We start from the raw sequence: 144,179 nt of genomic DNA on the forward strand, positions 1-144,179 counted from the left end.
CTTTCTCTCTGCTTTTTGTTCCTTTGAGTATCACACAGTAAAGCTTCTTCACTCTGACAGCAGCAGTTCTTTCCTATAGCAGCAACTGAATTCATTTGCAGTTTTCCCAACACTTGGAGAATCAGTCTCATTGTACTCCCTCCCCTCCCCACCCCGAGCCCCAGTCTACTGGCACTCCCTTCTCTGAAGACTATAACCCTCCTGTAGGTTTTTTTCATTGTTTCTGAGTTTAAATAATTACAAACTCTTACATTTGTTCCTCTGGTTCTAGGGATGATGGCTGTTTCTTACACTTGCTGCAACCATGATACCTTAATGTTCTTTTATACTTTCAACTTTCTGATTAATAACTTTATATAATTCTTTATATTAAAATTCTTTCTATTCCAATTTCATCTGTGTTTTCGGTCTCCTGAATGCTCCAACTGATGTAAGTAAGACCTTATCTGAGTTTGTATCTGGAACTGTAGTGTGGATTTTCAGTCCATGCCACATGGGAGCTCTTGCGACAGTCTTTGCAGAAAATAGGAAGAGGCATGAATGTTCTTACTTTCTCACTTCTCTGGGCCTTCTGTGAAAATAGATCACTTGGATCCTACCTTATACAGTGGTTCTAATTGAGAGCCACCTCTTCCCCATAATGCTGTTTGGGGCACCAGAAGTTACATTCTTCTGGGGGAGACTAAGCCAAGAGTGCCTAGGCACCCAGGAAACAAGGCAGTGATGTAGAGGCATGATCCTTGGCCCTACTGAGAGTCTGCAAAGCCAGCCAAGGAGTCCTGGAAAAGGAAGAGTTAATGTTGTAGAACTCTCTGGAGTCTGTGGCCAGAACGTGTAGGAGAGACTTATGACAATGCTGCTGTAGTAGCTGCCATAAGTCAAATTATCAGGGTTTACGGGAAGCCAGGGAAGGCTGGTCTACAATTAGGAATCTGGGCAAAATTTTGAAGGATGATTGGCGTATGGCTAATAATAGTATCTTCACTTTATTGAACACTGTATCTTAAACACTTGACATCTATAATCGTACTTAATCCTCACAACCACCCATTTTGTAAATGAGGAAATAGTTTAAAATAGGTTCAGTAATTTACTCAGTCATACAGTCAAGTGGTTAGTAAATACTGGGAATGGGCCTTGGATCCAGGTCTGTCTTGAAACTAACACTCCTAAGTACTATTCTTGACCTTCTCATTATGCAGAAATGTTGATAGGTGAGAAGTCAATATCCCAAGTGGGAAGAAGACCATAAGCCCTTCTTTGGCTCTAACTGCCTAGTTCCCATTCCTCCCTGCCAGTCTGAGATTAATTTTAGTAAAAATAATGTTAATTTGAAATAATTGATATGTGTTTTACCTCTAGGCAGTTTGACCTTTTCTGTCTTTGGTTTATTTGTGTTTACTTTTTGGTAACCCAAGATATCCCTTTAGAGAACAAATCACTTTTCTTTTTTCTAACTCTTCTTTCTCTGTCCCCCCCCCCCCCCTCCGCCTGGATCTGCTTTCGTATAATTGATTGATTTTTAAACTAAGCTGGGTGCTTTCCTCTGTGACCATAGGAGGATTTTCAACTCGCCCACAAGTTATTTAGCACACACATGAATAGAATTAATCTCACATCATGGCAGTGGGAGAGGGGTGTAGTTGGGGGAAGAAGTAGCAGAGGGAGTAAGGGTCACCATCCTCTCTTCCCCCAGTAGATAACACATTCCTGGAAGGCAGAAACTCTGTTTATGACTCCATACTGCCTAACCAGTGTTGTTAATTGGTGTTAAATAACTGACCTAGGGCTTCTGTTTTAATGTATGTCCAATAAGAACATTGTATGTAGCCATCCACACTTACTTTTGCCAGCCTGTCCTTACGCCTGATATTGTTGATGGTGATATAAATAGAGCTGTTTGATGGATTTACTGCCAGGTTTACAAATGGGTGGTGGTGGCTCCTTGCTATTAAAACAACAACAACAACAAAAAACCACTGCTACTCTTTAATAGACAAAAATAGTTTGAACCAGCACTCAAATTTATAACTGTATAAGGTCAGAATATTTACATTGAAACTTAGTGGAAGCCTCTGAAAAAGAGGCTTTCTGGAACCACCTTGTAGAAATGTTATGTGACAATGCATTGGACTTAGAGTCAGAGGACTTGAAACTTGGTCTCATCACCTATTAGCTGTGAGCTCGGTGTCATATAAGATCTCAGAACATTGGCATCCTTATTTCTAACACCTGACTGAATCACCTCACAGTACCGTGTGAGTTAGGGTGAGATCAGCTGTAAGTAACAGAAAATTCAAATCAAATCAGCTTATGTAATAGAGAAACTATATTAGCTTATGTAATCGGAAGTCTAGAATTAGATAGGCTTCAGGATTGGTGTGATTCAGCGACGATGTTATCAAGAATCATGTCTCTTTTCATCTCTGTCCTTTTTTGTCTTTCCTGGTGCCAGCTTCATCCTGAGAATAAATACCCATTGCTGTCACAACTGGAGAACCATATGTTTCCTTGTCCACATTTAGAGTGTGTATATATGGGGATACTCTGGAAATCTTTTGGAAGAGAGATGATGCTTCTTTCTTGCAGAACCCTAGAAAACTCCAGTGTACAGTCTCATTGGCCCACGTTGTGTCATATTCCTACTTTTAAACCAGAAGCTGAGGTCTGAAGCTGGGATAATACTTGTTTTCCTATATGCCCCACATCTAGAACCAGGTGTGGCATGACTTTCTGCCAAAGCGTGTGGGTTACAGCAGATAGAGTGTGGATTCCAGAATGGAAATCTTGGCAGCTACCAAGAGAAGGGGGTATGGAGGTTGGGGTAGCTACTGCAATATCTGTAATAGGAACATTGAGGATAAAATCAGGCAATTTATGTCAGGCTGGGGTTATTCAACTTATGTGTCCCATTGAGCCTCGAGGGCCACCTCTGAGGGATGTGAGGGAATGGAGGGACAAGACACTCAGCCCCAATCTGCCCCTAACACACACTTTCAACCAAAGTGGCTCTGACCCCTTAATTATGAGAAAATATTAGAACCCAATAAAGCCCTGTATAATGGTATCAGTATTACGAATAATAACAAAAATAACAAAACTACCGCTGTATTAATTGGCTTAGTTTTATGTCCCATGGACTTTGCTATTCACTATCTGTTCAGCCAAGAGAAGAAACAGATCATTTTGTATCTTGCCTAGGTCCAAAAAATATTGAGTAATGCTGATCCCAACAAGCTTATGTCATTCTCTGCCTATACTATATTTGAAAGCATCTTTTTTGCACCTGCAAATGCAGATTGGTTTCTGTTTACTGTTGCAAGAGACACCTTTTATTAAGATGTAAGCAGAGTAGAAATAAAATTATAGAAGAAGTCTTCAGTTTTGACCTTCTTGACTTTGTTGCTAATAAACTGTCAAGATAACACATTACCTTATAAAGAACACCTTAAAATATTCAAGACTCCACTGGTCAAATTCCTTAGCCAAAGGAAAGATAAATCTATGTATAAACAGGTAGATTACCAATTTATATTGTCTGTTTCTTGTTTATCAGTCATTGAAGTTCAAGGCCACAGTAGCTTGAATTTTTCCTGTCTGAAAGGTTAACTTGGTGTTTTTGGATAAGGGCTCTTAGCTCTTCAGTCTTTTGACCTTGGAATGCCATTCACACTACAGCCTCTCCCACTAATGTGGCCTCAATTATTCACAACGACTTTAATCTTACAAATTAACCAAATCCCTTCCACTGACCTTGCCCAGAGCGCCTGGTAGACCTTTATCAGTTAATGAAATTTGACTTGAAAATTTTGAGGTTTTTATCATTTATGTTTAATTTTAAACTCTTTTTTTTTCCCCTTTATTACAAGCGTTAAAGCTACAATGAAGAGCAGACTTGCCCCCAAATCTGACAGCATTGTTTTAAAACAATAGATTTTATTCAAATCCTAAGCAATAGAATAAAATTGTCCTATCATCTGTGGGCCGGCTTTGGATATAATATTTCTTCATCTAGTATTTGACCTTAATTTAGAAACTCCTGTCTCTTCCCTCCCTCCTCTGTCTCCTTTCCTCCCACTTTCCCATCATCCTTTCTTCCCCTTCCCGTTCTTCTTTTCTTCTCCTCCGCTTCCTTCCTCTTCAAGGGCTGTAAGACAGATTTTGTCCTTCTCAGCCAAAATTGCTTGGTTTTAGGATCTGCTCTGTAGGTTATTGGCTAACATGTAATTTTGCTCATGAGATCAGCTATTCTATCCTGTATTTTCTGACCCCGATGAGATTGCACTATACCCTCAAGTCCACTTACAGCCCCCACCCCATCCCTTTGGCTTCATCCCAGACTGTAGTTCATCTCTGGGGTTCATGTTAAGCTCTTCTGGAACTCCTTTCCCAGCTGTCCTGGCACAGAATACTGGAACCTTAAGGATTGGCTGTTCTTTACTGGAGCATTGGTTCAGTAAAATCAGGACTGCATGCTGTGACCAGGTGCAGGCAGGTGATGTAAAGGTTGTTTCCACCTCGTTCCTTGTGTGGCAGGATTTTTTTTTACCATGATACCCTGAATTCATTGTCTTGCCGCTTTGAAGAATGAAGAGGTGGACACAAAATGAGTAGCAGGCAAAAGTTTATCAGAATATAAGATTAGGAAGGAAGAATAGAAGGAAAGCTCTCTTTATAGAGACGGGAGATTCGAAAGTGAATGCCTGAGGACTGTAGGCAAGGGTCCTTGTTTTATAAGGTTCTGGTCAGCCCTTCCCTTATCCTTCCCCCTTGTTCGTTCTTAGGTTCTACCCTTATTGGCTTGATAGTTCTAGGTGCTGGGTTGTCCATTCCTGATTGGCTTGTTTCCATTGTGTGAAGGGTGGTCTATGGCCACACTTAGGTCTTTTGTCAAATTCCAGAAGGGAAACCTGAGGGGGGGTAGGTGGGGTCTGTTACATTCTTAAGAGGAACCTTATGCCTGAAGGGGCTTGCTGTGGTCAGACACTCCCAGCGTTGTTCCAAAACTCAGGGTTTTTTCCCTGAGTTTTCCCCACCCAGGGACCTCAGGCCCTAATCTTTCCCTCTCTGCCTACTGAATCCTATCTCTTCCTACCATACTTGGAAGCTCACGCTCCTTAACTCCCTACTCCCTGACTTTCTTCAGAGACTACTCAGGGCTGGCCAGGTTTGTCCATTAGATTCTAACTGGGGACATCTCTTTCCCATGATTTAATTTCCACCTAGGAGCATTTGCCTCTGGATTGCCACGGGCTGTTGTGCCACCCAGGCTAGATGGGCTTCATGACCAGTCATCTCCTGATGAGGCTGAGGCCAGAATCTCCCACTGCTGGTCTTGCATGCACTGTGCTCCCTGTCCCTGTAGGTAGGGCTGGCATGAGGGTCTGGAGGGAGCTTCTTATCCTGGACATCCGCACAGAGCACACCACGGCCATCCCTGGTGCTGGCTGGCATCCATCCCACTGGCCACTGTTACCCAGCTTGGCTCTTCTGCCATCCCCACTGGATCCCTTGACAGGATTTTTCGTTCTTACTCTGTCTCAGGCAGAGTCTGCAGATTGAAATCAAAGGATTATGCTTGTCAAACTGACCCCAGGAGGGGCAGTTCACTGTCACAGTACTCATAGCCCACCCTCCCAGGGAGTTTTGCTAGCTGCCTATTAACGTGCCTCTCTCCACTTTTCTGCATGAGTGTCTGTAGACTGGGAAATATTTTCTGTACTGACTCTGCGTTCAGATGTTGGCTTTACTGCCTTCTGTCTGTGTGCCTCTGGGCAAGCAAATTAGTTTTTCTGGGCTTTAGTTTCTTCAGCTGTAAAATTGAGGCTGTACTATTATCTCCCTCAAAGAGCTCCTAGAAGACATAGACAACCTAATGTCTATGAGGGACTTAACCCAGTGCCTGGCGCATTGTAAATGCTCAGTAAACACCTGTAATTACAATCATACCTATAATTTGGTTGCACTTCTGTTATCTGTCACTGTTTTCACACTCACTATCTGATTTAAACCACCCAGCCTTCTGGGAGGCAGACATTACTGTGTCTCTTTCATATATGCAGATACCAAGACTCAGAATTAAGTCATTTGTCCAATGTCATGCAGCTAAAACATGAGAAGCTTACTCATTTGGACTTTGGTGTGTATGAATTCCAGAGCATCGGCCTTCTTCTCCGCTGTTACCTGTCTCCCAGCTGGATAGCACAGCTATAGCTCAGTCAAGTTCCCAATGTCCTGTCCAGGCCCTTCCCCATTAGGGAGGCTTTATGCCTGTGCACCCCTCCTAATTTACAATCCAAGAGATCTCCTTTCCCAGGTTCCTGAATTTCACCTCAAGCCTGCCTGCCCAAGTCCCCATCACCCCTAAGTAAGGGACTCACAAGCACTGGCCTTTCCCTCTTCTTCCTGATGGGCAGCCGTGGTTGGTCATTCCTAGGCCTGATCACCTCTGTTCACCAGTCATCTCCTGGTGATGGGCAGTGCAGGAGTTCAGATGCAGGGATCATGCCTGGGAAGCTCCATGTCCCACGTGTGAAGGAATAGCTAAAGTGAGGAACACCCAGCAGGGCATCTGTTGTTATTTTCCCTTGGGGATAGCTAAATGCCTTCAAAGTGAGCTCAGCTAGCTGCTTGGGACAGCCATTTAAAAAGGTTTATGTGGATAAACATAACAAAGGCACCAAGACTTCTATGAGTATATGAACAATTCAGATGTAACCTTTGGATTGGGATTAATCTATCCCTGTCTCTCCCGTAGCTCATGCCTAGTAAGTATGGTCTGAGATGCTGACAGATGTCATTAAACTGCATGGGAAGAGGGACTCGTGGTCAGCTATGTTTGAGACATGCTGAATTAAACAACTTTCTCCAGCGGAAGACTTTGCACAGCCCTAATACGTGAATTAAAACTCGCTGGAGAGAATGTTGCTTGCAACATTTCCAGTCATGCTAGACCCTGGAATTTTTCCTTTTATCCCACAGAGCACCCACTGAATCAAGTATCTCAGTAGGCTGGGAGGAGGGGGACTGGGGCTTGATCCTGAGGGCCACCAGCAGCCATGTGACCTGAGCAAAAGCCACTTCCTTGTATGGGCTGCAGCATTATCAGCCACATAATGAGGTTATGGGGCCACTAAATGAGGTCTTTCGAATGTGCCATTCCACCTCTGGGTTTATTAGAATCCCTGTTTCTTGCATGTGTCCTTTCTGGGAGATGGAGGGTTGAAAGGGGGTTAAAGAGGAAGGAAAGGGCCCAGTGTGACCATTACTAGGCATAAGCAGTCTGCTTATTATCTTTTATTGTCCTGTATTTTTCCCTTGGAACTCAGTATACTTGTGAACCCGATTTTTACCCCACATCCCTCTTATGCATTTCCCAGCCCCTCATTTTCCCTCATGCTCTGTCATCTATGACCAGTCATCAGGTTGTGTTGGTTCAGTCTTTGAGATCTATCCTTCAGTTTATCACCTCCTTTTCATTTCCCCTACCATCACCCTGGTTCCTGCCATCATCATCTGTCAGCGGGACACTGCAACAGTCTCCTAGTTGGCATCCCAACTTCTTGTCTTGCTCCTTAAAATCCATTTGCTACTCTGAAGCCAGCTTAGAACTTCTTCATTGGAAACAAAATTTACAAGATTTCTCTTTCAAATAGCACTTTTGCAAGCATACTAATGTCTCAAGAAGGGATTACTGGCTGGGACATGGAAATTGTTTGGCCTTATAGGACTTCTTTATCTACTCATTAAAAAAAACAAAAAACAAAAAAAACTTTACCTTAGAGAGGGAGGGAGCCAAAACATAAGACACTCTTAAAAACTGAGAACAAACTGAGGGTTGATGGGGGATGGGAGGGAGGGGAGGGTGGGTGATGGGTATTGAGGAGGGCACCTTTTGGGATGAGCACTGGGTGTTGTATGGAAACCAATCTGACAATAAATTTTATATTTAAAAAAAAAAAACTTTACCAAATGTTTACTGTATGCACTATTCCAGATGCTGGGCATACAGTGGCAGACAAGACAGATTTAGTCTTACTCCTATGGTGGTTAGAGTCTAGTGCTGTGGTTCCCAAACTTCAGTCCCAAACAGCAGTTCACAAGGATGCCTTGCTAAAACAGAATCTGAGCCCAACCTTCTGAATTTCTCAGGTGATGTGGTGTGGTTTTTCCAGGCACCACACTTTGAAAAGCAGTGGCATAATGGAAGAGAAAAGTACCTGAATAAAATGAGTGAAACAATTGCCAGTCATAGTACATGCTATAAAGGGACAAGGGGCCGGAAAGGATTTACTTAAGGGGAGGTGGGCAGGGAAGTTCACTCAGAGAAGGTGATATTTATGCCTAGGCCTAAAGGAAGACTGGGGTCTAGTGAGGTCTGGCAAAGCGTGTTCAGCAAAAAATGAGCATGTGCATAGATTGTGAGGTGGGGAAGAGCTTGATGTATTTAAGAAACACAAAGGTGGCCAGAGCAGCTGGAGCACAGAGAGAGAAAGAGGAGGTTCAAGAGAGATGAAGCAGTAAGACCATGTGGGACATTTCAAGCTTCAGCGAAGATTTATTCTGAATGCAGTGGGAGGCTTTCGAAGGAATTCTAGGCTAGCTGTAGAATGGAGAATGAATATTAGGAGCAAGACAGTAGTCGGGTGGAACACCAGCTAGGAGACCTGCTCTGGTCCAGGTGAGAGAAGACACAGGACTAGGATGTAGTAGCTGCGGAAGTGGAGAGGAAGGGCTGGGTAGCAGGAAGGGTTTCAGTGGCTCAGCAAACAGCGGGCAGACGGCTGTGAGAGAAAGTGCAGAGTTCAAGATGGCCCCTGAAGAGATTCCATTTAGTAGGGCGCTGTAATGGGGTTTATTTAAAAAACAGCTGCTCAGTAATGTACAGAGTTGTCAAATCACTGTGTTGCACACCTGAAACTAATGCAACATGTGTGTCAACTCTAATAAAAACAAACAAAAATGTGTTCAGGGAGACGTAGCCCTTAGGTAGGTGTGCCTGCCCTAAAGCACACACTGGGGCTTCACAGAGAGGGTTTCCAGCATGGTTTTCTGTTCACAGACTCATTGCTCCTCAATGGGAGCCACTCCCAACCTCCTCACATCACCCTCAGTTCTGCCTTTCAGCTTGTAGCTCACCTTCCTGTCTTATAATTGTTTGTGTAGAGAGCTCCATGTAATAAATGATGGGTAATTTGTCATGTAGAAGAGTAGGCACAGAAGATCATCCGGGAAGCTTGATGCACTGCAGATTACTAGTTGCCATCCCTAGGGCTGCGGTTGTGGGTGGGGTCCAGGCATCTGAGCTCTCACTTCGCATTAAATGATGCTGATGCAGATGAGAAAAATACTGCTTTACCTCCATGCTACTCAAAGTGCAGTCCGTGGAACAAACCATCAGCATCCTTGGGAGCTGGTTAGAAATGTGGATTCTCAGGCTCACCATGGACCTTCTAAATCATAATCTGCATTTTACTAAGATCCCCTGTTTTTCAGGTGCATGTAAGGTTCAGAGACGCCCTGCTGTAGATGGTATAGCAAAACTGACCTCCATTGTCTCTCATGATGGATTTTGGAGAAGTCAGGGGCCTGCCTCAGGTCCTTTGGGGCTTTGGTTCTTTCTTTTTTTAAAACTTTATTCAGTTTTCCACATAAACCAGCTCAGACTTGGCCTCTCCTTTCTTCTGTGCCCTGGGCAGGACTGGGCACATCCTGGCCCAAGGTGAGTGGCTCTGGGCTGAGGGCCCATCCTTGGCCTGGGGAAGAACTTATTCAGTTCTCTTTCTCTGGGTAGTAAATGTGTTCCTGCATGATCCCTGCTTCTCCCTGCCCCTGAGGAGACCCCCCTGCCTGCTACAGTTTTATTGCTTTTAAAATCTGTTTTATATTCCATTATGTGATTCCACTGTCCTCCCTCTCATTCAGCTGTAGTACATGCTCCATTCTAATCTAGGTTCAGAACATTTCATCAGATGGTCTCCGATTAAAATCCAATAAAATTTAAAACAGGGGAAAGTCCAGAATAAAGGAGATGTCCCATAACACACGAGGTCTGAATGAAATTCTGCTTTAAGCCTTCTGAACACATTTTAGAGACCACCTCTGAGGCCTGTATTAGAAGGAAACAGGGGCGCCTGGGTGGCTCAGTTGGTTAAGTGTCTGACTTTGGCTCAGGTCATGGTGTCATAGTTGATGAGTTTGAGTCCCGCGTTTGGCTCTGTGCTGACAGTGTGGAGCCTAGAGCTTGCTTTGGATTCTGTGACTCCCTCTCTCTTTGCCCCTCCCTCACTCACGCTGTTTCTCTCTCTCTCTCTCTCTCTCTCTCAAAAATAAATAAACATTAAAAAAATTAACAAACAAAAACAACAATAAAAGCTCCCTCCCCCCTGCCTCCTACCACACAACCTGTGTTGTGTCTTTAGCCTTAGGAACCAAATATTGTGTATGAGGACCTCCAGAGTTTTTAGTACAATTATTAAGTTCCTATATGCTAGGTGTGGGTACCAAATATGGTTCGTTCTTTCTGTTTGTGTATCTGTCCATGCAACCATCTGTCTGTCTACTTACCTGCCTACCTACCAGTCATTTTCATCATCTACCTGTCATCTATTTTGTAGCATTACTGCAGCTGTCAAGCCCTTGGAGCCAATCCTTTCCAGCCATTCTGCACTCTGACGCCCTTCCTCCTTCCTCCAGTCTGCTCATGGCTGGGCTGTCCCTTCCACAGGACTCCTGCCTCCCTGGGTGATGCTCTCCAGGTGCAGTACCATTCCTCTCCTCCCACACTCAGCTTTTGCATTAGGTCAAAACTGGCATTAGGGAGTTAGAAGAGCTCTATTCTGTTTATCCCCGACAAAGTGCCTGTTATGGAAAATGGATTGTCAACTGTTTCCAATATATGTATTCTTGTCACGTTTCTCAATGTGTGTAATTAGATGCATCCAACTTATATTTACTCTCTGCCCCTTTATAATTATGCTCCCTCCCATTCTGCAAAGGAAAGTTTCCTCCACGTAATTCCCCTTACTTCAAAATAGCAAACAAAGCTGCAGCCAGTTACACTGTCATGCACACACTGACACCTTCACTCAGAATCTCCATTATAATTTTTAGTGTAAAAAAGTTTTTGCTTTCTGCAGCATTTTTTTTTTCCTGTAGGAACTTAAGGAATTGTCCTAATTGCCAGGGACAAAGCATGGGCTGTGTGGTCGGAGAGATAGAGCAATTAATTTTGTCATTGATTTGGAGATGGTCCCTCTTCCCTGTAAAGTAAGCTCACTTATCCCTCCGTTTTGCCCTAACACACATTAAAATGAGAGCATTGAGAGGTGGGGGAGGGAAGGAGGTGACATACATGTGCATAAATACAGTCGTACCGTTTGTGTGCAGTTATCATCTGTTCAGGCTACTAGAGTGGGAGTCAGAGAAGGGAGCAGAGCTAAAACTCAAGTTGGTTGTTTTTGTTGTTTGTTAAACTGGAGGAGGAGAGGAACTGCAGGGAGGTTCTGTATTATCTTGTATTCAGTTTTAAATATTTCAATTATGCTTCTCCATTGGTATGGAAAATTGAGAGCTGGCTATAAAATGCTTGTAAAAATAACCATACTCGAAGCAGTTTAATTACTTCAATGAAATGGAGACAAATATTTGTAAGTGAAGAGCATGTTCATAGATAATGCAAGTAGAGTACATGTATTATTCAGCAAATGACTTAATTAGTTTTTAATTAGTAGAAATTGCAATAATTTTTCAGCATATCTTTTATTGGAATGGTTTTTAATAATAAAATAGCATGTGGGTATCCTTTGTAGGAAGCCATTTACTGTAAAGCAGAATAACAGATTTGTTGTTTCAACTAGAAAAATTTCAGTTCTATTATAAGCTAATTATAGTTCAGCTTGTCTTTGCGGTGTTCGATGTGGCGCTTCCTGTGTGTCATCTGCAGTGTGTGCACGTGCAAATACAAGAAGCACCTCGGAGGCAACTTAGTTTCTAGATTTTTTCGCCCTTTGGAAACCTCTAGGTTTGCATTCATCCATTCACTCAGTCTTCCATTTATCATCCATTTATCCATGTATTTAATATCTATGGCATGCCAGGAACGGTACTAGGTGATGTGGTTTGAAGCGTTGGGGTTCAGAGCAGATGGCCAAGAAAGATTTCTTGAGATGTCTTTGGTGCAAAAAGGTGTTTTTATTACAGCATGGGAACAGGACCCCTGGGCAGAAAGAGCTGTCCTGGGATTGTGAGGAGCAGTTGGTTCTGTATTTTGGAGCTGGGGGAGGTAAAGACAAAAGAAGTTTCCAAAAGGATTTTCATATGTTAAAAAAGACTCACAGGATCCTGGAGACCTTGCTATTGTCAAGCCAAGGTGGTTTTTCCCTCCAGCAAAGCATTAAGACAGTTGGGAGTTACTGAAGGAGTGTCATATTCTGCCTGCCTCAAGTATTTGCCAGTGACTACAGGTTAGAAGGAAATTTAATGTTATCTACAATTTCCTTTTGCCTTTGTTGTCCACGTTACTAGGTATTAGAAATGTAAAGGTTTCTACGATATAGGGCCTTTGAAAAGTTCAAAGTCAAGGGTGTGTGTATGTGGGGGAGTGGGCATAGATACATAAATGACTAGAATTAATTTAGCAAATGGCATACTACCACCAGGTTTCAAGGGGATATAAAACAAAGATGAGGGAACAGCCAGTTCTTACTGGGGTCTTCAGATAATGTCACATTAGAAGAACTGACTTTCCAATTCTTGTAAGGACTTCCAAGCAGTAAGAACTTGAAGAAGAAAAGCAGGGAGGTGTGGACATGCCTGATGTGTTTAAGGAAGCAGTCAGGGACAGAAGGGAGTAGATAGAGTGGAGACCTTCCAGGCCTTGAGTACCATGCTGTGGAATGTTCTTTCAACAAATATGTTCTCTAATTGTTAAAATAATACATGCTCACTATGGAAAATTTGGTAAAAAATAAAGAAGTATTATAAAGAGCAAAATCAAAACCACTTATAATGTTACACATTGTTTACGTTTTGGTGCTTTTGTTTTTTCTCTGTGGACAAACTCACTTAAAAAAATTCAGGTGCTATATAAATAGCTTTATATCCTTTCTCCCCCCACTTTGTGCATTGTCAGTGTTTTCCCATATCATTCAAAATTCCTTGTGAATGTAATTTTTAATGGCTGTGTAACAGTCCACAATATGCTTATTTGGATGGCCTGTAATTTATTTGAGCACTCTCTACTGTTGGGCATTTTTATTGATTCCATTTATTACTGTAGTAAATAATGCTATTATAAACATATTTGTACATGAATTTGCCTGCATTTCTGATTATTTCCTTAGGGTAGTTATCTAGAATTGAAATTACTAGGTCAAAAGCTATAAAAACTTTAAGACTTCTGGTGCATGTTGTCTTAGTGTTTTCACAATGGAAGAGGACAGTAAGTAGGTTTTTTTCTTCTTAATTTTTTTTTAACATTTATTTACTTTTGAGAGGGGGGGAGGGGCAGAGAGAGAGGGAGACACAGAATCTGAAGCAGGCTCCAGGCTCCGAGTTGTCAGCACAGAGCCCAATGCAGGGCTCGAACTCACAGACCGTGAGATCATGACCTGAGCTGAAGTCGGACGCTTAAGCAACTGAGCCACCCAGGCGCCCCTGGATTTATTTTATTTCTTAATATTTTTTATATTGTTTGACCTGGCATTCTCAAGGATCCTTAGGCAAACCTGTCACCACATGCCAACAGGTTTCTCAGCCTGTCCAGTGAAAATGCAGCCTTCATCTGTGGATTGTGGGGGTCTAGGTGATTCCCATGAGATTTATCTGTATATATTTGTGTGTGTGTGTGTGTGCAAATGATAAATATTATTTATATTATTTATATATAATTAAGTCATTTGTATTATATAACTTATATTACATTATCGTATAAATATATGTCCTATATGATAAATAGATTTGACTTAAATATATAAATATATATGAGTTATAACAATGGAAGAGAGAATGAATGCTTAAAATGTTCATTAGCTTTATATTGTACTATGTCAGTAAAATGTTGTATGTTTGCTACCTTGTAATATCTTATTAAAGAATGGGAAGCCCGCCTCTTGTGATGGGAAGTCGGTACTGTTGATAATGTTTGGATTATAATAGAGGAAGCTGTGACCACTCAAGGGAGAGATAGAGGGACCAGGTCATGTTCTGGAAACTTGACTATGGTTGCACCAAAGCTAGTGAATGTGGGGCGTGTGTGTGTGTGTGTGTGTGTGTGTGTGTGTGTGTGTATGTGTATGTGTATGTGTGTGTATGTGTTTCTCTAGCTTAGCTCAGGCCTTGAAATGGGTCAAGGAGAAGTGATATCTGATGATTTCTTAATGTTATCTTGAGTAGAAAATAAAGGGACTGTGTTGAAAAAAAATGTCTGATTGATATCTTGGCCTTTCACTCACTGCCATTAGAAAAGAATCTATTAATTAATTTGGGGCCAACCAAGGAGAAAAGAGTTCTGATCTATGGCCAAAAATTCTTCAATTCTTACAATATACATCAAATACCCTCCGCATCAAATTAAAAGGCAAACAACAAAACGGGAAAAATACTGGAAATAACTATAGAATACCCTGAAGAGAGAGTTCCTCATTCTTCTTTTAAGGTACAGTTCTCCAAGTGGAATGTAGAATAACTTTGTTAAGTTCTACACCTCTCTTGTCAAAAAATATTCAATAAGAAATAATTAGAAATGCAGATAAAGATTAATGTACACACGTTTTGTAGTATATTAATAGATTTGATGAATTGACATTAGAGATCAATAAGATCAATGCTGAATGAACATATGACTCTAAATGTCTCATAACATCACATAAAAATAAGAAATAAAGTAAGCCCCTGCTGAGATGGGCAGATGAGCACCCCACCCCCGACACAAGTGCCACTAAAAGCATAGTCCAAAAAATTGATAAATGTAGGCCATCCCATTATGAATAGGGCCACAGTCCTAGTAGGAAGATTGCATACAGGACTATTCTCCGCTAAATGAAGTTACTTGGCTCAGAAAGAAGGATGAAAATAATTTCTCTGATGTTATATGGACAAAGAAGAACAAGCAAACTTTAGACAAGTTGGGGATGGGCCTGGTTAAGGTGATGTATTTATTTCAGCTGGGCAGAAGTGGCCTTCTATGTCAGCATGTTGGCCCTGGAGGACTTCAGTGATGGACACATGGGTGTGGCATAGGGCTGCCTGGTGGTCGAGTCAGTTGTGGTTGCCTATCTGAGGCAGCATCTGTTGCTATGATTGCATTTATTTTCAGACTTGTGGAAGGTACATCTTTGCAGAGAAATCACCTCTTTAGAAGTTATTTGAGCCTGGGTGGCTCAGTTGGTTAAGTGTCCCGACTTTAGTTCAGGTCATGATCTCACAGTTTGTGAGTTTGAGCCCCACACTGAGATCTGTGCTGACAGCTCAGAGCCTAGAATTTGCTTTGGATTGTGTCTCCCTGGGACATTTACTTGACTGGCTGTTGACTCTCCTACTTTGGCCTTTTAAGCATGATCTTCTTTACAATACCCTCAGTTCCTGTGAAGGCCTCACTAACTTCTTTTTTTTTTTAATTTTTTAATTTGTATTTATTTTGAGGGAGAGAGAGACAGAGTGCAAGCAGGGGAGGGGCAGAGCGAGAGGGAGACACAGAATCTGAAGCAGGCTCTAGGCTCTAAGCTGTCAGCACAGAACCTGATGTGGGGCTCAAACTCACAAACTGTGAGATCATGACCTAAGCCAAAGTCGGATGCTTAACCAACTGAGCCACCCAGACCCCCCGGTCTTACTAACTTCTTAGCTATTCTGCAAGTGTTACAAATAACTTCATAATTAATTTCACCAGTAACAAAAATGAACCTCAATTTCCTCATCTGTAAAATGGGATAAATGTATTGTCTGCCTAACTTACAGTGTTGTTTTGATAATAAAATAAAAGTTATGTGCGTGAAAGTGCCACACAAATGTGAGGAATGATCTCAACATTGTGTTTTCAGCATTCACCCATAAAGATAATTGTGATATGCACTGAAGATACCAGAACTAGACTCATTTTGTATTTTGTCCTCTCTGGATAAAACCGGATTTCCTCAAAGCAGGATATTTGGTAAAAATAGCTATCATCACTTAGTGAGCGAAGTTCTGGAGGCTTGTGGTATAGATCCAAAATTGTTTTACCCCCATAGAAAAGGAATTTTTTATTAGTAGAGAGCGGATAGAACCTTATAAATTCCTTCTCTTCACCACAAGGTGGTGCTAGTGTATCCGGTAAAACAGTTTACTCAGGGACTAAATCAAAAATCCTCTTCGTTTCAGCCTTAATTTATGATTAGGATTTACAACCCATTGCCATAACTTTACCTCTCTCAAGCCATCAATCCTCTGTTTCTCTTAAAAATTCGCTTTTTATGAAGTATACTCCTTTTCTTTTTTTTGAAGGTTGTTTGTTTTTGTGACAAATCCATGTCTACCCTTTGAATTACTGACTCTTGCTTTGCTCAGGGGCCATTGCTGGCCTTTCTCCCGTGGGATACAGGAAGGCCCAGTCTTGGACCTCTTTGCAGAGTGTTACTGTCAGGCTCTGATTTAAAATTTTTATGATGGATGGTCAAATGGGAGGAGGGTGTGAGGTATTTTCGGTATTGCTGAGATACTGCTCTGTAGAAAGAGTTTTGGGTTGTACATTGGGAGACCTGTGTGACCCATTGGCAAGTTATCTGACCTTTCTGCGCCTCAGTTTATCATCTCTAAAATGGTAATGCAGTAACAACAATCTCTTTGGGATTGTTATGAAGACTGAAGATGGATGATAATGTAGTTTTTTCTCATCTGTGAAATGGGATGGTGATAATAGTTACCTCTTAGACTAAGTAAATGAGAGAAAACATGTCAAAATTCCTAAGCACAGTGCTTGGGACTTAGAGAGCGCTCACTGAACCTTAGTAATTATCATCATCATCATCATCCAGGACGCCATAGTGTCTGTGCATGGGCTGGGGGGTTAGACTGGATACCCCATAGGCCCTGCTCTTAGATTCTTGACTCTTTGTGATTATACATAACTGTTTCTCTATGATTAAGCGGATCATAATTGCATTTGAAATGTTAGGAAGTTTCATCCCTTTTCTTTTCCTAATTCTTTCTGCTTTTCACTTAAAGGGAGAATAAATTATTTCCTTTTAAACTGCCCCCACCCCTCTTAGGATATGAATTTGCATTTTTGCAAAAATACCTGAATAAGAAGACAGAAGACCTAGTTTTCTTCCTAGCAATGCTGTCAGGGGGCCCTGTGAGATTAGAGAGAGCTGGCCTGGAAGCCAGGGGACTTCTTGGAATTATAATTCCTTATAAATGTAATGACTGACATTCTCCAATTTGATGATTCCTTAAAATGGGAATGGTAATATTTTTTCTTCCCATCAGACAGGTTTGTTATGAAGGTAAAAATGAACATGTAAGATGCGAATGATAATATTGGGGTTCCAAAAGTCAGTATTAAAAATAGAAGGTTATTAGGTATCTGATGGTGCAGGAGTGTGTTGGGTGAAAGAGGTAATCGTTTTGGGATGCTGATTGGACAAAATATCATTGACCTAGAAGTTTTCAACTATAAAATTCTCTTCCTCTCCCCCCCACCACCTCATTCACACACATATATACACCCCGACACCCTAGTTCTAGTTTAAAATAGGACAATTATTTGTCCTAATGGAGTTGAAAATGGAACAAACAGTAAAATATGGGTCACTCCCAACTGTGTTTGGGATGTCTAGTAATTTTGCCTTTGGGAGACCATGAACATCATTTTCTAGAGCAGAGATCAGCCCCTGGCCTCTCCTTACAAAGCTTAGTGTAATAAAACCTGCCTCGATGTGAATAGGCATAGAACGTAGGGAAGATCATAGAAAAGGAAGGTGGTGGAAAGAGAGAAAGAGGAGGGGGCAGACAAAAGTTAAAGAAGGGGTTGTACATTGTTGGGAGTGGAGACAGTTATCACCTATATATTCACATGTGAGGCAGAGGAAAGACTGGAAGCTTGGGAGTTAGGGAAATCAGTGCTGGAATCTCAGCTGTACTGTTGGCTGTCTCTTCTGCCCTAACTGATGAATGTAACCACTCCGATGCTCTGTTTCCTTAATTCTAAACTTGGGTCAATAATATGTCTTTGCATGATTGTGGTTAGCTTAGCAGAATACAATGGCCAGGGGCCTGGGTGGCTCAGCTGGTTAAGCATCGACTCTTGGTTTTAGCTTAGGTCATGCTCTCGTGGTTTGTGGGATCAACTCTCACATCAGGCTCTGCACTGACAGTGCGGAGCCTGCTTGGGATTCTCTCTCACTCCCTGTCTCTCTGTCTCTACCTCACTTGCACTGTCTCTGTCTCTCTCAAAAATAAGTAAATAAACTTAAAAAAAGGAAAGAGAATAAAATGTTCAGTAATAACGTGTGCGTGAGTGTGCGCACACGCACGCTCATGTGTGTGTGTGTGTGTGTGTGTGTTCTTGCCAAGACTTGAAGTTACTTGCCTGCCACACCCTTCTGGAGAGTACCCCTTCAAAGCCTTCTCTGTTGAAGTCTAGGTGAATTGCTCCGTGTTGTTGTTATATGCAAAGACTCCCTTTGAGAGTGCCCATCGTTGTTAGAAATGGTGCAACAGAATGGGTCCAAGGACAGTATTCTCCACATCCCTCTTTGTGAATCAACACTACCTGGGGGTGGTTTTTCAAACAGTCACAAATGTACTAAATCACATCCATTTCACCATCTTAATCACAGGGACATACTGGGGGAATATTAAAGATTTTGCTAAAATCAAGGCATACTATGTTTGCAATATCCCTAAAGTTATTTGGCTTGGTAAACAATTCTAAGAAGAATATTTCAAAATCTTTGGTTACAAAGTATGTCCTAAATTTTCTAAGAACTGGTAAGTAATGTGTTGGTCTGCAGTTTCCTGGAACTATTCTTTTTCCTTCTTTTAAAACCTTAAGAATTATTCCATCTGCAGTCTTCTAATATATTGTCTATTCTTCAGGATTTCATCTCGCTAACATAGGGTAAGTAACTCTGAGATACAGATGTAAATTCCCTTAGCACCTGAGATATAATTAGCCTGGGTTGTGCTACATGTTTTTTTCTTTTTTAAATAAAGTAATGATTTGTCTTAGTCAGTTTGTGTGGCTATAACAGAATACTATAGATGTAGTGGCTTAAATAACAGAAATTTATTTCTCACAGTTCTGGAGGCTGGGAAGTCCAAGATCAAGGTGCCAGTAGATTTGGTGTCTGTTCCCAGCTTCATAGATGGCTGTGTTCTTGCTGTGTCCTCACATGGCAGAAGGGAGTTTCATGGTGTCTCTTTTATAAGAGCACTAATCCCATTCAGGAAGGTTTCATTCCCATGACCTAATCACCTCCCAAAGGCCTCACCTCCTAATACCATCAGATTGGAGGTTAGATTTCAATATATGAATTTTGGTGGGACACAAAAGATTCAGTGTGTAGCACTTTATTAGAATAGGAATAACAGTAGCCAAATCTGAGTGTTGTCTTTAAAAATTTGAAAGCACTTCCACATGCATTATCTCATGATTGTAGAACCACTTGAGAAGATGGTAGGACTGATGTTATTATCTCCATTTCACGGACAGAGAAACTGAGGCTCAGGTTAAATGAATTATTTGAGATCTCACTGCCACCTGTTGACAGAGCTTCGTTCTACAAAGCATGGAGCTTCTGACTAGATTTTTGAATTTCTTGTTATATATGTATGTTACTGTATGTGTATTTTGTTTTTGAAGAAAGTAAACTATAGAGAAAACACACATACGTCTGTGTGTTGTTTATATATATAAACATATATGTAAACATATGTAAACATACATAAAATATATATATATATAGTGCTGTCCAATAAACTGTCCTGTGGTGGAAATGATCTATGTCTGTACCATCTAGTTACAGTAGACATTAGCCGCATGTGGCCGTGGAGCACTTGAAATGTGGCTAGTGTGACTGAGGAACCGAATATTTAATTTTATTCCGTTTTAATGGAAATAGCCACATGCCAAAGAGGCCCATCCCAGGAGTAAGTGGGACAGAACTCCTCAGCCAGAGTCCCTTTTTCAGAGCTAGAGGAGTTGGTAAGCCCACCCTGAGGGTAGACTTTAAAGGGGCATATCTTGAATACACTGAATATTCACCCCAAAGAGACTGTGTTAAGCCACAGGTGATTGCTTGGAAGCCTTGCAGGGGCAGGCAGATGGAAATGGGGGCTCAAGAGCATGTGGAATTAAACTCCGTTTCTGCACATCTGAGTCATAGTGTGTAAATTTTAATTCACTGCGTGAGTAAGCCTCAGGCCCTTTGGGGCTTTTGCCTTGCTGAATTATTCTTACAGGGTCTTGCCATCCTGTGTATGAGTCTTTGGTTATGTGCTCTGCTTTCTAATTCTGCACATTTCGAAGTGCGGATCTCCACATGGGTAATTGGTTTTGTTGTTCCTGCTCAGAAAGAACATTGAGCTCACTGACCACCTCCCTCGGAGTCTCACAACCAGGGGCCATACTAAGCAGCAGATACAGTGTTAAGAGCATGGATTTTGGTGCCTGGCTGCCCAGGTTCAGATCTCTGCTGTGCCACTTACAAGCTGCCTGACCTAGGACAAGCATTGAAGGGCTCGGTGCCTCAGTTCCCTTATCTGTAAAGTGGAGAGGATAACAGTAGTGCCTTCTTCATAAGGTTGGTGAGAGTATTAAATGAGGGACTGTACTCACTCCAGCATGGTGAGCACCACATTGGAGTTTGTCGTTGGTATTGTTGTGGGCTCAGCTTCCCTTCTCATTTTAAGCACCACTGAGACTGGGGAGATTCTAGGCAAGGGAGATTTAAAGGACACCAAGCTTTCTTGTGGCAGCTGTATGATAAGAGCTGCTGCTCCTGCCTGAATAGTGGGGCACTTAGTTCCCGAGTTGTGTCTGTGAACCTAGACCCCACGCACGGGGCAGTCTCCAGCCATGGCTGGACTTTCCCAGGGCTGACCCTTATCTGCCTGCTGGTAGCCTGTGCCCAGTTTTTACTTGTGACGCTCACACCACCTGCCTGTACTTCTGTGGTCAAATTCTGGAAGCTTGAGGGAGCACCTACCTCACTCTGGGGGGTTGGTTGGGGGCATTTCCCAGGTTCCCTTCAGTTGTCTGGCCCTTCCTGCCTCTCTCATCATGTCACCTTTTTATTCCCCATCAGGCATTGTTTTGCATATCATGTTAGACTTATTTATTTATTTATTTATTTTGGTAATTTTTACATCTCTCATGAACTGTATTTCTTTTGGCAATAGGATCAAAACCTGTCTTTTTTTCCTAACTTTTGAAATTGTATTGAAAATTCTGGCATTGACTTCTGTTTTATAATCTAGGTATAGTATTCATTCATTCAACAAACTTTATCTACATAGTGTCTGCTATGTAGGAGGCATGTGGTAGATGCTGGAGATGAGGGTTTTGCATGTTCTAGGCCTATAGGAGGGTCTCCAAAAAGTGTTCTTAGTTGTATTGTGTAGAATTAAATACAACAGTCACACTCTCCTGGATGGCTACTGTACCTTTAGAGAGACATACCTCAAGGCCCCTAGGTGGGAAGGAAAAGGGAAGTCAAAACTCAGATTGCTGAAGAAAGCAATGAAATCATCACCTTCTCTGTCAGTTCATGGTTGTCCTGCTCCATGGCTCCATCCACCTGCCCATTGCAAAGGATGGCATAGGGTCAGGAGAAAACTAATCCCTAATTTTGTCTGTGGAACTCCCAATGTTCTGCAAAAGGGAGATAGCAAGATATATCAGAACTCCCAATTTTGAAGATGCATTTGGAACTGTGAGTTTGAATTCACACATCTCCTCTTGTTTCAGATCTAAGACTCTGCTTGTCCCTGGTCTAATCGGTTATTCAGGAGGCATTTACAGAGCAAAGCACTGGGACACACACCCACAAACTTGCCTTTTTGGTTTATTTGCTTTTTCAAATACAAGTAGTTTAACCTGGGCACTATTTACTAGGTATTGTCTTAGAGGAAAGAGATGTAAGTACTTACATCAAATTTGTTGGCTTAGGAATTTCAGTCCCTGCTGGAGGAACCCAGGAGGGCTTCTCAGGCCGTGGCTGAGGCCTCAAGGTTGGGGGGCGATGGTGGGTACATGCAAATGTGAACCCTAGTTGATATCATGGCCAGTGCTTGGAACAGAGCCGAGAAACAGAGAAGGAATAAAAATAAGAAAAACCCTGCTTGTTAATATGTATATTTTACATGGCATCTTTGAAGATGAAGCTGCTGCTTACACTACTTTACTCCAATTCAGTGAGTTTTACAAGACCACAGGGGGACGTGTTCCAGTTTGAGCAAGCTGAAAATGTCTTAAAGCTGACAGAATAATGAGTATTTTTTCTTTGTTTAATATTTTTGATCCAGATCGGGTAACTGTGGTTTCTGTCATTTCTACCCACTATACCTTTTGCTGTTTTCCAGATATGTAAGTTTCTTGCACTTCCTGAAGGATTTAATGTCTTTTATATATAAAAAAGAAGCCAACTAAAGGCAGTCATTTCCAGTTATTATTAAGAACTTTCCAAAATTATGTAGAATATTTGATTCTCTGGTTAGCTAGTTGATTTCAAAACTGATGGTTTTGACAAGATCTTCTTTCTCTCTCTTCTTCATTTTGTTCTAATTATTTTATTTTTCTTCCTGATTTGAACATTAAACTGTGACTGAAGTTTGGTGTTCTGCTCCTGGACGATCAAGGACAGAGGGAGAATTTTTCAGGACAGAGGGATATCCAACTGGAATTAGATTTACACTAGGTGAGTGAGTGAACATTTAGAAAGATTATGTGTTGGCCTTGAAATTGACTTCTTTTCAGGGAGAGCTTTATTAACATGTTTGCTTATTATTATTATTATTATTATCATTCAGTACTAGAGTTTGCTAATTTGCTAATACATGTTAGGAAACAGGTTTGGACAAATGAAGGAATTTGCCTAAGGCCGCTCACTTGCTGTGGAAACTGAGCTCTGTTTCCAAAGCTTATTCTCATTTCACAACATGGTTTCTCCATCTTCAAATTTCAGGACTGTATGTCAGAAATTCCTGAAAAGCCTAGGAGCTTTTGCCTCTGGGATGGCAGAGATTGTGGCGATAGAAGTAATAGTGCCTCTCACCTTCCCTTATAATTTACATAGAAGGTCACATGTCTCACTTTTTTCAGGGCAGGGGTAATGAACCTATTTTATAGATAAGGATCCAAAAGTTAGAATCCGTTTTCTAGACTATCTGTTGTACTTTCTACCTCCCTGGGTACCTTGTACCAGCCCAGGAGCATCAAACTAGGAGAGAAACAAGAGGGTCTCTGCCCTCGGCCAGACTCTGAGGACATCCTCTGGAGCTTCCTGTGCAGTCTTGCCCAACCTCTCTGTTTGTGTTGTTGCGATTTGCCTCCACTGCTTCCTTATAAACCAGGGACTTACTGCAGGCCTGCTTGCTGCCTCCTGTGTAGACATCAGTTTTCCAACCCTGACACAAAGTGTCAGGTCTTTATTTGCATCCCATTAGGTTTCATTCTGCTTCCTTCACTGTTAGATAGTAGCCCTCAGGGGTGTGGCAAGGTAGAGTGGGAGGAAAATTCAACTCAGCTGGGAGACTGGGACTCTGGTCTCATTGGCTTTGTCACCCCGAAAGGCCATCTTTGTCTTCGTGTCCGGATTCCCTCATTGGCGGAGCCAGGGTATGGACTAGATGGTTGCTAATAAGGTTCTAGTATGCTGTGGCTCCAAATCCAGTGCTTGTGGAATGGGAGATGCTTCTGTCCTCAACTTTCTGGGAAATAGATACACTTACTTTGTTACTTTGAACATTTAGTGCTAAGGGTACTTAGGAGTTTGATATTTTAATTTTTTTCTGACAAAAAAGAGAGGAGCTGCATTTCTCCAAAATATTGACAAACCCAAGGGACGCTGCACTTATCTGTGCTGCCTGCCATCTGTACTGGATGGAACATAGCAGGAGTGAGAAGCCCTGAAAATGCAGTACAGTGTGCGGGTGCCTAAAGCAAAAGTTATATGAAATACACCCCAAAGTGCCAATTCTAAAAGCTCAGACTTGGTTAGGAAGAAGGAAAAGCTGGGAGACAGGGCAAACTCTATGGGGAATTTTATTGCCATTTTCTGTAAAAGCTCTGAGGAACAGAGTTCTATTTTTCACCTAGAGGATTGTAGAAAGACGAAGCGATTTACCCTTTGGGTGTGATAAATGCATAAATATGGCACAAGAATTCTATATAAAATGCTGACAATTTCTCCTTGAGGTTGTAGTCTTGATTTGGAGTTTTGTCATTCATTCGCCTCTCTCTTCTCTCTGATTCTTCTGGGAGACAGTGAGAATGCCCTATTTTCGTAGCCTTTTTCCTTATAAGTTTTTACAAGTTTCTGCCTCGAATTCCAATTTCAATAACTTATCTCCTTTTTGCTTCCTGCCTCCTTCCCTTGTTTCTCCACTGCTAAGTCCCGACTTGCTCCCATCACAGCCCTCCTGGCGACAGGAGTCCTCACCTGGAATGCCATTCTCATTAAAAAAAAAAAAAAGTTAAAGGATTAACTATTATCATTTCAAAGGTATTCTGGATGTCTGCCATAATGTGTCAGTCATATCAAATGGGAATAGCTTGTTTCTCTTTATCGAATATTGGTGTCTGATGGAATCCAAAGAATAAACAGTGTTTGGAGGTAAAATGTTTTACATACATAGAAAAGATCTCAAGGGGCAGTTTCCTCATTTATTTGTTTATGTTATGCCCTTCCAAAATAATTTTGGGCAGTTTTCAGTAAGGTTATACATACAGTGCCTTTCAGATTTCCCCAGTGAAGTGGTCCTAAGGGCAGCGGAGATTAAATGGGCACTATGATCTCAGGAGGCTTGGGGAAGAACCCAAAATGATCAAATTGTGCCTTCCAATTCATAATAAATCTGTGTTTGTATTAATATTAAGACGTTTAAAATAACCTAACTTTGATTAAATTGGAGTTTCCAGACATATGAGCCACCTTTGGGGTTACATGTATTCCAGTGTGAGAAGCACAGCAACAAGACTTTCAAATATGTATAAAGGATCAGGAGTCAGGCACTTTAAAAGGAGTAGATGGGGTGCCTGGTTGGCTCAGTTGGTGGAGCATGTGACTCTTGATCTTGGGGTTGTGAGTTCGAGCCCCATGTTGGGTGGAGAGATGACTTGAAAATAGAACCTTTAAAAAAAGTAAAAGAGGTAGATAAAACTTCTAAGGACAAAACTAGCTTTTGAGTTCCGTGGCAGCAAGGACAAAACAGGAAATCTCAAATATACATTTAAATAAATCAAACCTAAGATTTTGGGGGATTTTCTTTTCTTTTTTCTTTTTTTCCTTTTTTCTTTTCTTTTCTTTTCTTTTCTTTTCTTTTCTTTTCTTTTCTTTTCTTTTTCTTTTCTTTTTTTCCTTTTAAAAAAATTTTAATGTTTATTTTTTGAGAGAGAGAGAGAGACAGAGTGTGAGTGTGGGAGGGGCAGAGAGAGGGCAAGACACAGAATCCGAAGCAGGTTCCAGGCTGTCAGCTGTCGACACAGAGCTGGATGCAGGGCTTGGACTCACGAACCATGAGATCATGCCCTGAGCTGAAGTTGGATGCTTAACCAAGCTACCCAGGCGCCCTTATTTTCTTTTTATTGAAATATGATCAAGGAAAAACATTGTTGAGTCCATCAGTGTAGATTACTTATTATTCTTTGCAATTGATGGCTCTGAATACCTATTGACTATGTATATGCTTTTTGCCTCAGGTATGAAAAGTTGTCTGTTTGTGTTCATTTCCTGAGTGCTAGTGTTTTTCAAACTTTCTTGTGCATTGGAATCGCCTGGGGCATACCTAGGCTGCACCTGACGACAATTAAAGCAGAATTTCTGGAAGTGGGGGGGGGGGGATACAAGAACCAGGCATCAGCATTTTGTTTCTTAAAGTTTCCTAGGAGCTTCTAACTTGAAGCCAAGTTTGAGATCCAGTGTTAGAGACCAGTGGTTCTCAAACTTGAGCATGTTATGAGAATCACCTGGAAGGCTTGTTAAGACATTGCAGGCTTCACCCCTGGATTTTTCCCAATAATAGGTTTCAGGTGGGGCTTGAGAATGTGAATTTCTAATAGGTGATGTTGATGCTGCTGGTCTGAGAATTACACTTTGAGAACCATTGTTCCAGAGTTTTCATGGATATTAATACTGCCAGAGTGGATGGGATGGAAATCTTCAAGCTCTAAAGGTGAATCTGGGTTACTTTGATTGAACCAGGTGATTCCTAGGGCCTTAGGAATACATGTACAACCAAGCTCTTTTGCTACAGTGGCCATATTTGAATTTGACTGACCACATGTTTTGTTCCAGCTGGAGTTAGCCTAGGTATTGGGGACTCAGCCACACTTTCTTTCCTGTGGGTTAACACTGTTTCATAAATGCAAATTAAGAAAAGTATCCACCGTGGTGTTTAACACAGGTGTCCTGTGCAGCATCACTGTGCACTGTGAATGTTGTCTCCTCCCACTCAAAGTTTGACGGTTGCCATGGATGCTGTGACACGCTGGAGGCCTGCAGGGGCATGATAAATGTCTTTTCTCTCGGAGTGCAGCTTTTTCTTCACTCGGCTTAAATGTGCCCAGCCTGGTCGCTCTGGCTTTGGTTTAGAACGTCGTTTCTTCTTCTTCTTTTGCAAATATAATCTGCATAACTCTCTTAGCTTTGCTCGTCCCATTGAAAGGTCATTAGGTTTCCCATCATTAGGAGCTCCTGTTCATGGTTTCCCGCAGAGGCCTCAGCTTGGGCTTCCTCACCATGAATTTGAGCTGGGGGAGAACAAGAGAAAAGGGAAGTGTGGAGACTCCACTAATATCTGCCTCCCAACTTCAAAACACAAGAGGTAGGCTGGAACCTAGTCTGTCTGCTTCAGCAGTGTTGGCAACAGGTAAAACAAAATTTGTGTATTTGTTCCTGCAGCTCCCAATAGCAACTTCCATTTAATCTTTTTGCTTCTTGGGGAACCTGGGTGGCTCAGTTGGTTAAGCATCTGACTCTTGATTTCAGCTCCCATCATGATCTCATGGTTCATGAGTTTGAGCCCTTCTGGGGACTCTGCACTGACAGCCCAGAGCCTGCTTGGGATTCTCTCTCTCTCCTTCACTCTCTGCCCCTCCCTTGCTCACTCTGTTTCTCAAAATAAATAAACTTAAAAAAATCTTTTTGCTTCTTTTTATATCTTTTAATTATAAAAACAAATAAAATATCCAGCTTAGCTGGTCACTTTGTCCATCCCCCATCTTCTGCCAGTTGCCAGTACTTGATAGTTTTCAGTTTGCTGTTTGGTTCCCCTGCAGTGCTAGATATCCCATTAAGTAAACTGCCTCAAGTGTGGGTTTCCAGGTGGCCCAGTGGGGTGAGGTTGAGTCCCAGAGATAATGGTGCATTTCTTTTACTCAATTTTGCCTTTCTTATAAAAACAACGGCATTTTGTACTAAATTTATCATGAGGTATATTTATTAAACCTTGTATTAATGAAAAATATATAAGTAGAGTAAAATTTAAAGGAACACAAAACCTAGGTGTAGTTAGAGATTTTGCTTATTAACTGTGTATAGTCATTAATATCATTTAAAAAATCTATAACTTTAAAGAAGAAATGCTATCACTTTAGAATTAATGACATCAGAAGTCCCTTTAAATTCATACACTTCCTCAGGCTTCGGAAGTCCTCAGTTCCTTACCAAGACCATCATCAGGCTTACCCTGTCTCCTCAGTTAACCAAGGAAGTTCTCTTCCAGCAGTTTTTTTTTTCTTTTTTGAGAGGGAGGGAGAGAGAATCCCAAGCAGGCTCCACACTGAGTGTGGAGCCCGACGCCAGGCGAGGCTTGATCTCACGATTGTGAAATCATGACCTCTGCTGCTATCAAGAGTCAGACGCCTAACTGACTGAGCTACCCAGGTGCCCCTCTTGTCTAGCAGTTTTAACTTCCTTCTCAGATGCCCACCTTTCCTTTCTTTGTAGGAAAAGGAAGAAAGATCCTAATTATACACACTAGCTCCATTTACCTGCTCCACTTCACCATGATTGTACTTTTCTGATTAGGAGGAAATTTGCTTTCTCCGACTGCTTCCTTAGATTTAGCTCTCTGCCCTTTCCAGCCGAAGAGAGTCCTCTAATTTACACTGAATACATGCGTTTAGTCATTACCACTAAATGTTACAACTTCTCACTGAGAATCTCCTGGAGCTGTTCTGTCTGGCTCCTGGTAAACTTGGCTTCTTTTGAGGGGCTTCACTGAAGACTGAGCCTGTGTCAGACCTCACTACATAATACAATTATTCGGTTAGGAGTGGGAATGATTTTTTTCCAATGAGGGGAAGTGGTCCTCTCGCCTCTGGGTCACATCTATCCCACTAAAGGGAGATCGTGGTAGTGCCACATAAATGTCTGGATGTTGACAATGATGCAGCCACTGGAGGACAGCAGGTCATGGCCATAGTTTCAGTGTGCTTTGCATTGGCAAGATATTTAACTCTTCAGGAAAATTACATAAAAACCTAACAGAAACTTTTTAAAAAATATTTTTATTGTTTAATTTTTGAGAGAGAGAGAGAGCAAGCAAGGGAGGCAGAGAGAGAGAGAGAGAGAGAGAATCCGAGGCAGGCTCCAGGCTCTGAGCTGTCAGCACAGAGCCTGACACGGGGCTTGAGCTCACAAGCCGTGAGGTCATGACCTGAATTGAAGTTGGTCACTTAACCAACTGAGCCACCCAGGTGCCCCCCCAATAGAAACTTCTTAAAGTGACCTCTCTTTACTAAGTTCCTTAGAATAATAGAGCATTCTCTTTCCTCTGTAAAACATGGGACATTGTCTGAAGTCATGGCAAAGTAAATGTTCTCTAATACACCAACCACTTCTGCTCCCAAAGATAACTTCTCCACTTCTCAAGACTTGCCTGCATTTGTTGCAAACTTGTTTATGCCATTTGTCTTTTTGTTATCATAATTATATAATTTTATTAAATATTACATAAGTAGATAGGACATTAATGTGCAAAGAAAGTGTTTCTATGGAAGGTAAGCTTCTTTGGAAAGATTTAATAAAACAAATTGCTAAAAAGAATTGTTATCAAATTAGGGATGGGCAAAACATCTGCATGAGATTAGGACAATATCATAGAAGTCTAGGAGAATTCTGCATTTAGATTGCTTTGTCTCCTCTAAAGAAATTAGATGCTGCATTATGGATGTGCTTTATGCAAGAAAGACAATAGAGAACTCCAATCAGCAGACCCACGGTAGAATATGGAGCCTTGGCACTATGTTAATATGTTGGTGAATACATATATATTTATAGAGTCAAATTTTAATAAAATGGTTAAGGAATTTTAACTGATTTTTCTAATTAACCAAACAACTGTCAGTCCCTACTGCATTCACTGTTTATGCAACCCATTTGTGAACTCAGTGTTCATGCTCTGTAGGAATAATTGGACATTGTCCCAAAGCTGTGTCCTTGGCCCTGTGGACTTTGAGAATTCCTGGGGGCTTATGTGTTCCTGGCCACCTCTGGCTCTAAATTTCTAGTTCTCTGTATTTCCATTTTTGCTTCATCTCTTTTCCTTTATGTGTTCTTTTCTGTGTATCTTAGCTCTGGCTGTGAAACTCAAGTTTCCTTAATTTCAATTAAAAAAAAATACCTTACATAAAGGATTTACATGTATAATAGACTTGACTGAAGTGAAGGGAAGGGAGGGCAGGACAAAGTTTTACATTTTGGGAGTGAAAAGAATTTCAAATTACAGATCAGCTATCTTTGTTCTTAAAAGTCCTAAGGTTACCCTACAGTTGGGGATTTGGCTGTTAATCCCACACAGTTCCCCAACCACACATCATTTGCCTAGTTTCTGCTAACTTTGCTCATTTCTCTTCTCTCTTCTGGCTCTTCTCTCCATTCCTGTTCATGTCAGATGCTGAACAGTTTAGCCAACCCTTTGCTGCATCATTCTAGCTAATCCTTACTTCCTGGTGGAGTCTGCTTCCCTCCCTACCTGTCTTGTCTCAGGTAATTTTATATTATATGTGGTATATATATCTTAACAGGGTGACCACATCCTAAGAACTGGAATACCTTTGAAAGCAAAAGTTGGCAGTATTAATAATTTCTCCAGAACAAAGGGCAAAAATTGAGATTGTGCTGGGCAAACCAGGATCTACTATTAAAGTTTTCCTAATTTTCTCCTTAAGAAGAATTCTGGCGTTAACGGATAAAATATTTTTCATCCCATTACATATACTCTTCCAATTGGTTAAACTCAAATAGCCAATTCTTTCCCTCATTAGGGGAGTGGGTTATTCACTGAAGCAAAGTATGATCTTTACTGGTCATCAGCATTTACTGTTCTGTGTACTTCACCCTCTCTAAGCTCAGTTTTTCCATCTATGAAATGGAGACTATTATTACCTGCTAAGGGACTCATGAAGAAAACAGACAATAAAACATTTTGGAGAGGATTAAGTTCTAGAAATGTAAGGTTTATTGTAATCACCGTTGTTATATTTTTAAAAAAATTATTATTATTTTATTATTTTTTAAGTCAGAAGTTATAGGGGAGTGGCAAATGATACTGTGTTACCTCAGCCCAGTAGCTTTTCTGAGTTTGGGCATCTGAGCATCTTATACAGTGTCCTTTATTCTTGCTCCTTGACTCTAAACCTGGTCCTTCAAAATTACCGGTAATCCTGGATCCTGACCTTCAGCCTCTTTATTATTTCTATCTTAGACCTCTACTCAGCAAATTCATCCAATCACCCTGAATTGTATGTCATTGAGTTGAGTTATTGTGATGCTGATAAATGAGAACTAAATTGAAGCCATCAGCCTCATTTTCCTTACTCACCTATTTCCAGATGTGGAAGTCAATGGGCTTGGATTGGCTGCTAACACGAGTCTCATCAAAGACCATTTTCCCTAAGGGCATTAACTGCAATTTATTGATTGGGTGGAGGCCTGAGGCATTTGGGGTGTGGATTTGTAGTATGGCCTATGGAAATGGTTGGAGCTAAAATCCAAGCCTGCCACCTGAGTTTGTCAAATTGAACAGGAACACTGTGGCTTGAGATTCAGAAGCCAGGTAGGCTGATGAAATGAGAAGTTAAACAATGTCTCACCTTATTACTAAGAGGTAAACAGCTCTTTCTTTCCTTTGAGAGTAGGAATTTGGACCTGTTTCCTATGTGCTGAATTCTATTGCTGAAATCAGGGAATATGTCTGTTTAGTTCTTCATTATCTCCTGTAGTCAGTCAGTGATGGCTACTTGGATTATCTGTGCCTGCTCTTTCTACTTTCTCTCCTGTTTTGAATCCACTCCACTAAGGCTTTTTACCTCCTCTGCTGCAACCAAACTACTCTCCTAATGGCCACCAATGCCCTCATCATTGCTAAAAACAGTTTTGAGCTCTGATTCTCATTGCATTATCACAGCACGTGACATGCTGGGTTGTCCTCTTTTACCTGAAACAGCTTCTTCCCTTGGCTTCCAGGATATCCTACTATTCTGGTTTCTTCATAGCTCAGAGGCTGCTCCACCTTAGTCCCTTTGGTTTGTGCATCCTGATTTTCTGGATCTCTAAATTTTGGGTTCTCTAGGGTTCAGTCCTGAAGATGTTTTCCCTATTGTGTCTACACTCATGCCCATCCAAACTCATGAATTTAAATACTACCTGTTTGCTAAAGACTCTCAAATTTCTATCTCTGGCCTGAAACCCATCCATGGACTTGAAATATGTATGGTTATTGCTTATTCAGCTTTCCACTTAAATTTGAAATAGGTATGTTGAAAAATTAATATGTCTCCTGAACTTCTGTTCTTCCCCAACATGGTTTTCCTAGTCCTTCCTTATTAGTAAAGAGCAGTCCTGTCTTTCAGTGGTGTGCTATCAAACCCTTGAAGTCATCTTAATTCATCTTTTTAATCTCATATTCTACTTTCAACACATCATTGTAGCTTATTGGTTTATCTTCAAAGTACTTGAATATCCAGAATATGACCGCATCTTATCACCTCTCCAACTATCACCCTGGTCCCAGGTACCATCCTCTGCCACCTGGTTTATTGCCATATCCTTCTTGATGATCTCTGTGCTTCTCTGCCTTGGCCCCCTGTGGTGGAGTTCCAACATAGCAGCCAGAGTGATCCTTTAAAAAGTCAGATTATGTTACTCTTCTGCTCCAAACCTTGAATGGATGAACATTCCGCTTAGAGTAATAGCCAGAGTCCTTACAAAACTTCTTTATAAGGTTCTTCATACCTGTTTCTAAGTCCTAATAATCTCCTTTATTCTCACTATGTGTTGCCAGTGACCACACTGGCTTCCAATAGTCTAGCTACATTCCTGCCTCATGAGACTTTCACTGGAAAATCTCTGCTTGAAAAATTGACCTTTTGTCACTGTCATTGCATTCTAGTATCTATCAGTTCTCACTGTGGACATGGCATTGTGCCTTTCCACCTCCAACTTCCTTTGTTGGAAATTAAATCCGTTTGTTCTGTGTGTTTTCATGACCTTTGTATTTTAATGATATGTTTATTCCAAAATTATGATCTCTTCTAAGGATGTAAATGTAGATCAGTTGAGTCTTCAATCACTGGGAGCCACAGGTAGTGACAACTAAATACTGAACAGGCTTAGCCTGCAATGTCAGAGTCTCAGAAGGCATGTAAAGGGAAACCTGAAACTATACAAGCTATTGAGTAGAATTTGTCTCTAGTTACTGGATTGAAGGAGAGGGTTCGGTGCCCATCCCTTCTTTGTTTTCTGGGCATGCAGCTGATTGGCTTCTTCTATCTAGAGAAACACCCCAAACCACCCCTCAACCTATTAAAAAGTGATAACGTATTATTTAAATATATCTTATCCTGCTTTCAAATGTGACACATTTAAAATACATTTGAAATATAAGTGAATTATTCATTTACCAAAGAGCAGACTTTTACCAAAATAGTTCAGGAGAAAAAAGCAGCATATGAGATTATCTGATTGTCACCTACTTGTGTTCTAACAACCATATGTACTCTCCCATTCACTTTCGATATTTTCAGTCCTCAGGCTGAAAGGTCTCAAACAGCATTTTGAGATTTGAGAATTCTGAGGTTTTTGATTATATCCATACCTACTTGTGATTCGGCTGCTGATGGTTCCATATCAGGAAACTTAAGGAGAAGGACTTTGCATTTTTGGACTTTCTAAGATTTTGATAAAGTGAAAATTCAATTATTTAGAATTTGTAAACTACAAATTAAGGTATGTGCTCTGTTCCTCTTGTTCCAGTTTTTTATGCTTCTGTTTGGAACATTACCTTAGATGGTTCTTTAGTTTTAACCAGTGTTAGAGAGCATCTAATGAAATAGGCAGTCAGTCAAAATTGGAGTATTTTGAATGGAAACTCCCATTTTTTCAGGTGTAAAATCAGAATCTTAAGTTTGGAAGGAACCTTAAAGTTTCATCTAGTGATCCTCAGCTATAGTTGTACATTAGAACCATCTGGAGAGTGTCTTAAAATATTGATCCCCTAGGCCAATTGAAACCAAGTTTCTGGGGATTGTGCCTACATATCTGTATTAAAATAAAAACAAAAATAGAGCCCTGAGTGACATTTCCTGTGTTGCCAGGATTGAGAACAATGGTGTAGGTAAACCTACTTGATGCTTAAATCTCCTCTGTACCATTGTCACTGCCCCAAACTTGCCTAGTTTTTGTAGGATTACTCCAAGGAAGAATGTCTGAAGAAGAGCTGTATAGGACATTCTTCGTTACATTGACATAAAGCTGTCTCCTTTTACCCTTCTACTGGTCATTCCTGATTCTGTGATTTGGGGCCACGAGGAACAAATCTCACCTTTCTACATGGTAGTTCTTTCAAAATTTGAAGGCAGTTATCATTTTTTTTATTCACTTTATAACCAAGTATTTATTGAGTACCTATAATAGACCCAGGCCTGCCCTGGGTCCCCAACACAAAATATGGCCATTGTACTCATGATGCTCACAATCTAGTGGAGAAGATGGAAAAACTAATGACATACGTGTAGCTAAACAATGCATGGTTATCCTCCCATCTTCCTATCCTATATTCCACCCCATCTTACTCTTCTGTAAGCAGAATTATCCTCAATTCCTTGAACTTGTCTGCAGATGACATTGTTTTGAGGCCTTGTGCTGAGGCCATCTACTGAGGTTTAAACTTACTTCAGGTTATCTATATCTCTAATAAAATTTGGCTACTGGGCTGCATTACAGATGTCAGATGTGGTCTGAATATACTGAGGAGAGTGAGAGACTGCCATCTATTTCCTTGGACTTCTAGATGATACACTGCTGGCTCATTATGAAGTTACAGACCATTAAAACCATTAGGGCTTCTTCATATACCTAGGACTACTTGTAATGAGCGTATCTATCCCTTGGGTGCCTAGGAGGGTAAGGGTAAGGCAAGGCTGATGCTATCAAAGCAAGGAGGTGGAAGAGTTTAACTTCCCTCTCTCTTATCTACCTTTTCCCCTGGCTTAGTCATGGGTCTTTAAGGTCATGTGAACATTCTGACAATGGACCACTCTGTCACTGGTCCCCAAGGGCCATGGCTAGGCTTGCCCAGAGGTGGGCACATTTGTCAAGTGAACTGGACCTAAAAGGGAGCAACTGTTTTGTGAAACTCTTTCCTGTAGCCAGATTTTCATCTATCTGCTAATCAATACTGGAGGAAGGAAGCTTTTCTAGTGGTCTTCTGGATGCAAACTGGTCTTTTTTTTTTTTTTCTTTTTTTTTTTTGGCTGTCTTTTTTTCCTGTGGAGTTTTTGTGATTACATGATTAATGTAATCTAAGCTAGGTGGTGGAGCATATTACCTTATGATTTAATGGCAACTCTTAAGTGAGTGACCTCTGATCTTTGTCTGACTCATCTTTTTTATACGTTAGGGTTTCCAGGTTATTCTGGTCCAGTCAAAACCTGCATCAACTGAAATTTTCAGTGTTTGCCCCAAACCACTCTTTACGTTTCTCAATTAGCATCTCAAGAAGGAATGCTGCTATATATTTGAATTTTTGCATTCACATTTAATGAAATGTTTCACAGAGATTTATAACACAACATATTCTGCTCTGCTGAAATAAAAGTGGATGGAAGTATCACCATCAGGATTACTAAATACTCATTGAGAATGTATGACATAACTGGTTCAGATTCTAACCAATTTGGGTTCTAATCTGGGGGAGATTTAGGCAAGGCTTCTTCACTGTTGGTGCCTTCTTTAATATCTCTTCAGTATGAACCAGATGATCTAGTGAAGATGCTAGGGTTACGTTTGCAGATGTACATGTGGGAGGTGTTTGAAGATAGACTCTTCTCATCTGCCCACTTCTCTTACCCATCCTCCGTGATAGTTTCAACTACTCAGCTCTTCAAGGAGCAGACTTGTGCCAGTGCCAGTTGCCTGTTTGATATTCACCATTTTTATCTTTTCTGCAGCATTTGACTTCATTGATAATTCAGATCTGAAAAAAAAAATCTCTCCCTAGTGCTCTCCATTTCACTGCACCATTCTAGATGGTCATGTCCTTTTGATCCATGTTTGTCTCACTTGGCCCTCTCACCCTGTAACCATGGGCCTCCCTTGAGACTTAGTATTTCATTCTCTGATATTGTGTCCACTTTTTCATTTGGATTTCTCAGGATTTAAAGACCACTTAAATTATTATATCTTCCAAGTCTTTATTTTCATGCCTAGATGACAATATACATTATCAATTACCTATTAAAATCCAATGTCATTGCTAAAATCAAATGTCATAATTTTATTATTATCTTTATATTAATCCACTGGCATTTGCTGCTGTCAACTATAGGCAGTACTTGAAATCAAAAATTTTATTTATTTTTTTGTTTTCTTGTATCCCTGTTTCTCCTATTTTCCCCAGTCATCCAAGCATATTGGCTTTGTTTTCTAGAAAATGTAAGTATCTACTGTATTTCAGACACTGTTATAGGTGCTGGGTTGGTCATAGACTAAAACATATGGTCCTTGGGGTGTGCCTGGGTGGCTCAGTTGGGTAAGAATCCAACTCTTGATTTCAGCTCTGGGTCATGATTTCACAGTTTGTAGGATTGAGCCCCATGTTGGGCTCTGTGCTGGCAGCATGGAGCCTGCTTGGGATTCTCTCTCTTCCTCTCTGTTTCTGCCCCTTCCCTGTTCCTTCTCTCTCTCCCCACCCCTTCTCTCTCCCCCCCCTCCCCTCCCCTCTCAAAATTAATAAATAAACATTAAAAGATTTAAAACAACAACAAAAAACCAAACAAACAACATATGGTCCCTGCCTTACTGGAGTTAGCATCACAGTGAGAGAGTTAGACATTAATCATGTAATCATAAAAATATACCTTACTACATGTATGGGAAGAGTGACAAAGGAAAAGTGCAGGGAGCCATGAGAGTGTAGAACGAGGGACCTGAGTTAGGCTAGGAAGGGAAGTCTTCTCTGAAGTGATGCTTGATTTAAGACCTGGATCATGAGTCAGGGCTGGAAGGGGACATTCCAGGCATAAAAACCAGTATTCCTGAAGGTTTTGGGAGTGGGTGTGGCAGTTGGAGGAAACTCTGGAAGTCAAAGCAACAAAGAAAACAGTGTAGATAGAAAATGACATAGAAGGGAGAGTGGCAAGGGATGAGCTGAGACAGTTTATGAAGGGCCTTGAGGCCATGTTGAGGATTTAGTCTTTATCCTAAGAACTATTAACAGCATACTAAGTAAGGGAATAACACAGTCACATTTGTATTTTTAGATTATTGTGGTCTGTGGGGATAGGATAGATTGGCAGGGAATGGGCAAACATGGACATAAGGCCACTGGTCTGGAGGCTATTGCAATAGTGGAGAGAAGGTCAAGGGTAGTAGTTATGGAGATGAAGAGAAAATGCTGGCTATGGGACACAAATCCAAACCTGTGCTTGAATATGAATGCACTTTGTATTCAGCTAGGCAACACATTCCATTAAATTTTCCTGTATAATTCCTTCTGCATCTGTATTTTCCTTTCCACTCCTGTTTTTCCCACATAGGTAATTCCAGAGCTATGAACTCATGTCTGAATTATAGCCACATTCCTGCTAGGGTTTGTTCACTGAGAACTGTTATTCTCCTGCTCCTTAGTTCCCTACCTTAAACAGGGTCTCAAGGGTCTTCCAGTGACTTGTCCCCATCCCAGGATCTGTGTCAGCTATGCTGAGACTGGCTTCTTCTAGGACAAAACATGTGGATTGGTGTGTTGTATAAGGCCATGGTTCCAAACATGAATAAGCTCTGTCATGTGTTGCACTTTGAAAATGTATCAAGAGGTTTTGATTGAGCAATTTTGGTGTGGAACCCAGGAATCTGTATTTTATGTAGATCAGATTTCTAAGGATCAGGCAGGTTGGTTTGCTCTAAGGCACCACTTATCTGCATTCCACTTTGTATTGAAGAGGACAGTCACTTTCCAGGGCTGGTCTCTGTCTTCTCTAGGATATCTTCCCCAATCTCCTTCCTCCCCTAACTAAAACAACCTTTCACACTTAAATCTTTATTTGACTTTAAAGCCTTCTGTTTTGTGGTTTTTCTTCCCACTGGGGAATCTCTGATGTCTTCTCGGCAAGCATAGCCACCTGTGAAGGGACGTGCCATGCCATAGAGGACTGTTCCCTGGATGGCTGAGTGACAGGGAGGATTTCCTGAGATTCATTATAAAGCAAACCCTATATTTGCAAAGATGAGGTATTGGATAGATCAAGAGAGGAAACTTAGCAGCAAGAAAATAATCTATTTGAGAATACAGCCCTGTTTCATGTATCTGTCAATTAGATTTGCTTCCTTTTGGTCTTTAGATAAAAAAAAAATCTCAAATAAACATGACTGTGGTGCATCTGTTTTAATGCTTCTAATCTTCTGACTACTAGAGCAAAAAATTAATATCTTCCTTCCTCGGTAACAGTGAGAACTTAGATACTATTGGAAGGAGGGAAATGAAGAACAGACGCAGTTTATCTCTGGGTGGAGGACTTTGTGTGTGTGTGTGTGTGTGTGTATTCACATATATATGTGATTAGCATCAATTTAATATTTTTATGGAACTGTAGCAGTAGATCAGTTTAGATATGTGAAAAAAATATCAAAATTGAATCCCTGACCTAATATGTTTAACTTTATAGGCATAGTGCATTATCAGATATCCATGAGTCAAAGAAATAACATGAAGGGAAGTTTACTTGGAGTCCAAATATGGATTCATTACTTTTTAATATTCTCTAACGTCTATTCTTAGAAACATGGGTCTTTTCAAATGTCCTTTAATTTCATCTATAGTCAGTGTACTGACAAGTGATTATTGAACTACGGCAGGTAGCAAGAGAACATGTATTTGCATTCCCTAAAATTGAGTCACTGAAACCTGAATGAAGAGCACAGATGAATTATAAATTTAAATTGTGTGTGTGTGTGTTGAAATGGGGAAGGAGGTGAAACTGGGCGGAGGCGGGAGAATGACTTGCTTCCACTCATAGCACAGAGGAAGATAAATCAACACAGAAGATTAAAAAATGCAAAAACCTTTTCCCATTCGTCTCGCTTTCTTGTGGTGTCTTTGAATGTGTTTGGCAGCAGTGGGCCATGTCAGGCCACCTGTGCAGTCAGCAAATTGCTCATGGTATTTAAAGGGCTCCTTTATTAATCTCCTCAAGCAGTCCTTTAGGAAATTGGATGCTTGCTCTGGAATGTCCACTGTATTTTTACATTTCCTCAGGCATTATTATGTTTTTATTCTATTTTCTTAAGAGTTTTCAGGTTAAAGAGAATTTTCTTTCTCCCTGCAGTGGATAATAAGCTTCTTCCTTATGGAAAACTGTCTTCCTTATGTTGCTAACATTTAGAATGCCATGTCCAATGGTAGGACGTAGTCTGGAAGTCTTGAAATTCCAGCGCACCAGTCACATTGTTGTGCTGGCAGGAAAGAGATTTATGTGGAATACACTGTGGGTGGCATCCCCTGAAGTTGTGTAACATGATGGTAGGTACTCAATAAAAAATAAAAATTAAGGAATAAGCAACTAAGATTGAATGCCTTTCTTTTCATTTTTCAGAGAGTTTAGTGGAGTTTATGTTGAGTCCAGGTGAAATAGAAATATATAGACCCTGGAGTAAGAGAGACTGGGGCTCAGTCCTGGCTCCCTTGTCTACTTACTGTGTGATTGGGGCAAAACTACTTAATTTCTTAGAATCTCAATTTGCCTATCTGTAAAATAGGTAGAGTGAACCTACTTTGTAAAGTTATAAAGAGAATGATGTGTGTTATATAGAGAAAGCATAATAAAGTCCTTGGCATAGAGTAGATATTGAATATTAATAACGATAATCATGATTCTGTGTTTTCCAATTCAACTTTAGTTACATTGGTAGCAGTGAGTGGAGAAAGTAAGGCATGGATATAGGACTCAGCTAAGACCTAAATTTACTAAAGGAAGGGCTTGTGTCTTTTATGTGTAGCTCTCAGTCTTTGCCTACGCTAAGGATAAATATTGCATGAATTATCATGTAAGTTACTAGGATGAGCTTGCAGTATATTTCTTTGTTGAAACATAAAACGGTTAGTTGAGAATGACCAATTCTACATTGTGCATTGAGAAGGATGTGCATTTAATCATACATTAGCTCTGGGCCACGATTACCTAACCAACAGAAAGAATACACAGTGGGGTTCTGATATTAAATTCTGAGTGCTCCACACAAGTATGGCTGACAGAACAGGCCCTGTTCTGGCTTGCACAGGTTCCTCTTCTAGGTTCTGTTGCTGTTCTGCCATTTTCCACTTTCTTTCCTACTGTGATAAATTACTTATCAAGCCTGCCCTGCAGAGTTTATCAAACTTATTCCTTTTTATTATTATTGCCTCCTTCTTGATACTTTTTCATTATTTGTGCCTTAGCTCCTTCTATGCATTTATTAACTGAATTAGCACATTTTCAATATTTGTTCACATTTAATGAGGTATTGGTATTTCGGCGGCAGAAATGAAGAAGTGAGACCCATGGGTGAGAATTTCATTGAACTTCAATGTATTTTATTTTCCAAGATGTGTAATTCACAAAGTCATGATCTGTTGTGCAACACAGAGTGATACATACCCCTACAGTATCTGATATTTTTATGGCTGAAAATACAACACTGTTGAAGAAAGTTTTCTTAAACAAACTGACTGCATCATAAAATGTTCAAATTTATTTAACAGAAAAAGAAAAATATCCTATAAGCCATAAAACACTTGAAATACATTAAAAATTACTAGAAAAATTATATTAGAAATGCTTCTGTGTTAATTGGATTAAATAGTCTTAGAGTTCTTTTGGTGCAAATAATGGAAACTTACCCAAACTGGTTGGAGCAGAAAAGGGAGTTTATTATAAGGACACATAGGTGTCTCAGAGTTCCCGAGGACAGAGAATGGGACCACAACCTGGAGCTAGGAACCCATCAGAACCTAGGCAGAACCACATTTTAAACCTCAAGAGCTCCTTCTCCTTCCATTTCTCTCACTGCAGCTGGTTCTGCTTCTTTCTGCCCAGTTGAAGTCAGCTATCTCCTAAGAGCAAGCTCAGTTCCTGAGTTCAAATGAAGAGCTCAAATTACCCAGCATTCTGAACCCCCAGTCAGGTTAGCTAGGAGAAATAGATAGGTGATTGGGCTGGAGTGTAGGAGTCCTGCAGTGAGTACATGGCTGCCTAGAGACCTGAATTGGGGTGGGATGGGAAGAGTGAGGGAGAGAAATTCTCAGTGAAATGAATTTTTAGGACGAGTATTGTCTACCATACACTTTGTCTTGATCGATCCTTTTTCAATGCCACATCATATGGGCATATTTGTAGTTGAAGTATATTATGACATTCACTTACTGTTAAAAGGCAATTCTATATATATGTGTGCCAAAGTAACCTATTAAAGAAACTTTCTGTAGAATTTAAGCCCTACACATTTTTATTTGAAAGAAGCAGGAAATTTTAGAGAGGTTGCATATATATGATTTTATATTTATTTTTTTTGTCTTTGGGCATGGATTAGATTGTTTTAATCATCATTATAAACTGATTATAGTGGTATTCTTTATTTGATAACTCAAAAATGCTTGTTATTTTGTTGATATTTTCCTTATCTCACCTTTATTCATTCTTTTGTTCCATTTTCTTTTTTACTTCATTCTTGTCCTATTCTCTCTCTCTCTTCCTTCTTCTCTTTTTCTTCACTCTCTGTCTCCTAAGGAATGAAAAGATGTGTGTGGGTGTTGTTGCAAGGGGGAGAGAGGAAAAATTGAGCAATGACAAGTTTGAAAGTAGCAAAATTATTTTAGTAACTCACTGTCTTGGGAGGATACATATTGATGTATAATTTATATACAAATGCAAATAGTCATGTAAATTGGGTGTGTATTTTAGCTCTTAAAAAGTGACTGCCCACACATTGCTGTGCTGTCCTTCCTGTGCTTTGGCTTCAGACGGCTGCTTTGAAGTCACTGGGAGTCAGAATTAAGAGGTGTATAACTCAAGGTGAAATGTGTGGCCTTTATATTCCCATGACATGACCAAGACACGTGAGAGGAAAGAAAGGAGAGTGGAGAGAAGTTTAAATGAAGAGGAAGACAAGCACAAGGACAGTGGGGATTGTGGAGGAGGACAAACAAGGGAAAGAGAAGGGGGACTGAGCAGGTGACAGGGGTAGTATGTAGGTAGCCGTCTGGAGGGCATTTCCTTGGTAGGGAGAAGGGCTGCTGCTGGCATGTCCACTGTCTGTGTGATTTAGGAAAGTTCTCCTTGCAGTTCTGTGGCTGTAGAAGAGTACATTCCTCACCTGGGCTGGGCACATCTGTGCAGGACAAACTTACATAATGTTGTTATCCTGACGGGTAAGAGACATGAAAGGTGGGAAACCAGAATGCAAATCCAAGGTTTCCAAAGAGCCCCTCTCTAGCTGTTGAACCCCAGGTAGGGACTCCTGATCATGCTGCAGGGGCTGTGCATGTCAGAATTACACCTTAGGGTATTATTGCTTGGAGACCCTGGAGCAAGGAGAGTAATCAATAGGAGACTAATCAGAGGAGACACGGGTTAGAGTGTGGGCCATGCTTCCAGATGAAGGTGATATGGGAACACACGTGATTGTTGGCAAAAAGAGCCCTTGGGGTGGGAAAAGCCAAAGGCACCTATTTTATTACTGTGGTAGGTACTATTGGGCGACAAATTCCAACTGCTAGAAGAGGACCTGTCTCCGTTTCATCTCTAGATGGAGGAGGAAGAACACTTAGATGGGCTGAGGCCAGCTGAATGCAGTTACATAATTAGTAAGTGGTAGAGATGGGGTTTGAATTTAGGCCTGTTTGGCTGCAAAGCCCATGTGCTGTATACCTCCTTAGAAATGCCTCTATTTACCTCTGCTGCCCTTCCCGAGGGCATTGCTGATGACCTTCAGTTTTTAGCCAGTATACTTCACAATCCTTATAAACACCGTAGCTCTTCTTCTTAGAGTAGCCTTGGAGTAGGGAAGTTGTAGCAAATGTTAGGATATACAGTAGGAGACAAGACCCAAGAATCTAGTCTTCAGATTTTTTGAAATAAAAATTGTGTGACACGTGGTCTAACAAGAGAATTTTGTACTGCTTCATGCTGTGTGATAAGACTGGGAGACATAGATAGGAGGTGAAATATATAAACTTCAGGGACTTTGGAGGTTTAGGGAACAGGAGAGAGTGTTTGAAATACAAATGGTCTTGGAAAATTCTGGATGAAAGTTTCTGTTGCTTGTGGAAACCCACATAGTAAGTATACCATATCTAACTGGTCCTACAGGGGCAACCACGTGTATATTTAGAATGGGTAGCACATTTTTGCCCTAACGTTCAATGGTAGGGAACTACCTCAAACAGTTGTGATAAGACAGTTGCTTTGGAGTATATAAGGGAGGGAGCTGGCAGTTGGAAGAATTAGAGAGGCCCTTGAGGGACCAATTAGGGCAAAGAGGCATAAGGGAGACAGGAAACAACTCATTGGTAAGAAAAGAAAGTCATAAAGAGAAAAAAAACAGTGAACTACACATAAAAGAAATTAAATTTCTCGTTCCTCCGTTAATATGAGACAGTCTTTGTGAATGGCAGGTGCTTGCTTGAAATTTAGTTCTTGAATGTGCAGTGTTCTCTCCCTTAGCTCTGTACCTTAAACTCAAGGCTATTTCTACCCATGGTGCAGATTCCATCCTTGTCTTACTACAGAGCCTTTATTCTCCTTGAAGGTCTGGTTCTTGTATCTTCTCATTGAAGCCTTTATTGGTTTGCCCCTTCCAATTCCCGCCACAGCAGAGTGGATCAGCATTTTAGCAACAAATATTCACTGTGCATCTAAGCAAAGTGGGGCTCCGTGCTAGGCACTGGTGATAAAACAGCAAACAAAACAGGCCCAGTTTCTGCTCTTGTGAAGCTTTCCCTACTTGGTGCCACTGCTGAGCCTTTGTTTTCTTAAGTCCATGCTACTAATTATTTATAATATTTATACATTGTTTTGAAATTACTTATTTACGTGTTTCTGTCCCCTATTAGACTGTGAGTCCTTGAGGGCAAGCACTATGTCTTAATTAAGTTCTTATCCTCAGTACCTACCGGCGTGCCTGGAATATCATAGTAACTAAACATGCATATGTATAATGAATGAATGCTCCTCATATTTTTCCCTTTTATACGTTTATAGACTTTGAGCATGTTCTCATTCATCTTTCATCTTCCAACACTTCCATTTTCATAAAGAAGAGCCTCCCATGGGAATTACTTAGTTCCTTCTACAGACTTTTTTGAGATCTAATAACTTTCTTGAAGAAATCAACCAAAGCTGGGGCAGATTGATGGTGGTAGGTGGCATTAAGATGGGTTCATTTTACATGGCCACTGCCTGAAACTTGAGATTTACAAAATATGCATTATTGGAAATTGTTTAATTTTTCATCATAGGATTCCTTTATCTAACAGATTCTTCCAGTACATTTGAAATAGGATTCAGTTTACAGAACATTGATTTACAAATAGCTTTATCAGCAATATATCTATTGTTTGAAATATGCCACAGCAATATATGGGAGCAGGATGAATAAGTTAATTAAGACCAGGGAACATAAAACTTTAATCAATAGACATAACAAATAAAATGTACTTCAAACTAGTATTATAGCTGGGTAAGTGATAGGGAGAGGGACAGATGAAAATGGATGGGCATGTGTGGTGAGGTGGTGGGAGGAAGGGGTACGCAAAGGAGAAAGAAAATACGAAGAAAGATAACAGGGAATGATAGAAGAAATCAGAGAGTAGGAGTAGAGAGGTCAGCAAGAGAGATGAGGGGCAGAGAGAGGTGTGGGACTCTCCATTGATATAGAGGCAAACAAAACTGAGGCAGAAGAAAAAGGCAGACGGAAAGGGAGAGGCAAAAGGAGAGAGCATGGGGCTAAGGGTGTGTCCCATTTGTTAGGCAAAGCCCTACACTTTCACTGCCATCTTGGAACTAATATGGGGCTAGGTGGAATTAACTACTCATTCGTTCATTTGGTGAGCCTTTATGGAACATGAACCAAATGCTGCACTGTTCTATGTGTGGGGATACAGTGGTTAACAGAAGGATAAGATCCCTACCCTCTCAGAGTTAAAATTTAGGTTTAGTGATTGATGGATATTGCTGTCTAGTTCCTCTGATTTTTCAGCTACAGCAGTAGGAAGTGGGTCTGCATTCATACTATGGTGCATTGTTACTGACCAACGGTCACACTGTAGGTCTGCTCTGGAGTTAGGCCCTTTGAAACGCTCAGTATCCATGACTCTCTTCTCTTGGGCTAGGACACTTAGCTGTAGTTGCACCGTGGACCCAGTCTAGCTGTCTGCTGGGCTGGGTGGACCCAATCTAGCTGTCTTACCTGAGACTTGAGGTGCTATTCCAAGCTCATGTGGTTATGGGAAGAACTCATTTCACTGCACCTGTACAATTCATATGGCTTGTTCTTCAAGGGCAGTAGGACAGAGAGTCTTAAAGGCTCACCTGATTAGATTAGGTCAACTCAGGAGGATCTCCCTTTTAATTAACTTAAAGTTAACTGATTAGGAACTTTAATCACATTTACAAAAGTCTTTGCCATATTCTCTTTGTTGGAAGCAAGGTACAGTGATGCCTACACTCAAAGAAAGGGGATTACAAAAAGGTATGGATAGTGGAGGCCAGGAATCATGGGAGCCGTCTAAGTAATCTGCCTACTGCAGGTGGGGAGAAAATTTCTATTTGATAAATATTGCTGTGGGCTGGCATCAGTGCTTTTTCAAGTTGACAAAGGTTTGCAGCTGACTCTTTTCCATTAGCCATCCTGATAGATTCTTTGGTGATGTCCCAATTCACTTCCCTGCCCCTTCGTCATAGGGGTTCTTTCACCTGAGGTTTTCCTAACACATCTGAATGCACTTGTATTCCAGCTGTAGCTTACAATGCTACTCTGTCCCCTGACCTCTAGCTGTCCACCTGTCCAGCCTCTCTTGGCTGAGGTCCCTTGCCCCGGTAGGGGGCTCTCTTGTTCAGGATCTGTGAGAATTCCTTGCTGGCTCAGGAGTAGCGGACATCGGGCTCACAGAGCACACTCATACATGCATTTTCCTCACAAATACTGAGAGTGCTGGTTGCCTCCAGCTAAGAATCTTTGTTCTCATGTTATGAGAGACCAGCCGTAACTTCAGTTATCTTTTTGATTTAACAGCCATGGGTTATTCACCACAACTGTGCCCACCAAAATGCAGAGAGAACACATTAAACTCTCTGAGGGGTTCAGTTTAGGCTCTTTTCTCTTGGCCTGATGTGAGGAGGTGGCATCACCCCACCTGAGGTAGAAATTCTTGATAACATACTCTTGAAAAATACTCTTCCCATTTCTAACTCTCTACCTTTTTATTTCCAGTTCTTTGCTCCATCTCAGGTTTGGAAGGGATCGTGGCATCAGTGACAGGACTCCAGAACCAAGAAAGGCAGAAAGTACTTTTGAGATACTTCTGAGGTTTGTGGGAATGAGGAGTGTAGGATGGCTGGTCTGTTAGTAGCAAGGAAGGTTGTTTGGAGAGCAGACAACACAAAGCCATCATACTTCAGAACAAGCAGTGGGAAGTCAGATGTGCGGAAGGACGCAGCTTTTGTCAGGCGGGGCTACAAATTTAAGAAAGCAGTCAAGAGCCAGGGAACCATGGGCAAAGGAGGGCCAGACAGGCAGCAGATGGCACAAAGATGACCTTGATTCCTAGCCAGTATCTGTTCCAACTAGATATTGCACACATGAAGTGATGGATGGACGTTAAAAATTGGTAAGAAACATCAATAATTGTGCCTAAGTACTTGCATTGATTTATTTATTTTTTTTTACAAATAACCTTTTTAATTGAACTTAAGAACAAAAGTACTCTTAATTACTATAGGAAATACACAGATAAGCTTTCAAAGAGCTTATGGGGGTAAGCTTAATATATAAATAACCATAATATAGATCAAATATACTTGTCAAGAACTCTCCATCCTGTTTGAGTAGGTTATTTAATACTTACTCTGAGGTTAAACGTATTAATCATAATGGAAATGTTCAAACCATGCAGAAAGACCACCAACCTACTCCACACAGGTAACTACTTTTTTTTCTTAATTATTAGGCTATTTTTAAGAGAAGTTTTAGGTTTACAGAAAAATTGAGCACAAAGTACAGAGTTTCCGTAAACACCTTGTAACTGCCTTTTTGAAGTTTGATTTTTAGTTGTTATGATGCTTATTATTATAACCTCAAATTATCACTAATACTTCCTTTTCTTGATTTATTAATGCTAGATTGTATTTGTTGATTCCCTGACGTGAAGGATGAGGTATTATATCACTTATTTTTTCTCCCAGTCTCTTTTCCCCTTTTTCTCCCCTCAGTTTTTATTACATTAGTATTTTTTCATTTGAATTTGCATTTTATTTTGTAATGACATTTTTTTCTTGCTTTGACTATAGGTTTATTACAAAAATTAAGCCCCTAAATAGCATTTGCAGGGTTATGATTATGCATAGATTTTCTATTGTCACACCGGGTTTAGTGCCTGGCCACAGAGAAGGCACTATCAACCTGTGTCACTAAATCACCGATGCTCAAAAGAGAGTATCTTAAGCGTCAGGGTCCACTGGATAATTGTTTAATTTCTTTCTAACTCTCTTCATTTTCTCTAGGTCGTATTCAGCTACCACAGCTTCTTATGTCTTATGTCCCCTCTCTCTCTCTTTTTATCTCTTTTTAATTTGTTGGAACAGCTTCTAGCGTATTTTTTTTTCACATGGGGCATGTGAATTTTTGATTCCTAAATGCCTTTATTTTGCCCCCACATGTGATTGATGGTTTGAATATGTATGGGATTCTGGGATTAAAAGTAATTTTTCTTATAGCTTTGAAGATATTATTTGATTGTGTTCTAGTAATCAGGCTTGTTGATGAGAGGGAATGTGATACTTTAACACACTCAGTGAGTTATTCTTTTTAAAGTGCCCAGAAAAGGGCCTGGCATATAATATGTGTTATGTAAGTGGTTGATTAACAGAACACTGAAAATGCTGTCTGATCTTTCTTTTATAAGTGATTATTTACTCTCTGCAAACTTTTAGGATTTTTTTTTTCTTTATCCTTGGAATTCTGAAATTTCATTATTCTGTGTTGCTAATCCTACTTGGCACTTGGCAGAAATTTTTAATCTGAAGATTCTTGACTGTCTCAAGCTTTGGGAGATTTTGTTTCATTATATTTTATTTACTCACATCCGTTATCTCTGTTTTATACTTAGGGATTTTTTTTTATTAAATGGCTGTTGTCCTCCATATCACTTTAACTTTTCCCACCATGTTTTCCCTTTCTTGATCCCTTTGTTTCATCTTTTGGATCAACATAGAGAAGTCATATCTCAGAGCATGATGATTAGATTTTTTAAGGTTCACGAGTGCTTCCTGTTATACCTGTTTCTTACCGAGTCAATTATTTGGTTTAGTCACTGTGGTGGAGCTTCATTCTCTCTAGGTTTCACTCAAACGTCTAGTGGGTCCTGGTTATTCGTTAAGAAACTTGAACAAGGGTTTGGTTAATTAGATTAATTAGGATATGTTCCTGATATAGTTACCTTTACAGTTGTGCTGGTGTCTGTCACCAGGACCTCCTCTCATGGGAGGGCAGTGAGTGGGTAGGTCATGGGCAGGCACGTTGAGGTGAAGCAGGCATGGGGTCTGTGGCTGCCACAGCAGCTGAAGCTAGAAGGGGCTTTCTCCAGAGAAAGACATTCTGGAGAGCTCTCTCTTCCTTCTCCTCCCATCCTCCTTTTCTTTTTTCTCCTTCTCCTCCTCCTCTTCCTCCTTTCCTTCAAGGTCTGATGTGGAGTATAGAAATGTGTGAAACCATTTTCCTTTTCTCTCTGCCCCAAATACCCACACATTGACTCTTTTACAGATAATTGCCCTTTTGTGTTGGGGAGTAGTTTGAAAACTTCATTCCAGCAGGCAGAGGTTCTGCCATTTGTGGTTTGTATACCTGGGAAAGGAGTTAGCACTCAGTTAATCTAAAAAGAGTTCTCCAGTTAGCTCATCTGATGCCCCCAGAGCCTATTCCTATCCTTTGTCATTTGTTGACGCCAAGTTGCTTGGTTTGTCTCCAGCTTTTCCTGGGTATAACGTCTCTTACCATCTCTTACCTCATCCCTTACCTCTGGTTATATTCTGGAATTTCTCAAACTTCCTGATACCCTCTCTGATTGCTCTCTTATGTGCTATCCCTGTTAGGATTTCATTCTTCAAACAATATCATTTTAGTTATTTCACTGGGAACTTGGGTTGGGAGAGGGGTAATATGGTATGCTCATGAAACCTTCTTGAGCTGGAGGTTTTCTCTGGAAAGTACTCTAGTAATATGAAAATCACAGTGCTTGTTGTTGCCCATCACTTGACCACACCGATGGGACACAGGGCTCTTCTGACTCCTAAGGTTTGAGAGAGACCACAAATTGTGGTCAGTTAGGAGGTTTCATTATTAGTAGCTCTGCCAACCCAAATATGCGTCAGGGGATAGCAAACATCATCACCACTCACTGTTGCCAACAGCTTCCTCACCTCCTGGCAAGGGCATCCACCATCTCTTCTTCCCTTTGGGCTGTTGCCTGGGGAGGATTAGGAAACCACAAGGCTAAGGACCTTCATGCTCTAAGGTAGGTTGGCTCTTAAAGACCTGAGGAAAAACATTCTTTATCAGGCCTTTTGAAAATGTCCTCCTTTCTCATGACTTAGAGTAACACGCATCTCTGCCTCAAGTATTCAGCTAGTGGGTTATGGGCAACAGGGATGCTCTTAAGATTCTGGGAAATTTCAACACAGCAAACACTATTTCCAGTCTCTCTGAAAACCTTTTGATTACCAACTTGTGCTTGGAGCCATCCCTGAAAAAAAATCCAATTTGGTATATTTTATGGATTTTATTATAGTGCTATTTATTCTCCATCCCAGATAGCTAAAGCCAGTGTTAAATAATGCAGGCTTTGTAGCTCTGAAGCTCTGATACAGACTGGGTCTGTGTGCTCTGCTTTCAGAGAATCGGAGGGAGGGGGAGGGAAAGGCAGCTGTAGGCGCCAACTCACAGCCCCCTGCTGTGCTGCAGGGAACATGGCCCGCATGGGCCCTGGAAAAAGCTGGCCTGGGCATTGGGACACCTGGGGCTTCTGACTCAGCTCTGGGGCTGTAATTAGCCTGTGTTCCTGGGCAAGTTGCTGAATACCTCTGGACCTCAGTTTCCTCCTTCATAAAATGTTTGGAGTTTACCACCATGTCCTTCAGGCAACCTCATGCTGGATGATCTCTAAGGTTTATTTTGAACGTTCAGAGTTTCTTCCAACAACATAACATGCATTTCTGTGAGCAAAAAAGCACATGAAAACAGAATGCAGAGTTAGTCTTTTTAGGAGACAATATTTCCCTTGTCATTGGCTTATTCTGCCTAAGAAGGAGGGAGATGACCATCCAGGGTAAATGAGGTATTGTCATTGCAGCTAAAGACTCTAGTGACTGCCGTGAGAATCTAGAATCATGCATCCCTTCAGAAAGATTCTGCAGGAGACTGTGTGTTTATAATAGGTGAGATAAAGTTCAGTTCTGGGTTCCTGATTTAAAGGGTTGGTGGATAAAGAGAAGTACCTGTAGAACAATGGAAACCAGGAAGACTTAGGGGTGCTGGAGAGGTGGGGAGAGTTTATGAAGAGACCGGAGTCAGAAAAAAACACTAAAAGGTGTATGTAGCAACACACATAGTTCTTAAAAGCCTCACATTTGATGAAAAAACAAGAAACAGAATGAGATATTACACAGTTCTGTTCACATATGATGTCAGGACATATGCAAACATAATTTTAAGGGAGTTTAATAAAAAGAATAAACTAAAGGACTTGGGATGATTTAGCTTGTAAAACAAAATGTTCGAGAGAGATGTGGTGTACATTTGTAGGTATTTCAAGACTCCTGTGGAAGAGGGAAGATTTGTTCTGGGTAGCTCTTGAGGGCAGATATGGGACCATTTGTTCAGTAGTCAGGGGAGTAGGTTTTGGTTCAATACCAAGAACCTTTTGTGTGCCAGTGCAAGCTTACTAAGTAAGCCAGCTGGATCTATTTGACTCATGTGGAAGTGACCCTGTATTGGGCATATTTGGTTATACAATGTGTAGGGCCCTTATCATGGCTCATATTTTACCTTCTAGGACATGAGAACAATCTCCATTAACTCTGCGGTAAATAAAAGAGAAGTGGTTTGAAGATACACGTGGTGTTCAAGGTTGGAGAGGTAGCTAGTTAATAACCAGAACATCCCCAGGGTGGCTTTGGCTTGGTGGATTTGCCGGTGTCTGATACTAGGATAGAAGTATCTGATGGAACTATCAGAACAGCTGTTTTTCAACATTAATGTGCATACAAATCATGTGGGAAACTTGTTTTTAAAAAGGCAACATTCCCAGGTGTTGAAATATGGGAGGTTTGAGCTAGGCTTAGAAGTTGCTGTATTTGAAGCAAGTACCCAGGTGACTCATATGCAGATAAGCTTTGAGAAACTTGTGTCAGGCCAGATGCTGTTCTGTATGCAGGGTCAGGTTTTGGATGAGGGTTTGAATTCCTGACCTCTAGGCACCTTTTAACCTAGAGCTTCTGAGATTCTCTGCCAACAGTTTGTAAAGGCTCCCGTCTCTTTTAATATGAGCATCTGACCAGGACACCAGAAAAATGACTGGTGAATGTCATTATACCTGAAGATAAAAATGTTGATTTAGAAACAGATGTAAATATTTAGTACAGAGTTCTTGCTTTGGCTGCTAATGATTCTTTGATAAGTTTTAGAGTTTTATTAACAAAATATACACCAGTGATCCTGAGTACTAATTGCATTTGTTCACATATGGAGCTGGTTGATTAGGTTGGCTCTAGGAATAAAATTAATTTTCTGAAATCCCACATTTTTTTTTTTTGTTGTTTGCTCATTAGTAGCTTTTCCCTAATCTTTGTGCCCAGGAACCCAACGACAAGTCTTGTGAACAGGAGACAATCAGGGGTGAACAGGCTTCCCAAACCTGGGTGCACATCAGGATCACCTGGAACTATTTTCAAAACAGTGCTTCTCAATGGATTTGAAATTTTGATGCCAGCGCCCTCAGAGATTCAGATTGAATTGAACTGTGGCATGGCCTCGTTGGTAGGATTTCTAAAAAAAACTCTCCAGGTAGTGCTATTGTGAAGGCAGATTTGGTTTTAAACATACTGACTTTGGAGCCTCAACCAAGAAATTTTTATTTGGTGTGTCTGGGGTGGGGTCCAAGGATATGCATTTGAAAAACTCCCCAGTTGTTTCTGATGCTTACACTTATTTGCAAACTACTGGTATAAATGAAAACCGCTTAGATTTGGAATGACACAGATTTGCTGTTAATTTCTGTTTTACTGCTTATTAGTAGGTAACTTACTACCTTTGCTAAGTCCATTAACCTTTCTAGGCTGTTTCGACACCTGTAAGCGGGGGATAACAGACACTGACTTCATAGCCCCACAGTGGAATATAGTCGTTCCTCACCTCACTCTGGAGCCAGGCTGCTGGAGTTTGGATTCCAGCTCCTCCACTGGACACCGGTGCATCACTGAGCAGATTCTCTGATCCTGGGTTTCTCAAACTTTAATGTGCACACGTGGGGAGTGTTCAGACGCAGATCTGAGGAGCCTGGGATTCTGCATCTCTAACCACTTTCCAGGTCATATGTATGCTGCAGGCGGGGTGGACACTGTAGGACAGTGCACAGTGAAAATGTGGGTCCTTTGTTAAAAAAGTAGGTAGAGGGCCACCTGGGTGGCTCAGTTGGTTAAGCATCTGACTCTTGATTTCAGCTCAGGTCATGATCTCAAGTCTGTGAAATCAAGTCCCGTGTTGGTTTGTGTGCTGACATCGTGGAGCCTGCTTGGGATTCTCTCTCTTCTTCTCTCTCTACGCCTCCCCTGCTCATGTGCGTGTTCTCTCTATCTCAAAATAAATAAATAAAACTTTAAGAGAAATTGTAAAAAGCAGGAAGAAAGTTCTTAAAGGTACTGAAATGTAAAGTTTTTTCCTTGCTTCTGTGGGCTCACTTTCATGGTGTATGTTATTTAATGTAGTACTAAGTAAAGAAAAACTAGCATTTTAAATTCTTAGCATGAAATTCATGATTTATCTTTAAATTATACAGTGTAACTTTTAAATGCAAATATAAAAGCATTTAACTTGTATGTGGAATCACCAAAATTACACAATTCATATTTCGTTGCTTACGAGTCCATACGCATTTCATCCTTACTGGAATTCTGCTGCACAAACCTAACTCAGCTGTTGTTATTTTACTTTGTGAGGCATTCACGATCTAGAACATTTTCTACCTTCCAGTTATTGATGAGTAAGAAAGAAAAAGGAAGAAGAAAAAGGAATTATGGTTGCCCTATCCCCTATCTTGTCTTTTCCTTCTATCTCCGTATTTTCAGCATAACCGGCTGGCTAACACAGGGACATGATGGGAGTAAGAGAAGATATGAAAGGGTTTCTTGGTAGTTTGTGTTTCTTAGAGTGCTATTTCTTTCTTTCTGTGTTCAAAGCAAATTCTGATATGAAAGGAAAGTGTGGTTTCTTGGTGCTGCCAGCATTCTCACTTGCTGACTCATGGACTTAACATGCTTATGTTGTACTTGCTTTGACTCTTGTTGAACTCCCTCACATCATGGGCCTACTGGAATTCAGTGCTTATGGGCATCACAAGTGCCATTTGCAAAGGGGGCATCAAGCAAAGGTTAGAAAAATCCATATCCCATTCAGTTCCATTTACAAAACACAAGTTGAAAGATAAAATGAAGAATCTTAACATAGCAGAGCATTAAACCAAGTATGGCCATCCTGAATGAAGGGTCCTATGTGGAGCCTGCATGGTAGCCTACTCATGAACTTTGGCTACAGGGATCTAGTCTCCATACTACTATCCTCTATGTGTTACTATAAGAGGATAGGCAAGTAGTATCTCCGTGGCTGGCAGATACGGCATATGGTAGGGCTCACCAAAGAATTCTTTGACTTTCTTATTTCCTCACTTCTCCCTTCTGAAGAAATAGCAGTTCAGCAGACCTTCAAAAAACCTTTGGGATGATCAAATGAGGCAGAATCACTGTAGGAGATAGTGAAAATGATCATTTGCTGTCGGCATACTCCTCTTCTGGTGAAAGAATGAGTGATCCTTGGCGGGGTTGGGCTTGGCTTGGTCTCCAGCCGTAGGAAGATATATGTGACTTGCCATGGCCAGTTGTGGCAGCAGGCCTAGGAAGGCTAGTCTAAGGGTTCCAGGGAAGGGAGAGGAGGCCAGTTTCCCAGTCACTGGTGGGAGGAATGCATCACTTGCCTGTATTTGTCCCTTGTTTTCCTGCTGCTTTTGTTCTCTGAGCTAATTCCTGTTGAAGAGCTGATATTTAATTCAACAGCCCCCCATGGAGCCTTGTGCCTGTGATAGAAGTTTCTAAAAATCTCTCAGTCAACAAAATGATAACAGCTGGTCTTTAAAACTCTGGGAGCTCTAGACCAGGGAGGGGCTGAGGGAGGGAGAACCAAGGGAACTAGGATTTGGGGCTGGGGAATGCACTATTTGTTAAAGATAATGAGGCAAAAATGTGACAGAGGTTTTTATTACAAATAATAGACAGAAGTCTTCAAACAACAGCAGAGAGTCATTAAAAAAAGAAACAGAGTTAAATAATTGTCTAATTAGCAGGCACCAAGAAGGCAAAATTTATTCCAGTAGAACTTCTTAAGGGAGAGTCAATAAATTCACAGCTGGGTGTTCACTTTCTCAGGAATGCCGAGAATGTGGATTTTCCTGGTGCCAAATTGTTCTTCCATCCCTTTGCCAAGCTTCCTTTCTGATTGACTCAAGGTGAGTCTTGCCTCAGCTGCTTAGGCTCAGTTGCTTTACCGAACCATGTTGTTAAGTTCTGGCCCAAATAGTGAGCCTTTAAGGAGTCAGGAACCACAGGGACCACTACTATTAACAGAGCTATCGGCTAACATTCATACAACCAAGCATGTTGACATACATGATTTCATTGAATTCTTGTAGCCATTCAGTAAGGGAGACTGAGCCTGTGTAAGTGAATGTTTGAGTATGGATGGTGTGTTAGCTTGGGCAGCCATAACAAACTACCATAGACTGTATCACTTAAACAACAGAATTTTATGTTCTCATAGTTCTGGAGGCTAGAAGTCAGAAATCAGGGTGCCAGCATAGTGGGGGGAGGTTTGTCTTCCTGGCTTGCAGATGGCTGCTTTCTGTCTGTGTGATGGAGAAAGAGGAAGGGAGGGAGTCAAGGACAGGGGGTAAGAGAGACAGGACAGTGAGAGGGAGGGGAGTCAGGGGGAGGGAGAGGGAAAGGTAGAGCGAGATATCTTTCTTTTCCTTTTCTTATAAGGCCACCAATCTTATCCGATTAGGACCCCATCCATGTGACCTCATTTAACCTTAATTACCTCCTAAAGGCCTTACTGCCAGATACATTCACAGTGATGGTTAGGGCTTCAACATAAGGATTTGGGGGAGACATAATTCAGTCCATACCAGATGGCAGCCACCTGGTGAGAACACAAACCATCTGCAGCTACACAGCTCACGGTCTGCATTAAAATAACCTTATTCCAAGAATCTCTTGCTCAGGAATGTAATGTTACAAATAATTATTATTTGGTTAAGGAACTTCCTGAAAATCCATTTATCTGAGTAAAAGATTATTCAACTAATCTCTCATTAGAGTAGATAACCCCATGTATCAGGACGATACATTACTTTAGCAGACTGATCAAACCACTGTTTATTCTTTTAAAAAAATGTTTATTTGTTTTGAGAGGCAGAGCACAAGCAGGGAGGGGGAGAGAGAGAGAGAGGGAGAGAGAGCATCCCAAGCAGGCTCCATGCTGTCAGTACAGAGCCCAATCCCAGGAACCATGAGATCATGACCTGAGTGGAAATCAAGAATTGGATGCTTAACTGACTGAGCCACCCAGGTTCCCACCACTGTTTACTCTGTAAGACTGTCTTGGAACCCTCTCCTTGCTGTTTCAACTAATCCTAAACTATGTCACGAAGTTGGCCCAATGACATCAGTCCCTTGCATTGAAATACCTGCCTTAAACCAGAACCCCAAATCTAATAAATATCCTTCCTAGAAGGTAAATCTCTGTCAAGAGTGTATTCTTCCTTCCTGCAGTAAGCAATGAACTTCAACTCTGCTTTATCAACAAGTTGATTAGGTGGTTTTATCAGGAAGTCAGCAGTCAACATTTGTTTGCACCTTGGCTGCCTTCAGCACTTCCCAGCTGTATGAGCTTGGTGCCCTCATCCATTTTCTTGATGTGTTCTTCCCCCAAACTAGGCTGCCTGAGAGAAGTAAAATATTATAAACTTTTGACTTACAATGGAATTATTTATCTGATTTCCTCCATTTCTAAAATGTTAGCAATAGTGGCTAACAGACACATGAAAAGATGCTCAGCATCATTCATCATTAGGGAAATACAGATCAAAACCATGATGAGATACCATCTCACACCTGTCACAATGGCTAAAATGACTGGTGCAGCCACTCTGGAAACCAGTATGGAGGTTCCTAAAATAATTAAAAATAGAACTACCCTGTGACCTAGCAATTGCACTAGTAGGTATTTATCCAAAAGATACAAAAATGCTGATTCGAAAGGGCACATATACCCCAATGCTTATAGCATTGGCTGAATTATGGAAAGAGCCCAAATTTCCATCTGCTGATGAATGGATAAAGCATATGTAGTATATATGTATATGTAGGTGCATACACACACATATATGCATACATACATACATACATGCACACAATGGGATATTACTTGGTGCTCAAAAAGAATGAAATATTGCCATTTCCAACAATGTGGATGGAGCTAGAATTATTATGCTAAGTGAAATAACTCAATTAGAGAAAGAAAAGTATCATATGATTTCACTCATGTGGAATTTCAGAAACAAAGCAGATGACCATAGGGGAAGGGAAGGAAAAATAAAAACAGAGAGGGAGGCAAACCATAAGAGACTCTTAACTATAAAGAACAAACTGAGGGTTCCTAGAGGGGAGGTGGATGAGGGGATGGGCTAAATGGGTGACAGGCATTAAGGAGGGCACTTGTTGGGATGAGCACTGGGTGTTATATGTAAGTATTGAATTACGAAATTCTACTTCTGAATATGTACTACACTATATGTAACTAACATGAATTTAAAGTAAAAAAATAAATAAAATGTCATCAACTGTAAAATATAAACTTAAACACATTGGGGGACAAAAAAAGGAACACTGCTATACTAAGTATACACATTGGTTTTAATATGCATACCAATTTCAGAAATGATAAAATGTAGGAAAAACTGTTTTAAAGATTAAATTTATAGTTTTCTTCTAAGGCCCTCAGAGAGCTTTGGTGGGAAGGATGGAGGGTTTTCCTGAGGTACTTTTAAACCCATCACTACAGCTGAGTAGTTTCTGATTCCCTTTTGGGGGCAGGCCAGCCCAGCTTGGGGAAAAGGGCAGTGAGCCTAAAATCATGTCCCATATGTTTGAGTTCCTCATGGATTTTGGTCATGGTCCCTATGTTTGCAGACACTTGGAATGTGTTTGCTGCAGGCTGGAACCGGCGTTTGCTTAAGGGAGGCCTGGGAGAGGGGCCCTCCTCTCACAGAGCTGGCATTATGCTTGGTTGTGCTGACAGAAAGTATTGATTCAGCCATCATTTCCTCTCTTACAGAGGACCTTTGCTCTGTCTCCACTCATTGGTCTCCTTTATTCCTTAGTCTTACCTCATGACATATTCATGGTCACTGCAGATAATTTGGGCTGTTAAGGCACATCTTATATAGTACTTCCCAAAAAGACATCCACAGAGCAGGACCAGTATGTAAACGATGAGATAAGGATAGAAATTGAGAACATTTACACATATTATAGTAATTTGACATTACTGTGAAACCCAAGCAGATGATCAGTGACATCATCTTACTGAATATCAGGGTCTAGAAACCAGTTCAGGTGTGTTACACCCATAGTGAGTTGTATTTGCTTCAAGATAACATACTGATCATGTGCAGTAGGACCACATACTGGCTTGTAGAGGGCTGAACGTCAAAAACAAACAAAAACAAGAAAAAACGAACCAGAGCCACATATCCCATATGTGGCCTATAACCACAGATATATTGAGATATACTATTATAAAAACTAGTTATTTTTATCTGGAAGCTATACTTGGGATTTCAGCACCTGCCACTATGTATGTAAGATCTTGGAACACTGACCTAGACACCAAGAGTTCCCAGCTCAGCTGGTTGAGAATGGTTTAAGTTAAAAAAATTTTTTTTAACGTTTATTTTTGAGACAGAGACAGAGCATGAATGGGGGAGGGTCAGAGAGAGGGAGACACAGATTCTGAAACAGGCTCCAGGCTCTGAGCTGTTAGCACAGAGCCTGACGCGGGGCTCGAACTCACGGACCACGAGATCATGACCTGAGCCGAAGTCGGCCGCTCAACCGACTGAGCCACCCAAGCGCCCCAAGAATGGTTAAAGTTTATAATTCACTTGTCATTATTCTGCATATAAAATATGATGCTATATTAAAAACTTTCTAGATGTGGTCATATATGGATTGCCTATTCCTCACCTTCATGAAAATATAATTTGAAGCAAGTTTTAAATAAACTGTAGATCTTAGACATAGATCAGCATATTCTCTCTAGCTGTGGTATTGATCAGAACATGACCTTTGACTGTGGCCTCACTGGCCTCACTACCAGAGAGAGTAAGAGGCCTTTCTGGGCTGTCAGGGTTGGTGTTTTTTTGGAGTTAACAAAATAAGCTTTTTTTTTTTTTTTTTTTTTTTTTTTGCCATAGGCTTTCCTTTAGCTGTTTTTCTTTATCAAAGCAAAGGGGTAAGATGCCCTTTTAGCAGTCATTGTTTTTACAGGTCAATTTTCTATTTTGTCCTTCTTCCACTAAAGAGAAACAAACTGTAACAATGTCTCCTTAGTTAAAATAAAACTATACTTGATTTAAACTGAGCATTCCTATCAGAGTTCTTTCCTTTCTTTGTCTCCAGTAATCCTTTAGCATTCTTTAAGTTTCTAACAATACCTGACAAAGTCGTTTGTTATGTAATATCTATAAATTTTGCTGACAGAGTAACTTAAATAGTTTCAAGTAGACTCAAAATGCTCTTAAAATTTTTTTATAGTGTAATTTCCTTACTTGCCATATCGGTATTTCCTTCCTTCCCTCCCTTTTATCATATTTACTTGGGAAATTTCTCCTGATCCTTCCAAGACACTCCTTAGGTTGTATAGTGTAATTAAGAACTCGGATTTATCAAGTTCCCACATTTACTAGCTGAGTGACATGTGTAAATTACTGTACTTAGCTTCCCTGTGTCTCCATTTACTTAACAATAAAAAGGAAAGATAATAGTACCTACCTAATGGGGATTATTATAAGGGTTAAGTGGGATAATTCTTCTAAACTAATAGATATTAGGGGCCCAATAAATATTAGCTATTCTTACTCTTAGGAAGCCTTTCTAATGGGTAAACTTGGCATTGTTTCCTTCCCTCTAAAACTGAGCTCATTGATCCTCCTGGGCTACCACATTGCTCTATTCTTCCTTTTAATGTTCTGCCATGTGTCTGTCTCTCCCACTAGACTTTGAATTTACCCAAAGCAGATTTGTGTTTTCATCTTTGATTCTACAGTATCTTATCACATATCAATGAATATTTGTTGAACTGAATTCAAATGAGCTTCTCTCTTCCATCTTTCCAGCACATTGGCATTTTCTTTTTAAAAAAATTTTTTTTCAACGTTTTTACTTATTTTTGGGACAGAGAGAGACAGAGCATGAACGGGGGAGGGGCAGAGAGAGAGGGAGACACAGAATCGGAAACAAGCTCCAGGCTCCGAGCCATCAGCCCAGAGCCTGACGCGGGGCTCGAACTCACGGACCCCGAGATCGTGACCTGGCTGAAGTCGGACGCTTAACTGACTGCGCCACCCAGGCGCCCCCTTTTTTTTTTTTTAAATATTTTTTCAACGTTTTTATTGATTTTTGGGACAGAGAGAGACAGAGCATGAACGGGGGAGGGGCAGAGAGAGACACATTGGCATTTTCAAATGCAAGGCCAGTGAGAATGCTTACTTAAAGACAGATTCCTTGGTCTTCATAGAATCAAAATTTAGGATTACTGAGAATCTTCATCTTTAACAAGCATCTCAGGATTCTTAAGCTCAATAAACCACTGACCTTCATCTTTTCAGTGTGTCCATGTTGGGCAACTTCTGTATGTCTTAGACCTGTGTCCTAGACTCTGCCCGTAGACTCTGTAGTCATATGCTTCCTCTTAGTCATCATTAATTTACATTGCCTCTGGCTAATTTCAGTCCTCATCATCTGTTGGCCACAATCTTGCAGTAGCATTATTTGGCAGACAGACCCTTCGGTCCCCATGATTCTTGCTTCTAAGCATCCATCTTGTTTGTGGATAGGACTTGGGACTTCCTCTAACCAGTAGAATACAGAATCATGATAGGATGTATGTGATTACATTACATAGATGAGTCTCTCTCCTCTGCTGGCTGTGTTGGGAAACCACATGTGTCAAAGAATTGTAGGCAGCCTCAGGGGCTGAAAATGGCCTCTAGGCAACAGCCATCAAGAAACTGAAGCCCTCAACTCTATAATCACAAAGAACTGAATTCTGCCAACAACGTGGGTGAGCTTGGAAGCATATTCTCCTTCGCCCATCAAGCCTCAGATAATATCATATCCCTGACGACACCTTGCTTATAGGTTAATTAGACCCTATGTAGAGGACCCATCTGAGTCTGGACTCCTGACCCAGAAAAACTGAAATAATAAATGAGTGTCCATGCAAGCTGTTAGGCTGTGGTAATTTGTTTCATGACCATAGAAAGCTACCACACATTCTAATTAGTGTTCTTAATTTCTTCTCTCTTATTTCCCTTCCATTTCCTATCCATCCCAAAGACTTTCCTTCCTACCATGTATAGAGACTCTGAATAACCAACTCATATTATTTCCTGTCCCCAAAATTTTCATAAACTCCTCAATCCCTACAGAAGAAATTACAGACTCTTCAGGGACTGGACTGTACTCTCCTTGTTCTCACCTCAAATGGCCTTTCCAGTTTTGTTTCCCACCAGATATCTCTGTGTCTTGTATCCCAGAGATAATTTACATGTACCTTACACCTTCACATTTGAGGCCTTTGCTCAGATTCATCCCTCAACCTGCAAAGTCTTATCTTTTATTCTTTCCTGTCAGTGTTTTTATACTATATCCATCTTAAATCCTTCCCTCTTCCTTCCATGCAGAATGAGTTGTCCTTCTGTGGGGCTTCTGTAAACATTCCTTGTACCTCAGGCTAGCATTTGTTTCATTCTGTCATATTTTCTAATTAGTCATTTGTGAGGCAAATTTATAAGCTCTTTGGGAACAGGGACACTGTTGCCTTCATCCCTTCTGGAGAATAGCATTCTGCATTTTCTCGGACCTCAGTGTAGACTTCCTGTGTATTCTTTGGCTGATATTTGCTTAATTTACTAATCCAAGTTCTACGAAGATATTTTCAAATATTTTAAAAGCCCAAAAGTCCTTTAAAACTGAGGAAGGGAGTAAAGAGGTATTAGGCCCAGATCTAAGAAAAGCACTGTTATGAACCTAACACTAGAATTACAGTCAATTGTGATTCTCAAAAGCTCAGATTGTTGATAGGTCCAGAAAGAACCAGGGTCTCCACTCTACCATGATGGTATACATACCACATAAATGAGTTCTCCAAGGCTTTTGAACTCCAAGTCAAAAGTGAAGCTAGACCTATGTGGTTGAGTTTCCCTTTTCTCCTGTGTTTGAGAATAAAGCATTAAGAGGGATGTTAAGGAAGTAGTCGTAGCATCTAGTATCATAATAGACAAAATATCAACCTAGGTTTTCATTGGTATTATTAGGGAGTATGATGGTTAATTTTATGTGTCAAGTTGACACATAAAATTGTGCCCAGATATTTGGTTAAACATTATTGTGGTTATATCTGTGAGGATGTTTCTGGATAAAATTAATATTTCCATTGGTAGACTAAGTAAAGGAGATTGTCTTTCCCAATGAAGCCTCATCCAATCTGTTGAAGGTCTGAATAGAACACAAGGCTGACTGAAAAGAATTTGCTCTTTCTGCCTGTCTTTGAGCTAGGACAGTGATCTGCCTTCAAATTCAGATTTGGATTGGAACTATACCATCGACTCTCCTAAGTTTCCAGCTTGCTGACGTAATTGTGTGAGCCAATTCCTTATAATAAGTCTCTTCTCTTGGGGTAGTAAGTTGTATACTAGTAACTAGTAACCTGTAACCATCTATATCTATATCATCTCCTATAGGTTCTGTTTCTCTGGAGAACCCTGTAGAGAGGGAACATGGTTTACAGGCTATAGAAACTATTATTTTGATGAATCAAATCAGTTCTTTTTTAACATCTGTTAGATTCAAAGCAATGAAATGTACTAAGTACTATATAGGAGGACTGTGAAGATAAAGGAGTTTTCAGCCTTACAGTAAGTTTTTAAACTTGCTCTTAAACTATCATAAGGCAGGGATTTTAAGAGCCATGAGAGAGGTTTCAGTGGAAGGGAAGGCCACTTTGGCCAGCCAGTTAAAGGATGGCTTATAATACAGGCAGCACTAACTTGGGCTCAGTTTTCTGTTACTGTTACTCAATTTTCCAACTACTGTCCTTGTCTTATTTATATGGAAACAGCCTTCAACTCCTCAGGTTAGTGTAAACATGCATAGGACATGTTAAAGTCATGAAGGCACTATTTTAAAAAAAATATTTATTTATTTTTGAGAGAGAGAGAGAGTGAGGGATGGGCAGAGAGAGGTGGGAACAGAGGATCTGAAGAGGCCTACGCACTGACAGCAGCGGGCCTGATGTGGGGCTCAAACTCAGGAACCATGAGATCATGACCTGAGCCAAAGTTGGATGCTCAACTGACTGAGCCACCCAGGTTGCCCCATAAGGCACTATTCTTAATGAAGTTTTAATAGTCATTCAATCAAATAACAGCATCAAAATAAATAGAGCAAAAACTATCAAGGGGAAATAGACCAAAACACATTAGTACAAGTAGACTTTAATAACTTTTCCCCAGTCCATTGACAAATTAAGTAGACAAGTAATTAAAGATGTAGAAGATCTAGAAAACATAATTAACAAGGTAGACCTAATATAAGTACATCAATCTGTAGTGTACCATTTTCTGAAAACAGAAAGTACCTTCTTAACAAGTGCTGTGGAACATTTACAGAAGTCGCCTGTGTTAGGTCCTAAAGAAGGATTCCAAAAACTTTCAAAACCACAGACAACATTCACAGAATCCAATATAATAACATGAAAGATTAATTACTAAACTAGAAAACAAGATATTTCTACCATTTGTACACTGAAGCCTCTTTCTTAAGTTGTTCTTAGGTTAAAAGTAAAATCAAGGGGCGCCTGGGTGGCGCAGTCAGTTAAGCGTCCGACTTCAGCCAGGTCACGATCTCGCGGTCCGTGAGTTCGAGCCCCGCGTCAGGCTCTGGGCTGATGGCTCAGAGCCTGGAGCCTGTTTCCGATTCTGTGTCTCCCTCTCTCTCTGCCCCTCCCCCGTTCATGCTCTGTCTCTCTCTGTCCCACAAATAAATAAACGTTGAAAAAAAAATTAAAAAAAAAAAGTAAAATCAAGACTGGAATCAGAAAATATCTAGAAAATGAAGAATATGAAGACATTACATATCAGAACATGAGGAGTATAACTAAAACTAAGCTTACCAAAAAAGGTGTGGTTTTAAATATTCATAGTGATAAAGTGGAAAGAACAAAAAGACAAACATTAGCCATCTGTGAAACTACAGAAAGAACGAAATTAGTAAATACTCCTAAGTAAAACAGAAGGAATTAAGAAATCAGAAATTCAAAAAGTCAAAAACAAAATGATTGACTAATAAATTTAAGAACTGTCTTATAAGTAAACCCATTAAAATAAACAATCAACTAGTTTAATAAAGATATGCAGTAAAGAAAATACCATTTGCTGACGTTTCTGTAAGTATAAGAGAAAGTCATGCACAGAGTGATGCTGCAGGCTCAGTTTCTAGGCTCTGTTTGCTGATATGGGTCCTTGTTTTGACTTGTAGCTCCTGGTAGCGTCTTTCTGGATAGGCATGTGCTGGTTGGTCCTATTTCCCCTTGGGAAAGAAGACATTGGCTGCCCATGCATTACAGGGATTTGACTGTGGATCTCAGCCTCTAGAGGCATCGTGAGCCATCTCTCCTTTCCTCCCTGCCTTTTCTGCTTCTCTGTTCCTCTGATATGAGTGCCACAGAATGAGAAGGCCCTGGAATGGAGATCATGCTGCCTGAGTTCTGATCTGCTACTATACATTTCTGCTCTTAAAGTGGGTATTCTCAGATCAAAATCTCAAGCAATTGGAACCCAGTTTCCTCTTCTGCAAAATGAAGGAGATTGGAATGATAATTTCTGAAATCGCTTACAGAGATAATGTTTTTAGGTTCAATATCTGTTGATACTCAGTGTCTTATTCTGACTTCAGTGGTTACCCGTTCCTCCGTTGCCCTGCAATCTCTTCTTCCTCCAACCTAGTGTAGTGTCGGGCAACCAGCCAGAGGACACCATGGCCTCAGATTTCTTTGACTTGGGTAAAATTGTTTTTAAAAATTTTGTCAGTGAATTTTTTCCCATGAAAATTTGTATGAAAATTTTTTCATTGGTTTGTTGTGCCTGTTGACAGTGAGTTCAATAGGAACTGAGCTAAACTCTAGGTGCTTCTTTCACAAGCCATGAAATGTATTATCATTTCCCTTTATTGAATCCTACTTCATTCTGCCCATTTTCATGTGAGTTCAGGGTGCCACAATTGACCAGAATGGCCAACCATTCCAGGTTGTTTTTCTTCCATACGTAAAGGGGAAGGTATTATATATTACGTATTTGGGACCTTTTCAGAGTTAGTCCACAGACAGTAGAGCTACTATCAAAAACTTAAAAACAAAAACGCAACCTTCTATTCCCGTGAAAAGGTTGGAGGAGGGGCAAGTTCTGCAGACACTGACCTACAAAGGAAGGAGGTCTCGAAAAACAAATAACCCAGTGAAGAAATGGGCAGAAAACATGAATAGACACTTCTCTAAAGAAGACATCCAGATGGCCAACAGGCACATGAAAAGATGCTCAACGTCGCTCTTCATCAGGGAAATACAAATCAAAACCACACTCAGATATCACCTCACGCCAGTCAGAGTGGCCAAAATGAACAAAATCAGGAGACTATAGATGCTGGAGAGGATGTGGAGAAACGGGAACCCTCTTGCACTGTTGGTGGGAATGCAAACTGGTGCAGCCACTCTGGAAAGCAGTGTGGAGGTTCCTCAAAAAATTAAAAATAGACCTACCCTATGACCCAGCAATAGCACTGCTAGGAATTTGCCCCAGGGATACAGGAGTACTGATGCATAGGGGCACTTGTACCCCAATGTTCATAGCAGCACTCTCAACAATAGCCAAATTATGGAAAGAGCCTAAATGTCCATCAACTAATGAATGGATAAAGAAATTGTGGTTTATATACACAATGGAGTACTACACGGCAATGAGAAAGAACGAAATATGGCCCTTTGTAGCAACGTGGATGGAACTGGAGAGTGTGATGCTAAGTGAAATAAGCCATACAGAGAAAGACAGATACCATATGGTTTCACTCTTATGTGGATCCTGAGAAACTTAACAGAAACCCATGGGAGAGGGGAAGGAAAAAAAAAAGAGGTTAGAGTGGGAGAGAGCCAAAGCATAAGATACTCTTAAAAACTGAGAACAAACTGAGGGTTGATGGGGGGTGGGAGGGAGAGGGGGTGGGTGATGGGTATTGAGGAGGGCATCTTTTGGGATGAGCACTGGGTGTTGTATGGAAACCAATTTGACAATAAACTTCATATATTGGAAAAACAAAACAAAACAAAACAAAAACAAAAACAAAAAACAAAAGAAGGAGGTCTTTATGAGAACAGACTTTGCAGCATGTTTAACAGCTCTTCCTCCCAGATTAGGTCTGCTTACTAAGATACTTACCAGTCTTCCTGTGCTAAGGAGCCTGCATCTGTGTTGTTGTTATTATTATTATTATTATTATTATTATTCTCTACTGAACACGGAGTGCCTGCTCTCCAAGAATACCAGCTCCTTTCTGCAAGGCATCACCTTTTGTGAGCCCTTAATACATGAAAAGAAAGCGGACAAAGAAGGGGAACTCAGTTTGCATTTGGAGAGTGAGATAGGAATAGAGGATAGAAGAGAGTTGACTTAAATTAAAAAAATTATAAAATTCATTTAGACTTGCATGCTGAAGTGTTTCTTTGCTGCTCTTTCTGATTAGAGAGAGTGTCAGGGAATAAGTGATGAGCCAGCAGGCTTTGGGGTGAGGATATGGCTTGCTCAGTGGTGGGACTGCATTTTCCGCTTTCTATGTGAGCTCAGTAACATAACTACTTAGTGTGAGTAGGAGGAGATGGGGAAGGAGACTCTTCTAAATCAGTAGTATCTGTGAGATTGTTGGTATCGATTTTTCCTCCTGAATGACACAATTTAAGTGACTCTTGACAGGAATTTTCTTCTTGATGACAATTGACTTCTGATTGCCTAGACATCTCACAGCCACTAGCAGGAGAGACAGGGAACACTCAGAGTGCTCACCTGCAAGGGGAAGCTCAGAGTTTCTCCAATTCCTCTCAGGCTTTCCTCACTATGATGCCCCTAAACTGCTCCCATGAGGGCCCAGGTGGCAGCAAAAGAGAATTATGACAAAGGAGACAGGCCTGTCTGTTGTGGACTCTTGCTCTGATGAGCTTGGCAATTCTGATAATTCCCAACACATCTATATTAGTTTATCATCATCGTCATCATCATCATCCCTTTAGGGTGGGCCTGCAAAATTTCAAAGATATACAGATAGAAAGTAAAAATATTTTTAGTCACCAGGGTAGTTTGCTTGCAGGTCACTAAACATAAGAATGGCTGGTGAATCTTTTTTCATTCTGTCCATTTTCATCCAAGTTCAGAGCTATCATGTTTAATGAATAAACTTGGGAATTACTGATTCACATGTCCAGGTGTTATGCAAAGTGGAATTTATATGCAGCTTGCTGGACTCATGACTAACTGGGGAGAAGGAAACAGTCAAAAGACTTATTTTCCTGACACTCTCTGGTTAGAATATAAAAGCAGGGATTGAACCATCAGGAATATTGGAGACCCCCTTTGCTTTACTTTTTTGGACAGGACAATTAAAAACAGTTATGTATAATGCCTACTCTACTTCTGGTGAGAACCTGAGGCAGCCTAAATTAAAACATGTAAAATAAGAGAGGTAAATCATAGATAAATAAAGAGAGCTCAGAAATCTAGATGAAGGACAAAAGGTGTTGTACTAGAATGCAGTTAATGCAATTGAACACCCACCTTGGCTCTGATGGAAAGCCAATAATAATAGCAGTAGTAATAAGGATAACAGTAATAGTTGCCATTTTTTTTGTACCAAGGGGTTTTTAGACATTATTCTAATCTTTACAACAACTTCATGAACAGCAGTGATAACAACCCAGAGGCTCAGAAAAGACAAGTGATTTGACAAGAGCTACAGATAGAGTAAGTAATGGAGGCAAGATTCAAATTCAGAACTTTACAAGTTCAAAGCACATATTTTATGGTATAAACTGTCTTTGCAGGACACTAGCTGCTGTGTGGGCCACAGGACGAGTTACTGAGATCCGAGATGCCTGGCAGCTCTAGTAAAGGCACAGTGTTGGGAAGAAATACCCAATCTTAGAGCCATTCACTAGTGAGTTGTTTTGGAATGTTGATTGCACATGTGTAAGAGGAGGCTTTCTGGGGTTCTTACTGCTTCAGTTTCTGGGAAGAGAGTCCAACTCTGAAGCCCTTTGAGAAATTATCTTCCAGGGTCCATATTTCCATTGTAGGGAATACAAAAGAACCACTAAAAGTACAGTGGTTAAAAAAGAACCACTAGAAGTGCAGTGTGGGTTTCACCAACTCTACAGGGGATGCTTTAGTTGCTCTATGGTGAGATAGGAAGAAAGGCTCACAGCTTGACCTCCACATGATGGTCTGAACAAGAGGAAGCTAAGCCTGGCCTGGTTACCTGATACCACCATCTAGATGGCATAGCTAGCTAAAACCCTACATACCAGAAACTAGGATTATGGTTAATTGGGAGTTGGGGGCTCTCGGTGGCAATGCTTTTTTTTTTGTGACAAAAATATACATAAATGGTAAGTATGTTTGCAGCCATAAGAGTCTCTGTTCTGTAATAACCATGTTAATGTTCTCATAAAAAGATATGGGGCAAGAGCAAAGTGACAGAAAGGCTGATTAGCATTTTATGACAGAATTAAGCTGCATGACAAATAACTCACTGGTTTTACAGCCCAGAAAAATCTACTTTCAAATGCCGGAGGTGCTAGGATGTTTTTGTTCATTTATTTGTTTTTTATATTTAACCGTCAAGGTGTCCTGTGAGCAATTTGTAGAAAAACAATGCAATTGTGTTAGTAGTAAATATGATGATTAGTGCTAATACTTATTAATAATCCATTTGCTCCAAAATTTCTGTAAAAGTTACTATCTTCAGCTACAGGATTTTTCAACATACAATGGTTTAGAAGTGGATGAAGATGTTCAGACCACTACTCATCAGTGTCCTGATTCATATGATGGGTTTTACAAAATTGAACACTTCTTCCATATGTTTTCCCCAACTTTGGGGAAATCTCATTGAAGCTGCTATTTTGTGAGTATTAAAGGGAAAACAACTTATGCTTTGTTCAAGATACCAGATTCTAGATTAAGAACTCCTTCTACACTTGCAGTTTCGTTACAGGTAAGGAATGGCAAGGAGTATAAAAAGGAAGACACCTTGCTTAATTCAGCAAAGTAAATGTGTATTAAATAAAAGATTAGGTTTTGTTTCTCAGTAGCTGGTTTTCTCATCTGCAGATAAAGGAATCACCCTAGGTTTCCTTAATTGCTGGTTGTAGATGAGGCTATTAGTTCTCATTTACTTCACTGAGAGCATAATATTAATATATCTAAATTATCAACATTAAAAAAGAGTAAAAAACTTGCTCATAATTTTACCCTCCTAATAGAACACTGGTGATATACTACATCATGTATTTGAATACAAAGGGTGCAAAAATTCATCTCCTCTTTGTAATCATCCAACACGTTAGGTAATTGTTGGGGGTCTGCCTTGTGTCTAGCACCATGCCTGGTAGCTAGGGATGCAAGAAGACAATCTAGTGCCTGCTCTCCAAGAATTTCAGTCCATTTGGGAAGACGAAATGATTGAATGAAACAATTAGTGAGCAATGCAGGGTTATATAATAAAGTGATATAAGATGTGGATAAAAATTATGCAGTTACTGTGGTCTTGATTGCATATGTAATTTATATATATATATATATATATATATATATATATATATATATAACACTTTATCCATTCTAATTGGTAACAAACACCTACTGGATTGAGAGTCGGGATGGTAGTTCTGGTTGCCACTTTCTGTGACTGAATAATCAGTGAAATGAAAGAATGAAAAGTGGAATACAATTGTAATCATAGTAAATTTGATTAGTTGCTAATATTTATTAATAATCCATTTGGTCAAAAATTTCTGTAAAAATTACCATATTCAGCTATAGATTTTTTCAACATAAAATGGTTTAGAAGTGGAAGAAGAAGTTCAGACTAAGAATAAAAGACCAGTAATAAGCCACTTAACATATCTTTTTTTTCTAGATAAAATGAGGAAGATAGGGAGGTCTAGATGACCTCCAAAGACCCTTCTTGTTTGGTATTTTATAGCTCATGACTCTGGCTATTGTCACTGGGATGATTTCAGTTCTGTGATGATTTCAGTTCTTTCCAGAGAGCCTGGGAAACGGAGACACTTGGAGAGTGCTTCTCTGAGGTAACATGGTCCATTAATCTTTCCTCATAAGTGGGCTATGGGGCTCCAGACCTAAGAGGTTTAAGATCCTAGCCTGGATAATGATGGGGCTGGAATGGCCCTTGACTGCAGAGTGTGGAACCAAGATAGATCTGGCAGCACCAATTCCAGGGCAACATTAGAATGAGGAGTCTAGGAGTCTGATCAACCCAAGTATCAGTTTATAACAAAACAAAGTACCAGTTGGCAGAGATAGAAACTTAATGAGGGGAAACTGGATAGCAATCAGGTAGTGAAACAGAGCAGAGAGTCAGAAGCAGACTCTGAAGAGGTTTTCTGATCCCAGGAACGTAACTATAGGATGAGGAGGAAGCTTTCAATTTTAAGAACAGATGGAAGAGACTGTCCCATAGGCTGGAAGTCTGGTAGCCATCTTCATATGGTGCTTCACATGGACCTGTTTTTTTCTTGCAAGCATGGGACAGACAGATTGATTCATGTTTCTTGTCTTATCCCTTCCATGGGCAAAAGCGGGCCTCTGAAATGGTGGTTGTGGCGGAGGGTGCAGCTCATAGCTTGGGTGTGAAGATTTCTCAGTTCCTACTCCAAGTGTCTTTCTTACCTCATCCAGTCTCCATACTACACTAGCATAGTGATTTTTCTGTAGTATATTGTCTCTGACCTTGCCGCTTTTCTGCATGAGAACCTTAATAGCTATCTCTGTCAAAACTTAACATTTTAAGGTCTTCTACAATATGGCTTCAGTTTACTTTTTCAACTGTATCGGCCACTTCTACCATGTAAATATATCGTATATATTCTGGCCAAATTATGGCCCTTAGTGTTTCTCAAATATATATTGTCTTTTTCCACTACTGAGCCTTCATTTATGCCAACCCTCTTTCCTGGAGTGCCTTTTCCCATTCAAAATCTTACCTATGATTCAATCCAATTTCAGTTTTCTCTCGTAAATCTCTTCAGAACGCTTCAATCACATATAGCCTTTCTACCCTTTAAATTTATACAGTCAGTTCTCCTTCCCCTCACTTTGGAATTTATTATTTCTACCTTATATTTCTCTTATTTCTACATTTGCCTTTACTGTTGGATTGTGGCCTTATTTGGGGAGGAATCATGCATCTTCAGCATCCTATATGACACCTGATACATGGTAAGTTCTTCTATGTCTGTTGAGGTTCTGATCCAGGCTGGGGGCAAGTGGATATACACTAAGAAAAAGGAAAGATAATAATATGAAAGCAAGAAGTACGTCAATTTAGACTTCTCTTTTTGGGGGCATTATTCATTTTTGCAACATTATATCCAGCCTTTCCCCCTCCCCGCCATACATACTTTTGCTATAAAACATAAAACAGTGTAGGAAAAACTGAATTTGTTTTTTTCACAATCACTAAACATATGCAAATAAATACAAGCCTATCTTGAATTGTTAATCCTTCAGTTGGAACAACTCATTTAAACTGCCCAAGCAATTGTGTCCAAACCCATGTGCCTGTTTCAAGCAAATTGCTGGAATGCAAGGGTTTCAGAAGAATAAAAATGCAGCTCATTCCTTTTTCCTTCTCTTCCTCCTCCAGGGAGCACACCTCCAATTATTTTCCAGCATAAATAAGCTGACTTTCTTAAAATTAACTTTGTAATGCTTACTTTAGAAACTTCTTTCATTCATCTTTGTGACTCTACTTTTTGGCCCCCATGTTGTGCTCCCAAATGCTATAAGCCACTTGATGTAATTTTCTCCACAGTCTTCCTCTTCAGACTTCCTGGGTTCAAATCTCACTTCTGCCAAAGTACTGGCCCTGTGACCCTCCACTACCTTGTCTCTCTCTCGCTGCTGTATTTCCTCATCTCTAAAATGGGAATGATGATAATCAGGTTGTGGTCAAAAGAGTACATGAATAGTACGTGCTGTGTAATAAATATTAGCTGCATTAACTCTTACTTATTGTTAAGCTTAGAGCTGACCTAGTCCTCTAGAGCTGTTTAAACTCTAGTGCCATGTGGCTGTTTCTTGGTCCAGTTGTCATCCATGGTGATTTCTAGACTGTCTTTCCCACTTGTCCTACACGGAGCCACTTCTTTTCCATCTTGGATCTGTGCAAGTTTTTTTCTCCCTCTTTTTATTCCCAGAGGTACCACTATCCTCTTATTTCTATGGAGACTTCATTAGGCTCTGACAGGTACCTCCCTTCATTGTCTTAGATTGAGAATAGTAATGGCTAATATCTCATGCTGCACTTTGGGTAAAGGCTAAGAGGAAAATTTCCACTATAAATGGCACTGTGCTATTGGTTAGAGGCATAATGAAACTTTTTACCTTTCCCTGTAGCATTCAGGGAGACGAGGCAGGGCCTTGGTGGAGGAGCATTTTGATTTGAAAGAGCAAATCTAACAACAGCAGAGAGACTGAGGGAAGTGCTGTTAGGCTGCCTTCCAAACACACCATACTGTTGATTCTAACAGTAAAGGGGCTCTCTTTCTAATCACTTGGTTTATATTTCTCAGCCCTCTTGACAGAGGCAGTGGAGATGAAGGCCGCTATTACAGATGCTGCTTGTGTGCTGGAGTTAGCCAACTCCTGAGATTAAAAGTAAATTAGAAAAAAATGTATGTGATTTGTGCTTCTTGGGAAGCTTTTCACTTTTGTCAAGGGGTAAAAATAGCAAAGTTGATGCATGCTCTTTTCCTTTGATCAGTCCTAGTCAGGACTGAAACCAAACTGGATTGGAAACTCTTTGTACCTTTTGACCCAAGACAGAGCTGGGCCCACAGTGGGCACTGAGTGTTAGTTGACTCTGAGTTGCCTGCCTACCCATTAGCTGTTCAACTCATCCTAGTCAGAACAACTTTCATCCTCTTATTTATTAATAGTTCCTAAGCTGCTACAAATGCAGTGTGTATGTAGCATCCTAGGTTTAATCGGTTTTTTAAAGATAAATGATCATCTGTTTTTTTCTGGAATGCAGTCCCTTTTCTTATGTAATCAAACAAAACAAAACAACAATGGCCCTTTTTGTTGGAATAGTACATTGAGATTTCATATCTTATTTATATTTATCGCCAACATTCATTCTTACCTATCACTCCCTCGTCCCTTTCAGCCTGTTTTTCTTTCCCAATGACTTTCTGTGCTTTGGAATAATTCTTCCTAAGATGAGGATGTTTTAGTTTATATACAGTTTCCATTTTTTTAAGTTTAGTCTTTTCTTTATGTATTTAAATCCTTAGGGCTTTGTTTTCCATTTCTAAGTTTTCATCATGTGCACTGTTTTCCCATCCAGTATTATCAGCCTTGCTGGCTAATGTCTTCCCATTCCTGGTTCATGCAACTAACTGTGAGCACAGTGGTAGACTCTGAGAAAGCCCCTGGCAAATACTTAGTAATTTGTTAAGTAATAAGCTGAAGGCATGATTAGATTGTTTCCTCTGGGGAGACAGGGAAAATTTTCAGATACAAACTGAGAAGGGGCATTCCATGGATGGTCAAATCTGCCTTCATCTGTTAAAATTCATAGTGTTACTCATTCTGGCTCTTTTGCCAAAGCCATGGCGCCTGCTCTGATTTCTGGGATTAGGAAGGGTGAAGAATGAGCGAAGCTAGGTGGAAAGAAAGGGGGTTTGAGGACGAGTGAAGGGATGGTCATAAAAAGATGAGGGTTAGAACTAGGGTCAGCCCTTTCCAACTAAAAGAGACTTCAAATTAATAACATCTACTCATTCACACTGGCCTCATCAGCCTGGCAGAGTAGAAGAGGAGTTGGTTTTGGAGTGAAACTGCTTGGGTTGGTATTTCAGTCTAGGAACCTGTTAGCTGTATGATCTGGAAAGTAATTTAGACTTATCTTTCTCCCTCCTTTCCTCCTTCTCCTCATCTTTCTTTCTTTCTCTCTTCATTTCCTTCTTTTTGGGAGGAGTTGTTGGAACCTACTTCACTTGCAAGCACACTTTTTCTGAGCTACTGTATATATGTATTTTCCTACCTTCAGACAATCAAACTTCATTCGCATTTTGCATATGAGGTAGCTGTGATCAAGGAAAGTTAACTATTTTGGCTAAAGTCCCCAATCAAATAAGTGGTGGAAGATGGTTTTATTTTATTTTGTTTTGTTTTGTTTTGTTTTTTTAAAGTAAACCTAATACATCCTGTGTGGGGCTTGAACTCATGACCCTGACATCCAGAGTCACATGTTCTACCAACTGAGCCAGCCAGCTGCCCCAAAATGATTCTTTAAACCCAGTGCAATACTTGTATACAATACCATATGGCTTGTATTAATCAGAGAATAGGTTGGGTTATATTGCAGTAACAAACAACTCCTAATCTCAGTGGCTTACATCACTGAGGGTTTTCTATTTTTCACCTTACTCAAGCAGTAGGATTGGGTTTGTTTTGTGAGCCTTTTTTTTTTTTTAATGTTTATTTATTTTTGAGAGACAGAGAGAGAGAGAGAGGGAGAGAGAGAGAGAGAGGGAGAGGCAGAGTATGAGTGGGGGAAGGCAGAAAGAGAGAGAAACACAGAATCTGAAGCAGGCTCTGAGCTGTCAGCACAGAGCCCAATATGGGGCTCAAACTCATGAACTGTGGGATCATGACCTGACCTGAAGTTGGATGCAGAACCAACTGAGCCACTCAGGCTCCCCTGTTTTTGAATCTTTATTTCTTGACCCATGCTGGTTGAGACACATCTGTCTGGATCATTACTAATTTTATTGCATAAGGAAAAGAAGTCGTGGAAAGTCAAATGCTTGCTCTTTAAGTTTCTCCCAGAAAATATCACACTTCTGCCCTTTTAATGGCCAAAGCAACATACATGACCAAGCCTGACATCAACTGGGTTGGGAAAGTATAATCCTTGTCAGAGATGAGCAACATATTTTGGGGAATAATATAATCTCCCAATTTGCTTTTGAAAGTATGGTCTATAAACCAATTGATCAATATCACCTGGGAGGTTATGCAAAATTCATGTTCTTAGACTTTGCCTGAAACCTAATAATCAGAATCTGCCTTTTAACAAAATTTCCAGGTGATTCATTGCCATTAGTCTAGCATACTGCACAAATGTTAGTATTTTCTTAAAATTTTTTAAGTTTTTTATTTTTATTTTTTATTAAAAATTATTTTTTATTTATTTTTTTAAAATGTTTTCTCATTTTTTGAGAGAGAGAGACAGAGCGCGATTGGGGGAGGGGCAGAGAGAGAGAGGGAGACCCAGAATCTGAAGCAGGCTCCAGGCTCTGAGCTGTCAGCACAGAGCCCGATGCGGGGCTCAAACTCACAGACTGTGAGATCATTACCTGAGCTGAAGTCAGATGCTTAACTGACTGAGCCACCCAGGCACCCCTAAAAAAATTTTTTTTTAAATGTTTATGTTTTGAGAGAGAGAGAGACAGACAGACAGAGACAGAGCATGAGCATGGGAAGGGCAGAGAGAGAGGGAAACACAGAATCCAAAGCAGGCTTCAGGCTCTGAGGTGTCAGAACAGAGCCTGATGCGGGGCTTAAACCCACAAACTGCGAGATCATGACCTGAGCTAAAGTCGGACACTTAACCAACTGAGCCATCCAGGCACCCCTAAAAGGTTTTTTTTAAAAGAAACGTTGTATATATTTATGTTATATGTATTTTCTAAATTTATGAGATATTTTCAACCAGTAAAAGTACAAAGACTGATGTAATGGAATCCATGGACACACCATCTACTTTGTCTAATTTTAACATTTTGTATTTTTGCTTCATATATTTAAAAAAAGCATAACAAGTTCAGTTTTAGTACAACGTGTATATTTCCCTATTCCCATTTCTTCTCTCTTTTCCTGAACCTTTCATGGTCATTTTTTGCAAATTTTTCTACTTCATGTTTATGGGAAATCAAATAGCTATGTCCTGGGTTAGGAAATTATAGGGAACGCATTGCAAAGCAGAAAACTGCTTTCTGGCCTTGCTGAAACAGCAGCCACACTTCACTTATCTAGTTAATGTATATCTAGGGTGCACTCACTTCGCTTATCTAGTTAATGTATATCTAGGGGTTAGGTCCTGCCTATACTCATAAATTCCTTAGACCATGTTATCGCACGGAATATTTTACCCTGTCTTAACTTGTTTTTCTGCACGTTTTCAGTATGTTCTTACTGGCACGTAGCCCACTGACGTATTGCACATTGTTTCCCTAAATGCATGCTCAGTAAATATGGGAGCTTGAGCACAGCTCAGGGAGATTTCCCTTAGCCTCCCTCTCTCCTCTCTTGACTTGCATGGAGTCTTGAGTAATCCTTTCTGCCGTCCTCGGCTTTCCTGGACAAAGCTGAACCCACGCATGTTCGTGAATCTGTAAGAATTTATATTTTTAACCTTTATACTAGTAATATCATAGGATAAATATCTGACTGCAGCTTGCCTTTGTTGCTCAACATTGTTTCTGAAATTTATCTTTATGAAAATAGTTATAATTCATTCATTCACTCATATCTGTTCATGTTACTGATTGCATAGCATTCCATTTACCTTAGTTTAGAGTAAGGTGATGTTTCTGATGATATACATTTGCTGCTTATAGTTTTTTTTATCATTACAAATTTTTGCTATAATAAGTATTTCTGAATATAAATTCTTATATACTTTTGTAACCGTTTCTCTAGGACATTCACCTAGGAGTAGTGTTGTAAGGTTGAAGATACATGTATGTTTAACTATATTGGATTTTACCATGTACCTTTCCAAAGTGGTTGTACCAATTTTTATTTCTACCAGCTATGTAACTGAGACTCTTTAAGGTGATAGCTTTGAAATGGGACAATATTATTGTCTTAACTTTCAATTCCTTAAGTACAAGTAAGGTTGAACATCTATTTTGTGTATTATTATGTCTTTTGATTGGGCTTTCTATGCATTATCTGTTCACAAAAAGAACATGTTACTGGGTCATTTTAAATTGTAATCTACCAATCTTTTTTTTTAAATTTTTTTTAATGTTTATTTATTTTTGAGAGACAGAGTGTGAGCGGGGAAGGGGCAGAGAGTGAGAAAAAGACACAGAATCTGAAGAGGCTCCAGGCTCTGAGCTGTCAGTACAGAGCCCGACATGGGGCTCGAACTCACGAGCCGTGAGATCATGACCTGAGCCGAAGTCAGATGCTTAACCGAATGAGCCACCCAGGTGCCCCTACCAATCTTTTAACTAACAATTGTAACACATTTATTGTGATTAATACAATAATTGATTTCATTTCTCCATCTTATATTATGCTTTTTCTTGACTGTGCTTGTTCTGTTTTTTCCCTTTTTTTACTGCCTTATATTGATTGTTATTTTTATCCATTTTCCCTTTTATACTGTTTGAAATTCATGCCTTCTGCTTTCAGTTTTTAAAGGTCATGCTTAACATTTTAAATGCATGTTTGGCTTAACAAAGTCTCTATTCTTTTCCCAACCAACAAAGAATCTTGGAATATAATTGTCCTTTTTCTTTTTGAACATTTATTGTTCAGTTTTAAGATTTGTCTGATTTTATATTCACCAATTATATTATTATTGGTTTTATAATTAATGCGTATTTAGATTAACTGCATTAAAAATTTATTTGATCATTATTCTTTCACGTAGTTCAGCCCTTCCTTGTGGGTTGAGAATCTTTACTAGAGTACATTATTGGTTCTTTGAGCAAGTATTTGTTCGTGGAAAGCTTTCTGACCTAATGTGCCTAAAGTGGTCTTTATTTCAGTCTGAATGGTGGTCTAGATTGATGAAGAATTCAAGGTTGGCATTATTTTCTTTCAATACTTCAATGATATGATTCCCTTGCCTTTCTGTTTCTACTGTTGCCATTGAGGAACATATTGTTGGTCTAATTGTTCTTTTGTAGATGACCTGAATTTCTCTCTAGATGCCTTTAACATCTCCTCTTTGCTGTTGTGGAGCTTCACAATGGATATCTAGGCATGAATTTATTTTTGCTTATCCTGCTCATAAATAATTTTATATCCTGAAGTATGTCTTTCTTCAATACTCGGAAATCCTCTTCTGTTCTCTTTTCAGCTAATGTTTCCCATTTCTCTCTGTTTTCTCTTTCGGGAACTGCCTTTAGATGTATGTTGGGCCTTCTCGTTTTGTCATCCATATTCCTAACACTGGTTTATATTTTATATCTCTTTGGTTCTCCAAATGTAATTCTCAGTAATTCCCTCACAGATACTTTCATGGTCATTATTCTTTCTTCAGGTGTATCTAATCTGTTTAACCTGTTAACTGAGTTTAAATTAACCATTTAAAATATTTATTTTGTAATTTACCTGACAATTCTATCATTTGAAGATCTTACGAGTCTAATTCTACTATATGTTTTAGATGCTGATTCTTGTTAACTGAGGAGATTTTCTTTACTTATTTTATTATTTTCTAGTTTGTATTGTTACAAGTTTTTTATTATAAGCTAATTCAGCAGTGCATTTTCTTTTTTCTTTTTAAAGATTTTATTTTTAAGCAATCTGTACACCCAACACGAGGCTTGAACTTACAACCCTGGGATCAAGAATCACATGCTTCACCAACTGAGCCAGGCAGGTACCCCTCACCAGTGTGTTTTCTATTTGAATCCTATTTGGCCTGGGTGGAAGCCATGTCCCTTTCGTTTGTTTTTCCTTCCAGGTGCTCCAGGGGCATTAATAGCTCAGAAACCATTTTATGGTTCCTGGAGTATGAGAGTGGTAAATTTACACTCAATACACTCACAGAGACACCTAACTGGTTATAAGTTATTAGGGTAAACTTTAATTTATTTCTAACAGTGCCCAGGCCACAACAGAAAAAGCTTTTTTGGTATTTCTCTGTGCTAGTAGATAGGTTTTTTAAGTTCACCCTTTTACTGAATTTACAGCCCATTGAGGTTTCTATTGAGGTTTTATGTGAAGTGACTTAATTCCAACTCTGTGCCTTACTTTATCTCCTGGCGCTATCCGGGCATAAAATCCAAGGGACTGGTTTACAGAAAGCAGGAATCCTCACCACCTCCCAGACTGCTGCTACAGCAGCAGCTCGCATACTTACTCCTGTGCATTCAGATCCCTCTTCGCTTGTAGTCCTTAGAATTGTCACTTGGTTTGTTACATGCCCAGCTCTTTAACAGATGTTTATATTATTTTAGCCCATATTTTCTGTGTGGTTTTTGGTCAGGAGATTTGTTTGATTTTCTGGTTCCCCAAACAGAACTCCCACTTAACTTCTTTAAGGTACTCTAGTTTATTTTTAAAAAGTCAATACATACTTTGCAGCTTTTCTTAAGGATTGGATATAATATATGCAAAATATCTCTCAGTGTCTGGCAGTGTCTTGCACATAGTAGATATTTGACAAAATGGTTGTTACTATTTTTATTATTCTTAACACATGAATAAAACATGAAAAAATAAGCCATGAAAATATGTTGTGGATTATTTATTATCATTAAGAAAGCACTTCTGGGAATATTCCATGGAGTAATAACTTGGATTGGTGCCCAACTCTTGATTAGCTTTTTGAAAAAAAATTTGTTGAAGGCCTACTGTGGGGTTAGGACTCTTATATTTTATAGGTTTCTCAGTTCTTAGTATGGGATACATTGGCACCTTTAAACCATGTTCTGCTTTTCTTGAGAAATTTTTAAAGTTTCCATTGAATTACAAAGCCATTATTAAGGATACCACAGGGATTAACTTTATAATCTTTTCATTGTTTCTTCACTTAGCTATCTGGCTGTGGTGTCATCTCCTACCCGCTTTGTACTTTCTTTTGCCAATTCAGTAAAACACATTGTGTATTTATGTGTACCATGTACATATTGTTGAGGGCAATGTGAGGGATACAGGTGTAGCTTAGGAACATGTTTTCATGATATCTTAGAGTCCGTTTGGAAAGATAAGGTATCTAAAATTATAAATAAGAATAATAACTAAAAGTCTATTTACCAGGATCAGCTAGGGGGGTTCCAAGAAGTAGAAAATGTGAGCCTAGGTTTGTCAATAGGGATGAATCATTCTGGTAGGAGAGGAAGAGTGAGATTATTCAGGCCATGGAAACAGTATGAGTGGAGGCAAGAGGGAAGCAGCTTGGTGTCAGGAAAAGGAACTCAGTACCCGGTGATAGAATATTTTGATTGAAGTTCTGGCAGCGTGGCCTTTTATGTCCTAATCTGGCTCTAATATTATCCTCTTTGAGGAATTTTGGGGAGGGACATTCTCAAGGCATTGGGTAATATATCAGTTAGTATAAATGAGAGAAACCCAATTAAATTTTTTTTAATGTATTTATTTTTGAGAGAGCATGAGTGGGAGAGGGGCAGAGAGAGAGAGAGGGGGACAGAGGATCCAAAGCGGGCTTTGCGCTGACAGCAGTGAGCCTTATGTGGGGCTTGAACTCACACATGTGAGATCTTGACACTTAACTGATTGAGCCACCCAGGTGTCCTGAGAGAAAACCCAATTTAAACTAGCTTAAATTAAAAAAAAAAAAAAAAAAAAAGAAACATGTTGGTTTACTTAACTGAAAAGATGGAGGGTCTCCCTTCGTATGTGGTTTGATCCAGAGGCTCATAAAGTGCCATCTGGATTTGGTTGTTCTTTATTCCTCATCTCTCTTTCCCTTAATAGTTGGCTTCAATATCAGGTTCCATATGATAGCTGTTAGGGGAACCGGGTTTCCATCTCATGAGGTTCCAATCTAGTGGAATTCAGTAGATCCAACCAAATATCATTGCACCTCATTAGTCTTGTTTGGATTATTATCCCAAGGGCATATAATAAAATGCCTAGAAATAAACCAAGTAGGTGAAAACCTGTACTCCAAAAGCTATAAAATACTGATGAAAGAAATTGAAGATTGACACAAATGGAAAGATGTTTCATGATCATGGATTGGAAGAACTGATATTGTTAAAATGTTTATATTACCCAAAGCAGTCTGTGGATTCAGTACAGTCCCTATCAAAATACCAACAACGTTTTTCACAAGACTAGAACAAATAATACTAAAATTTGTTTGGAGACATAAAAGACCCTGAATAACCAAAGCAATCTTGAGAAAGAAGAACAAGCCCGGAGATAACACAATTCCAGACTTTAAGATATGCTACAAAGCTGTAGTAATCAAAACAACATGATACTGGCACAAAATAGACACAGATTAATGGAACAGAGTAGAGAACTCAGAAATAAACCCTTGCATATATGGGCAGTAAATCTATGGCAGAGGAGGCAAGAACATGCAATAAGGAAAAGACAGTCATTTCAAATGCTGCTAGGAAAACTGGACAGCTACATGCAAAAAAAAAGAAACCAGACCACTTTCTTACACTGTATGCAAAAGCAAACTCAAAATGGATTAAAGACCTAAATGTGTGACTTGAAATCATAAAACTCCTAGAAGAAAACATAGACAGTAATATCTTTGACATTGGCTGTAGAAACGTTTTTCTAGATATGTCTCCTCAGGAGAGGGGAATAAAAACAAAATCAAACTACTGGGACTACATCAAAATAAAAAGCTTTTGCACAGCAAAGGAAACCATCAACAAAACCACAAGACAATCTACTGGATGGAAGAAGGTATTTGCAAATGATGTATTTGGTAAATGGTTAATATCTAAAATCTGTAAAGATTTTATGAGACAACACCAAAAAAAAAAAAAAAAACCCAAAACAAAACAACCCAAATAATTTGAGTAAGAAATGGGCAGAGGACCTCAACAGACATTTTCCCCAAAACATGCAGATGGCCACCAGACACATGAAAAGATGCCCAACATTATTACTCATCAGATAAATGCAAATCAAAACTACAATGAGATATTTACATGTGTCAGAATGGCTAAGATAAAAAAAAAGACAAGAGGTAACAAATGTTGGTGAGGATGTAGAGAAAAAGAAGTCTTTGTGCACTGTTGCACATGAAAACTAGTGTAGCCACTGTGGAAGACACTATGAGGTTCTTCAAAAAATTAAAAATAGAAATACCATATGATCCAGTAATTCCACTATTGGGTATTTACCCAAAGAAAATGAAAACACTAATTCAAAAAGATATATGCACCGCTGGTTTTATTGCAGCAGTATTTACAATAGCCAATGTATGGAAACAATCCAAGTGTCCATTGATACATGAGTGGATAAAGAAGATGTGATGTGTGTGTGTGTGTATGTATATATATATATATATATACATACACACACACACACATATACACTGGAATATCACTCAGCCATAGAAAAGGATGAGATCATGTCATTTACAATAACATGGGTGGACCTAGAGAGTATAATGCTAAGTGAAATAAATTAGAGAAAACCAAATACCATATGGTTTCATTCATGTATGCAATTTAAGAAACAAAAGAACAAAGAGGAAGAGACAAATAAAGGACATGTGATACTCATTAGGCCAGATCTGAATCAGAACACTTGGAATGGAGTTCTACTTGAAGCATATGGATTGAGAGAAAAAGAGGGACTAGTTGCTCAGTTGAAATGTTGTCTCTGATTATTTTTAAAGGGGTAGATGGATCCTGGCAGTCAAAATAATGCAGAGAGCGGAAGGGGTTAATATATGGACAAATATTACAGATAAATCCTTATCACATCTTGGGCAACAGTCCCAGTCTCTGTGAGACTCAGTGTTCCTCTTTGTAATGGTCCTTATAAGAAGGCTTGCTTCGAGAACTCAGAGAGCTGGTGAATGGGAAAATATATTTGTAAATTATAAATTACTGTAAAAATATAAGTTGTCTATGTGTTACATGGATAGGAATAGGCAGAAGAAAATGAGGCGGTATGGGTGGACTTTGGATATGCTAAATTAATGTTTTTAGATGTGGCCCCTAGGAATCACTAAAGTCATTGTCATTGCAAAAGACAACGCTGTGTTTCTATCATATGGTTGATCATCTTGTTCTCCAGAAATTCTTGTACTCTGTCTTCTCTCTTCCTCTATTCAGATTTTTTTCTCCCTCATGAATGTAGACTAAGCAAACATTAGGGTTCTAGATTATCTTTAGTAATTACCTGGGTCTCTCATATCACCTTGGAATGAATGAAAGATAGGAAGAGAATGGAAAGATTTCTAGGCCCTAGATTTCCAAATTATTTATTCTCTTTTATTTCTTGTTGAAGTTGAAAATGCTGACAGTATGTCCTGTATTGTTTTACAAATAAAGGTGTTTATCCTTTGCTCTACCCTGTTTTCCCAACCTCATTGCTCCTTTATATTCTCTGGATTATAAAGTATTGCTAGATATCCAGGGAGCTGAAACTGCATTATCTGGTTGGCAATCCGTAATAGACAGGAAATCAGGTTATTCCTTTGAAAAGATTTCATAGGAAACAAGCCTGTGAGCCAGCTCTTTCAGACTCTGAACTCAGATAAATTGGATAGATTTTCTTTTCTGTCTCCAAACATAAGACAAAATTTGGGATGATTCCATTGGAACAATAGCTATTCTCCTTAGGCAGTTTATATTTTGTATGACTATCCAGCTCTGCCTATGACTCTTAAGATCCTTTTTTCCGATAACCTACAGTGTACTTCTTGCATTTTGTATCCTGTGTCCTCTGTTCGTTGCAACCATCCCTCCTCTCTCATGCAGATAGGCTCTTTATGTCAGTGAGAAGAGAAGTTATGTGTTTTCTGCTCAAGAGTTAAGAGAAGGTACATGGATGGCTGTGGGCTGGCTCTTGAGTAGTGGATTGGTTTGAATTGCTGGATGAGTTTGTAGTCTGATTCTGGGTCTCTGGTTTGGAAAACAAACATAACAATTTAATTCTTCACATTTAAAACAGTGCACAAATTTTTTTTTTTAAATTTCAAACTTTTATTTCAGTCTTGTTTTTCATAGGGCTAAATACTTGGTCATAGTGGTGATATCAAATATTGCTAGTATCCACTTACACAATACTCATTGGCTCTGTGAAGACTGAGTATGGCCTCTGACTCGTGGCTGAAGTAGCCAGATGGAACACTAAGAAAGGGAACGTTGCTGATCTGGGGTCTTAACATGAAGGTAAAAATCAAATGCAGAGTTGCCTGACTGTTGAGGTGGTGGTTTAAGTCACGTGGGCTGAAATGGGATGCCTGGGTGGCTCAGCTGATTAAGCCTCCATCTCTTGATTTCAGCTCTAGGTCATGATCTCACGGTTCATGAGATCGAGCCCTGTGTCAGCCTCTGTGCTGACAATGTGGAGCCTGCTTGAAATTCTCTCTCTCTCTCTCTCTCTCTCTCTCTCTCTCTCTCTCTCTCACACACACACACTCTCTCTCTCTCTCTCTCTCTCTCTAATAAATAAACTTAAAAAAATTAAATCATATGAGCTGACAAATTGAAGCAAGAATAATTTTGCAAGTTTTTAATCATAAACCCTCCATTTGCCTATATCTAGGAAGCTGACTATTTGCTCATGCCCACCAGGTTTTCACTCTGGAACTCTGAAAGCCTCTTTTTGGGCTTGGAAGCCACTAAAAAGAAGGAGGAACCTAGGGACTCTCTTGCCCATCTACCACCTAGGCCAGAGGCTGAGAAACTATACTTTGAGTTTAAATCCTGGCTCTGCCACTTACTTACTGGATAACATTGAACTAATTACTTAACCTCTCTCTTAGTTTCTTCACTTATAAAATGGGGATTATAGTAGTATTGTACCTGTGTTACAAATTGTTAGGATTAAATAAGCACATTCATGTAGAATGCTTGAACTAGCACACAGGAAGACCTCAATTGTTTAGTATTAATTGATGTTAGTTGTTATTATTATTGGTTCAGAATCAGAAAATATCCTGTGGCATCAGATGGGAGAAGCATTTTTCCTTCCGAGTTCTCAGTTTTGTTACATGAAGTCTTTTCTGTTTATTTTCTCAGAATAACCTCTTTTACCTGACATGCTTTAATTCAGCATGTGGATGTAAACACACATACGTGTGTGCATGTATGCATACACTTATGCATGTGTATGCTAGTTTTGACAGGGAAATTTTGATTGCAAGAAGAAGGAGAATCTCACCTGAGCTAGCCTAAGAAAAGGGAAATTTGAGTTTGATCACAGCAGGCATTCAAGGGTAGGAAACAGAGGCCACAAGAACACAATCTAGAATGTTATACCATATCATTGAAGCTACCCCCTTTGTTTCTTTTCTAACTGGATTCTTTCTGTCTCCTGTCCCATGATTTTAAGACTCCATAGATATATTAAAAATTTCTTGTGCATGGGTTTATTCTGGGTTGTTTTTACTGGGTCAGTTAGCTGTGTCTAGGGGAAAGGCAAACAGGCTATAGAAATTTAAGTAGGGGAAGGTTCTCTCTTGGGTGAGTTTCCAAATAAGTAGGACGTTATTGGAACTATTGGTGTAGCTGGTAATCAGCCAAGCTCCACTGTGAGGTACCAACTTTATAGAATTGTTAGGATTGTATGAGTACATAGATACAAAATACTTAGAACACAGCACATAATAAGAGCTCAGGGCTGCTTACTTTCTTTGTGTCTTGGCAAGTTACTCCCTTCCTTCAGTTCTCAGTCCCAATATCTATAAATGACAGTCTTAGCCTAGGTCCTAGATACTGCTGTGGAGCATGGTTCTACCTAAAGATCAGTTGATGCTTTAAGTGATCAGTGATGTCTGTGTTTCTTCCTCATCTTATACAACTTCCCAGAGTAGGTTCCATTGCTGGGCTTCTCATTAAATTTCTTTCTTTTACTGGTGTGAATAATTAATTGCCACTATCATTTAGACTCCTAGCAACAAAGTTCTGTCCCACATCTCCTGTGGTGCAGCATGTACTTCCTGGGCAGATGAAGAAATAACAGTATGTGAGAAATCTGTTAGCAATTAGCACGGCCAACTGGACTTTCTCAGGAGGATACACAGCATCTCCCTCCAAGAACAAGGACTCTGCTCCTCCACACCAAAGAGAACCATCTGATGTGCTCAATATTTAATAAATGAACAGAAGCTCTAATGAGGTGGAGACGTTATACATGGACAGTTTTCTCCTGAGGGATTAGTGGGGCAAGCTTCCTCCTGAGATCACATCAACTGTGCTGTTATGATTTAACCAGAGGCCTTGCCTCCTCCAGCAGGGGAGAGTTCACAGCTCATTTTTCACCTGTCTGGCATAGCCTAAGATGTGCTCACTCCTCTAGTCTCAGTTCTAGAGTCTGGCTTGAAAGATGCGGTAGGAACCCTTCACCCTTCCCTGTGGTTGTTAACTTCTCCGTGTGAACTTGATAATTCTCTCTCAGTGGGGAGTTCTCCCTCCATGGTGGAAAATTCCATGTGGGTCAGTGAACACAGGACAATTGGGTTATTAAAAAACTTCAAAAGTATAGTTGTGGGCTGGATATGGGAACAACACAGGACCGTGGATAAACTGGTGAAGTTTCTGAGACTAGAACTTGGATGGCTGTGACTATTCAAATGCTGTGGGTCAGCTTTGGTGCATGCACATCACTCGGTCTCTTTTCCTACAGGGAATGTTGTGAGCTCTAGGCACACATTTCCTGCCGCTTAACCGTCTGTGTGTAGGTCCCCTGGAAAGCAGGTAAACATGCTGACTCAGAACACTGAGCCTTGGGTGACGCTGAGGAGGATCACATGGCTCTTCTGGTTCTTTCTCTTGGTTTTGTTCCATGTTATCCTTCTGTTCTCCTGCCCTGTCCAATTCTTCCCACTGCTCTGGTTTCTTTTCTCCTGCTTTTTACCTTTTGCCAATCATCAAAACCTCAGGACATGCCACTGTTGCGGTGGTGATTGCCAATATGGGAAACCATGGACTATTTTATTGAGGTTTATGTTAAAGAGTTGATTCCCTTGACATCAGGAATGGTGGATATGAGAAAAAGACTGTTTTCTAAGCAAGTTTTAGCATCACCTTTCTATGACTGACAGCTTCTGTCCAAGTTTTGATGATTTTATATGAACTACTTCACACCAGTAATAGGAGTGGTAATGAGGAATCCTTATGTATGTGCAGTGGTGGGGGAAGGAGGGTAGTTTGTGAAGAACTGGGGTGGAAGGGGTAGTGGGGAGTAAAGGTTGCTTATAAGCCTAGGAATTACTTAAGATAATAAACCTCTGTTATTGAAAGTTTGGGATTGAAAAGGGAATAATAAAATAGTAATCAAAAATGTGCTAAAATGAATTTGATGCAAATGAGATGCAGAGAGTGCCCTGGATGTGTTGGAAGAGGATGTCAGATAATTGGAAAGCGTACATTCTGGCCTACGCATGGCCAGTGCCAATCTCTTCAAGAATTCTCTGGAGCCTCTTACTGCAAAACCATTTTAAGCTGAACAGGGACTTTTTTTTTTCTTCCTGTCAGTTAGAGAGTTGTGAATTTTTATCTATTTTAGTGTTTGTTCTATTGGGAAATGGACAAGTTCTGGAGAGGAATCAGGAACAAGTGTTGGCAGGCACTCCATACTCTTCCTGAGTTCAGCCAAGTCACCTTCATCTAGCAACTGCCTGGCATGAGAGAAGACATGGTGGAGGGGAAGGGACATAGGTCTAGGAAAGACCAGACTTAAGGCACCCAGTTCACACTGACCCCTGATCTTTGTTCTGTGTGTGAGGGTTCTTCCTAGGTTGGGCCTGAGGAAGAACAGCTAATTAGATTGGTCAGATTTCTAAGCTGCCTTTAGCAATAGGCAGGGTTCAAGTCATGTAGCTATGTATGGTGTTCTCCCTTATATGACCTCCTGCCACTAAGCTGATTACTAAATTGAGTTTGAGCCTTTCCTGGGAGCATCTATCTCTCTCTGTCTCTATACACATGCCACTGAGACAAGATCATCCTTGTGTCCAGGGAAAAGATAGTAAGCACTTAGCTTTCGGGTATAGGGACAAGGACTTCTTCTGCAGCGATGCAGTTCTCAGCCCTCAGGGTCCAGCCCTGTTTTGTCCAGAGGGCCTTGCATTGCAGCACCAGGTCCTGGCCACCATTATGCTTCCCTTCTGTTTGCTGTTTCTTAGGTTCCTTTGAGCTTTCCCAAGGGCTGGTGGGTACAGGTGCCTGGCAAAGTAGGATTTAACATAACCCTCTCATTCTTTCTGAAGGCCTGGCAAAATCAGTCCTGCTCTTATCAGCAAAGGACAGAAATTTTGCCAAATTTACTCTCTCCAGAAGGATTAAGTTATTCTAATCTAAAACCAGAGAAAATGGAATGTGATTGAGTTTTAGATATGATAATGTGGTCTGCTAATGTTTATCTAGGCAAAGATAATAAGCCAGGATATAAAGCTGTGGGAACAAATGTGTGAGGGGTCAAAAAAGAAAAAAAAAAGGATTTCAGACTCAGAGGAAGGCTTTTGGTGCTTACTGGAATGGTTGTAGACCAAGGAGAAGGAAATCCTGGTTTAGGGAGATTTGATGGGCAGAGTCCAGGGCAGCCAGCTGTCAAGTCATAATTATAAATCAAACAGTTAAATGGAAAGTGGGTTTTACCTTAGAAGAGAGAATGTTCTTTTCTGGTAACCAAAGGACCTGGGTCCTAGAGAAGAGGCTAGAGGAAAGAAGGAATATGAAGGGAAAACTGGAAAAGGAGATCTGTTTGGGTGTCTGAATCTTTCATAAACCAAGCTCTCTTCCCACTAAGAATAAAGTACTCTGGGTGCTTTAATCTGTAGGGTGTGATTTGTTAATATGCACAGGCTGGGAGGGCACATTTTCCAGAGTAATGGTGCAGTTTGCCAGGATGAAGGGTAGTGATCCCAGGAGCACGGTGTTTGGGAAAGAACAGCTTATACCCTGGGTGAAACCAGAAAGTAACTCAAAATGTAGCCACTGAGTGGTGAAAAGAATCTTAAATCATTTATGGGTTCAAATCTTGACTATGCCAATAATTAAAAAGCACCTTGGAAGAGTTTCATTTCCCTCTCTTGGCATTAGTTCCTTGACTGCAAATGAGGAGCTGGTTATATGACTGTGAAGCTCTCTTTAGCTCTTTCTGTGCTCCTGTAATTTGTTTGGGAACTGGTCTCAGCTGTGCTTTGTCATAGGGATCTTGAATCTTCACTAAGCACACCACAGGCTCTCCATTTCTATTGTCAACTCAGCAGCAGCCCTGCTCCCTTCTGAACAACCCCTATCTCCCAACCGTGATCACATGATTCTGATTCTTTGGAACTATATTTCCCAGATTCCCTTTTCAGCAGGTTCTGTGCTAGATTTAACTGATGGGAGAGCTACTTTTATAAGATTTAGAAGCCAAAGAGAAAGAAAGGCCATGAGTTACTGAGGTAGCTGTGAGCAGCATATGGGCTATGTCAGTGGTTTCTTGGCATTCCCCTGAGAATCAACTTCTTTGGTGTTACAGGCAGCTGAGATCATTGGTAGCTACTTCCCTGTGATTCTTGCCCTTGTAGATCTTCTGAAAGCTAGCACCAGCCTCCCGGACCTTTGAACCTCCAGCCCTTAACAACCATTTTGTGAACCTCTAATTCTCCATATTAAATCTCTTCCTGCTTTTGTAGTATCTGATTTCCTGATTGTTACAGTTAGGGTTCTACACAGAAACAGAACCAGTAAGATGTGTATATGCATAGAAAGAGAATAAGAAATTGGCTCATGTGATTGTGGAGGCTGGTGAATCCAAAATCCATAGTGTGGACTGGTAGGCTGGAGACTAGCAGCACCAATGGTAGAGTTCCAGTCTGAGAGCCAGCAGCCTGAAGACCTAGAATGGGAGATGGTGCAGACAAAGTTCAAAGACAGTCTGCTGGAGAATCAACTTTTGCTTGGGGAGGCTGGTCTCTTAGTTTTATTCAGGCTTTCAACTGACTTGATGAGGCCTGCTTACTTTATAGAGAGCTACCTCCTTATTCATAGTTTCCCAATTAAAATTTTTTTTAAAAAAAAATTTTTTTTTCAACGTTTTATTTATTTTGGGGACAGAGAGAGACAGAGCATGAACGGGGGAGGGGCAGAGAGAGAGGGAGACACAGAATCGGAAACAGGCTCCAGGCTCCGAGCCATCAGCCCAGAGCCCGACGCGGGGCTCGAACTCACGGACCGCGAGATCGTGACCTGGCTGAAGTCGGACGCTTAACCGACTGCGCCACCCAGGCGCCCCTCCCAATTAAAATTTTAATCTTATCCTAAAATTCCCTCCAATTTCAACACATAAAATTAACCATCACACTGATGAAATCCTGTTTGATAAGGCTGTAGGATCCAAGAAACAGAACCTGAAATATGAAATGTGGTATTGGTTATCCAATTTAGTTAGACCTGAAATGAGAAATGATCAGGGAAAATTGGAATGCTGGTAGTCTGTGGTGTTTGGTGGTAAAAACTTAGTTTTCATTTATACTTTAGCATAAATAAGTGCCTATTGGATATAATGCTTCAGGTGACAAAATGTCTGTTGTGATAGAGTGTTATGAAGGAAATAATTAGTTGTACGGCTATGGGGGATGGATGGTTCTCAGTGCATAGGAGAGCTTAATGAAGATATGGGATCCTTAGAATAATTGCACATTTGGATGGATTCATTTGAATATTTGGACTTCGAACTCCAAATCATCCTGAACCTCCCTTGTCAGAAGAAGCAGTTCCTTCTTCCATCTCTCTGGTGGTTTGTCTCCTCATTCTTAAAGGTCCTGGAATAAAATAACCTAAGATAGGAGAAGCTTACCCCCGACTATCTCATTTCCAGTAGACCCAAACTAATATTGGAACTCAGCAGCCTCTGGGGATAAGACACAATCTAAACTTGGAGGAAATTGCATATTCACCAAAAGAAGATTTTATCAGTAGATTCTTTAAACTTTATACCAAGGAGTAAATATTGTGGTGTTGGATTAGGCTGAATTTATCAAAATAGATTGGAAATTTTATCTCAAACAACTGAAATTGACTTTAACAGTTGCTCACTTGGTGGACTTAAGTGTGGACTCAATTGTGGCTTGTGGTAGATGCAGTTGAGATGCTAGATTTTCCTGACTAAAATGTAGAAGAATAAATCTAAAGGCTTAACAACAGAAATGTTGGATTAGGTTTATACATGACTCCCTTGCTCCTTCATCAGGAGGGCCTAGATAACATTCTCTTAACTGAAGTGTGGGTAAAGGCATTAGTGTTTTTGAAAAACTCATTAGTGGTTGTCTTCCATAGGCTGAGAATGGTGCTGGGAAATGTCATGATTACAATGAACTCCCTTAAATAAATAGGGATTTAGATCCTGGAATGTCAGGGAGCAAATGATAATGTTTCAACACCAAAGACATGGGGTGAGTGGTTATGGTAATGAACAACAGTGCCAGAGCACTAGTAATCATAATGATTTTATACAGAGAGATTTGGAGGAATAGGTAGTTAATCTTTAGGACTAAAATGGATTAGAAGTCTACTAGAGTCTTACTTGATCTGAATAACTGAAAAACTGTACATCTAGTGAATAGAGAAACCTGACTTGTTTCACAAAAATGGTGATTAAATTCCTTTCACACAATTTCTATGCTGGAGATAGTTGCAGAGCTAATGATGCTTGAATGAAAGGAGGAAGTCTTCCTTTGAGGAAGAACCCTACAGGACTGCCACAAGTATATACATTTGTTAGTCCTCCTGGCCTTCCCCAAAACATTGTGCAGCCAATTTCTAGGAATTCTGTGCTCTTGGAAAGTGAAAAAAAAAACAACATATTTTTTGTAATTCCTAGACTTTAGTTCTGAATTGATACTATCTACAGGGCTCCAGTGTACTACTGTGATCTCCCAGTTGGAGTAAGGATTTATAAAATCAGTTGGTACATGGATTTTTGGCTTTAGTCACTCTCTCAGTGAGTGCAGTGCATCCACAACCCCACCCTGTGGTTAGTTTCTCCAGTTCCTGAATGCATAGTTAGAAATGACATACTTAGCCCCCTGGAAGATCCTTCTTTGGCTACATAACTTGTAGGGTTAGGACAATTATTGTAGGAAAGGCCAGACAGAAGCCCATGGGACTGTCTCTCCCATACAAATAGTAAACCAAAAGCTATATTCCCTTGGGAAATTAGAGAGTTAGTGCTACCATAAAAGCATTGCAAGATGCTAAAGTGTGATTCTCATGTCATCACCACTTAACATGTGTATTTGTTCTACACAGAACACAACTAGATCTTGAAGAAGGACAATGGATTCTGTTAAACCTAATCAAATAGTAACCCCAGTTTCAGCTACTTTTTTTTAGATATAGTCTCTTTCCAAGAGCAGATATCTGCATGTAAAACTATTCTATTTATGGCTTTGGCTCTGTTGTCCTTTTTGGTATTCACATCCATCTTGTTTTTCGTATCTTGTGTGCTCATCGATCCATCCATTGTTTTTCTTTAGCAAAAGACCATTAGATGCTGTTATTTCTCTGACAGGGACAGGAGTATGCCTACTTTTGTGTACCTCATGCCTATGTCAATTCTCAGACTCTCTTATATGGAGTCTGCAGGAACCTTGATCATCTCAGTAACCCATATGCCATCATATTAATCTTCTACATTGATGACATCCTACCAATCGCTGAGGTGAGTAGAAAATATACTAAGTGTCCTCACCAGCATATGGGTGGTGGAAATATTAGGGCTCATCACTTTAGAGCAGTGTTATAGGAGCTCAGTGATCTGCGATGTTGAGCTGATCAATGTGTTAGACAAGTGGCTGCATTTTAGATCCCCAGTCACTAATAAGGAAATGCAATATTAGTTGACCTCTATGAATACCATGTTTCAGTGTGATGCTTTGACTCTTACTAAATAACTCATAAGACTGCCAGTTTTGAGTGGAGCCCAGCAAGAGAAGGCTGTGCAGCATGCACATACAGACCGTAGTGTTAAGGTGCCCTGCAACTTGAGTCTTAGAAAATCAGATCCTGTGGAGTGTCTGTGACAGATAGAAATGTTTTCTGGAATTCCAGGAAAATACTGAATAGAAAATCACAGGGATGCCTGGGTGGCTCAGTTGGTTAAGCATCTGAGTCTTGGTTTCAGCTTAGGTCATGATCTTGAGGTTTGTGAATCTGAGCCCCAAGTCAGGCTCTGTACTGACAGTGTGGAGCCTACTTGAGATTGTCTCTCTCAGTCTCTCTCTGCCCCTGTCTCTTTCAAAATAAATTAATTGAATTAAAAAAAAATAAAATCACAGTGCAGGGGCAGCTGGGTGGCTCAGTTGGTTTAGCGTCCAGCTTTGCTCAGGTCATGATATCACATTTTGTGAGTTTGAGCCCCACATCAGGCTCTGTGCTGGCAGCTTGGAGCATGGAGCCTGCTTTGAATTGTGTGTGTGTGTGTCTCTCTCTCTGCTCCTCCCTGCTCATGCTCTCTCTCTCTCTCTCTCTCTCATTCTCTCAAAATTAAATTAACACCAAAAAATAAATTAATTAGAAAAATCACGACGCAGACCCCTAGAGTTATGAAATACAATCATACCCTGTTGAAAACAACTCTGTTCTTTTACCAGGCCAGGATCTTTGACCACTGGACAGTATGTGACCATGCAACCTGAATTACACATCATATACTGAATGTTATCTGATTAACCAAGCCATTAAGTTTGGCATGTGTGGCAGCATTCCATAATTAAGTAGAAATGGTATATCTGAGATTGGATTTGAGTAAGTCCCAGAGGTAGGAGTAAGTTGCTTGAGCAAGTGGTTTGAACTCCAGTGGGATCTACTTTTTCCATATTGCTGCCTCTTCATCTCACACATTATGGACTCAAGGAAAGCTTCTTATGATTATTTGACTAGAGAAGGAAAAAAACTGGGGTCTCTGATTTTTGGTGATTCTTTCTGATGTTCTGGTAACAGAGAGGAATGGACTGCTGCTGCATTGCAGGGGTGGCCTGAGAGGACAGTGGGAAGGGAAACCGACCTATGGGAAGAACTTTGATAGATAGTGAGAGGTATAGGTCTGTACTGGGCAGTGGCAAAAATTTTGGCTGGTAGGATCAAGAGTAGAGACTTGGGGATAGGGACCTCTGAGGAAGAGGGCCTTTTGGAGAGCATAGGATTAAGAGTTACCTTAAGGATAACCCATAAGGATTAAGTTGTTACCATGTCACTGCTCACCAAAGGGCAACTGCTGTGGGGAAGACTCTCAGTAATCACAGGGAGTAGATGATCTGTTCTGTGATGGCTGTCAGCTTCTTTCCCCAGTTACTTCACAACTTGCTCATCAACAAAGTGGCCATGTTAGCATGGGTAGACATTATTTATTAGCTCAACAACATGGATTTTTCCTCACCAAAGCTGATCTGGCTGCTATTGCTGAGTGCCCAAAATGTCAGCATGTCAATGGCAGAGACCAAAGCAGAGCTCCCAATATGGCAACATTCTCCAGGAGGACCAGCCAGCCACCTGGTGGCAAGTTGATTACATTGGACTCCTTCCATCACTGAGGGGGCAGCAATTTTTGTCTCCCTGGAATAGATGCATAATATGGACGTTAGTCTGATATCCATTGCTGCCAGCACCACTATCTGTAGACATATTGAATGCATTATTTCACTGTCCTGGTATCACACACAATATTTTTATTCTAACCAAGGACTTTTATTTTGTAGCCAAAATAATAAATAAAAAGAAAGTGAGGGGAAGAGTCACACCCCTGGGATTCACTAGTCTTATCTTGTCCCTCATTCACTCAGAAGCAAAACCAGTAAATACTCAAAACTAGAAATGCACATATTATACCATTTATCCCACTACCAGAATATAGGTCTAGAAGAACAGTTATTGCTTCCCAGCTCCACACGTTTGGACTCTGCTGATTTAGTAGTCTTAGTTCACACCTCTCTTCACTAGAGGATACAACATTGGTTCTTTCTGAAAGTTGAGATAATAGTCTGACCATTTAGGGACTGTCTCTACCACTGAACAAAGAGACAAAGAAGGGAGTTATTGTATCACTGGTGGTTGATTGTGGGTATGAAGGAGAAATGGGAATACATAAGGGGAATAAAGCAGAGTGTGTCTCGAGCCTAGAGGATTTACTTGTGTACAGTCCATATTCACTGGTTAAGTTAATGTAACTCTACAGTAACCCAATATGGGCACCTTTAGAATGAAATTTGGATCGTTGCAGCAGATAAATAGGTATGACATACTTAGATGCTGACTTATTATAAAGGGAACATGGAATGGATGGTAGAAGAAGAAAGTTTAACTATGACCTTATGTCCAGTTGTAAAAATGAGGACTGTGATAACTATGTACTTTTTGTTTTTGCTTTGATACCAGTTTTTTCTTTGTATCTTCTCTCTTTTCCGTGGTTTTTTATAAGATGTGTTAGTTGTGATTAATTTTATTTTACTATCTGTTTAGTTGTGATTAATTTTATTTTAGTATCTGTTAAAGAAGTTCTGTGACTAAAGGAGAAGAGGAATTAACACTGCCCTGAGATGGATATAGTTGTTTTTTTTCCCCGGGAGAGGATGAGTGTATCTACATTTGTAAGAGAGGTAGATGCATCATTTTAGGGAGACACGTGAAGTCGTTTCTAACATTGGTTGGAAAATAAATGTGGTCAAAAGGATTTTATGGATTTCAGTTGAGAAAAGGGGTAGATTGTCTTGGATAATTTGTTACCGAATCAGCATCAACTTTCCCCTTACACAATCACAGGAAAGCCTGAGAACTGCATTTCCCAGCCTCTCTTACTGGCCTAATCCCAGGTTATATTCTGTCGAGAAGCACTCCTATGGAATTCAGAAGAGGTAGAGAAAGAGAAGCCATTACTCTTTGGCAGCAGCTGTGGGCAGACACATAATCACAACAGTTGTGGACATAGTGTTTAGCCAATGCTCTGGGCATCCTCCTGGGAGTCACACACATTGTGCTGCAGGCAGCTGTGGCCACTGGCAACAGCTTACTTATGATTCATGTACTCTTGGGTTTTCCAGAATATGACAATGGCCTCCTTGACCTGTACTCTCTCAGCCCTAACAAAAATTGTGCCTTCTTCTAATTCATTTATGAAACCCCCTCTTGCTTTTAATATCTTGAGGCAAGGCTATCTCCAAGAGTTATTACTGAATGAAACCATTTTTGACATGTCTAAAATTAACCTCTTCAAAATGTTGAAAATTAGGAACTAGTTTTCCTCATTGGAGCGGTTTCTTTCTTGAGGGCCAGGGCCCCTGGGAGGTCTTGGTTTAATGCTAGGAATTTTGAATCCTTAAGTGTACCAGCTACTATATTTAGAATAAATTAAAAGTAGGGTGGTTGTGCAATTATATTCTTTTTCTCTTAACACCTCCCCCCAACATAAATCAACACACAAAGTTTTCAATTTTGTATATTGGGTAATAACAAAAATTTATTTTAAAGCATTATTGACATTATTATAATTTTTCTCATTGATTTTTTTTCAGTTAGTGAATATAAAAATTATGCCTGTTCTGAAGTGCAGATCTTTAACATATTTTGACTTCAAAAACATTTCCCCATACTAAAATGATTGATTTCTACTGCCCTCAAGTACAAAATATCTGCGTGGTTTCCCTCCCATCCTTGAGTGTGGTGAAGGAAGAGCGCAGCACTTATAGACAGAAAGCATGAGGTTGTGTTATGTTTCTTGCTTCTTGAGGACTGTGAAATCTTGGATAAGTCACTTTTTCTCTTTGAGGCTCAGTGACCTCTTATACACAGAAGGAATGAAAATAGTTGTTAGAAGTAGCCACATGAAATAAAATATTTAAAAATCATGTAATGCAAGTGTGTTATGCCGTGGTCAACTAGTCCTGGAGAAGTTCTGAGCTGTTTAAACACATATGATAAGCATGTATCGGATTCTTCTCTCATTAACCCAGGTTTACTTCAGCCTGCATTATAGACAAAAATAATCAGGGTAGTGTGAGCAAAGATTGTTTATACCTTATGGTTTGTTTATTTTGCAGTAAGATTTTTTTTTGCTTACTGCTTATTCTTTCCTTGTTGTATTAAAGTTATTTTGTTTTATATTCTAAGGTAGCACAAAGGGAAAACTTATCATGAGAGTATAGAGAACTTATTATGGATCCCAAGGGCAGGGAAGCAGACTTTAATTAGGGCATTGAATGAGGAATGGAATATTTGTCTCCTTCCAAAAGTCTCTTTGTTTTTCTGGGACCTGCTTCTCTGATCTACATGGAGGAATATGATTCATTCACAGCTCCTCAGTTTACATGTTACTTTTCTAGCAACTGACCTGGAAAAAAACTAGGTATTCTTAGTCCTAATAACAAATTTTGAATTGAGAAAATCTGATTGAATCTTCTTGGGTCAAATGCCCATCTCTGGTCAAAAAATGTAGCCAAAATGACAGGCTCATGGATTAAAAAAAAGCTGCTGGAAACCTACCCCAGTGGGTGAACATCAGTAAATGTAGCCAGTGTGAGCCAGAGCACAACCCCAGAGGATCTGTATAAGTACCTGAAAAATCACTCATGGATAGAGATCACAGAATACCCCCTGAAATGCCAGGTCCTCATAATTTATGTGATGAGCTCTGTATTACTCACTTGCACATCCATTCACGTATTTATGTATTTACTGAGAGCTGGCTAAGTGTCAGCACTCTGCTAGACATTGGGAGACTGTCCTGGGATAAGTATAAAAACCTATCTCACAGCATTTGTAGCTTCATTGTTGTTTATTAAATTCCAAGCCTACTAGTAATCCTAGGTCTGAGACATTTTAATTCCCATTTTATAGATAAAGATGTAGAGATGCCAGCTTTCCTGGCACAGAGTCAGGGCCCTTTCTGTTCCACCATAGATGACAGGTTATTTTGTGTACCAACTTTTGATATACCAATTGTAAATCATTTTTGTCACTGCATTGTATCATAGATTGTCCCAAGCAGTTCTTTTCAGAATTATTTTTGTTACTGAATATGTTTGAAACTAATTAAAGTATACTTTTAAAAAGTATTCCATAATTGCACTGGGCCTTCTCCCAAGTTATTTTAAGTTAGTGGGGTCACTATTAATTCAACCAACTATATTAATAAATGCATGAACATTTCTTGTACATCTATCACATCCAACGAGCTCTAAGCTAAAAATCAGATTTTAATATTTTATAGATGGGATAGGATTTTAGCTCCTAATCACTCATTTGCCATGTTCTCTTGTACTGGGAGAAAGAAGTTTATATTATGTTGTAGTGCTCAGTTGTCAAGAGAAAGGAGGAAAGTAATAATGGCAGACTATGATGCTGCATGTAAGCTGAGTCCATATGTATTGTTCCAGACACAATTACTTGTTAGCTCTTTGTGCATTCTCTCATTTAATCCTCACAAACCCCAGTGAGGGATTATTATCCCAATTTAATGAATGGGGAAACTATGGTTCAGAAAGATCGAGACAGTTGATCAAGATCAAAGAGTCACAACTTGTAGCAGTTTTTTTCCATTACAAAGCTCCCGCTCTCTCCACCACCCGATCGTGATTCTAAGATCTGCAGAGATGAAATTCCAGAAGTCCAGCCGAGAATTTATGAAAAGCTTCTCTCTAGTCAAGAATTTCTCCAGTTCTATATCAGACTATTTCTATTATGCAGACTCCTTTATTTGAGGATTTTCCAGAATTAGTTAGATAGTAGAGTGTTGGGACTCTTTTAGAACCCAACTTGAATTAGCTGAAGCAAAAACGGGTCTCTGGAAGGACAAAATGAAGGAATGTTCAATATCCAAGGCAGTGCTGAGTACCTAGTCTAATGCTACTTCTAATCTATGCTGGCATTAAGAAAAAAAAATGATGAGACAGATAAGGCTTCTTTACAAAGTTGCTTATGTTGACACTCCTCGTCTTAACTGTCTGCATCAGTCATGGATTTACTTCTTTACAACATCACAACCAAAGAAGAAAGGAGGTTGAGAGTGAGATGGGACTTCTCTCTCTAAGCTCTGGCTTTTAAAATATTTCAGAAGACCTTTGGTGGGCCCAGCTTGGGTCTCGAGTCTTCTCCTTGGCTTAAGCACTGTAGTGGGTGTAGAGAGGGGAGAAGAGGTGAGGGCCACTGTCTTATCCTGTCTGTAGCGGGTGGGGGCTCTACAATCTGAGGGGAAATGGGTGCTGGGAAGAATGCGCAAGTGTTCCCTATGAGAGCTGAGAAGAGAAAGCTGCAACAGTCTTCCAGGTTACAAGGACATATCTTTGGGTCAGGGAGAATTTGATCAGCAGGAAGTATCTGTGAGGGCCATCTCTGCAGTGTGATGTGCGCACGTCCTGTACCTACTCTCCACTCTAGTGAGCACCTTACAGATTTTTTTTGTAGGGTCAGAGACAAGAACTTCAGTGTTCATTTGAATTTGTGCTTCCCTGATTTTGGCTCTAGCCCTCCCCCCTCCACTCTGTATTCTCTCTCCAAAGGCCTCCAAATGTTCTTAAATTATTTTTTTAAAACCTACAATTAAAACAAATCTGTTTATCTCCAAAGCTTGTTGGTTCATTATGGATTCAGAGAATAGTTTTCTGATTTATTTCCTCTGTTTGGGCTTCTTCTGCCCTGCTAGTGGAATTTGAATCTAATCTTTGTGATCAATTATAATTAATTAGGCAGTATTCTTCCTCAGTAATGGTGACTATAGAACGGTTATGGCGATCTGTGTGTTTCTCTCACTCCAAGCTGTAAGTAGAGATCTGTTTGCTAGATTGCTGTTAATTAATCGTTTAGTTTGTCAAAACAACACAATAGGCTTAAAAATACATATTGATAGTACTGCTGCTGACTGCTACTTGTGAATCTCAGCTGGCACCAAGAAAAAAATCGACGAGAACGATAAGACTTCCTTACAAAGTTGCTGATGTTGGTGTGTAAATCTGTGTCACTTGCTGGAAATGTGTATGGTTCTGAGACTGTATATTTATTTTTAGGACGTACGTGCACGGGAGTCTAACTGATAACTCATGAGGACAAATGTACCATCTGTAATTTATTTCACATGGATGTAAACTGGCAAGTTGCAATACGGCTGTTCTTCAGAGCTCCAGATGATATTCATAGATAATACAAAGACTTCATTTTAATCAACAGTATCGATCTCCTCCCCAATCAGACTTGGAGCCCCAGTACACCGTACCTTACTATATTTTTTCCCAGTCACATTCAGCTCTGGGAGCAGAGGTGCAAGGAAAGAACCCAAGTATTGGCAGAAGCCAGGAGAGGTGAGGAAGAAGCTCTGGGCCCAAGCAGGTCTTGAGCTGGATATCGGACAACAGGGTCATAGCTTTCAGGGGGTTCCTACAACATCTCTACTAAAGAGGAACAATAGCTATTTCTGGTGTCAGGCAAGGGAGTGGGCCTAATTCCCCTTGCCTACTTTGGGCCGGTGTTCTCTAAGTAGCAGAGAGGGGGATTTCATAGGCTGTTTTTCAAAGCAGTACAAGTCTAGGGCGGACAGAGAAGGAGTGCAGGGCTAAACAGCTTTGGTACCTGCACCTGGTGATGGATACAACTCACATCATTTGACTTGGGGCCTCACAGGATGGAAGGCTACTGGGTAGTGGGGGAGAACTGGGATCACTAGCTTGAGTGAATTGGACCAATCGGTTTGTTAGATGTAGAACGGATAGGTTTACAGAGAATCTGAGGGGACACCTCAGTATATATCAAAGCATGACGTTGGGAGAAGCAAATATCTTCCCCACCCTATTCCAGGATACTGGCCCCATGCCCCTGGAGGTTAAAGTTGTTTTGTGTTTTGATTATTTGTGTTTTATCTTGTTTCACTTTAAATTTTGCTGGGTATTTCAGTCTTAGCTTTATCTCTAATTGCATGTGATAAACACTGTCTCTAGTTCCAGGAATTTCATTCACTACTGGGGGAGTATGGAGTCATGGCTAAGAGCCTGGAGTCTCTGGCCAAATCACCTTGGCATAAATCAAATTGCTTTGGCTTTGAACCTTGCTCATTGAATAAACTTGGACAGAGCAGTTAATACTCCATACTTATTTTCTTCTACTTAAAGTACACTTTTAATAATAATGCGTACTTCATAGTGTTGTTCTGTGGATTTAAAACGATTCATGTTGAGGATTTAGACAAATTTCTAGTGTGAAGCCAGTACGATGTGCATATACTAGAGAAGCAATACATCGGAGTGATTGAGAGGGTGGACTCTAGTAGCCAGGCTCCATGGATTCATGAAATCATAGCTCTGCTACCTACCTGCTGTGTGGCCTTGGGTATGTCACCTAATTTGTGTCATCTGAAAATGACAGCTGCATCCCAGTGTTGTTGTGAGAATTAAATGCAAGAGTATATGTAAAACACTTACAGGAATACTGCCTCAAATATAGGAAACTTAGTATATGTTACCTGTTGTGACGGTTATTAAGTAAATATGGGAAGAATTTCTTGATTCCGGGGATTGTGTGGGAGGTGGCATGACAGTGGTGAAGAACATTCGTTCTGGAGATGACTGTTTTCTACCTCAGTTCTGTCATCTGGAAAATGGCAATAAGAGTAGAACTAAACTCAACAGGGGACAATGTGTGGAGTGTGACTAGACCTAGTTGGAAAGAGAAAGCTAGCTAGGTTAATCCATTGCTCTTCCAATTACTGTGGAGGCTGACACCTGCCTCTCCTACCCACAAGGCAGTTCTTAAGTTCTCAAATAGCTCTGGAGCCTTCAATATCCCAGAGTACTCCTGAGCTCCCACATTCCAGAGCACAGCTGTCTCTTCACTTCCCTCAGCAAGGGTCTTCTTGGGCCCACCTCTGGAGCCCTTTATGCTCTTGCTTGCATATGGCTTTTGGCAGTGTAATCTGGGTTGTTTTTTTGTTTTGTTTTTTGTTTTTTTTAGTTGGAAAAATATCTCAACTGCTCAAAACAATTTAGGGATGCTAGAAGACGTATAGGGTTTTGCTGAACAGAATCAAAATCACAATAGCTACTGAGCACTTACCATATAACAAGTACTGTGGGTATATCCTTTTTAAAATAACCACTTTATTGAGATGTAATTTACATACCATAAAAGTTACACTTTTTAAGGTCTGCAATTCGGTGAATTTTAGTATATTCACAGAATTGTGCAACTGCCCCCATATCTCATTTTGGAACATTTCATCACCACAAAATAAACCCTGTAGCCTTAATTTCCATTTCCCCCTCCCCCAAGCCCCTGAAAACCACTAATCTGTTTTCTGTCTGGCTGGATTTGTCTACTCTGAACATTTGGTATAAATGGAATCATATAATACATGGCCTTTGTAGATGGCTCCCCTCCCTCCCCATTTAGTATAGTGTTGTCAAGATTCATTCATATTATAGCATGGCAGTACTTCATTTACTCTGTTCATTTTTACTTTGGACTAATATTCCATTATATATATAAAGCACATTTTGTTTATCCATTCAGCTGGAGAACATTTAGGTTCTTCCCACTTTTTGGCCACTGTGTATAATACTGCCACAACTATTCATGTACAAGTTTTGTGCAGATATGTTCTCATTGCTTTTGGATATATACCTAGGAATGGAATTGCCAAGTTGTATGGTAACTCCGTATATGTGATCTTTTGAGGGACTCCAGCATGTACTCCTTTACCTACATCATCTGAGTTGATTCTGACAGTGCTGCTGTGAGGTGGTTGTCGATGGACTCAGTATACACACTAGAAAGCTGAGGCAGAGACTATTTAAGTACCTTGCCCACATTTACACAGCATCGCTCTGTGCTACTTGTGTCTCCGGAGAACTGTTAAGGATTCTGAGAAATTTGGTCACTGTATCAGCTCTAAAGACAATTTGAGGGGAAGGATTTTCAAAGACAAAGGGTATTGGTAGTGGCTGAGGACATATAGTAACCCTATCTCACGTAAACTTGGGATTTTTGAAGGGAATTAAACTTGAAGGAAGGGGGTTGTGTAAAGTACCCTGGGGTGATGTCTACCAAATTAGGCTATTATTTGGAAAATGACCAAATAATAAATAAATGGCTCAAAACATATATGGCTCAGTGTCAGCTTTGGGTTGAGAAATTTAGTATAGAATCTAGGTACCGATATGTTGACAGTTAAAATAGGTTGGAAATATCCTCTCCCAGTTTGTGTTTGTCTTTTAGTTTTCTTTATGGTGTATGATGAAAAAAATATTTTACTTCATTTTTAGAGCAATTTTCGGTTCACAGTAAATTTTAAGGGGAAAGTACAGAGAGTTCCTTTATACCTCCTTTCCTGCACAGCCTCCTGCCTCCACTTTCTCTCTCTCTCTCTCCTTTTTTTTTTGTTTATTCATTTTTGAGAGACAGAGCACGAGCAGGGGAGGGGCAGAGAGAGAGGGAGACATAGAATCCAAAGCAGGCTCTAGGTTTTGAGCTGTCAGCACAGAGCCTGATGCAGGGCTTGAATTTGTGAACTGCGAGATCATGACCTGAGCCAAAGTTGGATGCTTAACTGAATGAGCCACCCAGACGCCCCCTGCACCACTTTCTATACCCTGCCCCAGAATGGTACATTAGCTACAATTGATGATCCTACATTGATACATCATTGTCACCCAAAGACTATCCTTTATATTAGAGTTCACTCTTGATGTTGTGCATTCTGTGTATGGATTTAGATAAATTTATAATGATGTGCACTCATCATTGGATCATACAGAATATTTTCACTGCTCTAAACTCCTCGATGCTCTGCCTATTAAAGTTTGAAATTTTGGTGTAGTCAGATTTGTACATCTTTCCTCAGGGGCACAGACTCTGGAGCCAGGTTTCCTGGATTCAGATTGTAGCACTGCCACTTGCTGGTTGTGTAACTTTGGCCCAGTTATTTAATGTCCTAGTCCTTCAGTTTCCTCATCTATGAAATAGGGATAATCATAGTGTCTACTCAATTGGATGTTGGGAGGACTAGATGGGATAATACATGTAAATGCTGATGGTGGTACCTGGCATATAGGAAATGCTGTTTGAGGGCAGGATTTTATTACTACATGCTTTGTGGTTTGTACTTTTATTGTCTTGTTTAAGAAACCCTTCTTTACCCCGAGTCATAAAATTTCTCTCTCTTTGATGGTTCCTTATATGCTGTTTAGTTTGTCCTTAGTGAAGTTTTCAAGTCTTACTAGTTGTTTTCTTGCTTATGTTTTTAAGCTTTTACTTCTAAGCACATAATAAATGTAAGTAATTTATATTCTGTCCCTGAATTATATCTAAAGTGTTTGTTGGTAGGTCTGTGGACAGACTCTTGCTTATTTCTACTGGTGTTTAGTTAAGGAGCCTTTTTATCCGTGTGTGTGTGTGTGTGTGTGTGTGTGTGTATGTGTGTGTGTGTGTGTTTTAACTGTGAGCTTATTATTTGTCTTGGAACTTTTATTGCAAGAATTCTTTCAGGCTTGGGTTGAAAATACATTTCCTCTGAAGAGGATTATAGTTCATTCACCCAAGGATTGGGGGTGTTCACCAACCTGGGATCACTTTAAGTCAAATTTTTCTGAGTAAATTTTTTCAGATAACATGATTATGAGGGCCAGCTTGTTGTTACAAATGTTCAGGTAATGTGAATTCTTCATATCTATCCAGTGCCAGAATTGAGACTGGTGGACCTCCTTTTGTATGGCAGCATTAGTTTCTCATTTACCATCTCTCTGAGGGGGAGGCTTTTGGAGACTCAGGGTTTTATCCCGCATTCTCCATACCCACTACTCATGTAGCTGATGATGGGGAAGCTTTGCAGAAGCTTAGCGTCTTTAGGGTGCAAGGGAAGGCTTTAAGGAAGAATTTTGTTCTGGTGCTTCCTTATTTTCTAGGATTCTCGATTTCATTTCAGTTTTGGGCTTTGTGGATTCTTTCTGTGTCACTTTAGCAGAATGTTTAAAAATGCATTTCTCTCTGGTTCTTGTCCGGTGTTTTAGTTGCTTTTATTAAGAATAGTTATTCAGAGTATTTACTTATGCCAGAAATGGGTTATCTTCATCCTTTCTCTGCTCCTCACTCTCCTTCCTTTTCTTCTGTTCCCCTCTCTTCTTCTTCCTGCCCTCTCCCCTTCCCTCTTTAGCTTGCCTGTAATGGTTCAGCAAAACCAGCCTTATCCTAGAAAGAGGAGGTATAAAAATCAAGGCCTTTTATATGGGCGATGGGCTTAATTATCCTAGCACCGATTTTCCTGCAGATGTTTTATTTATTGAATTATGTGTAAATAATGCTCTAACTCCTCTTAGCAAAGTACAGTGCTTTATTCATTATTATATCTAAGTGAACTAGAGAATTATCATAAAGCAATCCACTCAAACTTTCCTTCTGGGTGCGTATAAAAATAAATCACATTTACGGGAATATAAACTGTATAAGTTAACCCTGTCTGTATCCTTAAGCCTTTGACTGTATTCCGTTCCGTTCCTGTGGGCCAGGCTTTCATCTCTCTAATCTTTGGACATTCCAAAGTTTCTTAGGGAATTCTGAAGTCTTTTTCTTTAGAATTATTGTAAACCTTTTCTTTAAAAGTCTTAACCTGTTTTATTCTCAGATCTCTAAATTGACTCCTATCTGGGGATCCGCTTTCTTTCTTTCTTTTTTCCCCCCACCTCTGGGGGTCAGAAGTGAGCATAAAGGCTAGTTGAGTCTGAACTGCAGTGGTTGAATTGCAGTCTTTGCAGCCCCCATGCTATAGGTTTCTCCCAGAAAGACTATCTCGGTGGAGTTGATTTCATCACCCAGACAGAATGGACTGATCTGGCTTTCAGAAACCTTTCAGATAAATTTAGCCTGGAGCTAGGATTGGAAGATCATATGTCACTCATTTGCCAAACATTTATGAAACACACACTGTGTTCCAGGGATTATGGTGCTATGTATGAGGGATTGGAAATGTACTTATCAATAAGACATATTCCTTGTATCAGTATATCAGATCATCACATTGTATACCTTAAACTTGCACGATGTTATATGTCAGTTATATCTTAGTAGTATTAGAAAAAAGTTAGAAAGATTCCCTGATCTCGGAGAGTTATGATTTAAGAGGGATAGCATGTAGAACTCCCTAATACTATGTATTCTAAGAGAAGTACCATCTCACCATCTTTGTCTCCAACTCTCCCGCCCCCTTCCCAAAAAATCTCTGGAGACTTGGTTGGTTCAATGAATATGCAATATTTATAAGGTTGTGATCCCAGTAGTGTAACTCTGGTCCCAGAGTAGTTTTGTGTTTAAAAAACCAGGACCTAGAGCTACATTTTGATATTTATTCAATATCATTGTTAAATAGTAAGGATTCTTGGCAATGTCTGCTAACATGGTTTGTTTATGTTATTTTCTAATCCCCCAACCTTGGAGTGTCTTACTCTTTAATACTCCAGAGACTCCATCTCCCCCATCCTGATAATGCGACCACGTTTATTCAGTCCCCCTCTCCTCCTTTGTGCACACAACTGTCCTGGTAATTATAGTTATTCTCCTGATGGCTTTTCTTATGATAACCTTCCTGAGCAGCTTTGGATTTCTATTCAGAGGACGGGGCTTGGAGAAAAGTCTAAGTAGGCAAAGGGGGAAGTTGTGAATAGGAACAAGTTAATTTCTTTATCCTATCATATTTACTTGTATAAAATCATTCCTCTTCTCAAGTACATGAGTTATGACCTGGTCTTTGTCTTGAGGGGTAATAGTGTATTGTGGCCCATATACAGAAATGTGAATACTTGAAAATGCCAGTTTTCAAGGAGCCTGTGACTAAGTCATCACATTTTGAAAGTAGAGTCATCTTATTGGCCAGTAAGACAGTAGGGAAGGAAGTGTCAACTGTTACTAGGGTGGAGGGGTGGAATATATGGAAGAATGGTCTGGTAGGATTAAGGAAGACAAGGTCTAGAGGGGCATGACTGATAAATTATAAAGTGGATATAGAGAGCCTCGAAAGAGAGACACATGATCAAGGAATTTTCTGCCTGTGGAAATCACAGGGTTATGGACTCCAAGTTTCTTTTTACTTCCAGTGCACATTGCTGTTTTCTATCACAAGGCTCATGTCCCCTTAGGTGCATCTCTGTCCCTGACCCTGACAGACTAGCATGAAGCAGATAAATTTCAGCATTCTTTTCACATAATGGAGATCTGAGGGGACAGAACATTTTACTATATAAATGTACTTGGAAGTAAACTGACATGGTATCTTATGTTTTGGGTAGTGGTGGGCTATAAACTTCTAACCTTTCCTATATTTAATCACAAGATTCTATGTTTTAGTCTTTTCTTCAGGATCCCTCCATTGGATCCTACCAGATACATGAAATTACCTGAGTATGTGGGGAACCCTTCCTGGTGAAGTTGTAAGGGTTTCTCACAGTTCTCAGGGAAGACTTGTGCAGGCTATTGTCGCTGTTGACATTGATTATAGACTAGAGGATTCACGTCAGCCCTGTTAGTACTGTTGTTTCAGCCCCTAAAAGTGTGCAGGAAATATATTGCTTCCATGTTCTGTGGTTCTCTTAGTCTGTCGAAGCTACAGCAAAAATATCAGAGACTGGGTGGCTTATCAACAACAAACATTTATTTCTCACAGTTTTGGAGGCTGCTAAGTCCAGGATCATGGCACTGGCAGATTTTGTGTCTAGTAAGAATCTGCTTCCCCAACGAAGGCCATCTTCTCACTGCATCCTCACATGGCAGAAGAGCAGGCTAGCTCTCTGGGTTCTTCTTTATGAGGGTACTAATCTCAACCGTGAGGGCTCTGCCCTCATGACCTAATCAACTGCCAAAGGCCCCACCTCTCTTTATCATCATCTTGAGGGTTAGGATTTCAACATACAGATTTTGGGGGAGACACAAACATTCAGACCGTAGCAGTGGTCATTAGCCAAATGATGGTGACTTCTCTGTCAGCCCCAGAATTTGAGGATATTGCATGTCAGTCCAGAATTGGATGCTCTATGATAGGTACTTAGCTGTGATCATGTAAGAGTTTTTAAAAATGTTTTGAAAAAGTAGGATATGGTTTTAGGAAAATTAGCCATATGTAAAAATATAGAAAATCATCATTTGTATCTGACCCCATGTACCTTACACTAAAATAAATATGAGATGGATTACTTATTTGTGTAGGTAATCAAAAAAGAAACTTGAAACAAGTAGAGGAAATATTTATTGAATTTCTAGGATAGAGAACATTTTTAACCTTACTAATTATTGAAAATGATCACAAAGGAAAAATTAATAGATTTAACTAGATAAAAATTTTAAGTGTGTGTACACCAAAGAATATAATATAGAGAATGAAAAGGCTCACTAAAAACGTCAATAAATATGATAGAAAAAGTTAGCATTCAAATATATAAAGAACCCATAAAAGGATAAGAGAAATATTAGAACTCAAAAAGTGAAAGAGTTAAAAAAAAGTATGTGAACAAACAAGTCGTGAGAGAGGAAGTAAAACTGTCTATTAAGAAATTGGAAAAAAAGTGTTCACCATTATTAATTACCAGAAAATTACACTTTAGAACAATTATGAAATACTACACTTTGTCCAACAAAATAGAGATTTAACAACAGTAATATAGAATACTGACAGGAACATATTATAACAGAAGGCATTTGATATTACATATTAATTTAATAATTGGTAAAAACTTCTGTAGTATTATCAATGAGTTTCATTGATTCAATTAATAACATAATTAATTGACTTATATATTTGGGTTCCTCCAAGTTGGAAGCATAAATATTTATAATTGTTAGATCTTGATGGATAGACCCCCTTAATTATGATATAATGCCCTTCTTCATCTCTTGTTATAGTCTTTGTTTTAAAACCTAGTTTGTCTGATAGAAATATGGGTACTCTGGCTTCTTTTGATGTCTTTTAGCATAATAGATGGCTTTCCATCCCTTCACTTTCAATCTACAGGTGTCGTTAGGTCTAAAAGTGAGTCTCTTGTAGGCAGCATATAGATGAATCTTTTTTTTTTTTTTTATTAATTCTGACACCCTGTGTCTTTTGATTGGAGCATTTAGTCCATTTAAATTCATAGTGATTGAGAGATAAGAATTTAGTGCCATTGTGTCACCTGTAGAGTTGGTGTTTCTGGTGATGTTCTCTGGTCCTTTTTGTTGCTTTGGCTTTTTTTTTTTTTTTTTTTTTTTTTTTTTGCAGGGCTGGTTTAGTGGTCACAAACTCCCTTAATTTTTGTTTGTCTGGGAAACCCTTTATCTCTCCTTCTATTCTGAATGACATCTTTGCTCAATAAAGAATTCTTGACTGCATATTTTTCCCATTCAGCACATTGAATATTTTCTGCCACTCCCTTCTGGCCTGCCAAGTTTCAGTGGACAGGTCTGCTGTTAGATTATATGTCTACCCTTGTAGGTTAAGGACCTTTTGTCCCTAGCTGCTTTCAGAATTCTCTTTTTATCTTTGTATTTTGAAAGTTTCACTACGATGTTATGGTGTTGACCTGTTTTCATTGATTTTGAGGGGAGTTCTCTGTGCCTCTTGGATTTAAATGCCTGTTTCACTTCCCAGGTTAGGGAAGTTCTCAGCTATAATTTGTTCAAATAAACCTTCTGCCCCCTTTTCTTGCTCTTCTTCTTCTGGGACTCCTATGATATGGATATTGTTTTGCTGTATGTTTTTGCTGTGTTGCCTAAGTCTACCTTTGTGATCTAATAGTTTTCTTTCCCTCTTCTTTTCAGCCTCATTATTTTCCATACTTTTTTCTTCTTTTTTAAAAAAATGTTTATTTACTTAGAGAGAGAGCAGGAGAGGAGCATAGAGAGAAGGAGAGAGAGAGAATCCCAAGCAGGTGCCTTGCTGTCAGCACAGAGCCTGACACGGGGCTCAAACTCACAGACCGTGAGATCATGACTTGACCCCAAATCAACAGACACTTAACCCACTGAGCCAGCCAGACACCCCATAATTTTTTCTTTTATATCACCTATTCTTTCCTCTGCTTCTTCAGTCCTTGTTGTGACTATATCCAGTAAGTTTTGCATCTCAGTGATAGTATTTTTTATCTCAGCCTGACTAGTTTTTAGGTCTTTGATGTCTGCAGCAAAGATTTCCCTGATGTCTTCTATGCTTTTTTCGAATCCAGCTAATAGTCTTATGACTGTTGTTCTAAATTCTTGTTTGGATATATTGCTTATGTCTGTTTTGAGCAAGTCCCTTGCTGTGATTTCTTGACCTTTCTTATGGAGAGAATTCCTCCATCTTGTCATTTTGGCTAAGTTTCTGTCTTTTCATATTTTGAAAGCTTGTTATATTTCCTGCACCTGAGAGTAATGTTGTATTAAAAAGGGATCATACACTGTCCAGGGCCTGGCACTTCAGGAAGTGTTTCTGGTGTATGTTGTATGCCCTCTGCTGTTTTGGCTGCTTTTTCCTACTGGTAAGTCTCCTACAGAGCTTCTCTGTTCTTGCAGTGGGGAATGTTTGGATCTTTAACTAGGTGTGCTTTGATTTGTTTGTTAAAATAAGCCCAGAAAAAAGAAGAGAAAAAAAGCCTGCTCCAAAAAAACCCAAAAAACAAAAAAAGAAAAGGAGAAGGAATTAAAAAAATAAAGAAAATAAGCCTGATTCCAAAGAAAAACCAAGGGAAAAGAAAGAAAAAAAAAATAAAAAGAAAAGAAAAAAGAAGCCGCTCCAAAAGAAAATGAGAAAGGAAATGAAAAAACAAACAAAAAACGATAAACTTGATTCCAAAGGAAAAAAAAAAAAGAAAAAAGAATAAGCTTGTCCTATTTCCAGCAGAACTGCAGGTTGACACTTTGAAGCTCTCTGTTTTCAGTACACTTGGTACGCGCAGGTGCTGCCTGTGCTGGTCTTGTGGAGGAGAGGCCTGCTGCGCTGGCTCAGAGTCAGTAAGTGAGCAGTTGCCAAGCACAGGGTGGGTGGGGTTTGGTGTAAGCAGGTCCCGCCTCCACTGGGGCCCATTGTATTATTCTCTGAAGCTTCACCATGTTGGTGTTGAGGGGGAAAATGGTATCACCCCACTCTCCAGTCCCTGAACAGGGGAATCTCACACCCTCCCTGTTCAGGAAGCCCTCACAGAATAGCTAGGGGAGTCCATGTACCCTGTGCCACAGCTTTGGCTCATGCTATACCCTCTTCCATTTATTTATTTATTTATTTATTTATTTATTTATTTATGAGAGATCACGTGTGAGTGAGGGAGGGGGGCAGAGGGAGAAAGAGAAAGAGAATCTTAAACAGGTTCCATGCTCAGCACAGATCCCATGACTGTGAAATCTTGACCTGAGCTGAAATCAAGTCGGACACTCAACCACCTGAGCCACCCAGGCGCTCCCAACTCTCTTCTCTTCCGAAAGTACTGCATGAAGGGGAGTTCTCTCCTAGTGCGACCCAACACCACGCTATGCACTCTGGGGCCAGCACCCTTTCTCCCAGGAGTTGCATGCCACAGCTTTACCCAGAGAAAGTCACGCACTTCCAAACCTCAGATTTTGAGCTTCACATGCTGTTTGCAAAAAACAGTTGCCACACTCAGTACCTTTTGTTCCCCAGTCTGTGGTTCTGGAGAGGTTTCTCTTCTTGTGTGAACCTGATGCTGCACTCACTCAACCCCTCTCTCTTTCACTCCCTTTTGTCTTCTTGGAAAAGGTTCCCTCCCCTTGGCAGCACTGCAGTTTTTCTCCACCCCAGTTCACTTCTAAGTACCTGGCACCTGCCATGCTGTCTCCCTCCAACTGTGGAGATCCTTCTGCCAGTCCTCAGATTGATTTCCAGGTTGTTCCTAATGATCTGACCTTAATATAGCTGTGTTTGAGGGACAGGGAAAGCCCAGGGTTCCCCTACTTCTCCATCATCTTAACTCCTCCCCCTAGTTGTTAAAAACTTCTGAAAAGTAATTTGGAAATATGTACCAAGAGCCTTTTAAAAATTGTTATCTCTCATTCCAGTAATTGAATTTTATGCATTTTATTCTATAGAAATAGTAAATTTTAAAAGCAAATATTAAGCTTCTAGGAAGGTAGAGTAGATGTACTTTTTCCTACTCATCCAACTAAGTACAACATGAAAGCAGTAACCTGGCACTAGTACGTCTCCCAGCCAGGATCATATCAGCAGAGGTTTAGTAGGGAGACCGAACTCCCAACCCTGCCCAGATGAAATGAAGAGCCCATTTACCTGAGTGTCAGTGAAAGCTGAATGGATACCTGGACTCCTAACCCCACCTTGAAGTAAAAAGGTGTGATCAACCCCTTCCCCTGCCAGAACGGTGCCCAGAAAAACTAAGTAAAAGAAGTTTTAAATAAGATGCAGAGTCTTATAATATCCAGACTGTTTAGGTTTTAATAGAAGAATCACTTATCATACCAAGAACTACAAAATATCTGAACTGAGAAAATGACAGAGATGTTAGAATTACCTGACAAAGATTTTAAAATCACCATCATAAAAATGCTTCAAGAAACAATTGTGAACATATTTGAAACAAATGAAAAAATAAAAAGTGTCAGCAAAGAAATAGAAGATATTAAGAGGAGCTAAATGGAAAATTAGAACTGAAAAATACAGTAACTGAAATAAAAATCTGAATGGATGGGCTCAATAGACGAATGGGGGACACAGGAAAGAAGCAGTGAATTTGATAATAGAACAATAGAAATTCATCTAAATGACAGTGTGAAAATGGCTTAAAAAAATGAACAGAGCCTCAGACCTGCAAGACCAAAACAAAACTATAACATTTGCCTCATTGGGAGTCCTGAAAAGAAAAGAGAGGATGGGGCTGAAAAAGCACTTAAGGAAATAATGGCCCAAATCCCACAAATTTGGTGAAAGACATAATTTATAGACTCAAGAAGCTGAGTAGATCTCAAATAGAATAAATCTAAAGAAATCCATGGATTTCTAAAGAAATCTAAAGAAAGACACATCATAATAAAAAACTGTGTAAACTGAAACAAAGGAAAAATCTTGAAAATAGTAAGAGAATGACAGCTTACCTGTGGGGAAATAACAATTTGAAAGGCAGCATATTTTTTACCAGAAACATGAAGGCCAGAAGGAAGTAGCACAACATTTTTCTAGGGCTGGAAGAAAAGACTTGTGAACCCAGGATTCTGTATTCAGTGAATGTATTCTTCAGGAATGAAGGGGAAATCAATACATTCTCAAATGAAGGACCTCTAATAGAATTCATCACCAGAAGACCTACCTAACCATTATGGCTAAGGGAAGTTCTCACTCTAAACAGAAAAGAAATACTAAAAGAAGGTATCTTGGAATATCAGAAGTGAAGAAAAAACAATGGAAAGAGCAAAAAAGAAGGGTAAATACAGTAGATTTTCCTTCTCTTCTTGAATTTTCTGAGTTATATTTGGTAGTTGAAGCAAAAATTATAACACTATCTGATGTGGTTCTTTTTCCTTTTTTCTTTTCTTTCTTTCTTTCTTTCTTCCTTTCTTTCTTTCTTTCTTTCTTTCTTTCTTTCTTTCTTCTTTCTTTTTCTTTCTTTTTCTTTCTTTCTTTCTCTTTCTTTCTTTCTTTCTTTCTTTCTTCTTTCTTTCTAGAGATATAGAGAAATGCATGCATGTGTATGTAGGAGGGGCAGAGGGAGGAGAGAATCTTAAGTAGGCTCCATGCTTAGCACAGAGCCAGATGTAGAGCTTGATCCCATGACCATGAGATCATGACCTGAGCTGAAATCAAGAGTTGGAAACACTTAATTGACTGAGCCACCCAGTTGCCTGTCTGATGTGTTTATAAATGTACACAGAGAAAATATTTATATCAGTTATGCACAGAGGAAATACAGGGATGTTAAGGTAGGTAAGGTTTCTAAACTTCACTTAAGCTAATAAAAATGTCAGCACCGGTACATTGTGATAATTTATGTATATATAATGTAGTATCTAGAGCAACCACTAACAAAGCTATGAATCAAGACAGAATTCTAAAAAAAAAATGTTCAGTTAACTCACAGGAAAACAGGAAAAAGATAACAAAGACATGGAAGTTAAAATAAATATACCATAGCAATAAATGGAAAATTTAAGCCCTGACATATCAATAATTTTATCAAATGTAAATGGTCTGAATACACCAATTAAAAGAGATTGGCTGAGTGGATTTAAAAAATCTGACCCCACTCTATGCTATATATAAAAATCTCACTTCAAATATAATTATACAGGCAAATTGAGAGTGAAATGATGGAGAAATACGTATCATACAGATTTTAATCCCAAAAAGCAGGAGTGGCTATATTGGTATCAGATTAAGTAGTCTATAACACAGAAAGTTACCAGACACAGAAAGCAACATAATATAGTAAGAAAAGAATCATTTACCAAGAAGATATAATAATCCTAAATGTATATGTGCCAAACAATAGAAGGTTGTAATATGTGAAGCACAAATAGGTAGAATTGAAAGGAAGTCTAAATAGACAAATCTGCACTTATAGTTGGAGTCCATACATACCCTTTTCTCAACAATTGATAGAACTAGACAGAAAATCAACAAAGCTTTGGAGGAATTCATTGTCATCATTAAACAACAAGATCTAATTGACATTTATATTTATTTATTATTTTTTTTCAACGTTTATTTATTTTTGGGACAGAGAGAGACAGAGCATGGATGGGGGAGGGGCAGAGAGAGAGGGAGACACAGAATCGGAAACAGTCTCCAGGCTCCGAGCCATCAGCCCAGAGCCTGACGCGGGGCTCGAACTCACAGACCGCGAAATCGTGACCTGGCTGAAGTCGGACGCTTAACCGACTGCGCCACCCAGGCGCCCCTAATTGACATTTATAAAACACGTTATCTTACAACAGTAAAATACATGTTTTTTACAAATGTTCATGGAATATGTCAGTATAAACCATATCCTAGGCCATAAAATAAAATTCAAGATAATTTTATTTTGAGAGAGGGAGAAAGAGAGAGAGAGAGAGAAGTGTGAGCAGGGGAGGGGCAGAGGGAGATATAAAGAGAAAATCTTAAGTAGACTCCATGCTCAGTGTGGAGCCTGACTTTGGGGTCAGTGTCATGACTGAGATCACGACCTGAGTTGAAATTAAGAATTAGGCACTTAACTGGTTGAGCCACCCAGGCACCCTAAAACTCAATAGATTTTAAGTAATTGAAATCGCATAGACTATGTTTTACCGTCACAATGGAATCGAAGTAAAAATTATTAATAGAGAATTGAAAAAGATCAAAACATTTAGAAACTAAACCCAATAATTCTAACCCAGATGTCAAAGAGCAATTCTCATTGTCATTAAAAAACCCTGAACTGCATGAAAATTTAAGTCTACTATATTGAAGTTTATGGGACACAGCTAAAGCAGCATTGAGAGAAATATATACCACTAAATGCTTAGATTAGAAATGATAAAATATCTAAAAGCAGTAGTCTAAAGTCCTAGAAAAAGAACAAAATAAACCTAAACTAAGTAGAAATAAATAAATATAATATCAGAAATGGAGAAAATCATTAAAAAGAAAAGCTCATTTTAAAAAACATCAATTGGGGCGCCTGGGTGGCGCAGTCGGTTAAGCGTCCGACTTTAGCCAGGTCACGATCTCGCGGTCCGTGAGTTCGAGCCCCGCGTCGGGCTCTGGGCTGATGGCTCGGAGCCTGGAGCCTGTTTCAGATTCTGTGTCTCCCTCTCTCTCTGCCCCTCCCCCGTTCATGCTCTGTCTCTCTCTGTCCCAAAAAAAAAAAAAAAAAAAAAAAAAAAAAAAAACGTTGAAAAAAAAAATAAAAAACATCAATTATATTCACAAATCTCTAAAAGGTTCTAAAAAACAAGGAGAAAAGAAACAAATTACCAAAATCAGGAATGAAACAGACTGTCACTACAGACCCTAAAGATATTAAAAGGGAAAAAAAAGGGAATACTATGATCAACTCTGTACACAAAATATGACAACTTATGTGAAATGGGCCACTTTTTTGAACAGCACAAACCACTACAACTCATCCCAAATGAAATACTGTTGATTCTTGAACAACATAGATTTGAACTGTGTAGGTCCACTTATAAGTGGAGTTTTTCAGTGAATACCTGATAGTACTGTAAATGTATTTTCTCTTTCTTATGATTTTCTTTCTTTCCTCTAGCTTACTTTATTATAAGAATACAGTATACAATATATATATAAAATGTGTTATTTATGTTGTTTATAAGGCTCTGGTCAACAGTAGTAGGCTGTTATTGGTGAGGGTTCTGGTCAACAGTAGCTATCAGTAAATTTTTGGGGGAGTCAAAAGTTATAGTGGATTTTTGCCTCAGCAGGGGGTCAGCACCCCTAACTTCTGTATTGTTCAAGAGACAACTGTAGATGATTTGAATAGCCCAAAAAAGGAAATTGAATTTGTAATTTAGAAACTCTCAAAAAAGAAATCTCCAGGCCTAGATGCTTTCATTGGAGAAATAAATCTACACTAGTTGTGGAATAACATGAGTTCTACATCTTCTACACCTTCTCTTCCAGGAAACAGAATAAGAATAAGAGGAAAAACTTCTTAATTATCTTATGAAGCTCGTGTTACCTTGACACCAAAACCAAACGAAACCAAACCAAAACAAAAAAACCCCAACAACTATATAGACTAATGTCCCTCATGGAATGTACATGTAAAAATATTTAACAAAATATTAGCAAAATGATTCAGCAATATATAAAAATAGTTATCACAATGGCTTTATTCCTGGAATGAAGCCTGATTTAGTATTCAGCAATAGTCAAGGTAATTCAGTATACCAAAAGTTAAAGAAGAAAATCATATGAATGTATAAATTGTTACAGAAAAAAATTTGACAAAATCTCCTCTCAAAAAAGGCAGGAATATTAGAATAATTATTGGGAGGATAAAAATACATGGTATAGACTTGGAGAAAATATTCTCAAATCACATATTCAACAAACAACTATTATCTAGAATATATGAAGAACTCTTAAATCTCAACATTAAAAAATCAAATGATCCAAATAGGATATAGTTAAAAATCATGAACACATATTCCGCTGAAGAGTATATGTAACTGGCAAAGAGAGATATGAAAAGATGTTTAGCATCATTATTCATTAAATTAAAACCACAATTACAACCACTACACCAACTCAAACGTTGTTAGTGGGAACGTAAAATGGCACAGCCACTTTTGAAACATAGTTTGACTGTTTCTTAAAAGACATGAAGCCACCATATAACCTGGCACTTGAACTCCTAAGGGTTTGTCAAAGATAAATGAAACCTTATGTTCACACACACACAAAAATCTGTACGTGAATGTTTATCACAGCTTTATTTGTAACAGCTCCAAACTGGGCACAAGCCAGATGTACTTCAGTGAGGAATGGTTAAATAAACTGTGGTACATGCATAAACGATGGGATACTACTTAGCAATAAAAAGTGCTGTTGATATGTGGACACTTGGGTGAATCTCCAGGAAATTATACTATGTGCAAAAAGCCAGTCTCAAAATGTTACATATGTGCAGTTCATTTATTCTTGAAGTCATGTAATTGCGTAAATGGAGAATACAGTAGTGATTGCCAGGGACTAATAAGGAGTGTGTGTATGAGGAGGGAAGTGGAAACGAAGTGGGCATAGCTATCAAAAGGACAGTGTGAAGGATCCTTGTGGGGATGGAAATGTTTAGTACCTTGACTGTATCAGTGTCAGTGTCCTCGTTATGGTATCGTATGATAGTTCTGCAGGCTATCACAATTGGGGAAGCTGGGTAAAAGACACATGGAATCCCTCTATTTTTCCTTACAAATGCATGTTAATCTACAGTGATCACAAATTAAAAAGTTTAATAAAGGAAGCAAATATTATCTCTTCATTACAGTACTATTTATAATGGCAAAAAAGTCGAAGCAATCTGAACATCCAAAAATGAGGGATGGTAAAGTAAATTAGATTATATTCATATGAAACCTCTTAAAATAATTTCAAGTAAGCATTTTAAGTGATGTTATAGAATATTTCTGCTATAATGTGAAGTGAAAGAACAGTATACGAAATTGTTTATGCCTTATGATCTCAACCATGTTTAAAAATTGCATTAACAAAGCTGAAAGATACAGTACTAGTGTATGAATAGAAAGTATAGGAATAGACCTACATACATATGGAAATTTTGAATACGATAAAGATGTCAAATCACTGGGGCCAAGATGGACTTTTAAAGAAATGATGCTGGAACTATTTGTAGACATTTTGAAAAAGATAAAATTAGGCCTGTACCTCACACTGTACATAAGAATAAACTCCAAATGGTTTAGTGATCTAAATGCAAAAATTGAAATCATGTAAGTACTAGAAGAAAAGATGGACATACTTCTTTTTAATCTTGGTATAACAAAAGACTTTCTAACTATCCCTTAAAATCTAGAGGCAAGAAAGTAAAAGATTGATAAATTTGGCTACATATATTTAAAAAACTGGAAAAAAAACAACATAAAATTAAAAGGCAACTGACAAAGTGGGAGAAAATATTTCCACTACTTACCAGAGACAAAAGCTAGTATATAAAGATCTTTTAAAACTTGAGGAACAAAGGAACAAAAAGGAAAATGACAGGAACAGACAATTCACACACACAAAATGTATATATGTCTCAATCATATGAAAATCTTCAAACTCACTGATAAACAGAAATTAACACAAAACTCGAGTTCTCTTTCCTCACATACCAGACTAGCAAAAATTAAAAAGTATAACAACACATTCTTTAGGTGAGACTGTGGAGAAACAAGCACTTTTAAACATTGGCTGCTGGGAATGCTTGAAGTCCAGTAGAGAAAAGATTTGTGTTCCCTAAGTTCTGGGTTCCTCAGATACGACACAAATCTACTATGTGTACAGTATCTCCCTGAACCATTATGCATCATTTTTGTGGGCCTTTGGGGGGCAAATGGAAGCAATGCAGACATGAAGCTCATACTGCTTGCTGTGCCTCTAGTAATGAAATCCCTCGTTGCTGGACTAGGGGTCTTGTGTCTTCTTCCAGCATCCATGAAATGGAGGCACCTAGATGTCCATATATAGAAGAGTGATTAAAGAAGTTGTGTCACATCTTTCAAGAACTGTGAAGGGTGTGAGATTTATCTTACTGGCAAGTTAACAAGTTAGTCGGCCACACCACATTTGCATAGATCTGCAAGACATGACACTTCTGAGTCAGAGAAGGACAGTTCATTACTTAGAGCAAACATAGTAACCAAAGGATACATTTTTTTGGCATTGGTTTCCTGAGTCCCAGTTCCCCCAGAGCAAAGCTCAGAGTGCCAGATAACACCTGCACATGCAATGACTGCACAGAAAATGAACCCTGAGATTAGAGAACCTGGATCTTTACAATAGATAGAAAGCATGTCTGCCCTTTGGCCAGAGGGAGATGCTATCTCTATTTTCCAAGGTGGTTGGCCATACAAACATACCTGAAAAGAAGGTCTAGAACAAAGGGCAGTCAATGCCTCGCTCAAAGGGATGTGAAGAAATGCAAAGGGCACCAGCAATATCCGCACAATGGAGTACCATACAGCTGTAAAAAAATAAAGGAAGAAAGAAGAGGAAGTTCTCTATGAACTGATTTGGGGTGATTCTCAGAATACACTGTTAAGTGCACATAGTAAACTGTGAACACAAAAACCAAAACATTAAAAAACAACAAACCAGTTTGCCACCCTCCATATAAAGAAGATGAAGATTAAAAAAATATATACAGGCATCTACACATTTGTGCAAAAAACTCATATGGATAGATGGTAGGGATGAGGAGGAGTCAACACTTTGCTGAGTTTACATTTTTATATAGCTTTGACATACCATAGTTATGTTTCACATTTTCATCCCCCTGCCCCATAACCAGATTTAACCAGGATGTGGAGGGAATCCAAAATAAATACAGTGACTAATGAAACTACCTGTTTTTACAAGCAAATAACAACCACAGTGAATAGAATTGGGGAAGAGAATAATCTAAGTAACTTTGGAAAATAGTATTTTGGCTGGATATTATGACTGAAGACAAGAAGAATGGTACATAGATAATGTTTTCCAGCTAGTAAATCTGTTTCTCCCAGCAGTGCATATCAACAAATCTGTAAATACTTTATATGTGTCCTAGGACTAGATACATACGTGACTATATTGTAGATAATGAAAGCCAGGTATCTAACTGTTGGAGAAAGAAGTTACAAACAAGGAAAGGGGAAAGGCTAGAAAAAACATGTGGTGTTACATTAGAATTGGAGATAACAAGTATGAATTCATACATACTCATATACATGAGTATACATATCACATATATGTGTAAATATATACAAAGACAGATATAAATAAATATGTATGTATGCATAGGTTATTTTATACATACATGTTTTTCCAAGCTCTGTCCACTGGGAGTGCGCTAAAAGTGGAGGCATACCTCATTTTATTGTGCTTCGCAGAGACCGGCATACCTCATTTTATTGGGTTTTGCAAATGCTGTGTCTTTATTTTTTTTTACTTTTATTTTTTTTGCAAATGGAAGGTTTGTGGCAACCCTGGAGCAAGTCTGTCAGTACCATTTTTCCAGCAGCATTTGTGTACTTTTTTTCTCTGTCACATTTTGGTAACTCTCAATATTTCAAACTTTTTCATTATTATTTGTTATGGTGATCTGCAGTCATCTCTGGAAGCTCATGATGGTTAACATTTTTTGGCAATAAAATATTTTATAACTAAGGTATGTGTTTTTTTTTAAACATAATATTGCATACCTAATAGACTATGGTATAGCATAAACTTAACTTCTATATGCACTGGGAATATTCAATTGACTTGCTTTATTGTGATATTTACTTTATTGTGGTGGTCTAGAGGCAAACCCAAGTATCTCTGAGATATGCCTGTAATCAGCCCCACCTCCCAAACTGTTATAGGCTTGAGCATACTGAGAACTGTGATCTTGGTTTTCTAAATGCTGTTTTTCAGTAAAAGGAACCACGTTCAGTAAATGAATGCTTGATCCAGGGAAAAAGTAGGAAAAATACAAAATGAGCATTATGGTACCAGAAGTACTTGAAAAATGATGGTGGGGGGGGGCATATCAAAAGGGCACAGGAACCAAACTGAGGGAGCTCCCAACAGCCAATACTGAAACAATATGACCAACAGAATAAATAATGACAGTATTGGATAACCCATATCACAGCATAACCTATGGAATAAATAAATGCCATTGAGTCATACTCATCCAAATCTATAATTGAATATGTAAATAAATGTGGGAAAAGTGATAGCTCTTTTTTACAGAAATTCCAATTAATAAATATAGGAGGAATGAGAGGAAAAAATGATTAGACGAACACCACAGTAATAATTGTTGCAAGCAAAATCTAATGGATGCTGACATCAGTGGGTGAAAGTTTATGAGGAAACAGAATATTAACAGTTTCAAAGTATCCTACCCAATATATCACTTACAAAGGGGAAAAGAGTAATTTTACAGTGAAGAGATCTAACAGACACCACCTTGACTGAGTGTTCAGGATTAACATCACCAGTAGTAAGATACAATTAAATTTTTTAAAATTCAAATGAAAAGAAAACAAAATATCAGCACCGTTATTCTCGGGGTAATGATAAAGTTTTATTTATTGACTATATATTTTTGAATTTTTCAAATTTATGTATTATTTGAAAATATTAAATAATTCAAATGCATTGAAAAGTAGAAAAAATACATTAGACAACCACATACCATCCAAATTTAATGATGTGAATATTTTGCCATATTTACTTTAGTATTTTTTTAAAGATGTAAAATATTAGAGACATCCGAAGACCTTCTTTGTCATTCTGATCTTGTTCAACTTCCTTCTTTCCAGAGGTAAACATTACTCTGAAGTCAGATGTATTTTTACACCCACATTTTACACTCTTGATTTTTATATAGATAGATCTGTATAATCTATTTCAATATTAAATGTCTCCAAGCAGTGCTTAACATTGCTAGGTGTATTTAAAATATATATAAATAATATTATAACGTAAAAATCTTTCTACAACTTTTTTCATTATGTTTTCAAGATTTCTCTAGGTTCTGTTCATTTTACGTGTTAATAGTATTTCCTTGCATAGTTATATGCATTTAGCCATGCTTCTATCAAAAGAACACCTCTCTCTTCCCACATTTTTGTGATTATAAGTCATGTTCCAGTTACATCATGGACAAAACTTCTTGTGAGCCTGTGTGCGTATGTGGAAGTTTTGTAATAAACCTCATAAATAGGAAGTTCTAAGTTATAGGGTATATGCTTCTTGAACATTGCTAAATTTTGCCAAATTTCTCTCCAAAGTGGTTAAACTCATTTGTTCTCCCACTAGCAGTGTACAAGTTCCAATTCCTCTACATCCTCACCAATACTTCTATCGTCAGACTTTTAAAATCTGCCAATCCAATCAGTGTGAAGTGGCATTTTTGTTTTAATTTGCATTTTTCTGCTTAGCGATGAGATTGAACATCTTTTTGTATGATTTGTGGTCATTTGTGTTACCTGTTCTGGAAATTACTTTATCATATCTATTTTTATGATAACTTTACATGTGCTGATAACAAAGAATGGGACTAGAAAATGGATGGAATCACGGGTGGTGCAGTGTTTGCATTGGCTGAGATAAAGCATCAATGGTCTTGGAGTACTGTGTTTTGTTCCAGGTATCTATACAAAGACTAGTTTGGAGAATGGTTAAGGGCCTAGAAATCATGAAATAGGAGAAATTATTGCAGCACTAAGGAGTGTTTCACCTGAAACAGTATCTTGAGAGGGATGTGACAGCTGTTTAAAAAAAAATCAACAAAGTCTCGGGGGCAGAACTACTACGTATTAATACTGTTTTGGGGAAGCTAAAGCCAGTGGTAGAAATTTTGAGGATGCATATTTGAATTCAAGATCAAGGACACTTCATTTTTTAACAACTAAATTTATTGTTGTATGGAATTGGTTACCTGGTCCCTGAGCATGTTCAAGCTGTTTGTGGGCCCCTATGAATGTAGTTAGATTCCTCTGTAGGGAAGGACCCTGATTGGGTGATCTGTAGTCCAGCTGAAATGTCTGTGCTTCTATGTAGTAAACAATTCATAGAATGAAGTTCTAGGAAATCCACAAGTGACTCATTTTTAGAGTTTATAATTATTGCTTTGCTTGAGGTAATGGTGAGTCAGTCTTCAATTTTTCTAAAATTCCTCAGCTAAACAAATAAGCATAAATTGGGTAATCCAAAGTGGAACATCAACTCCAAATTCGAACTTGATTTCCGTCATGACACCTCATCCTTACCCCATTCCTTCTTTTGCTCCAGGTGGTATTCTGCCTTTCAAGTCCTATGATTCCAGGAGCCAGATACTGTATATACCCAGTGGTGTTGTTTTATAGTTTGTACTGAAGGATGGGGAAGCATAAGAGATAAATGGTAAATGGAAGACACTTTAGGGAAAGGGGAAAGTTACAGCATTAGGCAGAGTGTAAAGAGTTGTATTTGAGCAACTAAAGGGCCCTTTATAAATGGCCTTGGAGTGTAGCATGAGAATTTTAGGTAGAGGGAGAATTTTCTGATGGATTTTCAAAAACACTTTAATGAGTGTTTAATGGAAGTTGAGGAATCCTTTCTGAAGCCGTTTAGAGAGAGGTACTATGGGTTAGGGTTTAGGTGTCTTCCTGGAAATCCACTTTTTTGCTGGAATGACCCCCGACAGGCCCTGCGTGGCCTCTAACACTTGAAGGTCTTGTATGTTCTAGGGTCACAAGTGCTTCCTCTCCAGGATAGCTGTTTGGAATTATAACTAAAGGGTCCCGAGTCCAGGCACCCTACACTGACTCTTCCTCCAGTATTGTTCATGAAGTTGCCCATGGAGTTCCATATGCTCCCAAACACCCTGTTGCGGTGTAGGATTATGTTTTCTGTTTTCTCTTCTGGGCCAGATGAGGGCTGGTCCAGCTTGTGGTTTAGACTGCTGGGCTTCTCTTATGCAGTGGGTTTCAGCAGTGATGCCTGGTACACTTGTCTCAGACAGATGCACTGCCACTGTTTCTTTATTTTTGCACATTGGCAGGAAGCCTTTGGAGGAAGAGCAAGACCAGAAGGTAATGTGGGCAGATGACTACCCCCTCCCCAATTGAGCCCTCATTCTGTCTTCCATTAGAAAAATCTTTCCATATACTTCTTCCAGGAAGGCTTACCTCCCCAGCTTTCCAGATAGGCTCAGATAAATCAAGATGCTGGTATATGCACAGTTTGAGCTCCTGAGGTGAGCCCTACTTCCTAGGGGCTCCTGAAAGTGGGTAGATGTTAGGAGTTTTGCAGAAATATTCTGGGGTTAGGATGCACAATAGTTGAAGGGAGAATCCCAGAGAGGAAACAGAAGTAGGAACCAGCTGGGAAGAAATGTACCAGAGTACGACTGCCTACACACCAAGAGGATTGGGAAATTAAAGGGATTGAGTGAAGGGAAAAAAAAAATTGAAAATGTATGTAAATACAGAGAATCAAAGAAGACTTTGAGAAGAGATTAACATAATTATGATTCCAAGAGTGTAAGATTTTGGCTAGATCATTAATTTGGATTCACTGGCGGCAGTAAGTGAAGAAGCTAGGAGGGAGTTTGCTGAATAAATGTGCCTGGAGTTGATTGGAATGTTTTTTTTTTTTTTTTTTTTTTTGCTCAGTCTTGTTTTGTGGCACATTCCTGCTTGCTCTCTTCCCTTCCTGTAGGGTGCACTTGGTGTGACTTGAACTGTGAGCTCAGAAAGACCTAAAATGTGCGGGGCACCAACATTTGTGTATCTGTCTTATTTTCTCCTAAAAACCTAAATGATCTTTTGCCATTTGTAATGATTCCAAATGTTTGAAGAAGGCAGTTCACAAACATAAAAACATGCATAGAAAAGAGACTAGGAAACTGGGGGTCAGAGAAGTAATTAGAGAGAAAAATGCTACTCCCCTGTAAGCAGCTGTAGTGGTTTGGAAAAGGACTAATTGCTTTCTGTATTTCTGAGCTGGTGGTGTCCTCTGTGTACATTGGACCAATGTCTGATTTAAAACATTAAGCCATATCAGACCATAAAAAGCCTTGCTTTCGGATGCCACATGACAAGATGTGAGAGGAATCTGAGAAAGGCATTGTTACCCAACAGTACTTTCCCTAGGGGACCAGTAAAATGTCAGAATAGAGAAGGACCTTACAGAGGGTCCAGACCAGTGTTTCTCAACAGGGGGCTTAGGCATTCGAGTCAGGATAGGTACTCTTTCATCATTGTGACAACCCAAAATACCTGCTGTCCACATTTCTCTATGCTCCCTGGGAGAGTAGCACATGTGGTTAAAAACCACACAGTTCTAGTTCAACCTCTTTATGGGGTGGAAGTGGAAGCCCAAAGAGGTTAAGTGACTTGCCCAAGTTCCATACAGTATAATAGCACCAGAGCCAAAACTGGAACTTATTTCCACAGTTTCTTCCACAGTGTGGAGCTGCACCCTCACCACGCTCTTCACTTCACTAGCAAAGATTCACTCCTTTAGGATTAGGTTTTGCATTTTCAGCAGTCCTCACCAATGTCAAGTGGCATAGGAAGTATGAACTAGTTACTAGTTACTAGTTGAGTAACCCTTGAGTTACTTTGGGAACTGAAAAATATCAGGACAAAAAATGTTGAAAGAGAAGGATGGGATGGAAAAAACAAAAGAGAAGTTGAATGCAAAGGGTGCTGCTCAGGAAGGACAAGAGCATGGATGGCCCAGAACTGGTGCCAGGGCCCATGGTCACATGCAGGTACAGCCTGTGTTCGTAAGTGATGTGACCACAACTTGGGGTTGCATGGCTATAAAGCATTGGGGCTGGCTATTAGGTGGGGCTTGTGGAGTCCGTCAGTCTTTTGACTTCAGTTTATAGTCACCCCTTGTAGAATTTATACCCTGAATTCATCTTCAGGGCAGCTCTTTTCTAGTACACTTGTTCATTCTGGATTTATTTCTAGCTTCTCAAACTCAACCCACTCTACATCCAGGAGTCCAGTGTGAGTCTTCAATAAATCCTTTCTTGACATGAGACAGCATGGAGCAAGCACTTAGAGGAGCATAGACTTGGCATTCAGCCAGAGCTGTGGATGATCTCACTTCCCAAGTAGCTGGGACTTTGGGCACATCTTAGTGTCTCCAGTGCTCTGGTTCCTTCTCTGTAAAATGGGGTGGCTCAATGATTTACAAGGAGAGTGTGCATAATATAGGCAGTACTTAGGTGGTACCAAATGTTGATATCCAGCCCTCTCTGCCTAATCGTAAGTGATCTTGGACAAAATTCCTTTTCCATTTCAAAATTCCTATGGCTTTCCCAGTTTTCTCCTTGGCCAGTTTTTCTGTTGTTTTCTAAGTGTGTGTGAAGAGCCGTTTTGTTTCATATGACAGAATCTTCAACAGCTTACATACATTTTCAAGTGCATTCAGAGGAGCTCAGTTTGTCACTGAGCTTCTTGGGTTCTACACTGCCACTAATTCTACAAGATACATTTGCACAGGGTGCTCAGAGACCACGATAGCTCCTTAAAATCCACAATGAGATGTACTAACCATTCAGTTTTGCCCTCCCAAATTTATAGGACGCTATACCAAATTACTCAGCTTGTTCAGGATGAATTCCTTATAAGGCTCCATTCTGCTTCTTCATCCTCACAAAAGTCAATCTGTCATATTGCACTCCAGGGATGCCTGGAGGGACCAATTACTTTTAGTGAAAGGGAACCCCTTCAGGAAGTTTTCCTTATGGGCCCTGGGTTTTAGATATGCCCTGTGCTCCTGAGACAGGCCGCTGATTTGCATCTGTGTTATGACAGGGTGATTATGCATGTTGTGAATAAACATGTTTGTGTATGCATGTGTGCTGTCACAGCAATGAGTAGCATCCAATAAATACCGGGTTAAGAGCATGCCAACATCTTCTCAACAGCTGGCACAGCTGAAAACTCGCTTGCCTTATTAACACTCCACTTATCTGGAATCTGCTCACTGAGCAGAAACAACTTCATAAATTTCTGCAGTTTGCATCTGCCTCACCATTGCTCATTACCAGCGACCTCACTCCCTCCACTACTGGAGTGGACTGGCCTCCCAAGGTCCTGCCAGCTAGATGTTCCTCACCTCTGTTCACTGACATCAGAGGCAGAGTCTGGTTTAAAGCTTGTTGCTGCTGCCAGGGCTGAGAAGGAAGCATGACAAATTTTTTCCTTCATTCTTGAGAGAGTAACATTTTCAGATTCCCTTCTTCCTCCTGTTTGTAACCTCTTCCTTGTAAGGCAGATTAAAATGGAGATGTCCAAACCTCCTTCCAAATGGGAGAGTAAGAAAGAGGCAGGCAGAAATTTGATTGTCCAAGGAAATATTCAAATTTACTCTCGGTGTCTTTCAAGGATTAGTCAATTGTGTTCTGGATGTGTGTCGGTTTCTCTTAATCATTCTAATCTACTTCCCCAGCCTTTTAACCTTTCTCTCCTTTGCCCTGGCTCTTTTACTCCATGTTGTCCTGTCAGCTGTTTCATTAGCCACAGTTCACAACTCATGGCATTCGCTAAATGTTTTCAGGCCAGGTGCCTTTTCTTACTGGGGAAGCTGATTCCTTCTCTCTCCTTCTACACCCCCCTCCCCTGAAAACACTTTATCCTTGACTGAAAATGGTGATCTGCCTGCTGTCTGAGGTCCCTCTCCAACTGACCTCGCCTACCCACCATGCCTGAACCCTTGTGGACCAGAGAGGCAGCTTCTAAATGCAGCAGAACCTCCCAGCAGCGGCCTCATTAAAAACCACATCACGGACTTGGTTTTATTTTTTTTTCCCTCCCTGACTTGATGAAAACAAAACAAGAAGAGGTGGGGAGGAAGGAAGGAGGAGAGATAGAAGTGAATTGCTTAATGGAGACACTCAGTCTGAATATTTAATATGCTGATTTTATTGAATAAAAGGTGAAAAAGTGGTTCTTGTTTGTTGCTTGCCTGTCAAACCATGGCAAACAAGCATTCTTTTCCCTGACTGGAGCTTTTTATTACTGTATGGATTCTGGAGTGTAATTATGCCCTATATCTGAGCTGCATTATACACACAATTATAATTCCCCAGCTGAACTATTTATTTATTACCAAGGGAGATATTTGTTCAGTTTCCTTGGAGGATTTTTTTTTGGTGGTGCCTCTCATTGTCTTGTCCTTCAAGATGGAGTGTCCAGGAGGAGCCCCTTGCTCTGAGCCCCTAGCTTGTCTGTTGACAGTTTGGACAAACTTTCCAGCCACATTTATTCATGCTGTTGGAGAAAGACGCTGGGCAAAAGAAATTTCAGGGTTATAAATGTTTGAGAATGTTTGCAGTGTTTTCAGAGCTTTCCCTGGGAAGGACTTTTTATTCTAGCTATTATCATCTTATGAAATCTGATTTGGAATCATTTTCGAAAATAGCTTTCTCTAGGTACAGCCTGCCTGCCTAGCAGTTCATAAAGAAAGAGCCCACAGCTAAATAGAATTCACGTCAATAAACATTTGTTGAGGACCTTACCATGAGCCAGACACTAGGACACAGATGAGGAAGACTCAATCCATACCCTGGAAGATCTCACAGTTAATCTTGAGAAACATCCATCATTAATTATGTGAGAAATGGAGTAAGTGCTACATATTGGCTCATACATTCATTTAAATTTTTGCTGATTTCATACTATGTCTGAACAGTAGGCAGGGCATATAGATATAATTGGGAGTGCAGATAAGGCCTTTACCCTTAGGTGTGGTCTCTACCCTTACTGTAGAAAGGTGAAGGGAGACCAGACAGACAATAATAAAGTCTGCAGGTAATATTAGATATTGATGATAGCCATAAAAATGAAGCAGGAAAATGTGGTTGACAGTGTCTGGAGGTGGTAAAGGAGGATATAGGTGGTTAGAGAAGATCTCTTTAGAAGGTGTCATTGGAGCTGAGACTTGAGTGATAAGAGGGAGTTGGGCATGGGATGAACTAGGGGATGTCCTGGGGGAAGAGCTCTCTGGGCAGAGGGAACAGTAAGTGCAAGAGTTTGGAGGCTGGGATTAGGAGAAGAGCATGCGGTTGGAGCATTGGGAGGGCGGGAAGAGCAGAGGGAGGTGAGGCTTCAGAGGCAGTGGGGACTGGGTCATTTATATCCTGTGGGCTGTGGGAAGGAGTTTGGGGTTAGGAGATTATAGTCAAGGGTACCATTTTTCCTTAGCTTAGATAGCAGCACAACTGCCAAATTAGGCAACGGGGTTTTCCCTTCGTAGAGCAGAAGGAGAAAGTGAATGAAAATGTCTGGAATTCTCTATTTGTCCTTCCTCCAGGCTTAGGGCAGTTCCTGCAGGTATCTTATTTATCACTTGACACTATCTTGGGCTTTGTCCATTTTCAAGTTCCCATGATTCTGAACCTCAAAATTACTTCACACCAATTTCTTTTGAATTTTTTTTTTTTCAACGTTTATTTATTTTTGGGACAGAGAGAGACAGAGCATGAACGGGGGAGGGGCAGAGAGAGAGGGAGACACAGAGTCGGAAACAGGCTCCAGGCTCTGAGCCATCAGCCCAGAGCCCGACGCGGGGCTCGAACTCACGGACCGCGAGATCGTGACCTGGCTGAAGTCGGACGCTTAACCGACTGCGCCACCCAGGCGCCCCACACCAATTTCTTTTGAATTAAGTTAACAAGGTTTTGTTGCAACCAAGGAAATCAAACTGAGACAAGGAGATACTTAATACCTCCCTCCTTGTTATGTGGGCTCAATCTTACCCTGTCATCCTTGAATGTAGTGACAAAATATCCCAGATTCTTGGTTTTCTGGTGTTCTATGCTTTAGTCTTTCTCTGTGTCTTCATTGGTATTTTGGTGGTAAATTGGAAAAAGCTGGGTGAAGAATTTATTTTAAACTTTAAGTTTCAAATTGAGCTGCTTTTAGAGATCAAATTAATAAGAGAGTTGTTAAATTTTTATTTCTTTCTGTACTACATTGGTCCAAGTTGTCTCATGTGAAATTTTGGTCTGCCTCCTAAAAGTTGCCTAGGCAATGTAGTCAGGCTACTGTATTGGGCATGTGGGGAATTTAAGAGAACCCGGATCGAGGGAAATTTTGAAATGGCCAGAAAAGAGAAGAAACATTTTCGGCAACCTGATTTTCTTTTTCTATCTTGTCTGTAAACAACTTACATCTAAGCCTTATTCCTTTTCTAGGTCTTGGGATTTAAACATTGATGTCTGCTTCCTAATGATTTTCTAATTCTTTTATATCTTTTTTTTTATTTTTGTAAAAATGTGTCCAGATGGTGCCGAATAATTTTCTTATTGCTAAGGCTGCAAAGTTCAGTGCTTAATTGTGAAGAATTTGTTATTTCAATCTTTTTACTTCTAGATATCTATTCTTTCCCCGAGTCTCTCAAATCTTCTTTTCTTTCTTGTTAGTTTTTGTCTCTCAAACTTACAATAACCTTTTTGAAATCTGATTACTTTAAAAAGAAATCAACCCTTTTAATTAGGATTTAAATACATTTTCCCATTTGAATATTTTTTTTCTCCAGCATTTTGCTTTAATTAAGATGACACACATTTGCAAATAGGTTCTCATCATTTCTCTTGTTCATTTCCGTTTTTAGTTTGTGAATAAACTTGGGCCATGAAGTCCAAAGACAAATGATATATGGATCCTTGGTACTCCTAATATCTTTCTTTTCTCTAAAGATATGTTATTTAGTCAAGTGTGTATTAAAAAGTTAGGAGAGAAGGAAGAGGTAGGTGTAATTAGCTATGGGACTGTACTTACTATGAAGGTCATGACATTAATTGAGGATTTTTGAAGTGTTTTAGGGATAAGCAGTGCTTTATTGGTACCATTTTGTACTCCTTTAGTACCTTTATTTTGAAGGCTGACTTTTTATTTTTTAACCAAAGAGAGTTAAGTTATTCAGAAATCCTAAACCATAAACAAATCATATAAAGCCATGCAAAAGATGCCTTGACCAGCAGCAAAGCTATAGCATCCATGGGTGGGAATAGATAAGCAGATAGTAGTTATAATACAAGCTGGTAAGTGATATTGCGAATTAAGTACAAGATGCTTAGTATAGGAGAGACCTATTCCAGTCTTGGGGTAGGGTGTGGTTCTCAAAGGAAGAGAGGTTTAAATGAGACCTGAAGGTAAGAGTTAGCCAGCCAGAAACAGAGTGGAGTTCTAGGTAGAGGGAACTATGTTTATCTACAAAGTCCTCCAGAAGAGCACATGGGGTACCTTGGCACCTTCAGTGTGGCTGGAGCATGACCCAGTGAGGGATGATGATGGAGAGGCAACTAGAAAGTGCTACAATATGCGTAAGACTATCATCATGTGAAAAGTAGATTTGGCCTTCTTATCGTCTCTTCCCCAGTGATCACTCTGGCTTTGGGTCCTGGTTTCTCACTGTTCTAGAGTAAATATTACTATCTTCTTGACAAGGCTGTGCTTAGGACTGAATGATAGAGTATATACATGATGTAGAGGATGATATAGGTATGGAAGGGAGAATTTCAAGATTCCCCTAAAGGTTTTCTGTTCTGTTCTTCGGGATTATAAATATGTTGAGTTATCATACCTATGAATATGTTACATTATATCCCAAAGGCATTTTGCAGATGTAATTCAGTTTATTAATCAGTTAGCTTTGAGTTAACAGGAAGATTTTCCATGTAGTTCCAGTGTAAATCATGAGTCATTTAAAAACAGAATTTTTATCATCTGGGAGCAGAAGTCAGAGAGATTCCAAGTGTGAGAAGGATTCAATGCAGCGTTGCTAGCTTGAAAATGGAAGTTCCTGTGGAATCCCCAAGGAACAAGGGAGGACTTTAGAAGCTGAGAACAGACCTCCCTTGGCTGACAGCCAGCAAAGAAATGGGGATGTTTGTCTTACAGCCTCAAAGAATTGAATTTTGCCAACTACTGGAATCAGCTCCAAAGTACATTCTTCCCCAGAGTTTCCAAATAAGAGCCCAGTGCAGGTGACACTTTGATGCCAGCTTGTGAGATTCTAAGTAGATGACCCGGTGGAGCCCACACAGGCTTCTGACCTATAGAACTGTGAGATAATAAAGGGGAGTCAGGTTGTGTCAATTGTTATGCACTGATAGAAAAGGAATACAATGGGCATTAAATTTATAGTGCTTTGGAATTCAAGTCCTGAGTCTTCCACTCATTGTTCTCTGATTATGGGCAAGTTACTTAACCTCTTTGAGCCTCAGATTCCTCACCCATAAAAAGGAATAGCAATACTGTTTTCTTTATATAATTAGCAGGAAGACCACCTGAGGGAATGTGTGGAAAATGCTTACCTCAGAGTAAATGTGCAGTAAATGTTAGTTGTTTTTGCCCTGGCTTTGGTACTACTCTTTCTGCTTTATAAAAGATTTACTAGAATATCCAGCCCATAGTAGGTGCTTAATCAGTGCTAGTAGTGCCTTTCAGCTTTCTTTTATCTTCCCACAGTTCCTTCAAAGCCCCCGTTCTGCTCATTGCTGCATTCCCGCCTATCTTCTCCACTTGGTGAATATTGATTTCGAGACTGGAAGGGAAACATTTATCATTCTTAATTGCAATAAAATCATTACAATGGTGTTAAACATTCAAATAGAAATTAAGTTCCACTGCATAATGCAAAGACAACTATTAATCTGTGCCTGTAGCCAAACCCAGGAAAAGTGATATGGATAAAATGGATGTGATGTATTAATAACATCATGATGCTAGGGAGGGACTTCGATCCGAGCAAAATAGTTATACTTTACAGGCAAGTCTTTCTGTTTCAGAATGGAAAATCGGCAGATAAATTCCTCCAGCAAAATCGCAAAGTAGAAGGAAAACTTAAAAAAAAAAAAAAGGCATTTAATTCCAAGTAATTATCAGCACTGTCCATGGAAGATAAATAAAGATATGTGTTCATTCTCATACAAATTAGGAATAATACTGATTAACATATTCTCTGTGCTTCTATTTCTGACTAAATACAATTTGAGCCCTTAAGACTGGCAGGCAAGATTGTCACTTGGGGTCACATGCAGGTTTTGGGGGCCCTGAAGCTAAGATCACTTTTGAAGCCCTCTTTAAGAAAAAGGTAAAATAAAAATTCAAAATTAGGTAGAAAAGTGACAACTTACTCATCCTAAATAAGAAAAGAAATCGAAGGGCTCTTGGGAGGCTCAGATTAAGTGTCCAACTTTGGCTCAGGTCATGATCTCATAGTCTGTTGGTTCGAGCCCTGCATCAGGCTCTGTGTTGACAGCCCAGAGTGTAGAGCCTGCTTCAGATTCTGTTTCCCTCTCTCTCTGCCCATTCCCTGCTTGCGCACTCTCTCTCTCTCTTAAAAATAAATAAACATTAAAAAAAGAAAAGAAAAGAAATCCAGCCGTTACAAATTTTAAAATAGAAATATCACAGTCATCTCAAAACTCAAGAAAATGGCTTATTATTGTTAATTTCCTGCCTACCACACCACTATAATACTCTTTCTCTATATGTTAAGTTGCATGCTCTTCTTTGATCATCTCTTTATACAATAGCATTTTGTTATTTTCAATAGAGAAAATTCAGTTTTCTTCCAGCCTGGTTGATAGACATTTGTTTCTGACTGTTTAAAAAAAGAGTTTCCTGTTTCAGAACTTCATCTTGGGAATGCTGCATCTATAACTTCCTTTGCAGGATCTTGCTCAGAAGTTACTTTCTCACCCTAGGGTTCCTTGGAGAAGCCCATTCTTTTATCCCTCATGGCATGTCTTTCAGAGCTGCTGCTGCAGTGGCTGGTCTTGCCCCTCAGATCCTCAATGCCCATCCTTTAGCCAGTGTCTTCCTTCTGGATGTCAAAGAGCCGCATCTCTTTTAGACCCTTCTTCTTTGAATCAAAGATGGTGTCCAAATGCTCGTTAAGGTCTACCGATGGCAATTTTTGTTGGATGGTAGTCAGATGTGTGAGTACTGCTGGAAGTGAAATCCCACAACACCATAAGAGGGTGACCTCCAGGCTGGGATAGCATTCCAGGCCTCTGGGGGCTGCTAAGGTTGCTGCTTCCTCCTTGTGTCTCTGGAGCAGAACCTCACCAGTCTTAGAAGGGGCCAAGCAAATGAAGTCTGAAGCTTAAATTTCATTAGCTTGAAGTGAAATCCACCTCTTCTCTCAGTCTATCCTTAATCTTTCTTTCTTTTTTCTTTCTTTCTTTCTTTCTTTCTTTCTTTCTTTCTTTCTTTCTTTCTTTCTCTCTTTCTTTCTTTCAATGTGAAACTTATTGTCAAATTGGTTTCCATACAACACCCTGTGCTCATCCCAACAGGTGCCCTCCTAAATGCCCATCACCCAACCTCCCCTCCCTCCCACCCCCCATCAACCCTCAGTTTGTTCTCAGTTTTTAAGGGTCTCTTAGGGTTTGGCTCCTTCCCTCTCTAACTTTTTTTTTCCTTCCCCTCCCCCATCGTCTTCTGTTAAGTTTCTCAGGATCCACATAAGAGTGAAAACATATGGTATCTGTCTTTCTCTGTATGACTTATTTCACTTAGCATCACACTCTCCAGTTCCATCCACGTTGCTACAAAAGGCCATATTTCATTCTTTCTCATTGCCACGTAGTATTCCATTGTGTATATAAACCACAATTTCTTTATCCATTCATCCGTTGGTGGACATTTAGGCTCTTTCCATAATTTGGCTATTGTTGAAAGTGCTGCTATAAACATTAGGGTACAAGTGCCCCTATGCATCTGCACTCCTGTATTCTTGGGTAAGTTCCTAGCAGTGCTATTTCTGGGTCATAGGGTAGGTCTATTTTTAATTTTTGAGGAACCTCCACACTATTTTCCAGAGCGGCTGCACCAGTTTGCATTCCCACCAACAGTGCAAGAGGGTTCCCATTTCTCCACATCCTCTCCAACATCTATAGTCTCCTGATTTGTTCATTTTTGCCACTCTGACTGGCGTGAGGTGATATCTCAGTGTGGTTTTGATTTGTATATCCCTGATGAGGAGTGACATTGAGCATCTTTTCATGTGCCTGTTGGCCCTCTGGATGTCTTCTTTAGAGAAGTGTCTATTCATGTTTTCTGCCCATTTCTTCACTGGATTCTTTGTTTTTCAGGTGTGGAGTTTGGTGAGTTCTTTATACACTTTGTATTCTAGCCTTTTGTCTGATATGTCATTTGCAAATATCTTTTCCCATTCTGTTGGTTGCCTTTTAGTTTTGTTGATTGTTTCCTTTGCTGTGCAGAAGCTTTTTATCTTCACGAGGTCTCAATAGTTCATGTTTGCTTTTAATTGCCTTGCCTTTGGAGATGTGTCAAGTAAGAAATTGCTGTGGCTGAGGTCAGAGAGGTCTTTTCCTGCTTTCTCCTCTAGGGTTTTGATGGTTTCCTGTCTCACATTCAGGTCCTTTATCCATTTTGAGTTTATTTTTGTGAATGGTGTGAGAAAGTGGTCTAGTTTCATTCTTCTGCATGTTGCTGTCCAGTTCTCCCAGCAGCATTTGTTAAAGAGACTGTCTTTTTTCCATTGGATATTCTTTCCTGCTTTGTCCAAGATTAGTTGGCCATACTTTTGTGGGTCCAATTTTGGAGTCTCTATTCTATTCCATTGGTCTATGTGTCTGTTTCTGTGCCAATACCATGCTGTCTTGATGATTACAGCTTTGTAGTAGAGGCTAAAGTCTGGGATTGTGATGCCTCTGGCTTTGGTCTTCTTCAGTATCAATAGCATGTAAAAAGAATTATTCACCATGATCAAGTGGGATTCATTCCTGTGCTGCAGGGCTGGTTCAACATTCGCAAATCAGTCAATGTGATACATCACATTAATAAAAGATAAGAACCATATGATCCTGTCAATTGATGCAGAAAAAACATTTGACAATTTCAGCATCCTTTCTTAATAAAAACCCTCGAGAAAGTCGGGATAGAAGGAACATACTTAAACATCATAAAAGCCATTTATTAAAAGCCCACAGCTAATATCATCCTCAATGGGGAAAAACTGAGAGCTTTCCCCCTGAGATCAGGAATACGACAGGAATGTCCACTCTCACCGCTGTTGTTTAACATAGTGTTGGAAGTTCTAGCATCAGCAGTCACACAACAAAAGGAAATCGAAGGCATCAAAATTGGCAAAGATGAAGTCACGCTTTCACTTTTTGCAGATGACATGATATTATACATGGAAAACCCAATAGACTCCACCAAAAGTCTGCTAGAACTGATACATGAATTCAGCAAAGTTGTAGGACACAAAATTAATGTACAGAAATCAGTTGCATTCTTATACACTAATAATGAAGCAACAGAAAGACAAATAAACTGATCCCATTCACAATTGCACCAAGAAGCATAAAATACCTAGGAATAAACCTAACCAAAGATGTAAAAGATCTGTATGCTGAAAATTACAGAAAGCTTATGAAGGAAATTGAAGAAGATATAAAGAAATGGAAAAACATTCCGTGCTCATGGATTGGGAGAATAAATATTGTTAAAATGTCAATACTACCCAAAGCACTCTACACATTCAATGCAATCCCAATGAAAATTACATCAGAATTCTTCTCGAAGCTAGAACAAGGAATCCTAAAATTTGTATGGAACCACAAAAGACCCCGAATAGTTAATATATCTTTCTGACTTGCAAACTTGACTAATAATTTTTCTTCAAAGATGCCTTTATCTTTCCCAGTTCTGGCTCTTAATTATTCCATTACCTATTCCTAGAATGCCTTCCCCCAACATTCACCTATTGAGATTTCTGACAGCCTAGGTCAAATGCTTCTTTTCTATGAAACCTTTTCTGATTCCCTTTACCAGATTAAATATTGCCTATGTCTGAACCCTTTTAGTATCTACTGGCCTCAGTTTTTCATGGGGACTTTTCCAAAATTGATTTGCATATTGTTAATGTATACATTCATATATTCATGGAAAATGAGCAGAAAATTTCTCCAGCTAAATAAAAAAGAAGCCAAAAAGAAAGATAAAAGCATTTAATTTTCAAGTTTTGAAGTATTCATTCATCCAACCTACGTTTCCCATTCTAAAACTGGAGCCACAATAATGAATGAGTCAAAGTTCTACCCTTCTTGATATTATAGCTTGTGGGAGGCCAACATTAATTTCAGTTACCGTGGGGTTAAGGGCTTTGAAGGAAAAGGACTGTCATTATAAGCTAGTTACAGGGCTCCTGGGTGTGTCCCTATGGAACTGGAGGATATTAGATTAAAGGATGAATAGCAGTTAGACAGATAAAGGAGAGGAAGCATTCCTGGCAGGAGAAATAGCATGCAGAAGGCCCTAAGCTAGGAAGGAGGATCTTGTGCATTTCAGAACCCTCAAGAATGCTTATTATTCGGTTGTGAACATTTTTTTTTAATTTTTTTTAACGTTTATTTATTATTGAGAGACAAAGAGACACAGAGCGTGAGCAGTGGAGGGTCAGAGAGAGAGACACAGAATCTGAAGGAGGCTCCAGGCTCTGAGCTGTCAGCACAGAGCCCGACGCGGGGCTCGAACTCATGAACTGTGAGATCATGACCTGAGCCGAAGTCGGTTGCTTAACCAACTGAGCCACCCAGGTGCCCCTATATTGTGAACATTTCTATTGCAATTCTTTGTTTCTGTGGCTGTCTCCTTCACCCTTTAAATTCCTAGTAGACAGAGTGGAGTTTCTAAGCATATCTACATCCCCCTGCCTATCACAGCACCTATCACATGCTCATTAAATGTTTGCCTAACTGATTCAAACCTTGTTTGTTAAATGAAGGACAGCAGAGAGCCCATGTCAGAGCATACAGGATGATCAAACTAATTTTTCATATCTCATTGATTCTAAGATGCACAGATCTTCACAATTTAACATCTTTGAAATTGGGATGCTTTTTATAGCCGATAACATCTTACAATTACATTTGGCATGTTTTTTCCTTCCTTAGTAGTACATAAAACAATGATGTGTTTTACAATTAATGGTGTGTTATAGTCAATGAAATGTGGTAGATGTCTTCATATGGCTAAATTCCTTATTGTTCATTTGAAGAAATAAGTGAATGATTTTCAAAACTTTTATTGTTGCCAACTGATTTTTCATATTAATGATGTATTTGAATCCATTGGTGGATAAAGCCTTACTCTGGATTGATAGAACTGCAGAGGCAAAAGAATGTTAAAAGAAATTGGTTCTACTTTTTACCCATTCTGGAGTATTGAGAAGACCTGTTTTTTTGTCTGTCCTGAAGTACCCCATGGATTTCTTCCCACTTCTAGGAATTTTCTGCCTTCTTCCCTGAGACACTGGCCCCCCTCCTTTCATTCTCTTCAGTGGTTACTCTAGGAAAGACAGCGTTAATACAGTGGGATCCTGATTCCTGACCACATTTGATTGGTCCAGATTGCAGTTGAACCAAGCATAGTTAGTTCCTTATAGAGAAATTTGGATTTGTGACAACCAGAGAACCCATACAAGTTATCAATTTGGGTACCTGGGCTTGTAAGGTATAAAATTTGTAAAGATTTGGGGTTCACATTCTTCCATGGAAACCGAGGAGCAGAGATGGACTTTCTGTGGCCAGAGAGAAGAGAGAAGCAGACATGCAGCAATGGGTGAAATATATATATAAGTGATGGCACTGGGGTCCTGTTTGCTTTCCTATCCATGGCCTTTAGTATGGTGCATTCTCTTTTAGATCAACTTCTTTGTAATTGCAACAGAATTGCAATCATTAAAGCCAAAAGAGGCTCAATTAATATTTATACTATTCCCAGAAGGTGGTCATTCAGTACCTGCTTTAGTGTCTCCAGTGATAGGGAACCTAACCATCTTCCACGGACTTCATTCCACTGTGGGGAAATGGTGAATATTTGTCAATTCTGTTCATATTGAGATGAAATAGCTTTGTGTGAATTTCACAAGTGGTTACTAGTTTTGTATTCCAGTCCAAACAGAATGAATCAATTCTGCCTCCTACTTCATAGCCCCTCACCCTTGATAATGACTATTCAACATTTAAGCCTTCTTTATTGATGAGAGATATCCCAGGTTCAGCAAATTATGTTTGTTTTCTTTGTTAATTTGGAAAAATAGAGGAAAGTAAGTGTTAAAACAACAATAACAACAAGGAAAACAACAACACAATATTTAACTTTTGGAGTGCATTTATTTTTGGATAAGGCACTGAGCTATATGCTTTAGTACTTTAATTCACTGAATCCGCACAACAACCTTACAAGATAAAGACTGTTACTGTTCTAAATTTGCTGATAAGGAAACTGAGGCTTAGGAAGATGGATTCAAAGTCACTCAGCTAGTAAGTAGCACAACCTGTATTTGAACTTGAGAGATATCATTTCATTGTTAAGGGATAGCATTGCCCAGGCCTGCTTTGGTGAAAGGAAACTTCTTCAAAGAGCTCAGTAGTAGTCTTTTAAAATCCTGTGACATGCAACTAAAAAATGGTCTCAGCAAAATAACACATTATGAAATGAATTTACCTCTCAGAATCCCCCATTTCCCTGGGGAAAATGTTCCTCAAGATGTGACAGAATCTGCCAGTCCCAGAATAGACTCATCTGTTATCTTGGATCTTCTGGACAAGATTTTTATGGAAGGCATCCTTCTCATCCCTGTGAGACATTACTGAACAGAATTTTGTTTTATTTTTCACATTTGTTAATCACCCTCAAGATGCTGAGTGTTGAGCAAACCAGCTATAAAGAGGCAGCTACCCAGTTAAGAACATGAATGCACATATGTTTTATAAAAAGAAAAAAAAAAAAACTTCTGCTGTGGTTCTCCTTTTCCCTGGTATGAACATGTTGAGGAGGTAAAATGTACCCAGGGAAAGGTAGGGAAAGTAGGTAGAAGGTGACAACAGAGAGATATTTTTAGGATGGCAATGTTTTATATTTATTTCTCCTTAAGAAGAGAAAATCCTCTAGCAAAATAATTGCTATTTTTGGAACACTCAAGTCCTAGGTCAGGTTCCCAGATACAGACCCTGACACAAGGATTCATGTGAAGTCATTAAGTCAGTGATTCCAGGAAAAGACAAGGAGAGTAGGGGAAGCCTGACAAAAAATGGGGAAGAAACCAAGCAAGATATGATTAAGGTGATTTTCTCACCATAGCTTGGTGCCCTGGGGAGCTTGGAAGTACAAGTTTGACCTCAGAGTTTGTCTTACAGGCAAAGGAGCCAGGCTCTTACATCCCTACACCAGTCAGTTATTGGCCATAACTACCTCAGTGAGGACTTGAAATCTTTGCACTCTCTGTGCTTAGGCCAGAGCTGCTCCAGTAATCTCCAAGGTGGTCCTCAGAGAGAAATCATGGGTGCCAGCTATAGAACTAAAGTACTCGGAAGCTGGGGGATGGGCACACAGAACAAATAACTGGCATCCAAGGGCATTAGGTGGGATAACCACTATTATCACTTCAACTCATCGTGTACCATGTGCTGTGCATTCCTGGTAGTTAATTTACATTAATTTAGCAAGGTGGGGATGAATATCTTCATTTCGCAGGGGCAGAAGTACTTTGTAAGAAGTTAAGTAATAATTGTCTAAGGTTTCATAGCTGGTATGTGGCACAGTTGCAATTTGACCTTGAGTTAATCTGCAGCCAAAGCTCATGCCCTTCCCACTGTGTCCCATAAAACCTCTCTGTAGGCAGTTTCTGCTACCCACAACACCGACCCTCAACTAAATTTCATTTCAATGAGCACCATCTCTTTAACACTTACCATGTGTCCAATGTTCTATTTGGCATCATCGATGTAAAGATAAATAAGAGTTAATCTTGCCCTTGGGAGATTGCTTTCTTGCAGTGATGATATATAGATGCACAGAGCTAAATAACATGTGAAATGCCACAGTAAGTTTATTAATTAAATATTGGAGATCGTGGAAGAAGGAACTAGTAACATTGCCTAGGGACAGATATAGGGGAGGAGGGAGGCCTCAATGAGGGGCTGTCATTTCAGTTAAGCTTTTATGTGTAAGAAGGATTTAAGCAAGTCAAACGGTGACTCTCAGGACCTATAAGGAAGCAATTGGAATGGGGGCAAGGAGGGGCAGTTCAATTTTGGGCGATTATACCACTTTTATACATGTTCCAAACTATTACTCTGGCCCTTCACAAACTTATGTCTTAACTTCTCTCAGGCAGACATTCATCAACTAGTCTTTCTTACTTCTAGTCATAGGATTATCTGCTTATTCCCAGTCATAATGCAGACCTTTCTGATGAGGACTTTGAGGAATGCTGAAGACCTGAAACAAGTGAACAGGTAATTAAACTGATGAGGGCCAAGACCAGGGTCAAAGGTCAAGGACAGTGGGGGTTCTGGAAGCCAAGAATAAGTGGAATTGGAACTGACCAAATGATAAGTGAAGGAAAGGAAGTGGTCAAGAAAGAGGAGAGGCTGACCAAGAACCATCCTGAACCCTCTTTCTCCTACTTCAAGACCTGGATTTGACATTGCCATTGGGAGGATCCTCGGGTCACAAAGACAGCTTACATCTTCCTTTAATCAGTTGGGCAATCAGCCAACTCTCTTACATACCCTTTCTTTAGTCAACACTTGTGGGAAGGAAATATCTGTTATTGCCACTTAGAATTGATCAGAATTATATAGCGTTCAAGGCTGATTCCTAGGCTTCTGGGGATGGGAGGCACGTCTCTGCTCTGAAGTTCCTAGATGTTCTTATTACAATAAAGACCAATTATTATAAAAATGAATGACTGAAGGGGAAAAAAAGTGGCTGAGGAGAAGGGATTTGCCTGAGTACTGGAAAAGGTGAATTAAAAAAAAAAAGAATCACAAGAATGAAAGGAACATTAAGAAAACTTTTCATTCTTTCTCTTGCCTCCAGGCTTTAGTGTGCTGAAATGACATGATAAATGTTGTTTTTGAGAACTATAACTTGAAGTCATTTACTAGAAATCCTTGCATGCAGGCTATTGCCTCCTCTCAGTAGTAGGTAAACAGACCCACAACACACTGTATCCTTTGTGGTAGGAGGATGGGATACATATACATGAGTATTTTCAATTCGAGTTTTGACTGCTTAAGGGACATACATTTCATTATCTTTACCAAGCAAATTAATGTTCACATCATAGAAAAATAATTAGTAAATTTTTGACTGTTGTTTCCACCACCATGTCTATGCTTTCTACTTTAAAATTAGCTATTGGGGTTAAGGAAACCTTGGTTTTTATTAAAGGGTTTGTTGTGGAGTAGTATTTGAAGATCTGGCTCCTTGCTGAGAAATGAAAAATATATAAAATTTATACATGCAGATTTATAACCCTACCTAATTCAAATTTATATATGTTAGTTTGGGGAATAGACATATATGAAAAAGCCCAATTAATTTGATTATTGCTCCTCTCCATTAAGGACCTCAGCAGACAAACTGAAGGTTTAAAAATCATGAATATACCCAGACAGAGTTAAAATGTAAGACATTCTTATAGAAGGGAAGCTGTTACCTATAAACACCAAAATACTAACTATAACTACCAATAAGGTCTATTTTGTCTAGATAGCTATTTATAGTAATGCCTGGAGCTCTTTGAAATTTTGTAAAGATAATTTTATTTCAGAAACACTTCGGCATTATAGAGTAAGAGTTCTACAGTTTACTATATGCAGTTATCTTCAGCATACTGTAGTAGATTGTACGGTTCATAATCAGGAACCGTGCCTGAGGAGGATTATATATTCATACCCTTTTGAACTCAAACAGAGACATTTGACTTGCCTGGGCCATCACAATGAGTGATGCATGTCACTTCTGAGCAGAAGTTTTATGAGGCAGCGGGAGGCCTGCCATATTCTTTTCCTGTCTAACATGACTACTAGCAAAGTTCCACTTGGAAGTTACTCTATCAGCCTGAGACTGGGAGTAGTTAAGTACTGTAGTTACTTTCTGATGGACAAATAGTATGAAGAAGAAATCAACCCTTGTTGAGAGATTTAGGAATAATTTGTTATCATAGTATAACAACCTATCTTGATTGATATACACATGAGGCAGAGTACAATTACATATTCATGTCATAGGACAATATGAATTTTCCAAAGCTGGTAAACCAAGGAAATGGGTCACCTCTTGCTGCATTGTGCTAAGAATTATTTGTCACGGGCTTAATATACTTTACATTTGTTTCTGACTTATTAATCCCTTTATTCTGTATCCTTTTCCATTTTTATTCAGTAATTGACCACTTGAGTGGTCATTCAAGAGACTTGATGTTAATTACATAGAACACAGATATTTTTATTGTTATATCTTCAAGTTCATATTTTGAGGAGAATCTTTTCCAACTCTTTTTATAGCCCCAGTTAACTCTTTTTATTTGCGTGGAATTTAATTTTATTTGCATGGAATTTCTTTGCACCAGTTTTTTTTTTTCTTGCATCTGAAGACTACAATATGGATGGCCTCAATTACATAATTATTTCTTCAGAAATGTCTTTCTTTATCTGTGTGATGTTGCAGTTTTCTTTTTTCTTTTTACGTGGCGTTTTGTATTTTGCCACATAGAGCTATAGTATTGAGGTAAGGAATCATTTCTCTGTCTCTCTCTCTCTGTCTCTCTCTCTCTCTTTTTTTTTTTTTTTGACTAAAAGAAAGATTTCTAAGCTTAAATTTAACCTACAGAAGGATTTCATCAATGATCAGAGTGATGGGTGCCATATTGCTTTCTGTATATATGTTCTCCCAGATGAAGCTTTCCAAGGCTCTTACTATTTAATCTTTTTATGTTCACTTTGATAGTTGCACTTAGGGTATTAAATAATGTGTCTAATAGAAATACTTCTAAGGTAAATTCAAAACTCAAAGGAAACATGATCATTTGGAAAATGTTAAGAGTAGCTGCTACTTCTTAGATATTTCTGTCCTCAACCTTTTCCCCCCAGCTTTATTGTGGCATCATTGACAAGTAAAAATGATATATATTTAAGTCCTCAATATGATATTTTGATTTATGTATACATTGTGAAATGATTATCACAACCAAACTAGTTAACACATCCATCACATAGCTGTGAGTGTGTGTGTGTGTGTGTGTGTGTGTGTGAGAGAGAGAGAGAGAGAGAGAAACAATTTAGATATAGTCTTAGTAAATTTCAAGTATATAGTATATTATCAGTAACAGTCAACTATGTTGTACCTTAGATCTCCAGGACTTATTCATCTTATAGCTTTAACTTTGTACCCTCTACCCAAGTCTCCCCATTTTCTCCATCCCCATTC

This window comes from Lynx rufus, unplaced genomic scaffold (genome assembly GCF_022079265.1).
Source record: "Lynx rufus isolate CCGP_SWC_20201006 ecotype Redwood Valley unplaced genomic scaffold, mLynRuf1.p SCAF_5, whole genome shotgun sequence".
Classification (NCBI taxonomy): domain Eukaryota; kingdom Metazoa; phylum Chordata; class Mammalia; order Carnivora; family Felidae; genus Lynx; species Lynx rufus.